Source organism: Ptychodera flava, chromosome 14 (genome assembly GCF_041260155.1).
Source record: "Ptychodera flava strain L36383 chromosome 14, AS_Pfla_20210202, whole genome shotgun sequence".
Classification (NCBI taxonomy): Eukaryota; Metazoa; Hemichordata; class Enteropneusta; family Ptychoderidae; genus Ptychodera; species Ptychodera flava.
This window is the reverse complement of record NC_091941.1, coordinates 11,506,899-11,631,301: the sequence shown is the minus strand read 5'-3', so window position 1 is coordinate 11,631,301 and position 124,403 is coordinate 11,506,899. Positions and strand designations below refer to the sequence as shown.

At 38.5% G+C, this 124,403-nt stretch overlaps 3 protein-coding genes across 4 annotated transcripts; 1 reads left to right on the top strand and 2 right to left on the bottom strand.

Annotated features, from left to right (window-relative positions):
- Positions 1 to 9,314: 9,314 nt before the first annotated feature.
- Positions 9,315 to 11,146, top strand: LOC139150590 (uncharacterized). Its single transcript, XM_070723027.1, has 2 exons — positions 9,315 to 10,182; positions 10,476 to 11,146. The coding sequence occupies exons 1-2, from the start codon at positions 9,315 to 9,317 to the stop codon at positions 11,144 to 11,146; spliced, it is 1,539 nt and encodes a 512-aa protein (XP_070579128.1).
- Positions 11,147 to 15,987: 4,841 nt separating this feature from the next.
- Positions 15,988 to 16,674, bottom strand: LOC139150589 (melanopsin-like). The gene has a single exon (XM_070723026.1). The coding sequence runs from the start codon at positions 16,672 to 16,674 to the stop codon at positions 15,988 to 15,990; it is 687 nt and encodes a 228-aa protein (XP_070579127.1).
- Positions 16,675 to 40,826: 24,152 nt separating this feature from the next.
- On the bottom strand, positions 40,827 to 104,049 carry LOC139149352 (protein jagged-1-like). 2 transcript variants are annotated; one of them, XM_070721070.1, is made up of 23 exons: positions 103,847 to 104,049; positions 103,418 to 103,714; positions 71,134 to 71,188; positions 70,372 to 70,626; positions 69,110 to 69,170; positions 57,251 to 57,381; positions 55,818 to 55,934; positions 54,665 to 55,009; positions 53,610 to 53,656; positions 53,185 to 53,358; positions 52,410 to 52,557; positions 51,756 to 51,926; positions 51,249 to 51,362; positions 50,774 to 50,887; positions 50,308 to 50,421; positions 49,407 to 49,523; positions 49,024 to 49,137; positions 48,437 to 48,550; positions 47,328 to 47,455; positions 46,026 to 46,295; positions 45,268 to 45,390; positions 44,691 to 44,835; positions 40,827 to 44,241 (listed from the first exon to the last, which is right to left on the bottom strand). In XM_070721070.1, exons 1-23 carry the CDS (start codon positions 103,895 to 103,897, stop codon positions 43,820 to 43,822), a joined length of 3,627 nt encoding a protein of 1,208 aa, XP_070577171.1. In that variant the 5' UTR covers positions 103,898 to 104,049; the 3' UTR covers positions 40,827 to 43,819. The 2 variants fall into 2 exon arrangements, with proteins under 2 accessions (XP_070577171.1, XP_070577172.1); XM_070721071.1 differs by lacking the exons at positions 103,418 to 103,714; positions 103,847 to 104,049 and adding an exon at positions 96,724 to 96,870.
- Positions 104,050 to 124,403: the final 20,354 nt, after the last annotated feature.

Here is a 124,403-nt window from a genome sequence, read left to right as displayed (position 1 = left end):
CATCTTGACTTGGCAACTCTGAGGCTTGTCTTATTGTAAATCGAGCTCGCTGGGGGCAATGAACAATTCCTATTACTTACATATTAGAGATATAGCAAGTTTTGTCAGGGAAATTACTTAACAGTTATCTGTAGACTACTGGTGCCCTGGAAAGTGAAATTATACTTTTAGGTGAAAATTCCAATATAAATATTGGTCTCAACATCTGAACTTTCAAATACCCTATTTAAATCAAGTTCATTTGTATCAATTGTCAAACACCTATAAAAGCACAAATTAAGGTAAAGGGCGACGAATTCGGACGCGCACACGCTTTAGAACGTTTCTGCGCAGATTTAACTCAGCCTGCCGCAAATGGGTATTTTGTAGCGCATGTATTTAACATCACCTGTCATTGTTGAAATTGCGCTTTTACCTAATTTTTTTACCTGTGTCTTAGAAATACATGTGACCTATAACCTTGTCATATTTTGACCCCCTAGGAAGCTGGTTTTTATTCAATATGAGCGAAAAATTAACATTTCTCTCCCATTTATATGGCGCAAATTACCCATTCACCTGGAGATATTGTAAAAAGTAGCGTGGTGACACCCTTTATTAAAAGTGTAAACTAAATGGTATTATGTCAGGAGTTTATTCGCCAAGTTTGGTCAAAATGACACCATTCAAAGCGACAGGAAGAAAGTTCGAAATTATGTAGTGATATAATTTCGATATCGTCATTTTGTAATCGATACTTATGTTAAAATTTCTTCACAAACATCATGAAAACTATACATTCGATAGATATGGATCTTAAGTCTTGGTATTTATTAAAATTAACTCATTTGCTAAGCGTTTTATAATTGCTTTCTTTATATCATTTTTATTTATTTCTAACGACGCCATTTTAACGTCCGTTTCCATGGAAACAAGCGTGGTGACCCTCATTTTTTATTTCATTTTTGCACTTGCACAACTTCCAAGAATATTTGTGCAAAGTTTCAAGAAAATGACACCACAACTTAATTTTGACGTAATTCGTAGTACTTCACCTTAATTTAGTTTAGCATTGTAAAAATGTTATTCATAGTTTACTCATAGACTCCAATGTATAGTGAATCAACATTTTGGTGAAATTCAAAAATCCAATTTCTTGCACACATGTCAACCTTTAACCATCCTAGTCTAACTAAGTACTTTACAATGAATTATCAAATGTCTATAAATACACAGATTTAGATAGTTTTGTATTGGAAAAAAAATTATTCATAGTTTTCTCATACACGTAGACTCCAATGTATAGTGAATCAACATTTCGGTGAAATTCCAAAATCCAATTTCTTGCACTTATATCCATTTGCAACCACCCTAGTCTAATCAGTGAAAAAAATTATTCATAGTTTCCTCATAGACTCCCATGTATAGTGGATGAACATTTTGAGTGAAATTCCAAAAGCAGATTTCTTGTACACATAATATGTACCTTTAACCATCATATTCTAATCAAGTACAACTATGTTAATTATTCAACATCTTTATGTGCACAAGTATAGCAAGTTTTTCATCGGAAAAAAAATTATTCACAATTTTATCATAGACTCCCATGTATAGTGGATGAACATTTTTGGTGAAATTCTAAAGTCAAATTTTTTGTCCACATACCAGTTGTAACAACCCTATTCCAATTAAGTACTTTTATGTCAATTATCAAATATCTATAAATAATGCATAGATATAATTTTGTATTGAAAAAAGTATTACATAGTTTTCTCATAGACTACCATGTATAGTGAATCAACATTATCAACAGCTAATATCAAAATTTTGTACACACACGCTTGCACAAAAATATTGCAATTCACCTCTAATTTAAATCCAATCCCTTTGAGGGGTAATGTCAAAAGGGGAAATTTGAACATAAACACCTTGTGAGTTTGTAAGGGGGCATTTGAAAAAATCTGAGAATGTTTTTTTGGATTCTATCGTTCCCCCCTCCAGAGGTGTTTGTGTGTGCAGCTTTACGCAAGCAAAAGGGGGGGTCATGAAATTTTTGTCATCTTAAAAGGGGGGTCATCAATTTTTTGGTGCAATGGGTAGGGGGATTCACTTATTTTGACTGATGCACAGGAAGAATTTGCCGGCCCAGCCCCGGCCATAATAACTGAACGCTCCCTAAAACCATTTTTCAGGGACCCAGGTCACACGACCAACGTCAAAGTACTATCGATTCACCATTGTCTCGCTATGTAGTCCACACAAACTAGGGTAACCGTCATTATTTACTGCCTGGGGTCGGAGGAATTACACTTGAAACTCCGAAATTTCAAGTAATCCCCCAGCCAACCATGATGAATTTGGGGACCCTCTGACAGAAATATTGACCCATCCCCTCCCCCCCGGAAATCAATACATGCCTTTAACACGATTGGAACTAATTTGGGGTAATTGGATGGCGAAGTAATGTCGGCTTACTCTGCAAATGTAAGCTCATCTGCTTTTCTTTTTAATTTATACACTTGCTTTTGTAACTTTGGCTTTGCAACATTCAGCTATAGGGAACCTAAACACAATTGAGAAATTTGAAAAATATGAAGATCCGATTATCCCAAACTAGTTCCTATCGTGTTATTTGTATAATTTACGGATACAGTGGCGAGGAAAGATCTTTCAAATCCTGGTTTACCATGCTAGATTATCATCAGTTGTCTCATGACAGTTGAAAAATATGAAACCAACAAAATGAAATTCAAAGTCACAACAGAATATATAGTTATCAAAGCTAACCCTAAAACCAGTATCCTACCATATAGTACTGTTTAATTTGGATGGGTATGGTTAGATTTCAAAACAGTTATTGAACTTAAGTCAATTAAAATATATATTCCTGTGATAATAAAGAGTGAATTCACAACAGTTCAGTTTTGTCCTAGATCCTGTGCACTAATAATGGTATCCGCTGAGAGCATGACTCCATGACCCAGCTAACCTCTGGTCACAACACTTGGTGTACATATATATCAAATTGTACCATGTTTTTGTAAAGTTGTACCTTTTTTAAATCTGAAGTGTTTTGTCATTCTTTTCTGTTATTTTGTGTATCATTTCATAACTGCACTAAATGCCTCAGTACATTTTCTAAAAAAAATGAGTAGCCCCCTTCTTCCTTTCCACACTTAGCAACCTCCCCTCCCCTTGTAGCATTCAATTTTTTGAGTGACCCCCTTTGATTCCTCCGACTCCCTAGGCCGTAAATAATGACGACTCCCTAACTACAATGATCCACTCATTCGCCATTTCGTAGCACTAACAACGGTAGATTCGATGTGTGAAGTTGCCTTCATTTCCTTTATTTTATTATATTTTTATGCATGTATCCTGGATTGTTTTCTTTTTATTGCGCAGGAGGGGGCACAGAGGTGCCTGGAATTGCCAGTGCTACACTGGCAATTTCAGGCACCTGTGGTCATCGGTGTCAAGATGCTCTATATTCGAGGTGGCGTTCAAATCGATCTACTCACATTGTAAGTGGCGACATTGGTTATTGACATCGTATAAAGCATATTTTAGGGGGCAATTAATTTCGCTATTTTTCAGTTTCTTTATTTCTTCGTTTCGCCATTTCGGCGAATAACATTAGCCAAATCGTTGTTATCATGCATAGAAGGTCCCCTTTGTTAAAACATTGCACCTGAAGGACTTGCTGGAAATGAAGTGAGATGCGTGTCAAACTATCACATGTGACGTCAATACGGTATTTTGCCTAAAGGGTGCGGTATTCAAAATGAAACGACACAGTGTATTGATGGTACACTTATTGTTCACTGGTAAGTTCGTATCAATTTTTCGTCTAGGTAGTTCACTGTGAATATCACATACATCATCAAAAACACCTTCAATGTTTCCCATCAAATACGATACCCATTAGAGTGATAATGTTAAACCGGTAACTCTCGGTAGGGCCCTACCGAGAAAAATCGATAAAAAAGGGCGGAGCAAAACATAACTAATATGGTTTCTTTGTGAACAAAAAGTAGCAAAGTAAAACAGCTGGTTGAACACCTCCACAAATAGAACGTGCACGTCACATAATGTAAACATTGACTGCACGATGACTTTACGTATACTATTTTCACCCAATTTTACGATTTACTTTCCATACGATACATCCACTCATTTCCCCCATAGGTTTGTCTTGAACATAGACTTTTTCGAAGTCTTACTGGAGCAGAGGTTCGGCGCGGCGGCGCCTCGGATTTGTACAAACCGTGATGACGTTGCTAGGCGATCGATCGACACTCCTCAGTATACGTTTCTCGTCCGAAAACTAAGCGTTTGTCATTGTATTCAGCGCGTTTTTAAATGATTCAACATAGAGCGTATCATGACAGTGGCAATAGCTATCCGCATCTTTGTATACGGGTAAACGATGCAGAAATCCAACGAGTAGTTTTTCTGCCACGGGGTCAATTATTGGCGTTTTCCTCGGCTCAGTCATAGTGTACATCACTCTTGCAGGGAGTCTTGATTGCATAGCCCGAACGCCGTCCAGAAATGCCGCATTTCAGGAAAGAACGGGAAAAATCAAAACAGTTCTGAAAGAACAGCAAATTCGCCTATAGTACATGTCCAAATTTATAGAGTGTTGTTATTTCAATGGACGACTATGGACATTTACCACAATGCTCAACGGCCAAGTCGTCTACCAAATTTTGTAGAGCTTTTGTCTAAACAATCCTTTCCTCATTCGACCTTAGTTCAGCGAGGCAGGGCTGTGTTTCCATTATAAAACGCAGTTTTCCACAGTTCTTTGATGGTAGTTGTAGCTTCCTTTTCAAACATTTCGTTGTCTCATGAACTCGGCGCTGTCGGATGGGAGGGTACTGACGACTATTCCCCCGGCTTCGATTACACGTTTTATGGTGACCGAAATGAAATATGGTGTCGATTTGTTGTCTTATGATTATTTCAAAAAGCTTCTGAAAAATACTTTATAATATTTTAGAAATCAAACCTGTTAATATTTAATCACCAAAAATAAAATCACAATAAAGTGATCGCATGAATTCTCGGAGCATTCGTTGCAATGTTCATCCCTCCTTATAAAATGGTGAGTTCTAGTATTTCGCTACTTCGAACGATCCCGCCAAAATCGAGTGCACTTGCACTTCTACATTCTCCACGCAGTCGCGATACTAGTTCATTACAAACGCGTGGTAGTCAGAGTCAGACTGCTGATTACACTATGTCTACTGGCTTTATGAAGATAGCGGTCACTGATGAGCACTAGAGGTAGCCTCGGGAATTTTCTTTGCTAGGAATGAATTGGAGTTAGCCGTGATGGGGATCGAGCACGGACATTTGAGTGCAACTTATGGGACATAGTACGGTGACCTCAGCTGCCGCCGCGCCTGCGACGTTTGTCAACTCGACGTCTGATCATGATCAGGATAAGTGACCCAGCAGTGACGACCGAATATGCCGAAGGCGATAGCAGGCGTCAAAAAAATCCCGGTTTTGTCAGCACATTGGACTCTGGAGGCTACTTGTTTTTTTGAATTTTGACTTTGTTCGCTTTGTGTAACATAGGCATGCACGGCTTAGGTCGGGCAAGAAAATGTATATCACTAGTTTTGGAAACAGCTAAGCGATAGTTACGCATATCGCATTGCGATGATTGCGCTTTCAAAAGTACGTTGACTAGAGGGTAAAACTTGAAATTTGAAAAGAAGACAGAAGATACACAGACAGTGTAGACAAAGTGAGAGATCATGCCAGAATTCGTGCTGGTACTTGTCCGTGGTCTCAACCCGAACATACCAGACGTACTTATGTCTGGCAGAAATGGCAGTCTGTAAAATGTACGGCTCAGGTAGGCCAACATAAATGAAAACGGTCCTTTTCAGGACCAACAAATTTTCCAAAAAGAGAACTTCCGAATCTAATGTGTTTGTATGTATTTATTATACACAGTGTGTGTGCGTTTGTATCTTTCGGTACGCTCCGAGTATTTGGTGTTTTTTCCCACGTTGAACAATCAACGCTACGTACGTAAAAAGTAAACAACGTATCGCTAATGACTCATTTGCAATTTGCATATCATGTCAATCATGCAGATTCAAACTGAACATAGAACGTTATACTGGCGATATTACCGGCAAATATTTTATTCTTTTTCTGGTTCCAGACGTCATTTCAAATTTAATTTCATCAGAAACCAAGTATATTGTGCTCCAAATACTTATACACCTATCCCTCAATTTCCAAGAAAAAAATTAATCGGTAGATTTCTAAATTAAAGGTTTTTATCGACGACGTCCAGAGCGTACCAAGTACGTTTGAATATCCCACCATTATGACCATTCTCGTAGGTTCTCGCGCTTTTATACGGAGTTGGGCTTTAACTTGCGAAGTGGCGATGTGTGTCTATGAGAAGCATATAGAGCGATTCGTGTTTTTTCAGTTGCTTATGAAGGTAAATATATCACAGATAAACAATAAACCGATCAGTCTTAATGGCACCGACATCGCCTGTGTTATCGGAGATGAAAGTTTATTTTCGTGGACTTGTGCGGATTCAGACTTTGAACTATGATAGCCAATCAGCTTTCAGTATTCATTAGCCAATCACATCGAGTTTGTGATGTTGCGGTATCCCGCCAAAAATGGATACTTTTCTCACGTTCTAGATGTTACTGTTCAGTACTAGTTTTAGTGTTGTTGAGTTCTAGTCAATAAAGCGGTTGAACGCTGATTCGGGTGTCGATCCGTTATTTATACTGACCCAGAACCTTGCTCACATCCCCATCCCGTACATTTTTTGGTGCCGAGACCAGGATGGCAGACGCTCCAGAGCAACCCGTATCGACACCACTCACAAGACTGAAGGGAACGAGAAGAGGCCATCGGGCTTCGCTAACCAAACTCTTCAACAAAGCCGAAAATCTCATCGCCTCTTTCGACTCTGCAGCCAACAAGACGACTGCCCTCGACAATCTCATCACTCTGAGTGAGTTGATAAACTCTGAGTACGATATTCTTGCATCAGTAGATTTGAAAATAATCGAAAGTGTTGACGAGGGTGCACTCGAAGGAGTCATCGAGGAGGCCGACGACTATCTCCATAACGTGTTCGACAGGAAACGTAAGATATGCAGATTTATCGACGAAATTCGGAAAGCTCATCACCAGTCAGATCTAACAACGGAGGAGCTTTACCCACGACTCAGTCTACTTCTGTGAAAACCACTAGTCTACCGAAACTTCAACTACCCACATTCTCCGGGACATACTGAAATGGGTGAGTTTCTTTGACGCCTTCAAGTCTGCTGTCAATGACGACAAAAATCTGGGAGACGTACAGAAATTCCAGTACTTACACGCTCAGCTTCAAGGTGAGGCAGCTCGGACCATCGAAGGTCTATCTCTCACAAGTTCAAACTACGGACATGCACTTCAACTTTTGGATGAGCGGTATGGCCAAAAACACAAATCATAAGCGCCTACATGAAAGCGTTGTGGGACATGCCTACTCCAACAGGAGAACTCAGTAGTCTCAGAAATTTCTACGACACCCTTGAGAGCTACATTCGTGGCCTTCAATCTCTAGGGAAACGTGAAGAATCGTACGGAGATTTACTTGTACCCATAGTGTTGGAAAAACTTCCAGTAAATACTCGCAAACAAATCGCACGGGAACACGGTAACAACGAATGGAATCTAGCCGATCTACGGAAAGCGATTTACAAGGAAATCGACGCACTACAGGCTGGATACTCAACCGATGAACTTGACTGCGGTTCCTCCGACAAACCATCCATGACTGCCGCATTTCACGCCAAAGCTTCTCCCGCTAAACCCAAGAAATCGTGTGCCTATTGTAAGGACTCTCATTTTCCCAACGACTGCATTGTCGTCTCAGATCGCGCCAAGCGACTTGATATTGTGAAACGCGATAAACTTTGTTTCAATTGCTTGGGAAAGCACCGAGTCAGTGAGTGCAAATCAAGATTCAGTTGTCGTGTATGCCGCAGAAAACATCACACGTCTCTCCATCAAGATCGCACGGACAATAACACCGATAAAACTGCGATGGCAACAGTAAATACCCCAGCTACTGAGACACACGTTCAATTTGCCAAGACGGAGGAGAGCTACAATGCCAGTAACTCGCGAAACGGACCAATCCTTCTCAAACAGCCGTCGTTCCAGTCTCTACGAAACGCCAAACAGTTGACGCCACGGTGTTATTCGACGAAGGTGCTACGCGTTCATTCGTCACGAGAACTTTCGCTACAAAACTCGGTTTGAAGATTAAAGGCACTGAAGTAATTCGGCTGACATCATTCGTGACAATCAACCTCGCGAAAGATCAATCGATGTAACCACGCTTACACTGAATACGCTCTCTGGACAGAAAATAGACATTTCTGTGCTCATAGTTCCTCAGATCACCACAAGAATGACTAACTTTGTCACACGATCGCTCATCAATGTACCCTACCTACGAGAATTGACCCTAGCTCACCCTGTTTCGGATGCCACTTCGTTCGAGATATCTGTGTTGATCGGTGCAGACTACTATTGGGATTTTGTAGGAGATCGCGTGATTCGTGGCTCAGGACCTACCGCCGTGTCCTCAAAGTTCGGATATCTCCTTTCCGGTCCCACTCACTCAGGAAAGGCGACCAAAAACCCAGCCACGATTCTACACATTCTCACAGACACCTGCGAAGAAGAGTCTCAACTCAAAGTTTATTGGGATCTCGAGACAATCGGTATCAAAGACGAACTACTCGCAAACAATAAAACGAAAGATGACTTCGAACTGTACAGAGACACTCACTTACGCATTGAAAATGGCAAGTATGTGGCACGGTTACCATGGACACCAGACCACCCGCCCTACCTACAAACTACAATATCGCGGAGATGCGTACGCGTTCTATGGCTCGCAGACTGACACCGGACATTCTTGAGGCTTATGACAAAATCATTTCCGACCAAAAGGCGCGGGATTTCATCGAAGAAATGACAGATAATGAAAGCGAGCGTCGCAGTGGCCACTATCTGCCACATCACCCAGTCAAGAAAGATTCAGCCACGACGCCAATACGGATTGTTTATGACTGTAGTTGCAAGCAGTCGACCGATTCTCCAAGTTTGAACGATTGCCTACTAACGGGCCCACCTCTACTGAACGACCTAACGCAAATTCTACTTCGATTTCGGGTAAACCGCATCGCTTTTTCGAGCGACATCGAAAGGCCTTTCTACACGTGCGATTGGATGAAAGTGACCGTCAGTTTACAAAATTCTTGTGGTTATCCGAACCGATGAACCCGGAAAGTCCGTTCAAAACGTATTGTTTCAAGGTGATACTCTTTGGCGCCGTCAGCTCCCCATTCATCCTCAACGCGGTTGTAAAGACCCACTTAGAAACTCACGAACGCACCTCAACTTCGACCGACCTCGAGAACAATATTTACGTGGATAATATCCTCAGCGGAACCGATAGTAACGAAGATGCGGTCGAATACTATGAGGAGTCAAACCACCTGTTTGAATCGTGGTGCGGATTTAATCTACGAAGCTGGTCGTCTAACTGTGAAGATATTCGCGTGCTTGCAGAAAGAGACAATAAACTCGAACCGGACACTACCGTAAACGCACTTGGACTTCGTTGGTTGACCGAAACAGATGAACTAACGTACGCCAAGAAAGATCTCAAACCGGTCGATAGTCTCACCACGAAACGCGAAGTCGTCAGAACAACAGCGAGCTTGTACGACCCGCTTGGCTACCTCTCTCCAGTTCATGTCAAGGCAAAGGTGTTCATACAGCAATTGTGGAAGAAAGGACTGGCCTGGGATGAACCCCTTGGTAACGAAATGTGTAAACAGTGGACAGATATAGCGCATGATCTGAGTAAAACTACAGAGCTGAAATTAAAGCGACAGTACTTCGATTCTCAGATTCAGCCTGACAGCCAAGACTACGACTTACACGTGTTTGCCGATGCAAGCAAGAAGGCATATGGTGCGGTCGCATACCTTCGTCATGGCAACAAGACCGCAATCGTGATGGCCAAAACTCGAGTTGCACCTCTCAAAGAACTAACTCTACCTCAGTTGGAGTTGATGGCTGCCTTGGTTGGCTCGAGGCTAATCAAATTCTTGTGCAACGCATTTACGGATAAACTACGTATTCAACAGTGTACTTTATGGTCAGACAGCGAGATAGTTCTACACTGGTTAAACAGCGACAAGAAACTTCCAGTCTTTATTGCTAATCGCGTCAAGGAAATCAGAGGAATTTCTTGTACCGCTAAATACTGTCCTACAAAGGAAATCCAGCAGATTTGCTAACCCGAGGGATTTCTGCGCGTAACCTAGAGACAAACAAACTTTGGTGGAATGGACCCTCTTGGTTACACCACGGCGACTGGCCAATCAGCGAATTGTTTGACAGTGCCATACACCACGTTTCACTGTCAGCTGCAAGAGACGACGATCTCCTTGGTAACTCAGATCAGATAGGAGATAACAAAATTGTCAGCGAACCGGAACGCGAAATGCTAGCAACTGGTATACAATTCATTGTGGACGCGAACAGATACAGCAACCTGCCAAAACTCCTTCGCGTGTCTGCCTTGGTCATAAGATTCGTATCGAATTTGAAGAAATCAGCTGTTCGGAAACGCGGACCCATCACTGCAGATGAAATACAACACGCGGAACTCGTTTGGATCAAACACATCCAACAAGAGACTTACGGCACACGTTCAGTGCAACAGAAAGGACAGTTTGCTACAACACAGAAACAGCTGAAACTTTTCGCCGACGAAAGCGGAATACTGAGATGCGATGGAAGATTACAGAACGCGCCTATCGGTTACGATGTGAAATTCCCGATTTTGTTGCCAAATAATCATCGATTTACCGATCACTTAATTCTCGACGCACATTCACGACTTCTTCACGCTGGAGTCCAGTCAACTGTAACAAACTTACAGCAGCGATTCTGGATCCCGAAACTTCGACATACTGCGAGGTCTCTCCTGAGAAAGTGCGTCACATGCCGTAAGATAAGCGGAACTTCGTACACATATCCAGTACAGGCACCTCTCCAAACAGATCGTGTAACATTACACCACCGTTTACTGTGACAGGAGTAGACTTTACTGGAGCTTTGTACATCAATCTACGAAAACTGTACGTGACACAAGGTGTACGCGTGTCTATTCACCTGTGCAGTAACACGCGCGGTTCATTTAGAGCTAGTCACTGACTTATCGACGAGAGGTTTCCTGCAAGCTTTCCGTCGTTTCGCAGCGAGACGTTCACTTCCTAGTAAAATGATCTCGGACAACGCGACTAACTTCATATCAGCATCAGACGAATTGAACCGATTATTCGACGCGCCTGAAGTGAAGGACTACTTGGTGAATAAACGAGTTGAATGGAAATTCATACCCAAACGAGCCCATGGTTTGGGGGGTTTGGGAGCGATTGATTGGGCTGACGAAGAACGCCATAAAGAAAACTCTGGGACGTGCGTATGTAACCTACGATGAGCTGAACACCCTGCTAACTGAAGTCGAGGCAATGTTGAACGACCGGCCGATAACTTACGTCTCTGCCGACGTAGAGACAATATACCGTTAACTCCAGCTCATCTACTGCATGGTCGTCCCTTGACTACGTTGCCATATCTGTCTGTTGATGATGACGAACTCACTGACCCTACATATGGCAACCACGACGAGTTAAACAAACGCTATACTCTGCTAACTAACACTTCACACGCGATTCTGGCGTCGATGGGTATCGGAGTATTTACCAGCTCTACGCGAGAACTATAACTTGTCCGAAAAACTGTAAATGCCATCAAGGTTGGAGACGTAGTACTTGTGCAGGACGACGTAAAGCGACGCCTAAATTGGAGTTTGGCTAAAGTTGAAAGATTCAACTATAGATGCGACAACCTTGTGAGATCAGCGGAAATTAAGAGAGCCATGGGACATACAAGTAGACCAGTGAACAAACTTTACCCACTAGAAGCTAACTCTTGCTCTCATTAATTTGCATTACAAGATCTGAGTAAAGACACATTTCAGCATTTCAGTTTGTGTTTAGATAAAGCAATCTTTATGTTTTCATTCATTTTGTTGATTGAGCTATTTCTCATAAATTACGCAACCTGGGAGAAATATCGGAGATGAAAGTTTATTTTCATGGACTTGTGCGGATTCAGTCTTTGAACTATGATAGCCAATCAGCTTTCAGTATTCATTAGCCAATCACGTCGAGTTTGTGATGTTGCGGTATCCCGCCAAAAATGGATACTTTTCTCACGTTCTAGATGTTACTGTTCAGTACTAGTTTTAGTGTTGTTGAGTTCTAGTCAATAAAGCGGTTGAACGCTGATTCGGGTGTCGATCCAGTTATTTATACTGACCCAGAACTTGCTCACATCCCCATCCCGTACATGTGTATCTGGCCGTGAAATTGAGAAATCCTCCCCCGAACACGTTACATTTTGTTCGTGATTCAGCTCCGGCGGCTTTCATATACATTCATTGTTCGGTGCACAGAGCGTGGCAGCCACCGGCAAATCACAATTTTACCCTCCAATTTTAACGTCGATGAGCAATTGAATCATACAGCGTCTTTCACAGAGCGCAATACTTCAGCTCCAGATTGAAGTTCATAGGGACAATAGCGGTAAGTATTGATGGCATCATCAATTTTGTTCTACAAAATGAATATATTTTCTCATTTCTCTTCCTTATGTATCTGTTGGAATACAAAATAATTCATCCATTTCAACGAGATTTAGGGAGTAGAAAAAGAAGAATCTGTACTTTACAAAGAGGTCAAAAATACTGGAAAATACCCCCAAAAAGTTGCAGCTACATATTAGATGGAGCTTCACCAGAGTACTCAGGTATATTTTGCGGCTATGTAATACCAACATCACAGTCGTATAGTTAACGCGCCGATCTAGACTAAAAAGAAAACTCTACAAAATATCTTGTTTATGACATTAACGTCATAGCATGCTAAATATGACAATTACTGGCGTACTAGATATACTACCTAATGATCACGGTGGTAGTCCAACACCATCTCCAAGGTTGCCATCCGGGTAACTTTCATCGAAACCCTAATCTCGTGCTACACAGTTGGTTTATATACAAAATTAAATAAATAAATTCCATCTTTACCAAAATCAACTTTTTTTTCGGAGAAACGGAACAGGCGGAGAGTTGAAAGTTTTGGATATACAATAAAACTTATTATTCTTGAAAGAAAACTCAAACCATTTGCGCAGATGATATATTGTCTCCTTGACAACTCCTCGTCTGTCCGTTTCACATTTGATCGGGAGGCTCATATGCCGACATTTAAAATGTAATATCCTTAATGCAGCATTTGCGATAATTTCATCCGGATTATCGTCATCACAGCATCACAGCGCATGGTCAATGCACGCTTTTGACGTAGCCAAGATTTTACCTCGAACAGATTTCAACTCGACGGGTTTTCCAAAAAAAAAAGTGTGTTGCCCGTAGCAACCACGTTTATTTTCTAACTCTTGGCATTCAGCGCCACGGTTTTACAGTTGATATGCCGATTTATTTTCATGTTCACTCGTCAATCATAGAAAGGGCAAAAGTTGGGTATTTTAGAGGTTTTTTTCTACAACGTGAAAGACTTCCTCATAGTGATCCGTGAAGACAAAATTGTTGCTCGCGTATGATGCAAATATTCAGGCAAGAATTGAAAAGATTATTTTACCGTTGTCTAACTCGTCATTTACTTACTTCTTTTGAAAAACTCAATTTTTAAAAATCGGCAGAGCGCCACATACACAAGGCAATGCAAATGTCAGTTTTGAACAGTGAACTTTTCGTTGTTGTGTTGCTGCACATAAGAATTACCTCTAGCATGCTTTGAAACGTTTATGCATTATTTTCATGTCGGTAGCTGGATCTTGCCAACTCGAAAACAAGCCACAAAACACAACAATAACAAAAACGAACCCAAACTAAAATAGCGCATAGCTGTATCATTTTAGTAAAATGTACCTGGGATGTGAAAAAAAACTACATTTTGGGCCTAATATTCACCTCACTGACTGAAAGCTGAGATTTGCAAATTGTGAGAATTATGTGGTATGTTGCTTGCATCGGACCTTCTTTGTCTATAAACATGGTTGCCGCAGATCCGCAGCTATATCACTTCCCTGAATGTCTGTATTGAGGACACAAACAGTCAAGGGAGAGGTGGGCTACGGATCCGCAGCAATAGCCGGGGTTAAATTTTATCTCAGACCTAACAAGACCCAGGATCCATGTTTTTATCGAGATCTCTTTCAGCATACTGTCTGAGTTCTCACCGACGTAACTTGCATCTTGAATATTACAAAATTGACAAAATAATGCTTACAGTCCGACACCGTTTTTGAACCTTGCAGAAACAGTCAAAGAGAAACAAATTTTAAGGGACGAGAAATAGACAATATTTGCAAATTTAAATATTCTTTCACGGTACATTTCCTTTCAGTACAGAGTCAAAATTTCCAGTGGGACGAAGTAATTCTTTCTTACACATAATGTCCACTATTTTTACCTATAAGGCAAAACGACTTCATGTTATCGCTATTTTAATACTGCTACATGTAATATCATGACTGGAAAATTGAATATAATGAACGCTAATTTAACTTAACGATGCGAATCTGAAAAGCAGTACCGTAAAGGTGATATGAATGCTGCACAAAATGATGTCTATTTGCAGCTATCCAGAAGGAATATAAGAATTCAAATGCTTTGTGTACACTCGTTGTATTCGTCGAATATCCAACATCAAATGAAAAGTCGTCATTATGTCCCGTGAAATAGGAAATGGGAATATTAAAGGGCCATTATTTGTAACTTTTGACCATTTTTTACCTCGGAAAATTCCATGTTGGAGGCTCATATTTGTTGCAAAATGTTGCTTTACGAAGAAACAAACATTATTAGTGATGTTATAGCACATAAAACTGCTAATTTTTGTTCAAACGTGTTGCCCTTCCGAGTTCGTTTGTTGACGTCTGGCATGCTCAGCGTGCTGGAGAAAACGCAGATATGGTGACGCCGCGATCACGCCAGATGTACAAGTTCACGTTTATTGCGGGATCAAAACAACATTGCGTCGAGGATTGCCAGACATCTGGCTACGCAACGTGCTCGAACAATAGACTATGACGTAAGTGCCGGGCATAAGTAATGAATATTTATTTTGAAATTGCTGTAAATGGCTCGCGCAGGTGCAGACGAATGCCTACGTTGCAATCCGCGTGTCAACAGAGTTTGTATTTCTGTCCGGACAAAATTGAAATTTTCGTTGTAAAATCACATGTTATTTAGTTGTAGGGCACGTAATGTTTCTCTGTTATTTGACAGGCTATTCAACATGAGCTAGTGATCATTTCAATCAAAACTAACGGAAAAATCGCAAGAAGATACAGCAAATGGAAATATTAACTTCTACTATGACGTCAAAATGGACAATACATTCATATCGACAGGCTTACAAAAACTCGAAACAAGTTTTGAAATATTTACAACTAAACAGGCTTGACTAGAAAATCCGAAAAGTTTGCATCGACTGGAAATATACATACTGGCACTAACATTTAACAGAGAACAGCATTTGAGAACGTCGTTCATGCGCAGTGTGGCATTAGCTATAGCCGTACAGGAGTTGGACTTTCGGGAAACGTGTATCAGTATACTGTTTGTCATAGGGTAACACTCATATTTAAACAATTTCATGAGCAATGTGATATTTCTTCATAGGCTTGGATTCACATTTGTACAAAATATATCAGGTCATGAACTCAGCAATTGTTCATTTCAGTTGCGCTATAACAGTGAGTCGTAGGCGAGGAAAAAGACATATAAAACATGCATTTTAGGGGACAGGAGGAAAAAGGGAAGAAGAACGGATCTTTATGCTACATTGCTTCAGTCAGGGCCCGAAAGCGGAGCAAAATTATGTGCTTAAAGGCTTTTCTGAAGGTCTGTATCCTAGCAGCGTATATGATGGGATTGCAGACCGGATTTAGAACCAAAAATAACGATGCCCATCTGTACAGTCGGCCCGACAGCTCTACTCCCATGAGATTCACAGTTATGGCAAGGCCATAGGGTAGATTGCAAAAGAAGTAAGCACCGAACACAATCAACAAGTCTTTGGCGATCTTGATTTCTTTTATCATGGGCGGTACCATTGGAATAGATTGCAAGGTGTCCACCGCCACTTTTCTTCTATTGACTTGTCTGTATATCGCTGTGTAGCAGAAGGATATCACAGGTGTTGGTAGACACACAGCAAATGCAACCGGTACCATTTGGTATTTCTGCACATGTTGGGACCCAGTTGTCATGCGGTAGCCGCACAGGCCTGTTGTCTCGTTGTAGCCAAACTGTCCGAACCCGAAGAGGGTCGGAACAACCACCAAAAAGCCAAGCAGCCAGCCCAGGACAATACCGCAAATGGTGTATCTTTTCGGGGACGGATGGGTGCAGAATATTTTCCTCGTGATGATAAAGTAACGGTCCAGGGCCACTGTCATCAGTATACTTGTCGATGTGGTGTAGAACATAGTCCCTAAAAATCCAGCAACTTGGCAGAGCCTCATGTTAAGGTGCCAGCCGCACCCAGTTAGCAGAGCAACCAAAACCATCGGTAAGCTGAATGCGCAGAAGAGAAAGTCAACAACGCTCAAGTTGGCGATGAAGTAATTCGACGACCGGCGCAGTTTTTTCCATAGGATGACGGAGGATAAAACGAGAAAATTTCCAACCATGCCTACGATCGCTAAAACGACCAGAAAGGTGATCGATAGATGTTCTATTATCGACAGAGAGCAGTTCCGCTGCGTGTCTTCCATATCAGACATCGGAGTCACTTCACGGTCCCTTGTAAGGAAACAGAAAACGTTTAATATTGCTTTTTGTTGCTGATTGATGGATGCCTGAAGGCACCTATATCAGTACGCTGCAGACGGAGATATACAGCACATTTCTTTTGCGTGCATGTGTAATCGACGGCGACAATATTCATCTGAAAATAAAGATGTATTATTAGGTTAATGTGCAATTAATTAATTAGATTTTGATATTTTTTCTGAAATTATATTAAACACAGCAAAAGATACATTATTCAAATACGATCAGTACAGTAGACTGTACTAGAATTACACTGTAATGCCGAATTTCACGTTCTCTCTCTCTCTCTCTCTCTCTCTCTCTCTCTCTCTCTCATTGTAAACGATGTCAGAAAACGTCATCATCAATACAATAACAAAGTGTAACTTCATACTCAATTTTTAAAAAATAATGTCTCTCTTACCAATTTTCAATCGAATAACCAAATGTTAATTGATGCTATTCATTATTTTTCCCCCATAAGTCGTCATTAAAAGAAAGGCGAATACACAGAAAGCTCTCCAAAAAGTTTCTTCTGCGCGGGGAATCCTCCCCGAAGGATCGTTGATGAAACTGAATAAGTCACTTCTGAGAAATAATAGGCTATGAACGCACGCTCTAGGTTAAATTCCATGTGAGTCGATCTCAAGGTAGAGAATATGCGATCGAATGACAAATTAAGGATAAAAGACAACACGACTTGAGTGTCGAATTGTGAGTTGCGCTCTGCCGAGGAATACACTGAATTCGTCTGACTGTCGGTGGTCACCCTTATCTCTTGTTACATGGGATTCCTATGCCTTGATTCGAACCTGTTTTCAATGAGAAAGACATATATGGAGCGGTGTACTTATCGACAGCAAACACTCTGATATGTAGTCAAGAAAGATTACTTGGCACCGTGTAATATAATGTCGTGATGAAAGTATGGATGAAGACGGTGTAGGCCTAATCAATATTTTTTTCAAAAACACGATTGGAACTTATTTGGGAAAACTGGATTTTTATATTTTTCAAATTTCTCGAAACTGTTGGGTGTCCTGTAGCTGCATGCTGCAATATTACACATTACTAATAAAACACGTGCAAATGAGCTTACACTTGCAGATTAAACCGACATTAATTCACTATCTAATTATACCAAATTAGTTCCAATCGTACTCTGATCCTCTTTGTTACTTAACAATCAACACAACGGACTTACAAGTAATCATGCAAAGCCTAAAGTGTCACTAATTTCATACCAATGTGACTCAGAAAAAAAAATGAATGGTTGAAACCAAACTTCAAGAAAACTGGAACGGTTGTGCCAAATGTCAGATGAACAGAAATGACAGCAGCAAAATGCAAGCAATGGCCAAATATTGCCAGATATGAACTAAAAATGCTGACGTGAACAAGTATACAAATCTGTAATAAGCTGAAATAAAAATACTAAATATCTTTGACTGCTGTCATTATATCACCACTTTATATATTGCAAGTGTAATTGTCTTTGGTCAAGTACTTCAAGCTATATATGCCAAACTATGAAAGCTCATTAGATATGTAAATTATAAATTAGCTGACATGAAAATGCGAAATGACTTTCAATATTGTTTTAACCTAGTATCATCAATGTACATAGCATCTTTCCCTAACTTTGATAAAGTAAATCCAGGTATGTATCCCTGATTAGGAAAGTCCATTAAATATGCAAATTAAGAAATGGCTGAAGTAAAATAATTACTGATGACGCAGCCATTTTCATACACTAGGCGGCAGTTTTTGAATTCTCATAGCCATCGCTTTGACTGTATGATAAATTTGGATAATCATAATAGACACTTTCGTGATATATGCAAAGAGGTATCAAATGGTCGTACAGGGAACACATTTTGAAACATATGCGTTCTACGACAAAAAACGGAACATTTTTTTCAGTTTATTTTCGACTCAAGTTTAGTCGCTATATATTCATAGACATCATATGCAAGATTCAATGACAATGAATGCCTGAAACATGGTACAATTATGGGATTCTGGGACCAAACACGGCACGTCAGATTAGAAGCGTTGCTTTCTTATATTTACATAGATTTACGATAATTAAGCTTTTATAGGGGAAGCTCCTGTTTAATGACTTTCAATAATGTTGTATCATATAGTATTGTCAATTTGCATAGCAAGTTTCGTCAATTTTTGTGGAGTCAGTCAAGATATATATCCCTAATTAGGAAAGTTCATTAAATAATATGCAAATTAGGAATTGCCTGGACTAAAAGTGCTTAATGGCTTTCATCAATATTGTATCATAGTATCTTCAATGTATGTAGCAAGTTTCGTCAACTTTGGTCAACTCAATCAGGATATATATCCTTGATTAGGAAAGTTCATTAAATATGCAAATTAGGAATTGGCTGAAGTGAAGATGCTTATTGACTCTCAATAATGTTCAATCGTCGTATCTTTAATGTACATAGCAAGTTTCATCAACTTAGATCAAGTCGATTCAGATATATATCTTTAATTAGGAAAATTCATTAAATATGCAAATAAGGAATTGGCTGAGGTAAAAATGCTTATTGACTTTCACGAATGTTCAATCATTGTATCTCCAATATATATAACATGTTTCGTCAATTTTGATCACGTCAATTAAGATATATATCCTTAATAAGAATAGTTCATCAAATATGCAAATTAGCAAATGTCTTTCATGTCACCTCTTATCATCTTTCACGGCTGATATATTCTGGTGTGATCAACATTTGTAGCAAATCTAATCAAATTGTGTGCAGTCATTCTCAATGTATAGCGGTGTTTCTATAATCATTGATTATGCAAATGAGCAAAAAGTATGCAAGCCAAGCCGCACTCACCAAAAACTAATCAATTCTTGCCATTTGAATACTAAATCTATGTACCAGATTTGATTCTGATCTGATGAGCCGTTTTTGAGATATCGGGCTAACAGACAGACAGACAGACAGACAGATATCGCTGCAACATCAGCTCACGTGTGTGAACACATGAGCTAAAAATGATGAAGGGCAGTAGCTGTAACTTTTGCTGATTTTCTTTACTATATTTGTTTTGTATGTCAATAGCAATATCTTGTTCTATTCCAATGCTCAAACTCCAACTGTTAGCCTTTCAACACAGTGTCTAAACCTGTAAAAATGCATTGTTATTGTTTACATTTGAATTCAAATCAGGACCGAAATTCACTTGTCAACAATAATGCAATCTACTCGTGTTCAGGCTTACTTGACAAGCTGAATACACCATACCTCAACATGCTTTAAGGAGTAGAAAATGAAGCTGTAGTTGACAGTGAAAACAAAAATAGTGAAAACAAAATCATCAAAAGTTAAAGCTTCTGTGCCATTAGATTAAGTTCAAGTATACTGTATTATAAAGTATACTATAAAAATAATATTTTTATTTTAAAAAGGCATAAATTACATCAAACAGTTGATAGATCAGATGGAAGTCATCTCTTGTCTCTACAAACTTAATTCGAAAGCTATCAGATGAGTAATTTCAGAGAAGATACATTGACCTGTATGATGAGAAAAATCGCCTTAAAAATAAAATTTGCAAATTTCATCACTTTTAAAAAAGTGAATTTGAGCATCCTTAGGCACCTGCGTATAAAATGTAAAAGCTATCGGATACATACTCCTGAGTAGATTATGTATGATCTAAAATGTCAAAATGAGTCTTAAAAATGTTTGCATGCAAATTCAAATTTTGTTGTGATTTGAACAAGTATGAAATACTTATCCTTAAAAAATACCTTCAAGACTGAATGCTATCTAATGAGTGGATTCAGAGACGTTTATGTTCCAGCCAAAAATACGAAAATCGTGTAAATTCAACAATATGCAAATTGTGTTATCATTTTAACAAATTATAAACGAAGTCATCACCGGGAACCAACAAGCCAGATTTGACAGCTACCGGATGAGGATTTCAGAGATGACGTCATCACCAAAATTTGCCCATGAATAAATTTCATCACCAGTTGCAGTCATCCCAAAGGAAGCTAAACATCAGCGTTTGAAGCTAGCTATCAGACAGGTGGTTTCAGAAAAGTTATGTTGAATGAAACACGAAAAGCGAAATATTATTCTTTAAACTACAAATATCAATGCAAATAGAGAGGCACAAATAAGACAGATACACTGCAACGGCACGCACAGATTGTTTCAGTTATGATGAGGCGCCCCCCCTCCAATTGTGCCTTTGACACGTCTTGGTACAAACGTTTAGTTCATTCTAGTATACTATATTCTTACTTTTATTACAAAATGTTGGTTTTATTGCTATGGAAATTCACATATCCATCTGATAACTTTCAGGATTACTTATTAGAATGACAGAGCCCAACATTCAACACTCGAAAGGCACGCCTAAAATTAATGTTGGAAAATGGGGCGTCCAAAAAGTTCTAGGTAAAGACTTAAAGTAACTGTCCGTGCATTATTTTGTACTTCATATCTGCTTACACGTTTTTCCTGCCATCCTTGGCTAGTTCTCTTTAAAGGCAACCTCTCGGAATCTTTTTTCAGAAATCTTCCAAGCCCTTCAGGATATCAAATTTAAATGGTCCACCCCTAAGAAAGATAATTCTCAAACGCGCAATTTTAGCCAAAATTCACATTTAGATAAGACCTTTAAAGTTTTGCTTTGTTACCCTATTTGACAACTCAGCGACACGATAACACTGCAAGTTGGATTTTAAAATTTCCGACTCACGTTTCATTGGATTTTTATTCTAGTTGTCATCTTCGTTTTTTTATGGTTTTTTTGTATACACGGTAATAAAATGTCATTCAGGAGAGAACCATATCGTTCACAGTAGACAGGTTATTCATATAGACGATATTTGTTTCTATCAAGAAGAGAACTGGAGGGATGGTGTAATTACCCTAACACAGATTAATTTCTGGAAACAAATTATTTTACTGAACAAAGGATTAAAATCTCATAAACAGTCAATGTCAGGAAGTACTAACCGCGGGAACCAGCTGCAGAGATTAGGACTGCCGCTTTAATTATAACTTCTCCAACGACAGCTCATAATCAAATGTCAATATAAAAGACACCAAAAGATGTTGTTTTCCTCAAAAATGCATGTTTAGAAATCACTGTATAGCAATTGTATAAGTGTTTCCGGACCATCCACGACATGTGTAGGCGGACCCTAGAACAACACACAAAAGAGAAACCCAAAATTGTACCATGACTCGTCCACAACATCTGACAACATGGACTGACATCAAGTTTCGTTCACACCATTAGATTCTCCAGGGGAAAGGTATAAAGTTACCATAAAAAATTTCCGTTACTTATTATCGAAGATAAATTTGGGGAATGGTATTTACAAAGATTACTTTATACCTCTGGATTGATTAAGGATAAAAGCTCGAATTTCACATAGAACGGCTGGGACACAGCTAAGATTACGCCCAAAACGAGAAAAAAAATTGAATTGTAACTCGTAGAGTATCAATATACAGGCTCAAAATCGAAGCGGTTTAATTTTCAACCTATCTGATTTTGTTCTCTCTCTCTCTCTCTCTCTCTCTCTCTCTCTCTCTCTCTCTCTCTCTCTCTCTCTCTCTCTCATCGCGATCACATTATACATGCTAAGAGTGTCGTTGCTATGGAAACGGTGCTTAATTTTTATCAGCGTTGCTTCTTCTATGACCTCGAAGCTTCTCAGTTTTAACCAATTCCTTCAGGCGGTGTTTTTTTCCAGAGACATACGACTGCGAAACTTCAGAAACTAGTTACACGTCACACTTCATAGCGTTCACGCATTCATCATGTCCTGTAAAAATCCTTTCCGCGGAAAAAAATAATAAGCGCCCATGTCTATTTTAAAACATGATATATATAAAATGAAGGTCTATACAAATATCCACACTTCGCAGCGTTTTACCTCTGTTGTGTTGAATGTACGACAGTAATGTTGAAAACGAAACATGAAGCCTTTAATTTACATAAACCAATGAGGAGTATCGAGATTAACAAACAGTCAACCTGTCATAATGGTTCGAACATAGGGGTAACGCGGTTGTCGTTGGACGTCGGTTTGGAGCGGTATCATTTGCAATTAATGTGTCGCGTGACTTGTTGTTGATCAGCGCGAAATCTTGATAATCGACTAACCTCATGAATTGAGATATAAGGAATATATGAGATCAAAGATGCAACAGATGTTTTTAGCTATTTCGACATAATTTTCACTCCTCTGATTCAAGCTCCGGACTAAGTCAAGTATCATCACAGAGTTGCTGTCAAATCAAATTTGGATTTCTCCGAAAACAATATTTCGGCTTCGCACTCTTGTTTACGTCGTTTAAAAGACCTAAAATATACATATACAAACAGTATATTCTTTGAAAACATGAACATGTTAATATCGAGTCCTATTTAAGTGAGAATTAATGCCGCTTGGGTCTTCGTATGAAAACAAAACATATTCAGTATCGGTGCCGTGAAGTGCACATGAAGGAATAGAAAAACGAAAATAAACCAAAACCCAAACCAAACAATTGTTTTCGCCTTGAATGAAACAATCAAGAAGACGTTGTGCTCACCTTTCTTGCCACTCCCAGGAGTAGATACGTATGATTTATACCTCAAACTCAAAACAATTACCACAGCGTGCTCTCCTTCACAACTACCTTAGGTGGCGTACTTCATAGAAAAAGCCATCTTTGAGATATCGATGATCACCCTTACGATCACTAGTCATTCGTCATATATTTTGAGCAAATGGAAATGAAATTTCAGGCATCTGTATATTGAGGTAGTAGTAACTAGACCTTTTATCCATATGCTGTAAAAACATCTGCTTTAAAGAAGGTCCAATTTTAAATGAACGCCCCCAGTGACATTTCTGTTCTGTGTGTCTCGAATTCTAATGTCATTATGAGAGGTACTCGTATTGATGTTCAGGCCTCTAAGCTTACTCCCCATTAGCATCAGAAATAAGGCAGTATCAACCAGATCTAACACAATCCTGTTGAATATTGTGACTGTAATGGAGGATTTGAAAATCTAAATGCCGCATCCGTACTGTGTGTGTGGACCTTTCATGATGCAGAAGACGGAGAATGGTATAATTTCCATGTCATGAAATGGAATGTATAAACGAGCTGGGACATTTTTGTCCAGCGAAAGTAAAAAATCTCCGACGAGCGTGACACATTCCATCTCCATCGTTCGGGGTATTGGAGTATTTTCTCATATTCCTTCAGAATATGCAAAAACTGCAGTTATCATATTTTCATGTGGAGAACACAATTGTAAGCTTATATCAGAAATTTCTTTCATTTCTATCATTCCCTTCACAAAATATTGTTCGCCTTTACCCGCATCAAAAGCCTCTGGCTCATGTGGGAGAGAAATTCCCCAACTCGTGTGAGTATAGAGACATTCCATCTCAGCTCATTGGCGGGTGGGATTATTTTCCTTACGTCCCCTGATATTTGCAAAAATGGCTGTTATTGTAATTAATTATCTCCACTGTCAGTAACAAATTTCTGTGGTTTACTTAATTGCTCCCTTTGAAAAATGTAGTGTAAGGCTACATCGATAGAATGCTGTGCGAAACTTGTTTTATTATTATTAATAGTAATAATTATTATTATTATTATTGTACTTGGGCCTCAGCCCAAGTACATTTGTTTTCATTCCGTGGGAAAAAACTGTAAGGTATAACCATTTCTAGCTGAGACCAGGGAGGGCAAAATGTATTGGCTTCATCTTTCTTGCATAATAAATGGCGTAATGATGTTAACTGAATGGAAGTGCTGCTCTCAGCCAGTCTTGAATAAGTGAGATGTGAATATAAATGCTTCTCTATCTGAGTTTTTGCCACAAAATCATCTGAATATAATCAAAATGTGCATCGAAATGCAACAATTAATGCACCCTCCATTTCCTAGGCGATGGCACGACCCTTGCTACACCCACTGGACGAGCCAAAGTGGGAGGGGTAATTTCGGTTTGGTCGAACAGGAGGGCTCGAGACCAGAATTTAACATTTAAACTTGAAACATGTTTAATCACTGACAAGATGTGGATTAGTGTTAATCAAAGAGAAAGTTTGAAAAGGAAAGGTTTTATATCCCGGACACAATGAAAACATTACGACTGGAAACTGTACCCCCGTTGAGAATAGTAATGCCCACAGCGATGGAGAACACTTATCCTGGAGCTGAGAAAACCAGACCATCATTTCGAAATAGAGCTGCAGATTCGAGAAGCTCGTTAAAAATAGCTAGGTACACCCCATAAAGTGGTTGTTTCGCGTCTGAGGGCAAATTTCGCCTCCTTCATTTAGAAATCGTACGTTTGTTTTTCCAGGGGAACACATCATTTGACACAAAATTTGCATGAAAAGGGGTCGCCAGTAAGCACGTGGTCAAATCTGGCATAAGAAACAATATGAAATGTTGGGTAAAGCCAGTCCAAAATAAACTGATTTGAACTTTTGTGTTTTGTAATTTATACCACTGCAGTAACATGACTTTTTTTTGACAACATCACACAATGTAATACGTTTTGAAACTGAATACTCCGACGTATTCTGTGTCCCCTTTGCTAAAAAATACGGTATGCCGATTACCATGTAAGGAGATGATGACGTCAAGACAGATTTGTAGTGCGTTCGGTCTTGGATGGTGCACGAAGTTTTGTCGAGGTAGCTTGTGTATTTATTTCCTAAATGGGAGATATTAGGGTCGATCTAAACGAAGGCCGAAAAACGTTATGATACTCTAAGCGAGCTGAACTCCAATGCGAATGGTTGGATAATTTGGAGGATGTCTAGACTGATCTCGTCTCATTAAGATTATTTGGCGGTCAGTATTGAATTTCAACTGCGTCACAAGTTTGCGTCGAACGGTCAACGAACGATATTTTAGAAATCTGGAGACATGGCACATCGCAGTTTTATTTTAGTATTTTATATTTTACAAAGATGTAAGAAGCAATGATTTTGTTGAAAATTCTGAAAAAAATATAGGAAGATTTGATCGCGAACACATTTTCACTTGGGGTCAACTACCCTGCGTACGATGCTGTGTGTTCCGCTACAGCTAACCGCCCCGTAGTCTGGTTCCCTGCCCCCTTTCTACCGTTGGCTGCGCTACACTCACGATCGTAGAAAGGGGGCAGGGAACCAGACTAACCGCCCCGCACACCACAGCCCTGCAAAGACCCGTACGTTGGGTCGGTGACTTCAAATCCATTTTGGGAATTGACGTAAAAAGCCAAATTACTGCCGAAATTCAGCGTTCTTGGGCCCAAGTCGTATCCCAGCCTACCTCAGCTACTCGATCGCTTCCAAAATGACAGTCTTTTATTCACTTCTCGTAAATAACCGTCGATGTCGGCAACTCTCTCGCTGGCCCTGCGTACGATGCTGTGTGTTAGCTGCAGCACATAGCATCGTACGCAGGGCTAGGGGTCAACACGGGGTCGCAGCCATGTTGCCTCAAAACTTATATTTCTGTCTGCACTCAAAACTCAAAAATGTCGCATATGAACCTGAAAAATCTATGTAATTTTGTCAAACTTCGGCGAAATTTCAGCCTATAGACAAAATATCATCTAGGTAAGGTAAATTTACTGAAATTTGATCGACAAATAATCCTGAGCTTGAACGTGACAGCTCGCCTTCTCCGGGAAGTCATGCATCCGGCCAGCTGCCCATATGGCCGGGTCACAGCGTGCTGTTTTCTGGGTAGTTTTTATAAGTATAGTTCTACGTTTCGACGTTCTCTTCCGTAGCCTAATCACCAAGGTAAGAAACAGAATTATCCGGCCTGCCAAGAAAACTGCACGTTCTAGTCGAAAAATAAACACAAATCCTTCATTGAGTTACCTAGTTAGATGCGGAAGGATCTCGGCTGTCCAAAAAACACACTCATGTCACGATAAAATGAAAACTTTCGAAGAAATCTGCCGCGTTTTGACAACATCGGCGTATCTGATAGCCACCGTTGTAATAACGCAACTCATTATCATAATGGACGGTGTCTGCACATAGAAAGTGGTGAATCTCAGTCTGATGCCGTTGCTCACGGACCAATCAGCGATGCGGACGGCGTACAATTATGATAATGAGTTGCGTTATTACAACGTTGGACGCCAGAAATGCCTAGTTTGTCAAAACACGGCAGATTTCTCCTAAAGTTGTCATTTTATCGTGACATGAGAGTGTTTTTTGGACAGTAGAGAGCCTTCCGCGTCGAAAGAGGTAACTGACTGTAGGATTCGTGTTTATTTTTCGACTAGAACGTGCAGTTTTCTTGGCAGGCCGGATAATTCTGTTTCTTACCTTGGTGAATAGGCTACGGAAGAGAACGTCGCAACGTAGAACTACACTTATAGGCGAGCGGCCAATTCAAGAAAGTGGCTTAGTTTTCGAGTTTAATGGACCCACCGTACCCAAAGCTATGCGATACCTCATTTTAAAGCTTATTTTGTCTACTTTTCGAAAATGCCTGCTGTACTCTCAAAATCTGGCAGCGTTACCATGGAAACGGGCCTTAAACAAAGTGCATTAAATTCAACGTTTTTAACCATGTCTGCTATTCTTGATGGAATGGATTTGGTTTGAGTTACCAATTCGCTTTTGTGTGTTATATTATCATCCATACTGTAAAACAGAGTATTAATTATGAAAAATGTTTGCATAATTACTATGTCACGTGACCTTAAAACTGTTAAAATTGATATTAAACTCTAAATACGTGTGCGTGAGAGCGATATCGTCTTTAAATATGTTGAAACTGACCCATTGTACAGCTTGCAGTTGTAATTACATCTTTATAGTTCTATATTTAACTTCTCGACACCGCATCTCATAACTTTCTGTCACGTGACCATTCATGCACCTAAATATTTAGTGCGCGTTTGCTTTGAAGATGCGCGCGTGCTGAACAGCTGAATCACACAGCCGGCTAATTCAGGCAAACACAGTCTCCTTTTATTTTGCGCGCTTTCAAGATTTATCGCTAAAAATAAATACAATGTATCAAAGAACGTTTTGTTCTCGCTATTTTACGCGGGAAACCAGAGTATAAAAAGAGCAATTTTTCAGGTTGAGCCCAGTTGCAAGCTTGGCTTTTCAGGTGATACTTCGAGTTTCCCCTGTGCTGTACGCATCGACCCTTCTTTCTCGCGGGTGTTTTACGCGGGAAACCAGAGCATAAAAGGAGCAATATTTCAGGTTGAGTCCAGTTGATAGTTGTCAGCTTGGCGTTTTCAGGTGACGCTCTGTGCGCATCGAAACTGAATGCACTCTAAAATCTCCAAAGCGAAAGTTTAGGGGATAGCCCCTTAAAACTTGCTCCAAAACGGCGTAGATTCTCTACTAACTTTGTACGGTGTGTGATTTGCCAGCAAAGTCAAAATGAGAGTCTCAATTTAGCAACACCAAAGGGAATAACTAGTTTCTTCCATTCTGCTGAGGTTAGGAGAGAATATGTGTGTATCCGCTTACGAGAAAAATTTCCAGACTTTAGTGAACCTCCAGATAATGCGGAAATAAGATATCATAGAAAATGTTTGCATTCGTATGTCAGCAAGAGAAATCTATCTTTTCAAAATTGTGCCGGGGAAGGTGAGCATGACGCACATGGTTCAGGGAACTTTTCTGATAAAATTTACACTCCAGATATGGTATCAGGTAGATGTAACAGATCAACAGTTGAAAGTACTGACTTTTCCAAATGTATAGTATGCCAAAAAGTATACCATAAAAAGGATAAAAAATTGCATAAAATAGAAACTTTTGAAAGGGGTGAAAATCTGAAAAGAGCTGCAGAAAGTCGGGGCGATTTAAAAATGCTTCATAGAATTCAGCATGAAGATTTAATCGCAAAAGATGTCGTATATCATGTTGGGTGTCTGTCGACATATATCGGTAAGAGAAACATCAAGCATCTGTTGCATCGACGGATGCAGAGACCGATCATTACCAAACTGCCTTTGACATGTTAATCGGCGAAATAACGAGGATCTTCTCATCAAAGGGAAGGCACTGCTACTTTCAAACCTTTTAGAAAGGTTTAAAGAGCTGTTGTCAAATGAAATGAATGCAGGCCACTACACAAGTTCCAAATTACAAAATAGACTAACGAAACATTATGGTGACGCAATTGCCATTCAGTCCCAACAGGGGCAAGGGATGTCAAATATAGTAATTAGCAGCAAAATTACACTTGCGGATGCTATCAGAGCAGCGAATGAGTTAAAACGAGATTTAAAAAATGAAAAATCCAAAGAAAGAAGTCATTCATTCATGGACGGAAGCCTAATAAATCCCACTTCTATTTTGTACGATGCAGCAACAATTTTGAGGGGTGAAATATCTGACATACAAAATGCAAATGAGTATCCCACTCCTGATGGTGTCAGTATACAAACTTCAATTAATCTCATACCAAAAAATCTATACCGTTTGATACTTTGGCTTATAGACAAAAAAGCATATGAGTCAGCAAACCCGGATTACAAGACATCGGGTGATGTCAATAGAAAGTGCGTCTCAATTGCTGAATGTATTTAATTTGGAAATGGAATTAATCTCACTCCTCAACATGTGGGTTTTGCAGTACAACTCCACAATGATTTTGGATCTAAAGCATTAATTGATATTTTACATGCCTATGGGTTTTCAATTAGTTATGACGAACTTCGACGTTTCATGACAAGTGCAGCTGAGCAAGAGATAAACAGGATTAAAGGTGTTTACGTTCCAAGTGAAATAATTCCCATTCAATCAGGTGAAATTTAGTCCATGAAGGAGATGATAATATTGATATAAATGCAGAAACTATTGATGGAAAGAACACCTTTCACTCGATGGCCCGTGTTGTTTTTCAACAGCAATGTGTACCCCAAAATAAAGTATCTACTCCCATCAGTCGAGGCCAGTACAAATCCCTACATATGTCAGATGACATAACAAATCTTATGCAATGCGAAACATTCAGAAAACCAAACACTCGTCCTGAACCTCCACGGTATACGGACCCGGTCAAGAAAATCGCTTTATGCACAGTAAATACACCTGTTTCGGTACGTGACCTTTCCTGGCTTCTATTAAGATTTATTCCCAGAAATGTGTTACCTCTCCCCGTTGAACTTGATTTTAATGATAACCAAGTTGTGCCATTTTGGACTGGCTTTAATGCTATGATCAGTGAGAAAAAAGAAAGCTTTACAGCAGTTGCTTACGCTCCTGTAATCGATTCAAAACCTGCAGATATGGCAACTGTTTATACTACTATGATGAAGTGCAGACAAATGTGCTTACAACTCGGACAAAGTGTGTCCATTCAAACTATGGATCAGCAGCTATATGCTATAGCTCAACAGGTTAAGTGGAGCAAACCAGATATTTTAAGATGCACTATGTACGTTTAGGTGGGTTCCACGCCCTCTGCAGTTTCATTGCAGCAATTGGGCGACTGTGGGGAGATGGTGGTCTTGGCGATCTTTTAGTGGACTCTGGACGTTTATGCTGGTTCAACTGTAAATCTCATGCTTGCCGGGAAACAGTTCAAGCGGGCGGTTAGAGGGTGGTCTCTTGCATATGAGGCACTAAACCAGATTTTTTTCTCTGCCTTTTTTGAGTGGTGTGAGCGTGAACGGTATCTGCAAACTATCCCAAACGAAGTTTGGCAACAGTTGGCTTGTGTACAAGTAACATTGACTGAAGGTGATCAAAATGACAGTCTTACTGCAGTCAAAACACTCGATGCTTCAGTACTGAAGTATATTGTGCCACTTCTAATTAAGTTTAAAGAATTTGGCGGAGTACATTCTCCAACTTTCAAATACTGGGATATGTTTCTCGATGCCGCACACATCATGCTCTTAAACATAAGAGCAGAACGAGAAGGTAATTGGGTTTTACATTTGCACACAGTGGCAGCAATGTTACCTTTTCTTCTGTACAAATAGGACAAATTATTCGCGTTGGATGCCAGCATACATTTTAGAAATGCTTGAAATACCAAAGACTATTCAGTCAGCATTTGAAGACGGGCAATTTAGTGTTCGAGAAATTGCTGGCCGATTTAATGGTATTTGGAGTGACATGGGAACCGAAAAACAGTTATAAGAGATTCAAAAGTGAAGGGGAATTGTGGGTTTGACACGCAAGAAATCAGCCTTGATGAGATGGTCCTTAACTCGCCATATTACGGCAAGATATTCGATAGCAATGAAATACAGGGCTGGAATGACAATTGTAGAGAACAATGAACATAGGCAGACACAACCAGCTGCTATGAAACAAGATGAAGATCACGTTCAAACGTTGGTCAATCACTTGAAGGATAACATGACAAATCCTTTTGAGATTAGTGATGATGCATGCTCAGATATTCTGATTAATATATCCACGGGTATGTATGCCTCTGAGGATGTAAAAAAATCCCTGCTCAATGCTACTGAAATGGGTAACCGCAGGATGGAGGTATTTATCAATTCTGCATTCTCTGAAATGAAAATGGTAGTTTTTATGCTCCAATAAGTCGGTCACAACTTAAAACATTTAGTGACATGTCAAAGAAAACAAAAATCAAGCAGCAAGGGCATATAAAGAATGCGAACATCAGTTCTGAACTAGTCTTTCGCCGTGCTCTAACAATTGCGAATTGTCGGGATGATGTTTACTCTGGATAATATCCTAAGTCATCCTATTGGACCAGTTCCAGTCTCTCTTTTCCACGAAGATGGTACAATGAGAAAATGTACAAAAGCGGAACTTGGTCAGAAGCTCGAAGAGACTGTTATAAGTCAAGAAACGCTTCCAACTATAGAAAAATGTTCAACTATATACATTCGCGATGCAATGGCTATTATTCAAATGATTAAAGGTAATAATTTGGAAACATTTGACGACCTTGGCGCTGCCTATTTGAGGCAGTTAATCACTTGTTTTGATAGGGCTATAACAGTTGTTGATGTCTTTGATAGATACGATGTTCAGGACTCAGTCAAAAGTGGGGAGAGAGCACGCAGGACTTGTGGTGTTGAGGGTGCCAGGCAGTACAATGTAATTGGTGGACGTTCAATGCCCCCTTGGAATAAGTTTCTTGCTGTTCCTGAAAAAAACAATCTCTCACCAAATTCCTGTGTGGCTACTTAGTTAACCACGCCCCATTGCAATTTAGTCTCCATCCAGAATGGAAACTTGTACTTGCTGGAGGTTTTGCAGATGGGAAAGAAACAAAATGTGTTACAGCAAATGGTGTTTATGAAATGCACGATATGTATAGCACTCAGGAAGAAGCCGATACACGTATACTACTACATGCCATAAATACTATTTTCGTAAATGAGACTGGTAAAATGGTAGAGCGTGTCATAATCAAATCCCCCGATACAGATGTTTTAGTTTTAGTAGTACATTACTTTCCTGAAATCCAACATCTCAAAGAACTATGGATAGAAAAAGGTGTCACCACTTCTGTTCGAAATACACATAGATTCGTACCTGTTCACGAGATTGTCAGACTGTGCCTGTTACCTTTTCTCAAATCCTGCCTGCAGTGCACTCACTAACAGGCTGTGACTCACATCCTCTTTTCTGGGTATCGGGAAGAAGTCTGTTATTAATGCCATGAAATCAAATGGCTTCAAAGATTTTCAAACCTCCTTTCGCTACAAGAAAGCGATGTAGAGATTGCAGTAAAAGCGTCCCGCACCTTAATAGCTATTCTGTACGACCCAAAACAAAAAGAAAAGATGTCGCATGACAATTTAAACAAGTTGCGAGTGAAATTGGCGACAAAAAGGGAGGCTTCACTGTCAAAGTTGCCTCCGTGTGAAGCTAGCTCAACTTACAAACAGCACGTACTTAGAGCAATGTGGCAAACTAAATTTGGACATCCGCACATGTAAGCATGCCTGATTTAGGAACACCAACTGATTATGGTGGCAGAGAACTGACCTAAAATTGTCCCCGGTTTATTTTGAAGGTCCAACGGCTTCTGAGATCATCAAAGACTTGATATGCTCATGCCACGGCAGGAACCGGTGCATAGCTGTGTGTGCATGCCACCAAAATAACCTACCTTGCACAGATTTGTGTACCTGCCAGGCTAATGTTGAAACATGTGGCAATACTTTAACACATGAATTTGAGGTCAAAAGTGAAGATTAATATAAAATAAGAACCTTAATATTTCACAATGTGTGATTACTGTGCATAATTTACCATTAAAAGTATGTAGATTCTGTCATAATACCTCTGAATTTATTTTTAATTACATAAATTTGTGTTTCTAAATCAGCGCAATAGTTACACTAGCTCAAGCCCATTCGGGCTTAATCGGCCCATTTTGGTTTAATTAGCATATCATTTAATTAATTTAATTTACATATTTTGCTGATTTATTTATTTCATATTTAGGTTCGGTATCTTTATATCTGAATGCAACCTATATAGTTACTTAAATGGTTGGTAAGCCGGGGTTATCACCATTGCACGCACGGCCGAAAGACAAAACCAATGTTGAATAATATTTTCAATCGTTTTGTTTACTATTTGTGTATTAAAGTCATGCTGTTTTCAATTTTGTGCGTGCTTTTTATGTTTTAGGAGATGAATTTGAATTTCAAACTGTTAAACTTGCAAATTACTGTTTTTAAATTGTAATAGTAAAGGGCTAATGAATCCAGACAATGACGGTTATCGAACGATGTTACTGTTTTGAAATACGGAAGAGTTAAAATCTTCTTATTTCGGCGGGAAAATGTCGCAAACGGTCACGTGACTTGTAGCTTACTGCAGAATGGCACAGTATACATGTAGATAGACTCAAGTCAGTTATTACTTTTAACTTTTAGACGGTGTTTAGGGCGTTATATCGGTCCCTGCCCATAAATCGTAATTATTAGGTGTACTTTGTTTGAAGCCGGTTACCATGGTTACGCTGCCAGATTTTGACAGTACAGCAGGCATTTTCGAAAAGTAGACAAAACAAGCTTTCAAATGAGGTATGACATAGCTTTGGGTACGGTGGGGTCTATTAAACCGATTTTTTTCAGCTGTCCTGGCCCGCTCACCTATTATAAAAACTACCCAGAAAACAGCACGCCTGTGGGCCGGGTGCATGAGATTGTTTTCAAGCGACGGCGGCAGACCGTACGAGGCTCTGGATATGAACCTACCGCCAGTGTAGCTGTAATAACTGTTGCGTTGTTTTTAATCACCACGGACGAAGTCCGAGGGGACTTATAGGTTTGGTCATGTCCGTGCGTCCGTTCACGCCTAGTACCCAACCCCATACAGATGTTCGTCGATTTGTTTCACAATGCTTTCAAATTTGGCCGTGTTAGAGGACTTTTTAGTTTACACCTCCATAGACTCCCATGTATAAGGCAGTTCTCCATAGACTCGCATGTATGATGCCAAGAAAAATAAAAATTTAGTTTCTCATCGTATTCATATTGCCTAAAGGATGCAGTGACACAGTTTTTTTGTCCCCACGGATAAAGTCCAGGGGGCTTATAGATTGGCTCATATCCGTCCGTGAGTCCATCAGTGAGTCCATCGGTTCACGCAGATATCTCAGACATTTTGACAAAATATCATGTGACCTTGGTGACCTTTGACCTCAAATATACATTATTGTCCATAACTCAGTAACCACAAGTGCTAAACCTTTCATATTTGGTATGATGGGACACCTTATGACGCCACATATTGTACCCCATTAATTATGTGCATATCTAATTATGAGCGAGCCAATAGAGCAAGAGGTCTGATTTCTGGTATATAGGGATAAGTTAACAATATGATTTGTTTGACAAAACTTCACGTGACCTCAATGACCTTTGACGTCAAATATACATATTTGTCCACAACTCAGTAACCACAAGTGCTACACCCTTCATATTTGGTATGAAAGGACACCTTATGACACCATATATTGTACCTCATTAATTATGTGCATATCTTATTTTGAGCGAGCCAATAGAGCTAGAGGTCTGATTTTTGGTATATAGGAATAACTTAGCAATACAATTATTTTGACAAAATGTCACGTGACCTCGATGACCTTTGACCTCAAATATATATATTTGTCCACAACTCAGTAACCACAAGTGCTACACCCTTCATAAATGGTATGATGGGACACCTTATGACACCACATATTGTACCTCATTAATTATGTGCATATCTAATTCTGAGCAAGCCAATAGAGCTGGATGTCCGATTTTTGGTATATAGGGATAACTATAGGGTAGAAATCTAAATATGCCCATCTAAATATTAGACATCTACCATCGAGAACAAAAGAAATTTGCTGTAATTTGAATATTTAAGGAGTTTAAGCAATTCCCGCTATAAATAAAGAACCCCTGCCTCAAACTCCACAAAAGTTGCTAGACATATTTTGCCGTTGTCATGCCATTGCTTCGTTTAATAACCAGTTAATCAAATGCCTCATTGACAGGAGGAAATTCAAGACCATATTTGAATAGTAGTATATATTGTCCTCAAAATTACTCTATCACGGCCCAAGTACTCATTGCCTTCAGCAATACTGCCTTGTTATTATTATTATTATTATTATTATTATTATTATTATTTGCAATGCAATTATAGTCAAAACGGCCACATCATAGCCTGCTTCTATTTAAGGAATAGGGCCTAAGCTTTAACCCCCGCCGCAGGCAGTTACGCGAGATTTTGGTACAATTCACGACCTAGGCCTATAGGCCTAGGCCTAGCATGAGCCGATAGGCGAGGGCTATATCATATGGTACGAATTGTACCAAAATCGAATGCTATACTACACTATTTAAGCAATAAAGCACACCCAGCAATGGTATACCACAAGATTTTGACCGGTTCACGACATATATGAACGAGCGATAGCGAGTGCATATATGGAGTGAACTGGGTGTGCTTCATTGCTTAAACAAAACACGCAGACAACAAAAGTGACAGTCAAGTAGGCCTATGTACTACCGGGCCTAAAAGAGCCAAAAGTACGGTGAGGCATTTCTAAAACGAGGATGAAAAGTCCACAACTGTGTTTAGAAATACAAAGTATAAAATTAACAATTTATTTATTTTATTTGTTTATTTACCTTAACCCCCCCCCCAAAAAAATCCCTGCATTCCCTGCAAGATAAATACACTATGCCGGCCCGTTTTAGCTCTGCTAAAACAGTATTTCCGTATCGGTGAAATAAGTTCTCGTCTTATGAGAATGCCGTATGGTACTAGCTTTATATAATTAGAAAATAGATACGTCTTGTCCCCAGTGAATCGACAGAAGTGACGTCAGAGGGTATTTTTGAAAGACTATTTCCGTGAGGAAACGTTTGGTCAAATTTGGAAAAATGCCCCGTCACGTGACCATACGCATAGTGTCGTCTGCAGGTTTGAAACAATGGCGGGTGACTAAAGAACACGATGAGCGCCCGAGATGAGCGAGGTGCATCTCACTTAAACAGCAAGATTTTCATTCCAACAGCGCAGGAACTTGAACAGCTCATCGACGACAAAGATTCAAGTGCAACTAAGGATGTTGCTAGGTATGCTTAGGATATTTTTGTGAAGAAACCTATAATATAGTCACGGGCGACTCAAGCGAAACTGTCATCACTGTGCATCAGTACAGTGACGGTTACGGTTGCATTGAGTCGAGTGCCTGTAACCTGGTCTTTTTCGGGCTATAGCCCTCATGACCAGATATCAGGTGTTTTATTTTTGTAACCGGGAGGGGGGACGTGTACAAAACCCGCGTTCACTAGTTTGGAAAGTGTGTCGTCTGCATGCGTTATAGCTCCGGACCCGGTTTTGTGGGACGCGACATCCCATAGTCGCGAAACTTGCAGTGGTCCGTAGCCCTGTCACTCCTTGCTGCAGTTTCATAGCCCCGCAACTCCCCTTGAAGATTTTTTCAACACAAAAAATCTTCAAGGTGAGTTGCGGGCCTACGAAACTGCAGCAATGCCACTCCCTGACAGTTTGTATCACAGAGTGGCAGGCAGGGCTACGGATCTGCCGCAAGATATCATGTCTTGGGCTCGGGGACATAAATGACCACAAAAGAGCATTCGTCAAACGAAAAAATATTTCACTCGCGATCAAATCGATTCCACACGCATGCCACACTCTTTGACCAGCGTACCAGGGCCAGGGATGGGGATGTGTTGACGTGTCTGTTCAGTAAAATACACATGCAGTGGAGAGGAAAGAATTTCGCAAAAACTTGTGTACTCAGTACTGTTTTATGCTATGAAAAGAGCGCCATCATCTTGTGATGTATGGGATTATGGGGAAGTATTTCTGTGCAACATTAATTACAAGAAACAAAGATATTTTTTCAAATAGCTCGCTGTCGACAGTTTGAGGGCTATAGTGAAATGATGATTCTTCAAGCGGGTTCCAACTGAGAATCCGTAACACAGTACAACTTCTCGTTTGCAGCACAGTGCTCTGAGGTTAGACCACAGTCCCTCCACAAGTGTTGGGACCGTGGTTAAGCTTGTATCTTCTGAGTGTAATGCCTCATACTTCATTTATATGATAAAAAAGTTTAGGTGCCTTTGTTTCTGACCTTTTTTGTATATCAGATCTGTGTACTCAATTTCATGGCAAAAATTATACAGACTTGTCTGATTGCTTTTATTATTCTAGGTTCAACCCCCTGTTGTCTGTTAGCATTAGTTCTGACAGGACTTTTCATATTGATGGTGGGCATGCTTGCTGTGAGGTTTATGGAGCCTTCAGTAATTACAAGGGGGGGGGGGGGGGGGGCGGCGGGGGAATTGGGGGGAGGGTCACTTTTTAGAAAACAGTTCAAGGGGGAGGGTCACTTTTTATAAACCTATCTTGGGGGGAGGGTCACTTTTGACAGAAGCTGATATTATGGCCAAAACTTTGATTGTCCGTGTGATATTTCCTGAATAGGAAATCACCAACAAAATACGCACACACTTATAGACCGCCATGCATTTTGGTGAGATTCCAAAATCAAATTTCTTACACAACCATAGACTTGTAACCACTCTAGTCTAATAAGAACAATAATCTTAATAATCAAGCATACATAAATGCACAGATGTATCTAATTTTGCACTGAAAAAAAATTATTCATAGTTTCATTGTAGACCCCAATGCATAGTGAATCGACATTTTGGTGAAATTCCAAAATCAAATTTCTTGCACAACCATGGACTTGTAACCACTCTAGTCTAATCAAGAACAATAATCTTAATAATCAAGCATACATAAATGCACAGATTTATCTAATTTTGCACTGAAAAAAGATTATTCATAGTTTCATCATAGACCCCCATGCATAGTGAATCGACATTTTGGTGAAATTCCAAAATCAAATTTCTTGCACAACCATGGACTTGTAACCACTCTAGTCTTATCAAGAACAATAATCTTAATAATCAAGCATACATAAATGCACAGATTTATCTAATTTTGCACTGAAAAAAAATTATTCATAGTTTCATCATAGACCCCCATGCATAGTGAATCAACATTTCGGTGAAATTCTAAAATCAAATTTCTTACACAACCATGGACTTGTAACCACTCTAGTCTTATCAAGAACAATAATCTTAATAATCAAGCATACATAAATGCACAGATTTATCTAATTTTGCACTGAAAAAAAATTATTCATAGTTTCATCAAAGACCCCAATGCATAGTGAATCGACATTTTAGTGAAATTCCAAAATCAAATTTCTTGCACAACCATGGACTTGTAACCACTGTAGTCTTATCAAGAACAATAATGTGAATAATCAAGCATACATAAATGCACAGATTTATCTAATTTTGTACTGACAAAAAATCATAGACCCCAATGCATAGTGTATGGACATTTTGGTGAAATTCCAAAATCATATTTCTTGCACAACCATAGACTTGTAACCACTGTAGTCTAATCAAGAACAATAATCTAAATAATCAAGCATGCATAAATGCACAGATTTACCTATTTTTGTATTGGAAAAAACTATTCATAATTTCATCATAAACACCATGGATACAGGGTTTTCTCTCGACTGCGCGATTGCGCAAATTGCGCATTTCGAGTCATTTTCTGCCCTTTAAAAGTTACTGACTGCGTGAAAATCGCGCACAAAACTCAGAAAGCAAATACGCCCATATGATGGTGACCCAAGCGCATATAATAGTGTAGTGAACTGTAAATTTCCTGTTATTTTTAGCCAGAATACTGCCTCGGAAAAGACAATACATCGCCTGTCGCTCAACTTTGGTGACGTGCATAACGTGGAGTGTACGCATCGAAAAAGAACAGCCAAGGACATAGTTGTAGTTCAGTCTCCATGGATACTACAGTGCCATTGTATGTTCATGTTTTGATAGGATATGTTGTTTAATATCATTAGTAAGCATTAAAAATGCTGCCCCTTAAAATGTCAAGTCTGCCCCCTAATTTTGATGAACGGGGCAGAAATTGCCCCCTTCAGTGAGCATGCAGAGAAAACACTGTGGATAGTGAACCAACTTTTTTGATGAAATTCAGAAATCAATTTCTTTCACACAAATGTTCATTTTACTTCCCTATTCAAGCATACATTTAAATACATTATCAAACATATATAAAATACAGATATAGCATGTTTTGTGGGGGTAAATTGTCAATAATTTGCCTGATAGACTCCATGTATTATGATTTGATATTTTTGGATGAAGCACTAAATCAGCAACATCTTGCCTTCTTATAGTTGCACAAAATATGGTGACCCTCCCCAAACTGTATGAAATACCATATCTCTTCAAAAATTCTTGCGTGATAAATTGCGACTGTCCCTCCCCTCTGTTATTTGTCCCTAACATAACAATTGAACCAATTGTTATGTAAATTAGCTGATACTGTTTTAGTTATTCCCGGGGAGAATACCGCAGTGGTTGGGGGGAGGGTCAAGTTTTAGAATGTCGGACAAGGGGGAGGGTCACATTTTAGACAGGAGGATAAGGGGGAGGGTCACATTTTACGGTACAGGTGCCCCCGCCCCCCCTGTAATTACTGAAAGCTCCCTTAATTTCTAGACAAGGATGGAAACCTCACTCTCCCTTCACCAGGTCTGTGCTACATTGTCAACCAAGATACTTTTATCGAGCATGTTATTATAAAAGATAGATCTGTGTGGGTAGTGGATTTTCAAAGCACATTTTCACACTTTGATTAGTGACTGGCTGGTCAGGCAGCAAGTTAGTCCTGATCTGAGACTGTCAACAAATGCCTGTGCCTTTGTGGCCTTTGCCAGTCTGTGCAGCTTGAATGTTTTTGCTGGGCTTGTGCCTTTGGCACAATTGTCTTCGAGACTTATGCTCTCGGTTGTGGGGGAAAAAACATAATTCGTACCTATTACAGAGCTGCCACGCTGGTTACATAATTATTTTAGGTATAAAAGGACTGCCGTAGGTCCTCATTAAATGTATTTCAGCATGTAAAGGGATACAGTCGTTGGAACTTTGCTCAAAGGTTGTATGAGAGTCCCATACGACCATTGTAAACACCGTATCCAAGGTACGATGGTGATTGATGAAAGGGGTAAAATAGGTCTATCATAATCTACATCATATAATTTAAATGTTGCAGCTGTGATGATGAGGTGCATCCAGATATCGTGCATGAAATATTGTTTGTAAACAAGAGACTCGCATAGGCTCAGTTCCGATGACTGTTTCCCTTTAAGCACATTGAATTTTTCGAAAGTACATTCAATTCAAATTGCTGATTCATTTAATTCTCCTTTCTCAAAGAAGATATTAAGGGATTATGAAGCTTTTCACTTAAAAAAACAAAAACAGTCTCACCATATTCAATATAAAATATTTCAAATATGTTTTATTGTTTTAGGGAACTTCTTCACTAGAACACAACAAATTGATTCAATACTGGGAAAAAATAACACTTCCAACAATTGAAATATGATACGACTGATGGTCTGGTGGTATAGCATACACATACATTATTAGACATCACAAGTTACTTCTGAACACAGTAAAAATAAACGAAAAATGACTCTAAACTGAGATCGGAGAGCGATATACATTACTTCCCAGTATCTTTTTATAGCCATGATTGTTTTTTTAGAAATCTACATACTTTGTTTTGCATATTTTGCTACTTACAGAGCTTTACAACTACATTTCTTTAGAGAACCATGCAATAACCTGCAAGGTATCTTTTGAAAGTGAACTGCTGGTTACCTGTACAGGTCATGCAGGTATGAGTGGTCATAAGCTGACCAATCAGTGACAGTCAAACTATCTCATACTCATAGGGTGCATGGTTGTCTTCTACTTACTGGTCTGCTTAGCCCTCTTTGTTATCTCTCTTCAATGTATTTTTTTTCGCATTTGAAATTTTTTTGTTTGTGTAACTGTGTGTGCATTACATCTGAAAAAATTTGGTCCTTCATAACACTAAGTTTCTAGATAAAAGTGATCTTTTTATAAACCCTGGAAGATTTCTATGGAGCAACTACAAGGACTACCTATACAATGCTTAGTATGATAGCATCTCTACCTACAAAACGTTTGGCAAATTTGTGTTTATTTTTATGCAGAAAATTGCACTTTTGATATCAAAATTAGGCATAAAAACACCTAGAAGGTTGTACTGCTACAGCCACAGTCTAAAATGTTCAATTTTCCAAAGGATCTATAGAACAATAAGGTATATGAAATCCAGACTGTGGAAATTTGCTGAGTATATATTTAGTTATGAACTCTTTATTACATTTAAGTTATCTGTCGTAAAGTGTCCAGCAGATGAACTAAGTCTATCAAAAGGCAAAAGGCAGATTTTTGATAAAGCAAGAAGTTCTACAGCTTACACCAAACTGCAGCTGAAATATTGCTATTTTTCAAAAGTTCTAAGTAGAAATGTCAGTATAAAAATACACAATCTTCCAATGTCATAAACAATTACACACTGTATCTAAGTATGTACACCAGAAGCAGAGTTGGCTTGAAAATGACGAGGTCCAAATTTACAACCAATCAACTATCGTGCAGATTCTGTTTGGTCTTGCATCTTAGAGAATGGCTGCATTGTCAGAGGGCGCTGTAACTCTACACTCTGATTTACATTATGGCAGGTCAAAACTCTACCACTCTGGCTTGACTGTCATTCTCAGGATTTTTGAGATATTTGTTGAAAACTGTGGTAGCAAACTTCAATGTGGGCAAAGTGGTGAAAAAACAAAAAAGCCAGACTCTATTTCTGTTTTGTTCTTTCGTCTCATATCATGACTGGAACAATGAACAGTGTGTGGAGTTTGAATTCCATGGTATATTACACATTGTAATGAAATTCTGAAAAACAACTGATTTGAAGGTTTTTTGTTTGAATTCTAGAATGGAATTTTGATTGCTTTTTTTTGAAAGAGATAAACTATGTCCAGTTCTACAATTTGAGTGCAGATGCTAAATTGTATGGTGACTGAAATGTACTTCTTATGATTGATAAAGTCATGACCAATGCTATTAAAAAGTCAAGTATTCAGCAAAAGTTACTACTGGTATATGATTTCAAAATGCCACGCAGACGACACAAATAGGATAATTAACTTTTTCATATCAGAAATCTATAATATGTTCAACTTGTATGTTTTGTTTTTTCCAATTTTTTTTCTATAAAAGTGGAAGTCAAAACAACCTCAAGGGGGCTAAACAGAACAGGATTTATAAACTTCCCAACCCCTTCTTGGCTTTCCCTACCCATTCCATTGGCTGTAAATTAATATTACATAAAAACTACGACATATAAATACTGCATCACAAGGTAGGAGAAGACCAACTCTTGATTAGCACTTAAATTAATCAAATATACACGAAAAAAATGAATTAAAATATGTACATATATACAAAAAATCGTATCATAATAATTATAGTAAATAAAATCCATATATTTTTTGAGTGTATTTTCAAATGGCAATAGATACTTAGTAATGTCTTCTTTGGCTGAGATATTGCAGAGACAATTTGATTGGTATCCACTGCAGAAAAAGAAATAAGTTACAAAAAAAAGAGTCACTGAGTGTAATTCTGTTAGTCGGCCACTTATTCTTGGCCAGTCAGAGCAAATTAACTTCCAAAATATGATTAATGTTTGAATTGTTCTCGGTAACAGAGTCCATGACAGAGAAAGTCTGGTGAGGGGTTTTGCAATTTGCAAAAGCCATGACAACCGCGTGAAAACTGATAATTGACGTCCTTTTGAAGGAGGATTATTTTTCCAGGAGAAAGAGTAAAAAACACAACAACAACCAGAAGATCACATATCAATTGTACAATTTCATTTGAAGAAACAAAACTTAGGAGTAAAAATAAACATGCTTGACGGCAGTTTTTGTTCGTTAGCTGAATATTTGAAATGTGTTCCTCTTGCCACTGAAGGAAACAGATGATCCTCCGAGCCGTTCTTGCCTAAAATGGCAAATAGGTAAAATATGATGTTAGCTGAAACGGTGGCCATGCATCATATGGTCAGCAAGAATCCATCCAAAGTCTCAACAGAACCAGCTGCAAAGGTGTACCCATGGAAACTACATCATCGCTTGATAACCTTGAACTTGAACTTTTATCTAAATTTTCTTTTTGTTGTGTTTGTTTTCCTCAATACAGTGATTGACACTGAACAATTTGACGAGGGCATGACCAAGACAGAAAGAGAAAACACTGTACTGGACTGTACTGTACTCAACACATACATAACATCTCTGAAACTCTTGCATATGTATGTTATATTATTATAGTTTAAAACTTCTTAAAAAATAACCACTTCTTCTTGGACAGCGCAGCTTGCTACACCATAAGTTCAAAGGTCACTGTTCTTGATTTCTCATTGTATGGTTTATGTTGCTGCTTCAAGATATTGTGTTTGGCCTCTTTTGTTTCTGGCTTATAAATGTCCTTCTGAGTCCTGGGTACATTTTTATTTAAATGCTGTATTTCTTCCAACTCGACGGTGGAGTCATTGGCATTACTGTTCTCTCTCCTCTCTTCAAAAATAGGATTTTTTAATTTTCTAAAGTGTTCTCTCTCATTATTTTTGTTGTCGCTATTGTTTATATTGCATTTTTTCCGAAGCTCTTTGCTCTGTGCATTTTCCTCCTCCCGTTCACGGCGTCGTTTTTTCCGCCTGCCGCAGAAGTACTTGAAGAAACAGGCAGCAATTGCTATTAGTGCGGCGGATCCCAGTACAAGGCATATCAGAAGGATGGAAACTGTAATAAACGGGATAAAAAGACTGTGTTTAAGAGTGAATGAGGTGAATCGTACAAATATTGAGAAGTACCATACCGGTCAACATGGACTGATTTTCAAAAATTATGAAAACCATTGGATGGCAGGAAAACAATTCTCATTGCATGGATCATCAGATAATTATGAAATCATCAGTCACTTGACCCAGAAACTAGGAACAGCTGACATTTTGCTCTTTGCCCACTAAAACTAAAAAAGATCTTCATTTGATCAAGTAAATCAGCTATAACAGAGTTTACTTTGCTGAAACATTATGAAAGTTTGGATTATGCATGTAATAAATGAATCATTCTATTTATACAATTTGGATTAGAAAAACACCTAAGATGAACTTCCAACTCTTTTGTTTAGAAGGAGTGGTTTGTTTTGAAACGGTCACAAAGTACAAAAAAAAAGCTGATTAATGTACCTGAAGATTCAATGTCTACCCGCGTTGTTTCTATTTTAATCTCCTTCACTGCTGCTAAAACTGAACTGTTGTTTGCTTGGCTGATGTAGGCGGCTATGTTGTCAACGATGACTTTGACATTTGTTGTGGTACTCCTTGGGGTTGACTGATTGAGAAAGATGCAAAAGTACAAGCAGTGTTAGTCAGGAATTTGTGCAATAATCCACTGGTCAAGCAGATCAAATCATAAAACACTTATAGTCAATGAAATATGGCAGAGAGGCATTCCCTAGTTCATAAACTCTTCCATTTTATTGTCATCTAGACAAAAGTGTGGTGTTTTATAGCCTGTTTGATTCGGGTTGTCTTTGAAATTTTACATCTTCCAAATGATGTTGAAAGTGAGTGCAAATGCCACACAGCTGTCACGACATAAACGTTGAAGAAAGTAGTTATTTTGTTTAAGAGGATGTGTTTAAGAGTTTTTCCCTATTTCTTTCACAGCCTTTAACATGTCACAGCAGTGTGCACATTTTACGACAGTCTGTTTAATTGTGCTTGGTGACACCTTTATACGGAACATCAACAGTGCACTTACCACAGCTACAACGATTGAATCGTTGGAATCTGGCGCTCTGTCACAGATTATGACGACTGTGTTGTCTACATGCTGAATTGGTGCATTGTGGAATAGGGCACACATATACGAGACAGACACACCCTGTAATAACAACAAAGTCATACACCGTGTTTTACTATCCTGCTGCTTGACACTTTGTCATTTATAACACAAAAGCTAAGTGGTGGTCCCAATCTTCACTGTCCAGCCCCGTTGCCTTGGAGTGAAATTCTAAGTGTGGGTCACACCCTTTCAATGATGAATTTCTATGATACATTTCCCTGTTCTGTAAGTGTACATGAGAAAACACTGCTGTTGTGCTAAGTCAAATACCAAAAAGCCTGAAGGAGACGCTCATTTGTCACAGTAATTCAGATGCAGATATTTTTCAGATATAATATGTGACAGATGGTCTCATCCACATTAAAGGTCATTCAATTTGGATAACTTATATTCAAAGCAAAACTTTTGAAACTTTTCTCTCCTCAAATCAGTATATTAAGCTCTAATAAGTTTTAATGTTAAAACATTAAGACACACTATGATATTATTATATACACTGGATTACTGCATATGCATTTGATAATTTTTGAATTTGTTTATTCTTCATAGCATTTTCTTCAATAAGGTTTGATGATGATTTATGTGAAAATGAAAATTCCATTCAAGCTAGGCAACTGCTACTGAAACCACTCCAATAAATTACAGTTACAAGATATTTAGCATCGTTGACGTACCAGTGGCATCTTCTCCCTGTCAAAGAGTAACGTAATCATTGCACAATGATTGTTTAGCTCGGCCACACTCGGCAGACAATCTGAGGTAGCAGTTGGCGCCTCTGTTGATTGGCCGAAGTCTTCACAGACTCCTACAGCTCCACAGGGCTCCGTGAAACACTCCTTCTCTGTCACCTGGGCCACTTTGCAACTCTGATCCCATCGACACTTCACTGAATTTAGACGATCACCCTTGCTGTCAACGGCACAGTTGCCGGGACCACACCACACCTAGTACCAATAAATAGGACAGTATTGTGTATCTGTGAATTTAGTCCAGGGCAGTCACCTGGTATAATTTATCTTATCATTCACTGGCTGTGCATACAATTCTAACTTTTTCTTTCCATTTTTAGTGAGTTCTAACAAACAGAGAATTTGTCCCCAGAACCGTTTGAGTATAAAGAGTTTCAAACTGAGGTTTTTAGGGGGACTACGAAATCCCCTGCAGAGGCTTCTTGAAATTCACTGGTGGATAAAGTCAGCCTTCAACTCCTCTTGAAGGTCACTCAGGTTCCAGTCCACCTCATACCACCCCTCCCAATTACTTCTTTAAGAACATTATTAGCCGAAGGGTGAAGGAAAAGGACTATTAGCCACAGAGTAACAAAATTGAAGATGTCATATTTTGTCATAATATTTCCGGACATAAACAACCAACAGCAGTTGTTCTCTCTTTTCCCAAATTTAATGCACATGGGGGTAATGAAAAAGGTATGTCAAAGGTTTTCTGTTTTCCTGTCTTCACCGGAAATTTGCTTTAGGATCATGTGTATCCAATTTTTTCTACATGAAAAACCGTTGTAAATGTTAATACTGTTCTGCCTGCGTTTATGAAGGAGTCAATTGATTAGGCCTACAGACAGCATTATGGCACCAACCGCAACAGATGTTGGAGGGACAGTGGCAGTACACAGTAACAATATCATTATAGACTATCATTACTTTGATTTAGTGTGTTGAGTTCTCTGATGTGCCCTTCATATGTATCAGATTTCACTGGGCCAGCTGGTTGACAGGCTTCATGGGATACTCCTCCTCCCAAGGGCAAGCCACAAGGTTACACCATTGACACAATTAACCAAATGATGCACTCCTTTTAATTTTTGTGAAAAAGTTATAGTAATGAGCCAATTGGTTTGTTTTTTTTATGAAAACCATGTCTGCACTTTGATGGAATATGTTATCTTGTCTGTGTTGTTGAATTGACAGAATGACGACCAAGTTGCAACATTTTTTTCCAATAAAAGATATTTTACATACCTGACTGCATGTTGTTACACCATTATCACATTTACACTTGTTGCAGCCTTCCTCCCAGGTCTGGTTATGTGAGTACATGTGATCATTGTAGACACAGTGAAACGGAGACGGTGTTGGCACGCCAATCACTGATGAGCCATGAAAATAAAAGAAGCAGAAAGAAAGAAGCTGACATGAAATTCCTTCACATCCTGGATGGAGTCAGTTGGCAGCCCGAACCAACGAAGTTTGTCAAAAGTCAATGTAAACCACATGAGTGAGGGCGATAGCCACATTTTTCTGGACAGTTAGTATGGTAAAGCAATCTTACATGACGTGTCATGGGGTGAACTTTCACCGCTTGAAAGTTTGAAATATTTTGGAAATTTTCTTGTTTGTGTACCTATGATAAAATATGTATCACATAATGGCCTCCAATGCCCTTGGGAGCAAAAATGCCACACAGCCTTGGAAACCACAGGCTCTTTATTACTCTCTGTTTCTAACATTAAATTCACAAGTCTCAGCGGGTTTCTAGCATGGATATCTATTCTGCTACAGCATAAGAAGGAGATTACAGGTTAAAGCCACATGGCTTTTGAAAATTTTCACCATTTTTAAAGCTTGCAAGTAGTGACATATGGTATGAATGAATTGGAGAAAGCTATGTTTGGAATTTTTTGAGAAAGTCTCTCGTAAAAAACACTGTACATCTAATTTACTATGGAGCCTTCTTTACCCGAGAGATGTGCATTTCCACACGTAGTGTTCATTTAGGAACACTAGATCAAAACCTGATAGAAAAGATGTCTTGATGGCTGCTACCACCAAAGAATAAATATACAGAGACTATGAGACATGTGAGAATGTCCTAAATTGTTCAAAATTTGACTGTGATGAAAAGAAGAGGAGCGTAGCTTTCATTTAAAATAACAAATTGCACACATGACAGCACAACAAAAACAAGTACATATTAGGAACATGTGTACACAAACATTCAAGGGTAACCACATTTTTTACGATAGCGTCTGTGACAGAAAGGGGGATGAAATATATAGCATTTTAATGATCCAGTAACTGAACATTGTGAAGTCGGCGGGCAGGTGGTGGCCTGGATTTGTGATACTAACCTGTTGAACATTTGGGCCCTGTGCGACGTGGTGGACATATGCAAGTGTATGCGTTGATGCCATCAATGCAAGTACTACCATAGGCACAGGGATAAGAAGAACAGTCATTGATGTCTGCAAGTAATAAAAACAGAATAATTACAAATCTTGCACGCTTCAACTGTGATACAATACCGTATTAATTTCTTCAGACTTTTTCGTTTGGAGTGCACAATTTGACATAAACTTCAAAACCACGTCTAAATTAACACGTTAAACTTTTAACATATATTTTATTGCAAAAAGGAATCTTGGAAATGTTGACAAAAATTTTGGCGGGAGGTAGTGACCAGAAACAGGTTACAGCTGCAGATTTTGAGGTCAGGAAAGAGACTACAGCATGGAGCATCTTGCGAATGAAATATTATGACAGTAGAATGAGTGGTAGTAGTTACACCGATAAAATAAATCTAGCTACCAATAAAGAGACCATAAAAACTGACAGGGAAGATGTCGGCAATCAAAAATTTGTGGCTGGAAGGTCTACTGAAGCTGAGTTCTTGTGAATTACAGTCCAGTTTCTCAAAGTCAGCCAAAGAGCTACTTACTTATCCTACAGTCAGGACCTGAAAAGCCTGGCGCACATTCACAGACAAACCAGTTCACACCATCGATGCATCGACCTCCATTGTAACAGGGGTTATTTTTACAATCGTCTATATCTAATGACAAAATGTAATGGTATACAAATATTAGGTCATGCATGAAGGGCTACAGAATATACAAGTCTTTTCACCTAAACTTTACATGTGAAAATGTGTTGTTTTCTTGAAATTAACAATTTAGGAGTTTCTAATTATAATATCACTTTTAATTTCAATATAAGCTTGAGCAGGGGAACCTCCATGGTTGTTATGACAGATTACAATTACTTTAAAAAACATGAGAGATGTGAGACGAATTTTAAAATAATACTGAGACAAAAACTTACTGATTTGACAGTTTATGCCTTCAAAGCCTTCTTTGCAGATGCATGTATAGGTATCTCCACTGTTAATGCATGTAGCACCATGCTGACAGGGGTTATACTCACAACTGTTGTTTGTTGCTGTGTCAGAAGAGAAAAAAAGAAGTTTAGTGACAAAAAATTGACAAACCGATACAAACTGTTTATTTCTACAGTCACTTTAGAAACAAACAACAGGACATTTGATGTATCCCTACCAATTTAATGGACATTTGCTGGCTCAATTTGTTCACTTCTCTTTTGAAAACAGTAAATGATTTAACCATTAACACATGTTGATGGTCGGAGAGATGGGGCCTGAGTGAGTCGTTGTAAAGCATCTCCTTTGGACCTCTGCATCCGGTCTTGTCAAGCGTTTGAAAATTGATGGCATGAAGAAAGTTCACTAGGGTCAAGGTTTCATCTTTCAAGCAAGAGAGCTGCATGGAAAATAAATCCTTGGAGATGACTGACAAGCAGCTACTGGAAGCTTCATTCAACATGTCACAATCTGTTGCCTTGGTTATGAGATGAGTGAGTGTAATATATAAGAGTGATGGGAGATCACAGACAAGAAAATGACAGGATTGATACCAAAAACTGAGGAGGAAACTTCAGGGTGTGATAATTTCATCATTTGATTTGAGTTCACATTTCAGTAAAAAACGTTTTTTAGACTTTTGATGCTGACAATTCTTTTTGTGTGGACCCACTGTAAAACAGATGCCTAGGCATGCTCCTTTCCCAAATCATGCATCAGAAGTTGAGGTTAATTTTTAGCACCCTAAAATGAGGGGAAAAATACTCAACACATTTGTAGGTGTTCAAAATTGTACCACTTGTTCAAAAACACTTGAGTTCAATGTTTTAGATTTATTGTACATACGCAAGTTACATGTACGGCCATGCCAGCCAACCGGACAGTCACATGAGAAGAACTCCCCCTGGTCAGAGCAGACGCCTCCGTTCCTGCAAGTGTTTTTGTCACAATGTGAAGTTCCTGAAAATGGATGACGAAGAGAATGTCACAATTTTGAAGTGTTTGTACGTAACTTGATACAGGAAAACTTGCATTTATTCATTGCACTTTAGTTATAGTGTTAATTATATTCCTCTTTAAATTATGTCAAACAAGTTGTGAACATAGAAAACAGGCGGCAACTGATCACAATAGTTCTCCTTACATGTACATAGAGCAATTGGTAGCTAAAAACTGATGAAAAAAATTCATGTCAGATTCTGCTGAGGTCAAACTTCAATCTGTATTCCTGTGTAGGCCATGACATCCTGTTGCTAGGGAGAGGGGCAAAGGCAGACAGTGAGATTGTGAAATTGCACAGCAGTGGACTTACTTGAGTTGCATGTTTTGCCTTTCCATCCATCTGCACACTGGCAGAAGAAGTCAGCCGGCAAATCAACACAGGTACCATTATTCCTGCATGGATTATGCTCACACTCATTTTTGTCTACATTTATAAATAAAAGTAAATAATACCTTATTACGTGTAAGAAAGTAACATGCAGTTGCTTTTGAAAGACAGACAGGGTACTCTTGAATGGATTAATCTAACCTCTACACAGATGTTTTGTGACAGTGCAGATATAAAATCATTTCAAAGAGTGTGGAAGGACCTTTGCATTGAGAATTGACAGACGACCTAAAACATAGCATCTTTGGATTTGTACAACTTCCATCAAAAAAAGCGAAAAGCTGTCTCCATTTGGATGAGTGAGGAAAACAAGACACTGATGAGAACTGGGAGTAATTTGACATCTTGACATGACCTCTTGATGACCTCATGAATATTTTCTTTTACGGTAACTCACCGATGTGACAGTAAAGACCTTCCCATCCCTCTGCACAGATGCATGTGTATGAATTCAGTCCATCAACACATGTAGCTTGGTTCTGACATAGATGGTTTTCACAGTCGTTTATATCTGACAACGATGAAAAGACATCAGTGACTCCAGTGCTGATGGAATTTTATGCAGTTTTTGAAACGTATAACCTACACACATTTTACAATAATTACATAAACAGGTTTATAGAAAACTTGGATTGCATCTCTCCTTTGGATTCATTTTCTGTGTTTTTCTGGTAAGCAAAAATTAACTCCTTCAGCTTGATGTTGGAAGAATTCTCAACTTAACAAATATAACTTATTCATTTTAAAGTTTTCCATTACACTTCACTTAACTTGAGTGAGCAAGAATGTTTTCATTGACAGAACACACATGTGCAACATGTCAAAATTAGACAAATCAATAACTATCTTGAGAAATTTCCGCAAGGACGCAAATATTAATAGAAACAAGTCAGTTGATGCATACTTTCATGGCAGTATCGCCCCGTGTATCCAGAATTGCAGACACAGCTATGCACACCACCTCCGTGGTTCAGACACATGCCATGATCACCGCACACGCTGGATGGTATCAGTTTTACACCTCCTGCACTGCTGTTGGAAGCTACGGACACAGTGCATGGATTTCCCGGTGTTTCTGCAAGGTAAAATTGGGAAGCACATGGAACTTTAATGACTGACTAGCTTGCTAATGAAGTGTACTGGGTCTCTCTCTTTCATTTTTTTCATTAAACTTCTAACCTTTGCAACCAGAGAAATACAGCTATGCTAGATCTTCATTTCATCTGCATGACATGAATTCTACAGTTTATGTATTATTATCAAAACCTGATGTCCACCTAAAAACAGCGTTACTCTATCTAGAAAGTCCCTATTAAGCTTGAGAGTGAAATCTGACCAAAAATAGAATGCTACCTTTTACCTATATGGCTATATTTTTATCACATTTAATCTGATATTGAATGATGTAATTGACCACACACGGCTATCAATATAGAGCAGACAACACCCTACGGGATGTGTTGGATTCCCACCCATTCCTGCAGTTTCCGAATAGTTTGGAACAAACATATCCTGACCACTGGAAGTGTAGGCGAGTGCGAATGAACATACAACTTACCACATGATGAGGACTGGCAGCTGGGTTTTGGATGGGAGCAGTTTTTGCCTTGGTAACTGTCAGTGCAGGCACAGTAATAATCATTTTCGATCTTGAAGCAGCTGGCTCCATTCTGACATGGGTTTGGGTCACAAAAGTTGACATCAACCTGGCAAAGAGGGAATTGTACATGCTCTTAATTAGAGAACTGTTTAAACACATTTCAGAGTTTTTTGTGTTTTGAAATCAGTGTACATCCATTTATAATTCCAAAGTGCTCGTATCACCTGCCATTGCTGTCCCGAATATACATGATATCGGATCCAGATGCTTTCTGTCTTATAATTCAGTGGTCAATAATAACAAATACCATACAAAGCTATGACTCCCTTTACTTCTAGTTTACCATTGCCACAATGAATTGAGTTGAAGGAAATAGAAGAACTTGTGGACCAAACTTAACCCTTTCACCACCATGGTTTGGCCCAAACCAATTGTAATCAACAGTGATTGTGGACCTATGTATAGGGAATTGGGTGATGAACTTGTCAAATAAGCACTTGGTAGCTTGTTTTGAACATGACTTTCTCATGTTATCATAGATGTCAGCCGGTCAAAGTTCAAACTTTCATGAAGTTCAACTTTGTCAAAAAGAGATTTACAATGTATGAATGTTTGTAGGTAGAAAGGGCTGTAAAGCTGATGTATATGCGACCATGTGTCCTTGTGATTGTTTTGTTATGCAAGATGTTCTATATATCCCGTGCATTTAGTCACAGACTGATGGTGATCTCACCTGACACTGATGACCCGAATAGCCTGGTGGACAATTGCAGTTGTACCTGTTTACTCTATCTTCACACCTTCCACCATTCTGACATGGATTACTGACACAGTCATCTATGTTGACTTCGCAGTTTGTCCCCGTAAAACCTGGTTCACACACGCACTGATAATCATTTACAAGATCCTGAATAAGACAAAGCAAAGAGAAACTAAACAAAAACCTCTACATGTACATAAAAACAAAACGACTTTCATTAATTGACTCAAGAGGGCGGGCTCCTTAAAATTTCTAATTGACGGGTTAATCAATTAAAAGTATTTTTAATTAGTTTCTCATGCTTGATTAAGTTGATATGATCTTTGTTGGAAAGAAAAGCTGTACATTCACAACAAACATTTTTTAATTTGTTGTTTTAAAAAAAGAAGTTCACTTACCAGGCAGGTGGCTCCATTCTGACACTGGCCATGGCAATCATCAGCATCTATTAAAGAAAGTTCCGAAAAGGAGAAAATTTAAAGAAAAACTATTTACTTTTGTTTCGTGTAGACATTTATGTCCATAATCAGCATCAACTCAGTTGATGAAAAGGGACTAAATTATTACTTTCAAATTTCTAATTCAAATCAAAGATTTTTTTGCCAAATTGTGGTGGTATTCGTTGTCTGAAAGATTAACTTCATCATGAAGAGGTTTGTAAAGTAAAGTAAAGGCAAAGTGTAAAGCAGAAGTTACATAACTTAAGATGAAAAAGTGTCGGCTTTAAAAGAAAATCAATTTTTTGATATCAATAGCAGTCTTCTTGTCTGTCTTTTTTGAATAGATATATTCTACAAAGACCATGATACCTAGAGATAAGAAGTAAATTACTATAAATACTTTTGGTTTCGGATTCTAATTTGAAAGCTAATTCTCTCTCAAAATAAAAAATTTCCAGTACCTCACACACCTTCATTGATATTGAGTCAGATAAAGTATGAAGACTGAACAAAAATAATGACTCCGTGAAAAAATATGACATATAAAAATGTATTTGATGCAGATAACAAGGGCAATTAACAACGACTAACTACATACACCAGGAAAGGTGAATACAACGGATTCTGCAGATTCTACGTTGCAACATGTTGACATCCAAGTCCCCTCTGTTCATTGATCCGCACCAAAAACTGTTGGTTGTCATTCCATACCCTCATCTAGGAGAAACATCACTGTGTGCAGTCTCCATAACAAGACACCGAGCACTGAGCCGAGTGACAAAAGGTCGCAGACTGAAACCTACACCCTACTGTGTACAGAATGTCATGACATGAAGCTGAGAACTTTCGGTAGATACTTTCTCCCATATTGAGTGGATTGCATTTCAGTGCACCACTAAATATAGTTGCAGGCGTCATCTGTGCGCAACCTGCCATATATGTTTCTTTTAATTAAGGTAACAACCTGGTCAAGACACTGCCAGATATGTTATGGTGTCTGCTGTTCAACTTACTGTGATCGCAGTTCTTCCCTGTCCATCCGGGCTGGCAATCGCAAATGTAATCCCCGACAAGATTCCTGCAGTTGAATGCGTGTACACAGGGCCTTCCTTGGCACTCGTTCTGATCAAGCGCACAATTTGCACCATTCCACCCGGGGCTGCAGAGACACTCGTAACCGTTGACAAGGTCCTGGCAAGTGCCTCCATTGAGACATGGATTCGAAAGGCATTCATCCACGTTGTCTGAGCAACGCACACCTGTCCAACCAGGTGAGCATTTGCATATGAATTCTCCACTTGGGCTCTCTTGACAGGTGGCGCTATGATAACACGGATTGGATGCACAGGCATGCTCAGCTGGTAAATAGACAGACACATGCCAAAAAGAAATCTTAATATCAATAAGCCAACATACCAAGATTAATTTAATACAACAAATAATTAACTGGAATAGAAATCAGTGATAGAAAGACCAAATCAGCTAACTACCCAGTACATTGATACTATAATACTACGAATCTCAGTTGCAATGTTACCACCCACACTTGGTCTCTTCTGCCTAAGGTCTCTCCAAGAGGAGAAATCTCTAGCACATAATCATCTTCAGTTATTTCCTGTCGCAGATTCTTTTCAGAACAGAAGCAGCTTGAGACCTATGGAACAACTTTAAAGGTCATCTGCAGGACGCTGTGAGGTATTCACTAACTGCAGTCTAAATTCCCTCTCCCCAGGACAAGCAAATGAAACAGATGAAACGGATGCTACATTTACCGACAGCCTGGTGGTGATTTTAAATGCTGCCTTGCTATCGGATGGGAGAGGCACAATAGGTGGGAGGACCAAACTGTAAGCATAGTTTTCCCTTATCTACCATGGTCTAAGCATCAATGACTTTGTGGATTATGAAGTCACATTCTGGTAAAATTCAGAATGTAAAAAACTGATGTAGATGTGCTAGCATTTTCAGAAAAGTATTTTCTACTAAAAAATGTCACAACAGGAAGTTTCCCTTATTATTACTTTCAAGGACATGTTTCAAGAGCCCACTAAATATTTGTGATGAGAATAAAATTAGCAGTAGAAATAGGGCTTTTGTTATATTTTCCAGAGAACTGATATTTGGACGGAGCTGTTGTTGTAACATCAAATTTCTTTTCCCACTTACCGATTTCACAATTAGTTCCTGAGTAGCCCTCTCGACACTGACAATGATACCTATCAGGCTCTGTATTGGTGCATGTACCATCATTTAAACATGGTTGCGTTCCACAGGGGTTTAAATCTGTGAATGAAGGAAATGATTAAAAAAAATCAACAAATGTAAAATGACATAACAAGAACCCCATTTAATTTGGAAGATTTCTCTTTGCTTGTATTTAATCAACTATGAGATTCCTTCTGATTCGCAAAACTGCCCAGATGGGAGTGTTTTATAAAGTCCTTAGGAAATGACAGGTTAGTTGTCTAAATTCTTATCTGCTTGGTAATATGATGATCCTGTGAACCCATACCTAGCAACAAGTCATGAAAAATACAATCAATCTATGGTAGTTAATGAGTAATCACACTTAACAACTATACTTCCCCAAAAGTGTTAGGGGAAGTATACAATTTTAGTGACACTGGAATTGAAACCCTAAAATGTGAGGCAACCCCTATAAAATCATGGTGGTACCATACATAGTAATTAAATTACAAAGTCCTATAATGACCGACTGTTATTATAGACTGATCAGGTGAAACTAGATGACTGATTTTAAACTCTCCACTGACAATCACTTCAACAGTGAATGTAATTTCCATTGTGCATGATATCAGAAGGAATCTGTATCACCATAACAGCACTGGATTTTAAATCAAGATTTGAATATCGAAACAATCATTAATTTTAATGCAAACTGCTAGTACAATTAGTACAAATTGAATTGTGCAAATTAATAACTTTCTGCGGGTGGACTTTCCACTGGAAGTTGGTTATGCTGGTATCCATGACATCAGGCCATTTTATTATGTGATTTCATAACCATTGTTTACAATATCATTTGCGACTGAGCATACCAGCATTAAAACCTCCTACCTTTCTGTGATATTATAACATAGATTTGTCACTAATACTGGCCTCCTTTAATTTTGAGAAGAGCATTAAATAACTGCAGATACTGATGAATGTGAGAAAAATGGTAGTGGAATGAAAGTAGTCTGAGGATTTGGGTAAAACAGATGGGATTATCTTTGTCATATTCTACCTTGGACACTCATTCTATTTCTGTGCAGACGACCATTAAGTCTGCAGGATATTTTTATCTCCGAAGTTCAAAATTAAATGCCGGAAATTCATGAATGCAACTGAAAGGAATATGATATCCATTGACCCTTTAGACCCCATTTCACCATATCGCGGTTCTCCTTTATCAGAGAAAATTACAGGATTGGGTCAAACCATGGTGGCCAAACAGTTAAACCGACAACTTTGGTGCCATAGAAGTAAATTTTTGTTGCATAAATGCATGGACACAGGACAATGGAAGTAACGGCAACTGGAGACGTGAAGTGGGCTGCCATGCGGACTGGCTAGAGAGAGCATCAAGAACACTGTACCTTTTTCACACAGATATCCTCCCCAGTTGAGATCACAGTTACACTGCCATGGTAAATTGCATGTGCCATGTACACAGGAAGGATAGGTCTGACATCGATCACACAGTTCACCTTGCCAGCCATGTGCACATCTGTAAATTCAAACAAAACATCACAAATTTATATAACAAATCACATATTTGTAATTATATGAAAAGGATAAAAGCAAACGACACACAAAATATTATGAAAAATGTTTCTGTTGGAGCTTCCTAGACTTCTGAAAGAAAAATTATAAAGTGAAATAATGTAAAGCACCACTGATAATATTCATATTGACAACAAATTTAAATGTAATCCTATTTTGTTAAATTTCAGTCAAAATGATTCCAAGTTACTATTTGTATCAATTTTTGAGTAACAATAATTATTTATGCAAAGAAGACCTTCCCTTGACTATGTGTTTTTGGATGTTCTCTATGCTCCAAACAAAGGTCAGTTACCGGAATTGGGGAAGTCAAGTTGGCAGTTTGTTGACATGAATGTTACCTTTAAAATTTCTAGAAATAGCTTTTTAGATTTCTTCAGTGAGGTTTAGTTTACAGTGATTTTTCCCTAGCGGTATTTGTTATCACCAAATCGTTTAAGCGGCCTTGTGCTTCTATGCACAAATCTTGCAGTCTGAGTGTTTCAACTCTTCATAGTGATTTAAAGTCGAAAAATGATTACAAACAGCTTGGACGGTTGATATTTATTGGATACATCCACTGAAAACACTGAACCCTGGGAAATGCCTCAAATACTCTAGCTAAATGAACCATGGAGAAGTTATGTTTCTTGTAGAGCGATGTCAAGATGAGAGAAAGGTTAACATGCTAAATGTGAGGGTAAAACTTGCCATATCTAATATCAACAAAATAGAACTGCTCTGGATATCGAATACAGGATAAAGTACCCGGCCATGAAAATCACAACAAATGAAGTCAGAAAACAGGTGAAGATTAACTATCATCTGTGGCGCTAATTGAGAAGACTCCTAAGGGAAACATCTCCGATTTCACTTTTTTTTAATATATACACATCTTCCAGGGTTCTTTGAAATTTCAGCTGCACTCAACAGTGGAAATCACAGACAGGTTAAGATGACACAGCAGTTTTATATTGTCTCAGACTGAACGTGAGCACGGCTGATACCACACACATTACAAGCTGAAGCAGCGTGCTGATTAATCAAACCTGCGTCAGCACATGTTTTAATCTTTCTCTAAGTTTCTCATGACAGGACTGAGTCCATGGAGGAGTCTTTGTATTAACAGGAACTGAGAAAAGACTCATATGGCTGTCCCATCAACAGCAGTAAGCATTTATAAATGTTATATTTTCACAAAATTTAGTTTTATAAGACAAAAGTGTCAAATTTCTTTTTGAATAAATTCTTTTGATCATCTAGCTGGTGAACACTTTGAGACCAGAATCACCTTCATTTAAACACTGTGAGACTAAAATTATTTGATAGACACTTCATATACCGTAGAAAACATTTATCATTTTTCAACATCAATTACAAAATATCCTATATAAATTTTGGCAGATACTTGCTGAAAAAGAAATTTACCCATGACAAAAATCTGAAAAAGTATGTACCAGATTTTGAAAACAGATTTTAATATTTTCTTGATGAAATCAAATTGGAGAATTCCAATACTTTCTGAATGGGCATTTTTTCCCATCTGTTTTTCATTGTGAAAATTTTGTTGATGATGGGATTACACAACCTGGCAGTGGTGAAAATCAATTAAAAAAATTTCTGATCCTTGAGAAATTGATAAATGTATGAAATGTTCAAAGATGGTTTCCTGTAAATTTTAATCAGTCATAAGATATATATCCACATGTTTTGTTGGTCAATACATAAGATTTCTTTGTTTTGTTGAGGCTCTTATTGTTAGACTTAAACTGAAACAATTCACTTCAGCTTTGTGTCATGATTCTGCATTTTCATTCTCTATGTCGAGCTAATTGTTTTATGACAAAGTGATCATAAATTACATGTAAAGACAAACAAATATGCACACACTTAAGCCTATTTATAGCAGATATCATATCTCTCTGACACTTGAAATTATGTTCTCTGGTGGCCATAACTAGGAACAGAGTCTCTTGGCGTTTGATGTTCAGATGTCACTGACGTGTCCCAAAAATGATTCATGCCAAAATAAACCAAAACAGAACCATAACAGAAAAGAAGAAAGTAACACTGAACAATGGTAAATCAATCGTACAGCACACCAGGAATAAAGCAACCGCTCAAAATACATGTAGGGTATGAAATAAAATTGACTAATCAGCTGTGGGGGCTTGATATACAGCTTTGCTGGTTCACTTATTTATAGGGGACAGCGGTCTCTTCTATTCAAAGCAATATATACAGCCTGTATGAGACACACATGGTTTGTGTCAAAGCCAGTATGCAGCTCAGTGGTACCTATATAAGGTATCTATATCCGGCGTACTGCTCTAGTCTAGTTCATTCTTTGCACACAGTGAGTGGCAAAGAATCCATGGTCTTACCCTACCGCTAAAACACCTCTGGGAAAGTTGGATGAGGGACCTGATAACGTTTTAACAGCACAAATTGAGATAGATGAGACGACACATCTGTCAAATCCCAAAACACCAATGGAATGTTCTGCTAGGCCTATCAAGCTTGGAGCAAGTCTCTGACAAGTGATACTATTCCCTACTACTCTAAACTGCTTTATTTTCAATCTGACTGCTGTGCCATTGACTTGCCACAACTGCCTCTGCACTTAGTTTATATACATATATAACAACTCCAGCTTTTGTGTTTTCACTGTTTGCTACTGACAACAGACAATGCAAAGAAAGTGAGCCAAGCAATGCAATAGGGTATACTAGTGAAGAGCAATGTCTAAAGATTGCGCCAACTTGAGGTGTAAAACCATGTCTACATTCTATTCTGGTATCAACTACAGTGTCTGCCTATAGCATGGCACTTATGTGATAGCAGATCACTATACCTGATATTACAGCCCAATATATAACACCTATGTGAATCTAAAGTTGGCATTCCAAAAGAAAAACATGGTTGAACCTTTAAACCATTGCACAATTTATTTCTTGGGCAGCTGCCATAATATATATTCACAGTAGAGCTGTCCATAGTTGGTACATATGCAACTGCTCATACCCCTCTTAACCTAGACATTGTAAATATACACATTACAGACCCTTCCCACTGGATGTCGGTATCTGTTTTGAAAAATTTGCTCTGATTTGTTAACATGAGCTGGGCTCAGGTTGAATATCACTATGCCGGTGAACTATTCTGGTTATTTGTTATCAGGCGGGGAACACAGCCTGTCATCACAGATGTCACATTTGCTGATAACAGACTTTGATAGATGGCTTTTGCATTGAGATCACCAAATTTTCCCATGCCCTGTAGCACCCCATCAAATTAACATTCTGCAATACAAGCCATTAATTCCCTATTCTGGGGGAAAGAGAAGCGAAAATGCTGATTATATATCTTGAGATATTATTTGTATTTCTGGTTATGGTTGGAGGTGAGCTTGTTTTCTGATTTGGTAGAGGCAAGTGTCCACCAGTGTGAAATGACCATGTAATGAGAGTTGTACATATCAGAACAGGCAGGAAAATAATCCTGTCCCATTAACCCTGACACTTGGAGGAAAGACCCTTCAAACACACATACCTGACAACAAAACATTATGAAATGCATCTCTTCTATAACAAAGTGCCTCACTCAGCACACAAAATGTATTACACCAGATTCTGATTAATCTGACAAACAAGGCTTAATTCCTTGTGAAAAACAAACATAACTGATTCCAGTTAATTATTTAGATAGGGACATTATCTTTTATCAGGGACTTTACTTTGCAAGAACATTTGCTATGTTTGTTCTCTTATTGTTTCTTATCACTCTTCTGTACATAATCGGTTTAGGACTTAGATCTTTTACAGAAAGTTTCCCACCACTTCTCATGTATTATGCTGTCTTTATGTAATGTGCCATTTGTATTAAAACAAATCTTGGGCTCCAGTCATGAATAACTTTGATAAAAGGTGACAAGTACCATATCTAGAATTAAATGCATAAAACTTGAAATTTGTAGAACAAGTCATTGACAATGACATAGTCCCCCTGCTTGTAATTGGGAATTTGTCAGTGGAAGTATTAGAAGTCAATATGATGCACATGAAAAAAGAAATGAGGGTACCAAAGACCCGTCTGTGACTAATGCCCATGTTAGATTGTATTGTAAACGAGTAGGCATTTTGTATGAATGACATCAGGTTATGCTGTTTTACCAAATTGGACAGAATTAGGTATGTCATGCACTGGTTCTGGAAATGTCTAAATTCAACTAATCTGCAAGAAACTGGTCAAGGCATGTCTGAGTAATGACTCTTGACATTAAAAAATCAGAATGCAAGATATGAACCTAGCCTGCCACCCTAATTTAATATAAAGGTCATTAAATATGTCAATTAGTATTTAAATGACAGGGTAATACTATATGTTTTTGCATGCTATTACAACACTGAGATAATAATCTGTACCAAGTTTCATAAAATTTGATGCAGTGCTTCTAGACATTCATCCTAAATACAAAAATTCATTAAATATGCAAATTAGCAATTAGTTTAAACGATACTGCTAATTTCATTGCATTCTATTACAGCACTGAGAGATCAACATCTGTACCACATGTCATCAAATTCGATGCAGTATCTCTTGACATATCACCCTAATTACGAAAATTCATTAAATATGCAAATTAGCAATTGATTGACTTGATTCTGCGAAATGTTGTATTCTACTATAACTCTGCTACATCAACATCTGTACCAAGTTTTATGTAATTTCAGTTAGTATTTCTTGACACATCACAAAAATTATGAAAATTCATTAAATATGCAAATTAGCAATCAATTGACTCAATATTAGCATATGTTTTCCTGCACTATTAGAGGTCTATGTGACCAACATCTGTACAAAGTTTCATCAAATTTGGCGCGCTCTGTAAAACAGAACTCTTTTTCAAAAAGCACTAATTATGCAAAGTAGCACAAATTGTGCATGAGACATCCAAGATATGTATATGAATGTCATAGTGTATTATCCTTGTACCAAGTTTTCAAGGAATTGACTGAGGCATGTCTGAGATATCTGCATGGACAGATGGACGTACAGAAGGACAGAGCCCAATCCATAAGTCCCATGGACTTTGTCCGCAGAGACTGTAATATTGGTTGCAAAACAAGCTGATGGTGCAAAGATACTGCAATGATCACTTTAATACCATTGAGGCAAAATTATTAGTTGTCCAAAGAGGCATTTCATTGTTATTTGATGGGGTAGTAAACACGACATGGCCTGGAATCTTTTAATGGCACATCTTTAATGTTGCTGGTACTCCAATGGAAAGCATATCCTACAAAGAGGATTAAAGTCTCCTGTGTCAACAACCGTGTTTTCACAATTGTGTATACATGAAACTGAAAAAGTAACCATGATGATGGAGGTAAAATGCAAAAACATCTTGTGAAAGACCAATCGCAATCATTAAGAGCATTCAAGGTCTAAAATACAGGAAAAGGATCACAGATTCCTGAATCACATTACAAATTTTCCATTTAGGAAACAACCCACTGAACAACCCACTTTACATTATTTATTGACCGAAGACCTTGTACATATTGAATCCACTGTGACATTTATAAGGTGAGAGTTACAGGATGAGCTAAAAGCCTTTAAATGGTCTGATGAAATGATACACGGTAGCTACAATAACACCTTTGTACACATTATATAGACTGGTGTCTGGGTGCCTGCCCATGTCATGTGCTAAAGTCACACCTTTCACAGTATTAAGATCATTCAGCCATTGGTGTGTCCACAGGGGAAGATAGACATAAAAGCACTCCACGTAAAAAGAAATTCAATCACTTGGTTGATTTGGTCAAGCTTCCCTTTCAGTTTGCAGGGGGATAAACTTACTTTAGGAAGGCGGTATTGTCACATTGCTAACAAGGCTGCAAATTTGCATACAATTGAAACATCATATGCCATAAGCATGGCCCCTGTGAGCCACCGTATAACAAAGAAGTGAACAGGTATGAGTAGGGGAATTTTCTTGGAGGGTCTTGAAACTGGTTGTTGTTTTTTTTTGTTTGGATGATGTCACTCAGTGCTTGTCTGTAGCCAATCGCATTGGTTCAGTCCACGTTAATGTGTCAATGTCTTTATGCAAGAGCCCTGCCTACACTTATTCACATGGTATTTGGTGTAAGGATCAGTATTTGATGATCAAACACAAATTAAAATCCAGCCAGTCTATTAATCCTTGTTGGTCATTTAATCACAATAGCCAGTTCACCTATTTAGGCATGCACGGGTACACTTTCTCACGGGAAAGCTAGACTCATGAATAGGGCCGTTCCCTGCCAATGGTCAATGGTCTATACATGAGGGGGTGTTGAGTAGGTTCCAAGCTCACATACCAATACACTGAAGGTGTTCAAACTTCAGGCATTGCTTGCTATTGTCTTCTGATGAAATCGACACCCAGCAATTAACAAGTGGAGGAAAAACCTGTAGGCTGCTCACAGGTACCTTGGCCCTCACAGACCATAGACACTAACTCCCCATGGTTTTGTTTGTGGTGGAACTTTTTCACCGGAATAAAGTTTCCAAGCAGGAGCAATCCTCTTATAACATTGGTTTTGACTCTCTGCTGGCTAGAACTAATCTGACTAATCTAAATCGACGTTAGTGCTGACAGATTGTGATGGATCACTGGTATCTAGCACTACTGTGGGAAAATTTCACGTAAAGTCAACACTGGGCATTCATTAGTGTCCTTAGCCCGGCAGCTACCTGTTTACGTCTTACCTAATCGTAATCGTCTCAACAGGTGCACTGGTATTGATAAAATATTTGCAAGCTGCCCAACTTTCATTTTTCCTTTGGACCACAACGAGAGAACTTCACAGATTTTTACCAGTATGAAATCAAATTGCCTTTAAAAGACACCTCTTTTTTCTCAAGAAAGGACAAAGAAAGACACAATAAGGCAATCAGAAAATCACGGTGTAATGTAAACGAGAGCACAGTCATTTGCATTGTATTGTGCAGTACTGTATTGACCGCCGACAATTGGCCAAGTAATGGCCTCAATGCTATACAATTGTATCAATGGCTCAGAAAATACAACGTACTAAGTCTTGAAGTAGAATGTAGGCTTGTTTGACTCCATGCTTGACTTTTGACAATCGAATCCATCAATGAAGACGTGGTTTGTGCACACACACTGACAGCCAATACCTTTTGCTTCAAGATCAAGTCATTTTTAGGGGAAATAATAAAGGAAGCATGCGCATGAGGGATAAGTGCAGGCCTTTTTAATTTCTAGTCACCCCAGAATTTACAATCGCCCTCTATTTGTACAGATAGGGATTATGCTTTTCTGGGTATGGGTGATTTGTTCACGGTGTTAGAGGGAATAAACTATGCTCTTGGCTGACTGTAATGCTTGCCTGCAGATGGAAGCCATATACTAGCGCTGAACCTTTTGTGTTTCATTGAGAAGAAGCCCTATGTACCACACCTACAAGCATGGCATGTTCTGGGCTGGTGGCATCAATGTCTGCCTTGTTAACAGTCTTCATTTGAAGATAATGAAGTGGTGATGTAAATAACAATTCCGCCGGATGCCTTTAGGTTTCTTTTTGTTGAATAGGGATGGGCCCTATTGACAAAGTTATCCCATCTCAATGTCTATACATTTGTACGACATGGCTATTAATGGGAAGAGGAGACAAATTAACCATTGCATCTGTGCCCGACTGATTTGTCCAGAACAATGCACCAGAGACCTCCCACATTTACCTTAAGTTGTTTGTTCAAAGTAAAGAAAATGACACTGAATATTTCAAAACATGTAGAAACATCGTTTACACTACAAAGTGTGATTAAAATTGTTTATCAATATAACACACCAGAACATCTTTAAATTCATCCTCCAGATTATCATTTGTTATTGTTTGCTTGATCGGAAATCCAGTTCAGTGATAGGACACACATATTTCTGGACTACATGACAATTCCTTGTTTAGTTTTATCCATTGACACCAAAGGGCACCTCTTGAAAGTAATAACAAAATTCAACACGATCTGGAAGGCACCCAAGCATGTAATCCCACAAGGAGTATTCTATTATAATAGTAAATCCATGAGTATTAATTGAGTGTCACACAGTACCCTGAGAGAGGTCCATTCTGTATCATAGGCCCAGGCACACACTCAATAAAAATTGCGATAGAAAACAAACAGAAGGGCTGTTCACTGGGATAACCATTGCCCATTTCCTACACAGACAGCATGGCTATTACTCTTCTCTCAGCTCAAGAAAGGTTAGAGGGGTCAAACGGCTGGAAAGTGTTGGAGTTTTCCAACAGGTAGACTTTTGTAAATGCTTCATTGGGCAATCACTGTGCGACCAATCATTCATACATCCCACACACTGACACGTTTCTTTAACACTCTACAAAGGCTGAGTGCTGATACAGGACATTCAGAAAATTTAGCATGTACTTGCTTCATTGAATGACATATGTCTATTTGGGCTTACTAAACCCTTTCCAACAATGACAACTGACTGACCCATCCTTGTGCAAAGAGTCGATCAAGACTTGGAATATATTGGTGGTCTAGTATCACCTCATCAACTCTATTCATATCAAAATTTGATATCCCCATTTCTGCTTTAAATAACTAAGCTTTTATGTGACAGTGTAATTTCCTTTTACCATTTTCTCTGTCAAAAAATACGGATTTTGAAATTGATCCTAATATTAGGAGAGTTTCTTCCTTTTGAATACAAACTAAAACTTGTGCATGATGCAACACAAGGGACTGCCATGTGCATACCGATGTACAGTAGCACTTCCAAAGCATACACCGGTACAACCATAAACAGTCACACTGGGGAGAAAACCTAGATATTCAAAACTATATATCGTATCACGCCCACTTTCTGACACAAATGGTCCAAAATGCATATCATTGAGTACAGAAATGTTCTGGTAATTTGGACAGTGATGTGTGTTGGGCAGGTCATCTGTTGGGCAAAAGCATTTTGTTATCTTTAATTTTAATATCAAATGATGTAACAATTATGAAGTAAAAGGAAGACATGTGCCCATTAAAAATTCACTGAGTCCTGACCTCTGTGTTCTATGCTTATCTGTTTGCCTGCAAATTTCACTGCAAAGAATTCTTTGAGAAATACGTGGGTGGTAGAGGTTATATGCTGCAAGTAATACTGATAAAATCTCCAGCAGGTAAACACATGTTGAATGTACAATCAACACAAATAAATGCACTGATGAAATATCATATTCTCTTATATTTTTCTAATATGTGATTGTTTCTGCTGTGTAATTTCATCCTTCTGAACAATTTACTTTTGATTCTTATATTTATCACTTTAATGCTGATTGGTTGGTTTCTTTATTTTATTTGTTTGTTCATTCCGAAAGGAAAAGGCTACTCAAGATATGATGGAATTGTTGATACCATTCCCCCATTATGTCATGGCAGGTGACAGACTTTGTTTTTTTTTAAACTGAAAACATCCAACAGGTCAGACAGTAAACCAACAGGTAAAGACTGCACCTCTGTCATGCAGCCGTTTAAATCTCTGTTGTCTGTTTTCATTCGTACAGGTCGCCACTTATCTTTTATGGCTAACTTCACAAATATTTACCAAAATGAGGTTACTGGCAGATCACTTTCGAACATTTCCTCCTACTAGCCTTATCAAAACACATCTAAACCATTAATACTCTGCAATGCCGATCAGTGGCAAGACTTCTGTTGGTGTATTCATTTTTATCTAATTTTTGATTTGCAAAAAAAAGGACTTTAATAATGTCAACCTTTAAGACTAAGTTTAGGAATACAATGAGGTAGCCAGAATGTTCACTCAGTGTGTACACAACTGCCACTGTCATGTCTGGTGGAATGTAAAACCTCTGCACTGAGGGACTGCCCACTGTCTACATTGGATTAGGTCACAGCAATTTTGAGTTCATTTGGTGGAAAGTTCGTGACAGGTTTATGATGGTTCCCACACACGTAAGAGAGCTACTATCATTGCAATTCCTCATGCTGTCCACTGTCACCTTGGTTAGAGCAATAACAGACAATCACAAATATTACATTAAATCGATTGCCGATCCCCAAAAAATAGCTTAACTAGGTTGGTTCCCACACAGATCCACACACTGTTATGTTCTACATATAGAGGGTCTAATCAACACACTAATATAGTTTAATGTTAAATTTATAATTTTTCCTAGGAATCATTATCCCTATTCAACTTTAATAGAGGAACAAGACCTGCACTACACTTTAACCTGACTTATAAATAGCTACATAGCAACAATGCGTAATACAGTAGTGTGGGAAAGGTATACATAAGCTTGCACCAACAAGTTAACAATTGTGCCCTTTGACCTTGTATTGTTGCCACTAACCCACCTGTGGAATGTAAATAGCTACATGCAGTATTGTCCCTTTAAATTGTGATAGGTAGTTGTGATGAAATCAAACTTTTTGCCACAAATTAAGTTGAATTTTTTCCTCCAATAAAATCAAATGCGTTAAAATTGAAGTGCCTGAGTGTGAGCTGCGGGATATTTCCCAGCAAGACAGGGCCCCAGTTACATAACAATCTTCTGCATTTATCGTGTTATGAGAAAATTCTCACGGCATCTCCCTGTTAAGGCTTTACCCAGACCACAGTGACATTCTTAGTTTTCTTTACCCTGAAGGGATTAACTTTGATTTGAGGTAGCTGATACATTGCCGGCATTGGCTCAGACACAATGATGCCCTATCAGTCCATTCACCAGCCACGGCTACTCCATTTCAAATTTTGACAAGCTTAATCTGCTTTCCATTGATCCACAAATGTAAGCTTTGTCACAGGATAGAGGCATCATAAACTTGTTGGAATAAGCAGATTTGTGGACTATCTTGATAAATCCCGGAAAACTTCCCACACCTGATCGGAATGAAGGCTTGTAATCAGTGTTTACTGACATCATTAGCAGGATCATATTGATAGACACATCACACACACATTTCACAGTTTCCTTCCCTATAAATGCTTCCTCAGATTACAGTAACGCAGTGATTAGCAACAGCAAGGGGAAGATCTCACTTGAAATCAGACTGAACAATACAGAAGAAATTCTTGTTGACCAATTGAGAAACACTGATACCATAAATTGTGGGTATTCAAAGTGCTTACTTTTAAACACACATTCATTGACTGGATCGAATATTGAATTAATATAAACCTCCAATGGGTTACCCTTATCATGTATTTAATCAAACTCACAGATCAATCTATCTTCCATACATTCCTCTTGTTTCGATCAGTCGCTTCAATGCCAATCAATGATTTGAGTTTGACAAGAATTTCTCAAGTTTTTGTAAGTGTCATGGGCACCAACGAGACAGTACCACAAAATTCAACTTGCTGAAAATAGGTCGGGTTTGGTGCATATTGTAATATCCCTTTCAAACAAGACAATCACATTCTGATTGGCAACTGCTCAGTTAAGTCTTACTTTGCATTGTTGATTGCGCTGTGGACGTTTTTTCAAGGGCAGACAGGCCTAGAAGCCAAAAAGTCAGGTGAATACAAAGTAAACCTGACTGTTGCCTAAGGGAGTCCATAAACCATGGGAAATTGTCTCTTAGAATGGTTCTCACAGTCACAAAATTAGCACACAGGTAACTGAAGAAAAGCCTACCTGCATTCATTGGGAACTTCGCAGCTTCCGTGGACTGCATGACAGCCTTGCCGACATATCGCTGCAATGGCAGAGGATGAAGAAGAGAAGAGAATGAAATTAGTATCATAGATACAGCAATAACAATGTCAGTGAGACAACGTGATTGATACAAACATGTGTTCCTTGGATCCTGTTTGTTTCATATCGTAGAGTTTGGTGACCACTAGCATTTGGGAGACGACAGATGTGGTTGACCTCATAGCGATTTATGATGCATCAATTGTTCTACTGTGTATTACCTCTATTATTACTTATGTCAAAGTCAGGACAATGGTGGTTGGGATCTTTTGGTTGTGGTTGTCAAAGGCTAACAAAGAAAAAAGGAAAAATTGCAGTGTGATGGTCCCTGCCACAGAATCGACTGTTTGTTTACAGTTGATGGAGACTCTCCAAATATTGAACTACAAGAGAATAACACTGATGTAGATTCATTGGTTGACAAGCCTCCACATCTAACACGCACAGAGAAAGTTGAGCTTAATCTATGTCTTGCCCTTCCAAATACTCTTTCACTGCATTTACTGGTATCAGCCTTTTTTTCTGTTGAACCATAGCAAACAGATACCAAAATTCTGGACTTTCATTCTTGATTTATCTTTTTTTTCTGTTGCATGTAATTTTAGACACACAGACAGACACACAAATTCTGGACTTGGTGATGATAAATTTTCACATCCGGTTAGCTGGACTCTTGATCTGGCGCACTTCACAGAAGAGGAGATTGAAGATGTCTTCCTTTTTTATTGACAGCTGTGTCAAATAACTCTCCAAAAGGCATAAGCAGAAGTACATTTACATGTAGGCTCTTGCATCTGAAAACGGCTATAACATTTGTCAACTGGGTACAGTCAGCCTAGCAGTGGTAGGTCAAACTACTTGGTCATGATATAAGACTTTTCTATCTATGCACGTAAGTTGATGAAACACTTGTGCAATCTTGTCCCCTCCACCCACATGGCCATCTGAAGATGGCAGGCACTTGTCTGGTCAACATTTAAATCAGTACAAATACTTCAGCTGTATCCACCTACATGCATAATCCTCCACCTCAAACGCAACATAAACCAGCATCCATCTTCAATAAATTATTTTTTTCTGTCATATTTCTGTTTACAGAAAGGATTTGTTCACAATTAAAATGTCACATTGCCCGTGCCTGCAAGCTATTTGAATCTGACTCTCGATTAATGGCCAAAGAATGAAACTGCCGAATGTCTTACCCTGTTCGCATGTGCTACCAGTCCAGCCTGGCATGCATACTTTGTCACCGTTGGAGTCACACAAGTAATGCCCGAGAGAATCATCTCGCGGTCTGCAAAATTTTAAACAGTTTGTGCCGTACAGATAGTCATCGCAGAGAACTCTGATCTTGTAAGTAATTTCCACCACTGGACCGTTAAAATTCAGTGTCTGCCATATAGGTCCTGGGTTAATATAGCCTGAATGCGATGCAATGTCGATAAGCTCTTCAGCAGCTGGAAAACAGAGCAACAGTGAGTTGTGTGAGTTATTATGGTTCTTATGCTGGGTACTACCATAGTAGTTTCTGCACAAATCATGTTAATAACCATACAAACTGTTTTAATTTTTCGCTTGGTGAAAAATTCAGTATTCAATTTTAGTGGCCGGTATTCGACATTCTTGAATGACAAAACGATTAAAGGCAATACCACTTATACATGTATTTAAATAAATAAATACATAAATAAATGTACTTCTGCCAGGTACACTGAAGATGTTAATTCTTGGAAGATGTGAAAAAGTTTAAATCTGTAAATTTCAGCCATTTTATTTCAATGTGGGAAATTAATTATACAAACAAACAAACATTACACCAAAGATTGACTGCAAATCTTTCAAAAGGAAAAGAGGTTTTTGGGTGCAAAGGAATGTACAAAGTACACTCACCATTATCTTTTTTCTCCTGTCTATGCTCTTAACAAAAACTTATACAAGAACATATGATGTTGGTCTTTACTCACCTGAAAAAGTCGTATTATCATTGTCAAAAATTTTTAATACTAATGTAAATGACATCTGCAAGAGAACAAAAAAGGAAATATTAATAATCTTTGATGACATATTTACATTCAAAATGTCTGCTGTGGCACAGAAGAGACCTGAAAGCCCCTTCCCTGAGCTAATGCTTGGAACTGTAAAATCAAATGATGAAATTAGGATTTGAACTCCCCCTTAAACTGGTTAAATTGCTGACAAAGTTGCTTTGAAGCTTAGACTGTTAATAGGTTAAATATTTAAAAACAAAGAATGAATGTTGATTAGGTATCATACAATCTCCATAATGTGACCATTGCACATGGTGTAAAATTGTGCCTGATGATGAATTCAAAGGTAAAACTTCATCCTCTTACATGCAATGACTTTTGTTTATCATGTGAGTATTGGCCCCTTACACACAAAGTTATAAATAAACAGACAACATACCAAAGTAGGTAGGCCACTTGACCAATGGCCTTGTCACCTAGTACTAAAACCGCAAATTATTGGTCCAAGATACCCTGTTTGGTCATAATTTTCCTGTCATCATGATTTTCATTACAAATTGCAACCATACAAATGTACAGTGTATATAGCAATTTGGATATCATTTTGCTCCTTAATTTTCAAAAATTCTCAAAAATAGTCTAAATTTTACAAAATTATTCACCAACATTTTACAACAGCAACAGCAACAAAAGTTAATTGAGAGTTAGATCCATGTAATTTCATACAGGGTTGATAGTAACTGCAAAACATAAATTTCATCCTTGATAGCGTTCTTGTTATAACCTTTTGCCCTATCAAATTTGGGTTTAATCCTTTTGTCCCTTCATGGCTTAACCCATTCACCTCAAATTCCTGGTACGTAGGTCCACACTCACCAGTAACAACGATAGGTTTGGGGAAAACCATGTCAGTGGAAGGGTCAAAGTTGGAGCCCTCCTAAGGGAACTGGGGCTAAGAGGGAGTTACACATCCAAGGAGTTGAATATTTGCTGCTTGCGAATGGTGGTTAATTTGTCACAGACTGCTGCAGTGTGTTCACCTTATGACAAAACACATGGCTATTCTCACTTGGTTTAGATCAAATCTCCATAGTTTTGCCAGAAGAGGTTGTAGATTGTTCATTACCTCACAAAATATTGCAAATTTGTATTTTAGATAGATTAAAAGACCCATCACATTACTAATGTACATTATGAAATTCACCAGAAATCAAAGCTAGGTCAAACATGTTTGTCCTTGATGACATTATTACACTTGAACATGGACATGCTATTTACGATTACCCACTTGGATGCCAAAAGAACAACAACAAAACACAACATCTGATTGTGGAATGCAAGCAACAAGATGTTTTTTAAACCTGTCTCTGAAAGTCTGAAAGATGCCAATTAACATTGCTATGATGCCGGGGTACGTTCCCACTCCCAGACAAAACAAGTACAGGTGTCTAACACACGTCACACAAGGTCCATCATGGATATATATGTCAGACAGGGAAACAGCTACAGAGACAATGAGGCCATGATTACACAGTGAACTCTGGCTCCTTGTTTGTGTTTGTATCTGTTTATTTGTTATGTATGATTATTTCCAGACACAATACAGAGTGGTATTTGTATTTGATTGTTTGTTTCTTTTTTTATTTGTCTGTTAATTTATTTACAAGTAAAGTCTATAAATGATACTTAAAATATTTTAATACAATCCCAAATATGAAATAAAGCATACCCCACCCATTTCCATGAGCAGTATAAACTTTATTATCGTATTAACAATGGTACTTAATTTCACATCTTCATGATCAGCAAAGAAAAAAGAAATGGTCTTAATTTGCTTGTCAAGAATGAACAATTGATATTTCAAGCTCTACGGAGTTTGAAACTTGGGCTAAATAAAATACAGTGAGGTCAGGGTAGGGCTAATCTACGGATCAAAAATACCTGACATGTTTCTGAGAAGTCAACTACACCATGTCAACCAAAAGCAGAAGAACAGTGACCACCCCTGGGAGACGTTTCACATGTTTTCACTACAAAGTAATCAGATCAAATGATCTCTTGAATGTATTAACACTCACGCTTTTGCACAAGTGTACATTTATTTTTTGTTTAGCAACATGCGCTGCCAGCGACCGAGGGCAAGAGGGTGTGGGGATTTTCAGCAACTGAAATGAAACCATAGAGAAAATGTAAAAATGTAGTCAAGGGTGCAATGAGAAGATTGGGTGTCGGATTGGGACAACACTTGAGTGCAATCTGTTACCATGTCAGTTTTTTCTCAGCCTAGAAAACTTTGACTTCTGTCTGAGTGCCCTTCCCTTCTCAAAACAATCCACAAAAAAATAAAACATCATCGATCTTGACTTGATTACATGTGAAATAAAAGCGCCTGTTTGCTATCACTGTCAGTGCAAATGGGCATTATGAATTACTGTAATGTTCCTCACTCTGGGGCAAAGTTTTACCTAAATGACCTCCGACCTCAGCATCTATTTTGAAGAACTTAACCACTCATCAGTTTGCAATGACACCAATGGTAATGGCGAGAAGGGAGGGGTGCAAGATGCCCAAAGTCATCAAAGTATTTCACAGAGCTGTATACCTCTTCCAATATATTTAAGGCCAATCACAAAGTTTAAGACCTTGTCTACTGCCAGATGCTCTTAACTATGTCAGCTACCCTGATAGCTCGACCACTTCACAGAAACTTAGTAACTGAGCGGTTGCACTGCATAATTTAACAGAATATCTGATGTAAAATTTACTCTAAATGCAGCCTCTACATATGATAGCCCAACATCACCATGGCAACATGTCAGTAATTTTCAGGAGATGAAACCATTTTCAAATCACTCTCAAAAATATCCATGGTAACATGTTCATGATCTTTTTTGCACTTGATCAGAGCAAACAAAAGGATTTGAACTACACTTCAAAGAAACGAAAATAGTTGAACTACAGCATTTATATGGAGTATTATGGATACCTTGCTGGCAAATACATATTCTTTTAACAGTATAGTTCTGTCTGTGATTACTGGCAAAGTGGTGGGGTACTTAACAGGATAAAAGGCAATCTGTACTGCCATTATGGCTAGTGTATACCATACAAGTCAAACTACATACTTTTCCAGTAACTAGTCATTCTATCTGGCCGATTAAGTTTCAATCCTTTAATGTAGGATCTCACTCCAGCAACAAACCACATACGTGTTGCTCCTTCTATGCCCAGCTTTGAAATCTTACATCTTAAACTTTGCAACCTGCTTGTGTACATGTTAATGAAGAACCTTTTTCAAATGATCTTCGATTTAATGATATGATATTTGGAATCTCAAAGTCTGGCAAGACCACATCAAATAACAATGTACCCGGTTGGTTACTGATGCAAATTTCACAGATTTGGTGTGAGACATTTCTTTGGAGTTCCATGTCAATGGGTTTCCACCAGAACTAATGAATATCATACAATGCTAGGAAGTGGCAATAGTGAATTTGTCACCATAATGTTGCCTTTAATTCCCACACACTGGGATTTCAAGAACTCTAGGAATTTCTTATCATCAAAACCTTGGTATTCGTCTGTTATTGTGTGGGCATCAGCGAGACTGTATTTTGATTAGAGCAGGAGCAATTCAACACTACTGTTTAAAGTAGAAACAAAAGAAAAGCCACAAAATGGAGGTCTTTTTCCAAAAAAAGGTTCCTTCTGATTGCTTTTAATGTGTTAACAATATATCAAAGTGGATAAATTCCCAATCTGAAAATTTCTGAGATTCCTTTACAAAAATCAAATTTAAAAGGCCAACATAAGCAAGATTGATAAGCTGAGTTTTGGATGAATAGCTACCACCTTTGCCTTTTTGTTAGCTAAGGACTCGGGGGTGTTGGAGATTTTGGAGTTTGAAGAATTTTGTCCAAGCAATTACATGTATGGGATCTGTAAAAGTATTCCCATCATGGGAAAGGAAATGTGTCATGGTGAGAATTTGATAAAAGATGTTGTTCACAGTGAAACTTGTGTGAAAGTTGACATAATTGATACCAGAGCTGTCACACGTCATTTGACCTCATTTGTGGATTTCATGGTACAACCACATAATGGTAATAACAGAAATCCGCCAAAGCTTGCAATGAAATTTAAATACTGTGGAAGATCGATTTGTCCAGATGACAGATACACATGTGTACAAAATTCTGTACAATAGCACTGTGTGTAACATAGTGGAATTGTGGCAATCCATACACTAACATACAGAACTGGTTGGCAGATCTAGCTCCCCCCTCCCCAAAGTCGATAATGCTGGCATACAAACAGCATAAGTACACAACAAGCAAGACAAACACATGTGCGCCTGTGGGGATTAACAGACAAGCAGAAGTTATAACCATCGTGATTTAAATTATGCATTGCTCAACTCAAGTAGATGTATCAGGTTATTGGGAAAGATATGTTTAGGTTTTGTATTAACATTGGCCCGATGCAGCGACAAGACAAGACCCACTCACCCCGCTCCCCCACTTCCCCATTACAGCTCTATGGGAACATTAAGCTGTGGGGAGTTCCTCAATTAGTTCACACAAGGAGGTGACATAAAGCAGGATAAATAAATAGCCTCAAATGCTATGCCAACTTCCCAATAAATTCAGGGCTTGCCCTGTGGATTGTCCCATCCATCAGATTAATCACTTCCCTGTTAATTGCTACTGCTGTCTAAGCAACTGTTGTCTAGGGACACCGAAAGTCTCCACCCCAATAGAGAACTTCTTTCAGCCACAGAACTTTCATAAAAGTTTCAACTCCTTGAGGGGGCATGTATTATATGAAACAAAGGCAAAGTTACATCAAAGCTTAAAATACTGCACTCAAGATTGACATGCAAAGCCAGACCTTTAAATCAGTCATTTGACCCGATATGCAGCCAAATTTATCTCCTTGTTGCCATGGCAACAGCCATGCGTGATTTCAACCCTTCAAGCAAGAAATCACATGTTCCACTGTGAATATGAAGTCTTGGTATGTTATGACCCAGCTGCTGCATACTTTTGTTTCTGTGAACAGACAGACTCAAAACTACTTTATCTGATGTTGATCCCAGTGATAGTTACCTACATTTTCTTGATTTCCTTGCCTTGAATTTTTTAATTTCAAAACATATGTAATGACAAACTTGCATCTTCTTTCAAATACTGAAGATATTTTACTTTACACAGAGATAGTACAGCAACAAACACACTGAACAATGTCATCATTCCATGACTCGACAGAATCTGCTTTTCTAAACTTTTGAACACCATTTAGTCATAGTCAGTGTTTGCTGGCTGAGCTGTTGTGGAAATAATTAGATTAATATGGTTTAGCAGATTAAAAATGAAAAAAAAAATTTCACAGACTAATTTACATTGTCTTTGTTGTCACTGATATGTAGTGTTAAATTAGCTTTTTAACAAAAAGTTGAGTGTGTCTAAAATACCAAGAGAAGTGGGTTGAGTCCTCTTTCTTTTGAAAATACTTTTCTGCTCTAATGCTAACTGTCACAGGGCATATTTTCTATACAGTGGTTGTAATTGGTCAGTAATATCAGGTTTTAGTTGAGATCAGCTCTATTGTTTCCTTGAGTTATCTATTATGCACTTGGCAGAAGCTTCCTCCATACACTACTTTACACTTCATCAACCCTGTTGCACAACCATGTCTCTTTCCCACAGCTATTATTTTTCAGAAAAAAAAAGTTAAGTACAGATGTAAAAATAGCGCTGACTATTCATGTTGGAATCTTGGTAGCTGGGTTAAAGGGAGTTGGAGGTCACCAGACCTCAATGCTTAGACTCACATTGACACCAATAAAAATGGTATTTGTTGATCACCGCGACACATCTCACAGGCGACACTGGTCACAAAAGTCACACATTTCTTTACAAATCTGTGATAATGGGAAACTAGACGAGGGGTGTGTTTGCAGAGATGAGTTACGCACTTTGATGGACAAACATCGGTAAAAACGGGCCCATACTGACTCTACCTGGTAGATCAATCACGATACGGCTGAGCCACTTGAAATAATTATGCTGGGCTGTCAGTGTGTTTTGTGAATGGACTGCGGATAGCATATCTGCAGTAAATTGCTTGTAACCCTATTGGCTGGGTCCAATTTTGCCCTCTCAAGATCACGATTTACCAAACAGGTTATCAGTTGGTGATAAGGCTCTCAAGCACTAGTTTGCTTTTCCCACGGTGCTGATCACACTTATTGCTTCACCTGGATGTCTCTTCCCCCAAGGCTCTGCATGGCCTTTTATTGTGCCTTTGTCGTCATTTGATGTAATGGACACAACGGTGCAATCTTCAGATATTGATACAGTTGACTGGATGTGACAAGCCAAGTCTGGCGACTGAAAGTCCAGTAATCCAAAGGATGGCTCAGTTTTCAACAAATCACAATAAAACTAAATTATTTCAAGACAACATCAAAAAATACGGCATGAGCTGTACGTATGGCTGATTAATTTTAAGAGAAAATCACATAATACTTTATGTAATTGATAGATTAACTTTTTTTAAAAAATAGTTTAGGATTTACATGAAAATGTCTAAGTTGGGTTGACACGGGCAAAATGAATACCTAGTACAGAAAAATTTATGTCAAATCTCTTCAGTAAAGTATGGGGGCGGAGAATTTACATTCCATGAGACCATTGTTCAAACAATGGTTTTGCCTTTGGTGTACGAATTGCTGCCTTATTGTCTTTTCTCCCTTCAAGTGCTATAGACTTCCACAAACAATCACGTTCGATCACCAGTGTTAAAGTCCACACTTAATTTGTTTCCTTTTGTACCAGAGTCTAGCCAGAAAGATCGATATTTTGTTTTTGGATTGTTAATTACATTTGGAGGGGGGATAATTTAGTGATATTGCAGAAGGGATGGTATGGGTGACGGGTTGCAATAGAGCACATACAGAAGTGTAGAAGTAAAGTCAAAATAAATCTTTCTTTCATTGTTCCTTTTGGACAATCTGTGCATGGGGGAAAACTTCCATCCCTCTGATGTGGAGGGGGGATTAATCACTAGGGAAACTCGAGAGATAACGCCAATATTTTCACATGGTGCAACAAGGACAGGTTATCCTACATTGCCTACATCTGTACATGCTAAGGATGTGGCCATCACTGCACATTGAATAGGTAGTTTAACGTAACAAAAGTTCATCACCAAAAAAAAGATAAAGAACACAACAGTGTATTCCATTATGAAAAAGACTTAACTTCTCAGCAAATTACTTTCATTGTTTTTTTATCCTTCATTAAATTATCTGATCAGAAGCACATCCCACTATTTTATCTCTTGTCTTTTTCATCTTACAAGACAAAAGCATATTGTTTATAATGCACTTTTTTGTTTCTTTTAAAGGATACTGAAGGAATTGGTAAAGAGATAAATACTACAAAGGAGAAATATATAAGACTATTCATCCGTGAAAACACTGGATGGACGTACCTAAAATAAGAGCGTACAAAAAACCTTGGGGCAGCGCTTTATTCTCTTCAATTGTGACGCCTGACTACACATCTGTCAGTGACCACGTACAGACTGACCCATTCACTTCATGTGAAAACTACCTGACACAGATTTCCAGCATGCTCTCTCTCTCTCTGTCCCCTCCTCCACTTCCCTCTATCTAGGCCTCCCTCTCTCTCCCCCTCCCTCCCCTCCCCTCTCTCTCTCCCTCGTCTCTCCCCACTAGGCCTCTCTCTCAAACACACACACACACACACACACACACACACACACATTTCACTGGCTTCAAAAAAAAATGTCTTGCACAGATTTCACAGGTCTCCACTTCCGGCGACTGGTGAGAACATTGCTTGGGAACATCTCCCTCATCTGAATGCCATTCAAGAGACAATATAACGACTTTAACAACTATAGAAACCAATTAGAAAAATTCCTTTGCAGACAATAAAGGTGGTACAACTTCCAGTGGTTGGTTTTTTTCTGCAGGATTGCACCCTTTCACACCTGATTATCTTGGTTTTTTCAAATGAACAATGTGGTAACAATACGGCCTAAGTAGTAACAGGTAAATGATGCCACTAGGGCCATTCTTCCTAAGTATATGCCAGTACTGGTTGAGAAAACTTCACAAACAGCGAGAACATAGCACAAACAATGCAACCACTCCTTGTTCCGTTGACTCAAAGTGACAGTGCTTGTCACTTTCTTCTCCCCTTTGTAGACAACCACAAACAGATGCAACCAAACAACTGTTTTTTCACACTTTACTAACGATAACACTATACTATGCTTTTCATCCCACTGTCTGTATTATTGAAATATTTACACTGCATCCTTTCACATCAGAATGACTAAACTCAACAGCCCTCTTTTATGAAGTGCTTGTGAGTTCTCAGCAACCACAAAGTTTAAAAGAGTACATTTCTCTACATAAAGAACGATGATTTACTATATCTCCGTCAAAACAGTGCCCTCTAACATCGCCATATGGAAATGTCCATCTATATCACTCTCACTGACTTTCCCATAAGCCTCTTTGAGTGCATACTCTCTCCCCTTTTTCTTCTTTATATTTGTCAGGTGCATCCTTCTGTTGACAGCTGTCAAGTGTTAGTTCCTGCTGTTGACACAACTCTGAACTCTTGAAGATGTGAAAGAATTCAAGTTTTGACAAATATGCAGTATTTTAACTCTTAAAAGGTACTTTGCTACAAAAGATCATTCCTTTGATTTCTTTGCCATGTGACTATGACATGATGGATGTTGAGCATGTCTCGTTCGATTTAGATCTTCTCTGGGCTTCGCGCCTCAATTGCCACATCCATGTTCTCTGGACTGACAACTCTTATGCAATCAAAGATTTTAAATATTTTAGGGACCCTTGATTTATGAACTTTAAAGTCTACAGTCAGCTGCAAGTTCTTAAACTCAAAACTGATGTCTCACGCGTGCCTCAGACCATGAAAGGCTCACACTATTTAAGTGACTTTTCTGCAGGCTACACAGTAGTGAGCAGTTGATAGGTAAAATATGTGAAAAAAACAGACTATTAGTTCAAATCCCTTCACCTCTAAATTTTGGTACAACCCCCATTGATTGTAATGGTGTGGGTGGACCTGCAGACAGTGACATGGGGGTGCAAGGGTTAAGCATGCGTCTGTATCTGATACAATCCCAGTGCAACAGCAATTGATATAACATTGTACATATCAGGCATACCAAGGTCTGGCAGTCTCCAACCCTATAGCTATAGTTTTAAAAAAAATCAGCTATGCTCAACAAGAATTTTTTTTATCTAATTGGGTAAAGAAAGACCTATCAAACTGAATGCATATTGTAATTGTATCGTAATCAGGGGAACGGCCTCCAGGTGGCACAGCTTGAAGGTTGTGGAGTTCTTTGCTCACTTCACTGAAACCCAATTTAACTTTTCAATGCACAGAATTCAGTACTTGTACTCTGAGCCTGTATGTGAATGTGTCGCCAGAAAAATTATTCTAGATCACACAAACTTGAATTGTAAACCATATTGATCGAGTAGTTTCCATGGCAACAGAGACTTAATCTTGGAAAGCTTTTTATATATTTATATCATGTTTTCAAGGGTGTTTCAACTTTTGACCTTTATCACTTAACTTGTGGGAACTTGGGTAAAGTTGAAATTGATTTTAGCCAGCTACACTGACAGACATTCCAGTCAGGAAAGATACAGGTTTATTGCCCTGACACTGACATAACATAACTTCTCACTCTTTGGGGCTCACTGAAGGAAAACGAGGACCACTCTGACAATGTGGGTAATATCTGACCTAATAAACCCTCTCACCACCATGGTTTGTCCAAATCCTATGGTTTTCCATTGTGAAACTGGAACTCTACATATAGAAAGGAGGGGTGAAACGATAAAGCAAAGATTCATAAAAACTTTTTTGGAGATCTTCGTTTCGTTTTCAGAACTCTGGGAAGACAGAGCCTAGCTGGTGCAAACCTTATGGACACACATGAATGACGATCAGACTGAATGGAATTTTATATGTGGTAAAAGATTTTCCAAGAAATACAGGAACTTCCTTTTCCTATACCTACTTTATTGGACTGTACACTCTTCCATAAATGTTTTAGCATCATTTGAAGTAGTTGCATTCACTTGTAGATATCTACAAAACATATAATTTACTTGGTTTATGATTTAATCATACATAAAGTAGTACCAGAAAAAATCATGTTGAAGTGTGCATTATAAACATTCTAGCTGCATTGCCCAACACAGTACAGGGCTGTGCTGTATTTCAATAAAAAGTTGATTGCCATCAGAAATTCAATATATCACTCAGGCAGGTCATGAAGTTAGGAAGTATAAGCCCTAGGAATTGCCGCTATTCTGTGAAAGGAAGCAGAATATGAGGTCATGTCACCATGTAACTGACCGACAGGTTTGTTGCTTGGCTAGCCTGAGGCTACACACAGAGATAGAGTTTGCTTTATCGCATCATTTCTCTTGATTTGGTGGTCTCATTTACCACTGCGTCTTCTGGGAATGTAATTTTGCAGGCTGGCGGGCAAAGATTTGACATCCAATTATGGCCCAAAAATATTTTTTTTAAATTGTGCGCAGGAAACGAACGAAATCTTGCTGTGTTATTTTTACCACACCTCTGTGGTGCTCTGACTTCTGACTAAGTCCAATGCCATTTGCCAAATGGTTTGGAAATGCGATGCACGCATACATGGCCCGCAGTGACAGCATTTCAGCTGTAAAGCGACTCAAACTAGTAGCTAACTGCCAAGATGCAGAAATGTAGGCACATATTGCCAGATCCAGGTGCTAGCACGTGTGATAATTCCAAGCATACAGTGTCATCAACATATACTCATTATACTGTCAAGTCTGCCAGGCATGGAAATGTACAAGGACTTTTATATTGTTGTAAGTTTCAGAGTCTGCCAGGTCTGGCATGATATTGTGGATGACTTCATAAAGTTCACCACCATGAACACATTGCCTACCTAAGTTTGGTGTCTAAACCCAAACATGTTTGTTAGCTGCCTAGTCATCTGTTGTTTAGCGTAGACACACTGCTACAGATCAGCACCAGGGACTACATATTGCCCACTTAAGGCTACAGACAGAAGTTAATTTATACTCCTTTCTGTAGTATGATCTAGTTTTCATGCAGACATGTGAAGTGGGTCAGCATAGTAATTTTAACATGCACAGAAGGCTTACAAATAGAGCAATACAAATATCTTTTTCATCATTCTGTGTGGCTGCAATTTTCAATGAGTTATCGACCCAGCGTTGTACAGCCATATATCAACACTAACGACTAAAACATACAGGTTATCTTACTACGAATGGGTTCATTTCATATTATAATAATTACATCATCGTTTCTTTTTTTCTGTTATTAAAATTTGATTTATTCCCCTAGTCAAACTCTACATTGCAACTGTATCCGTTACTATGACTTTGGAACATAAAATGCACTGTCATTTGTTTAACTAGGACTGTTGTCAATCTTCATTTTTCACCTGGGTGGTGACACCTAACAATAGTTTGATGATAAATAAATTCAAACGATGGAAATAAAAGCTGTACAATACACTACACAATAATTTAAGATTATGTGTGCTGAAAGATTACGTACAGGCGCCAGTGAACCATGGCTTATGGAGTAACACATAATTGGATTTTTTGCCGAAACTATAGAACAAATACAAATATCACTGTTAAATGAAGGCCAACTCCCAATACTTGGGCTGCACTGTAAGCTGCAATGGCTGATGACAGCCATATCCATAGCTGCAATGGTGTAGCCTTTGTTTACATTCACAACTTGAGGGTTATTTTTTTTACATTTCATCAGTCATCAGCCGCACTGATCAACCAGGATATTGAAGAGTATTAATTACTTTCATTCAAATTGATTGCTTGTCTGTTGTACACAATCAGTCTTTCTTACAAAGCCCTGGGCTTCCATAACCTTTTCCAAGCTTTTGTCCAATTTCTTGAAATGGAATAGAACGTTTTTGTTGAATATTTCAATAAGTAATGGATTAAGTGACTTCAATTTCACATTTTTCTCTTTCTAAAGTTGGAAATTCACATACTGGTTCTCCTTGTTGATATTATATAAAATTTCATTTTCGAGAATTATTGAGAAATTTTAGTAAACATACTACTTGACCAATACAAGAGATAAAGTAGCTCTTCCCTTTGTTTGCATTTCTGCCATTTGACATGATAATGACCTCAATACCTTAATTTAGTATATTTCACAAAGATTAAAGTTTGCTTTTTCTATTACAAGATGTCTGGCCATCTTCCAATAGGACTGAAATGTACTCCATCTGTATTGTTACTGACTTACATTTCAGTAACTATAACCATGTGAAGTGACATCATAGTTATATTACATCAAGATATGCCGCAATTCAAAGACAATATGCTTTCTATTTCGTCAAATGTTTTCTAGATTATATATGCACACATGCACAAGTATGCATTCAGGAATTTTTTAGGTCGGTATGAATGTTATCAGTCAATTCATCATACTCATCAATTTGATATTTGTCTTGAGACTCTTTAAACTGATGAAACTGACAGTATCAAATTTTATCCAAAAATCAAGATGGCCTACAACTGGACTTTACAGTCTAACAAGAATGCACGACACATACAGCAGTCCTTGACCTTTTTTCATGTTACTACATTTACAGGAGTCACACATTTATTCTCAGCAAACTGCACAAACTTTTTTGCATTAATGTATACTTTCTTACATACACTGGTGTTTCACATGTCTACACAAGACTACACCTAATATGAAATGCAGAGGGGAAAAGAAAACCCCATTTTATAAAATTTACAGTAATTATCAATGTCTCTCCGGTTGGATCAACTTGTAAAGTTGAACTAAATCTCCACAAAGCCCAATACACTCCAATAAAGCTATAACCTGCATAATCTCTTCAAGACCTTATCTATAACATGTGTATAAGAAAAGATGCCTGGCAGATCACAGGTTCAACAGTATTTACAACATCCACTCCTCTCAACTCAAGCCTTTTAATATTTGTATTTTTTATCTGCAATCTTTTTTGCACTGTGCACTCTATCTAAGGTACACAAGTTATGATAAATACACATATAATACAGATTTCGTTGACAGATTTTATGATGGATGCTTTTACCCTCCGTCTTTTTTAAGAGGAGACGAAAATTAGGCTGAGTACGTGTACTTTTCATGCAATCATTCACCTATTGTCATATTATCAGTAAATATTCTGTGCATAGTTAAGTCGTTAGTCGACAAAATGATTTTTTTAAGGTGTCTGAAATAGTGATGGGTGAGTTCTGTTTCTTTTTGGCTACAATAATGGACTATTTATCCCTGATCGCTGGCACTATAATTGCTGATCTTCACTGATAGATCATTGCTTTCCTACCATTTGTTGTGGATGACACATGCATTAGTTCTACCTCACCAAATCTAACATTCCAAAGTGGAGAACCTGCATAAGCTACAGACCTCATTTTGCTATTCTTAGCATATGACCCTTTCACCCCCGTGTTCCTGTATACAGGTCCACGCTTACCACTCAAATCGATAGGGTCAAACCACAGGGCCCATGTAGGTGAGGAACAGTGTGTATACAACTCTACAAACAGTTTGGCTTTCTCTAATTAACTTACACATAACAAAATATACAGACCTGGCTACCCTGTTACACACCATGGCCCGTCATCACTCAGAGAACAAAACTTCATTTTTCATCAGCTACAACTTTCTATATAATAAAATGTTCACCATTGTGTCTAGTTCACTGACAGAGTAGTCTAACACACATCCCATAAACACTAATAGTCAAGATCAGTTAGTGTCATCTACATCTATACAGGTTGTTTGTTTATTTTGGTTTCATATTCCTCATTTTTACAATTTGTAAATTTAGTTTAGCTGCCTTTGGGGGGACACTACTTCTCTATCTGCTCTAGTACGAAAGACTGCATTCAGTTACAAAGTTTGAAATATTTCAATTTATTATCTATGGTGCAACCCCATTTTCGGCTGTCAGGTGTTACGTGGGGTCATAACGAAGCGGACTCTTCAAACGCGTGCAAGTCATCGTTTTCTGGATCATTAGTTTTAATATCAGTATGATGCAACTGTAATTATAACCAGCTTAATGACGGGGAAATAATGCTGCGATGTTTCATTTAATTACCATTAATTAAAAAAATTTGCTGTCCCTGAATTAATATCATATCGTATCAAGATATATATACAGTGTGTCCACATCCTTCCGCCCAAGTCTGACTATCAGTCAAACGAAAGCCAAGTCTTGGCAAATTACAATCCACCGTGCAACCGATACCTGCATGGTATGTATGTTGAATACATAATTTTTCTTATCATAATTAATCCTGGGATCTACACACACTAAACACATTCAATATTTCAAACTTGCAATGCCATAATTAATATCATATTTATTAGTTTAATCCCCAATAACTGAGGAATATTTTTATGGTAGATACCTACAATGTAGTTTTGTGCAGCATTCTCTCAGTGTTTCTTTTCATAGTAAGAATGGACAAAATGGGAATCTAATTCATTAAATATTGATTCCTTCAATGAAAAATAAATCAAGAGAACTTGGAAAGATGGTTTAGCTACAACATCAATTACCAGAATTCTTTACTATCAAAGATTTTCATGTAATCTGCTATGAATGAGGTGGCTGGCTGAAACTGTAGGCCTTTGCAAGTTTGCCTTGAACCATATGGTGATCATTATAGTTTGTCTGGTGACAATAACTGGGCATATAAGTGTATGGTAACAATTAGGATGAGAATAGAAACTACAACAAAGATTTGCAGTTGTTTCACAGGGCCTAGCATACTGACTGATCATGCATTTGTTCATTTCAGGCTCTCCTAATTGTCCTCGGTTTACAGTGTTCTAATTTTCCAACTACACCAGGTAGCGTTTATGCATAGACAAATGACAGTGTCACCTTTATACCCTTGCAAATGTGTTTTATCACAAAAATTTAAATGTGTCATACCCGTCTATCATCTTTCAAGCTGGACAACAGTCAAAAACCAACAGAATGCACAAAAGCTGGCAGAAAAGTTACAAAGTCTAGCTCCCTCATTGATAATGATTAATAATAATGACAATTCCTCTGACGTACTATATTTGGTTATCTTCATTACGGTGACCACATTTGATTTAACACACCAAAGTGTTGATGAGGAATGGACACCAATTTTCCTGGAAAGTTGTAAACCAACACATAATACGTGCCAATTAGGGTTACCATTGTCCTGCCTGTATGGGGTTTTTTTCTCAACTTTTGCTGGTAATTAATTTGCAAGTCAAATCACAGTAACTGGGGTGCCAGCAGGACTGTAATATCATTATGACCTTGTAAACAGAGCTGATATTTATTTCTCACTCCTGTATAATATTAAACCTTTTCTGTGTGTCCTCCTTTCAAAAATCATGTCCTCGCTGACAGAATACACACATTTTCACAAAAACAAGCTTTTTGCAAAAAGAAATTTATCCTCCTCCTCATTGGCTTCTGTAGAACACACTATTAGCACCACATATTCTTGAACTTTAATTATTTACCACCAAAATTGAATTCTCTGAGAACAGTACCATGTGAACTGTTTGAAGAGTAAGTCACTGTGGCCCATGGCTCTCTATTGACGTTTTGTTCTGCTTTTCGCTGAGCACTCTATTACAGGTCTGTTGAAGTCTCTCCCTAGACTCTCCGACATCAGTTTCTCGCTTTTCACTAATTTGCAAACACCCCATTCTTAGCGTGGCATGACTTCTTTCATTATATTCAAAAAAAGACTACTTCCAACAATGACCTTAATCCTTCCTGAACACAGCGGAGTGGAATGCTGAGTATTCCCCAGCTGTATATGTACTTTTCAAGTTTTTGTGTACAATATTTCTGCCATCAATATGATTCTATTGATTGTCTGTACATAAACGCAGTATAAGTACTCACGGTTTGCCACTCAAAAAAGGGAAAGATTGATTGCTCTTTGTTTCAAGAGTATGATATCTTTCTGGGAGCTGAAACACACCACCCTTCAATTACCAGAAATGAATGAAGGGAAAAAAATTCCAATCCTTCATCTTCTGTCTAAATGTTGTGCAAATTTTGTAACAAACAGATTTTATACAAATCTGCCCTAGAATTTAGCACTGGATGTGTTCATTCCATATTATCAATTTTAAGATACATCACAAACCTTGCCTGATATTCACTCCAAACCTCATAATCAATCTAGAGTTTTCATACAAAAAGTACATTTTGTGCATAAATTTGATAATTATTTGCACAAAGAGTATCAGATGTATGTGTGCTGCACCATGAATACAGACCTAATTTTCAAAGCAATTTATGATTGCCAACATGATCAGTCCTTTCATTCACACACTCACACACACAGGTTTAACAATACATGGAATTATTTTCAATTTAGAACGACAAAATTCAGAGGGGAGCGGATGAAGTACGCAAAGTCTACTCAAGTCTGCTGTATCGCTGCAAAAAAAATCCAGGGTTACCTGAAACTGGGCACATAACATACACAGTAATACATAGATGAGTTATGACTAACACGACTAAGATGAACACCTAAGTAACTGAAATTTCTTCTATGGAAAGGCAGCACGTCAATAAGACTTTTGCATAATTGCCTCCTGGTATTGATTTCACACAGGCAGCAGATTCGACAACCGCAAGTCACACCGGTTAATTTCGGTGTGACTTTATTTTCCTTTTAAAAATGACTACTTTTAGATGCTGGTATAGTGCACAGGAAATTTGCTGTATAATATTTACATTCTTTGTAAGTAACACCTACATGTGTGGTCAGGAAAGGGTCAATTTATATATTAGAACTGGAAAAACAATTATCACATCAGTTTCAATAAATTAATTTACACATGAACTTTGTACATGGTTTGATTCCTTAGAGGATGTAAATGTTCAATATTTCTGAGGTTTTCAAGGATTCGATTTCCTTTCATTTCTAACACATTTGACATTACTGCAACTTGGAACACATCTTGCCCACATCTTTTCTTTCATAATACCTCTCTTTCAACACTTGTAATTCATCTTCACCGTACGGAAATATATCAACTGTGCTTGTGACCAAGTTTAAAACAGAAAAAAAAAGGGAGAAGAGAAAAGATGACACAGAAATTATGAATTTGTAAATTGTATTTAGACTGATGATAAAATCTTATTTATAGAGTGAAGATTGCTAGAATTTAAACATTAATCCTATTTACACAAAATAAACCTGTGTGCATTGAATAATCTCCAACAATAACGGGAAACCAAGCCCTTCATCAGGTACCAGCTCACAATATGCGCCGGGATCTTCCCATCTCCATGACAACGCTTGATCCTATTACTGTAATCAATTTATAACCATGTGAATTTTGAAGTAATGAAATAATGGATTTCAAAAAATTATTTCCCACAATTTTGATAACTTAGTAACGCTGGTATTAAGGTTAAGACCACTAATTTGCATAATTGAATCCCCGGCTGGAAATTTTTAGGCAAGGTTCTCCATATCAGGGTTTTGACTTTTTTGTGAGTTTCAGCACACATGACAGCTGCAGCTTAAAATGCAGTGAGTGTCCTTTGCTTTCATATCATAAATACATGAAATTAATAGGCCAAACCTCATTTCAGCAAACCAACACAGGTCCCTGGACCAAAAACATAACAAATCACCTCTGCGGAGCACCTAGGTCTACTTGCAATGACACTGAAAAGAGACTCCTGCTGTATGACTTGTCAACAGGCATCCAGCTCTCACGTAACCAACTGCCTGAAAAGATTCATGTTTCTGGCTAATGGCTCATGCTTCTCTGGTCAGAGCAGGGCTTGTCTATTATCCAGAAGTTGATGCAAGCGGCGTATTCAATCAAGTGGAAGTGCATGTTTTTAATTATTTGGCCCCAGTACCTCAGAAGGCCAAATGAAAAGGCCCATAGTAAAAAAAGGCATGAAAACGGTTTTACCGAAGGAAATTGATGGATTCATGTTAAATCCAGCTGCATGCTTACCATCATCTATCCCTGGGACAAAAGAATCATTGAACTATTTAGAATACTGATATCATATACAGGGTACGTATAACACACGTGTAGGAAAAATCAATAGAAGGGAACCGTTATTGCTGCAGATAACCAGATTCTCTGGTTTAAAAGTCAAAGTTTGAAATCATTCTGCTGTTAAAACATACAACTGTAACACTTTTGTTTCATTTTCAATAATACTTGCCTGCAACTGTCACGGTTATTACACATGCAATGCTTCCCTGCTCATCCACGTCCCCCAGCTGGTTTGACACAATCATGTAATACACAGCAAGTTTTTATAAACTCTGCTTTCAAAGCATAATTACTTAGACTGTAACTTCTGGTAAATTTCTTCATGTAATTTTCATTACCTGTATTTCATATTTATGTATTTATTTTTTTATATATTTATTTCAGAGGGAAATAGAGGACAGCAGTATATTAGAGCCATAATGGTAAAGTTGTACTTCATGCAGCCAGTGTAACTAAACTAACAGCATGATTCAATTCACATGTGAATAGTAACATTTGTAACAGGCTGTATCAGCAAGCTATTTGCATTGGGAGTTCATATCAACATTCTTTGAAGGTGTGGAACACCAAACTATACAACAATGACCCCAAAAAACCAAAAAATATTCAAATATTACTGATAACAGCACTTGTAGCTGAATGCACGAAAGATAAAAACTAAAAAATCCAAAAAAAAGTATACAGAACCAGTTTATCAGCAATTGTATTTCTATAATCCCTTGCACGATATGATGAGGTTAAATTTACTGCATGACATACAGGTTCAACAAAATCAATTTTGTTTCCAGAATTCAAATCCCACATCTTCCATTGACAGAAGAGGTTATTGCCGTCTATGTATCTTGGAATGTGTCTCTGGTTTGTAAATTTAGTCTCTTCGTACGACTATCAAATTCAATCATTTACACATCCTTTCCTTTCAATAAAACTAAAAATTTTCACCATATGAGACATATTTTTTAGTATGCAATCACTTACAAGTACGATACAAATCCCAACAATATCTCAAGACTTTCTTTAAGATTCAAAAACATTCTCAGTTAAGAAAATCAAACACAGAGCTATAAATATACACCTAATTGTCTTGTAAAATAAGCCTCATATTGGAGACTGTAATTTGTATGAAACCTGATGCCAAACCCATCATTGTGCAGTTGTGAATGATAAACCAACAGTCTAAGTTTATCAATGATACAGAGACCGCTATGCAAACTAGTAAAGGTATATGTCAAGCCATAGTTTATTTTGGTGAGCTAATTGAATGATAGCATTGACTCAGTACTGGAAAGTGTTGTTTACAAGGCCACAACCCAGGGTTGTGCAAATTTATAATCATGTTACACTCAAATTATATTATCCCTGCAGATTTTTCTCCTCTTTCTTAAAATGAATATTACTGGAAGCTAAATTGTTGCCGCTATCAGAAAATGGAAGTATAATTTTGAATAAATTTTCCAAAATATAATATCAGCCCAAAGTATGGTTTAGCTAGCAGATTGAAAGCATCTGCAAGTTTGGGGTGTAGATTTTCACAGCTGAATCGACCAAGCTGGTTTGAGGTAGCTGTGATCAATTTCAAACTTCACAAAGCAAACAAAAAGCTGAAATTTAAAAACACAACCCAACAAAGGGATCGCAGTTTACATAAATGTTGAACCTGGCTACCAGAGAGAATGATGAACATCTAGGTAGTTTCCATCCAAGCTTGTTTTTTTTTCTACATATGTTAACAGCTTCATGTGAATTTATCACAATTCTTCTCTTCATAGCTATCCCATAATGCAAAGAGCAGTAGTGCTGTTTGACGTCATTGGTAGGTCAAATGGTCTCAAAGTGATCCCACCACTTCAGCACACAAAGATGGAGTACTCACTAATAGTTGCTGGGTAAATGCACTTTAAACGTCATCAGGTGCCAGTGATTGCAACCAATACGACAATCACTCACGAATTACTCCACAACTACTTCTCCATCATGGGTCTCTACCATTCCACAGTGGAAGCAGACTTAACTCATCCCATAAATTTCCCAAACCAGACTCATTAAAACTGGGTCACATTAATTGCAATCCATATTCAAGACTTGACATAACTTATTAGGTAGCATTGAGATATACTTTTTTTTGGGGGGGGGGAGTGAGTGTTATTTGTGAACAGCTGCTAGAATTGTAACAACTATTAGTTAGCACATAAGAGGGCTACATGGACATCACAAACCTTAACTGAAGACATAAAATGACTATTACCATCTCTTGGTGCTGCTCTGGATTACATTACAGCTAGCAAAGTATACCATAAAAGGCAGTTAAAAGTGAATTGATAAACCTGCACAATTAACTTGCCAGTATCTAGTGGCCAAGTATGTTCTCAGCTTGTACACTCCACTGGGCTAAATATCCAGAGGAAATAAAATTTTATCAGCCAGGGAGTTCAGATTTTTTAAGACTTAGTTTCAGGAATAAGCTTCATCAGTGAGTAAGTCTAAATTAGACACTACATTCAATCTATGAAGGTTCCTTGACATATCCTCGTTTAGCTTTCTAACCTCTTCCTTGTCATATTCAGACAATATACAACTGTTTTAGTTAGGCTACACATTGAACTTTTACCAAATCTATCTCATATATAATTGTCTGGTCTACTCTTGCCGTATGAAGACCAGGGAAGACTTTAACAAAAAGCACACAAACATCAAATAGTTAACAACAAGCCCCTAGTTTACACACAGAAATACAGATGATGCCAGGCAGTGCCATCCCAGACTGGATTGAAAACTCAAATTCCTTCCTTTGTGCTTGGTTTACTCCGTGTTTGGTGATAAATCTGTCACATACAAATATGTCCTTGTCTACACAGTAGCAGGCAAAACCATGGTTTCTGAAAGAATCACTAAAAAAATGTTTGTGTTTGGCAGATGTCTGTTTGAAAAGACAAAATTACAGTGACAGATTGTAGGAGTTCTTTCAGCTTGACATGAAGATGTATCTGATTGAATACTTGGAGTGAACGCTGAAACTGTATTACTGTGGTAGGTGGATAAAAAGTTGAATTGCTAATTCTTGGATAGACTGACTGGAAACCATGTCACTGCTGATGTGCTGGGAAAAAATGAACCAGCTATTTCAAAAATGCCAAAAAAAGGAAGGACGCATGAAAGAGGGCAGGTATGACGTCAACAGTGTTTTTTATGTGATGTACACAAAACAAACGGGGCGGGCAAATCAATATTCCACTAATCATGAGAAAAAATGTGTTTGAAAGACGACGACTGTTTACAGTCTGTGTTATATTGAGACAGATGCACGGCCTGATGGCAAATGAGAGCAACATTGGCATGCTTGCAATCCTGAGGTGAGAAAATGGCAACTACAAGCCATGTTTCCCACTAATCTCTGTATAACACCTGTGTTAACTTAAGAAACTTCAGCAGCTTGTCCAAGTTTTGCTGTCTTTTACTCATCATTTCACAGCATTACACATCAAAGGTTTAAACAAGGAGTTTGGATAACAATAAGAAGTACTTCACTACATAATTGGACCACATATGTTGTGATCATAGCATAAAGACACCAAAGTTATAGACTCTTGTCAACAAATTTATCTAACAGAACTTTGGGAAGTCAAGAAACATCTAGGGAGTGAGTGCAAAAATACTTTGAGCATCTATTTTCTCCATATTCATAGTTTAAGTTGTCACATGCGAAGAGCTTTTGCCACAGGAGAAATTGCAATCCCCAGGACTTTGTAACTAATAACAAATTATACACAGCAAGCCTGAGTTTATATATGTTTCCTGTTTGCAACAAGCAAACCTGACATCAGGTCTGCCCTGCTGTTCAAACTGTCAATGCGGATGGCGACATGATATTTCTCCCGTTTGCAATGTATTTTACCCCATATATAGGCATGTTTTTCACCCCAGAAATTGATAATCTGTAGATTAGGTAACCTCCTAAAAGGTATGGTAATCTTTGACAAACACTTCTGCTGGCAAGAGTTCAGTGAATCATGACATTCTCTCATATCAGCCAGCAGCAAAATTTCAGTTTGATATGCGCTCATCCATGCTTAACGCTAAATACCAGGAATTCTCAGCTAAGAAATACAGGACATGGGAGTCTACAGTTCCCAAGGCTGGATAAACACATCTATACAAACTGTTTAATATGCACCTCACTTGTGTGTTTCTCACAGTTTATGAGTTGTTTTCTTTTATTGTGAAGACTGCCTCCAGTATTTATTTGTACAGAGTCATTCTTAACTTGCAAAACACATAAAATAATTCACAAGGTAAATATGGAGTGTGTGAAAAACTACATCCTAGTCACTTCATTCAAATGAAGAGATGATAATGCAGACCTTAATGAACTCATGAATCAAGACTTGTATTCAAACAGGGAAAATTAAATTTCAATATTATGTTGATAAATATCACTCTTTTCACAAACAGCAACACAATCTGCCTAGATCTTTGCAAGAGAAGGCCGATGGGAGAAGTTGATATACATCATGTGCAAACTATCTCACACTAGCAGCCATGGTGGAATGTCTTGTCACAATGGGTGGGATTTTTTTCCTCCGTTTGTTCCCCCTTCACTCTTGCACAAAAAAAGCCATTTCTTGCACATCGCTAGAGACATAATACAAGAGTCAGCTACAGCGCTATTATACATGTGTTCTGTCGATTACTCTGGAAATGCAGGCCAAACAGTGAACAGAAGCCAGATCTCACTGACAGATCAATAAACTAGAGGTCAAAAGCTAGGTGCTTCTACTCCAATTACCACTTCCTGCCATCTATTTTTAATTCCCTCTTTCGGTATTTTACAGCATCACTCACAAAGTATCATCTTGTATCTGGTATATGTAATATTCTGCCCAAGTCTTTTGTTTAAGGACACATACTTTGTATATTGGCAATTCTTTGACAAATTCATTTGTCAGTCAGGCCAGCTGCACACATTTAATTATTGGGTTCAACTGCATCCTTTGCATAGAAGTCAATCAACCCCCTTCAAAATGTCATTAGGGCAAAAAGGATTAGAAATTCAAATCAACACAAGTACAGCAGAAAACAATTGGGGGAATAAGATAATCAAATCAAGACTATACACCAAGAATGATTCAATTCACCACGATAACTGAACTACTCTCTCCTATAAAACTAGCTGTCAAAAATGTCTGCCTTCTTAGAAGCTTTAAGCGTTAACAATTTTCCAGGACTTAGGGGGAACATTCTCCGGTAAATCCAGCAGACAATGTTACCATTAATCAAATCATGATGACAATGAATGTGTTGCATTGTGTCGCATTAAAGCAAACGCTTAAGACCACATACACAAACACCATTATTTTTGATCACTTCTGACTGCCTGGAATCTGACCGCTTGAATCAAACCTAGTTTTAATATAAGGTTTGGAAACTATTATCTACGTTCTCATTGAAGATACTAGATTGCGATGCTTTCTCATAGAAACAGCATCCAACAGAATCGAAATTTATGCATGGCAAAGTTGGGGCTGTCAACTTTTAATGCAACAATTATCATACAGAAAAAAAATCCAGCTCTCTCATTTTAGATGGTATACAATTGAGTGCTGTACTCGGAAAACAACAAAGAATAGCTTCATGAAGAAACTACATTGTTTCATTAAATCACTATACTTCATGAGAAATGACAATTATTACAGGTATAAAGAGGAGTAATTGTCACTTTCATGTTTTAGAAAGTTGAAGCCTGGACGTGACTGGCTTTACTTCCTTTGGCAGTTTCTTAGCAAATAGTGTGCTATAGACTTACAGAGTGAAACACAGATGTATGCAGCTTTACATGTAACACTATGTTTCCACAACTTCAAAGTGAACTCGTGATCACTGGCAGATGTGTGGGAACAGCTACCTCGAACTTGAATGTACAGCGTAAAAAATTGGCAGAGATAAACAATATGACGGTATTGTATATGAATGCAAGAAATTTCACGGTGTTTATGTTATTTATACTATTGCACTGGCTATACCTAATATCCCACATCACACAAAAGTGACTGCAATTCCATACACTGGAAAAGTGGAGAAGCTTTTCCAGTAGTAAGACAAAGAGTCACTTTATGGATAGGTATAGCTGAGTTGATTTTCCAGAGTATCACTGACAGATTACAACTGTATAAACAGGTAAACTTACTGAGCCATCTGAACCTCTATGCAAATGAAGTTGACTCTATGAAGCTTTAATATCATTGCAAGTTTGTCTAAAATGCAAAATCATTAAATGATGCTTTTTGAATCAAAGAACTCTAGTGAAACTTCGAGCATTACATCATCAGTGTCGTCTTGGCAACCCCCTGCAAGTCTCTCTCTTATGATGAAAAAATAATATCTCTCATTACAGATTCTACCTGGAACATTCAAAGCATGCAAATAAGAAAATAATGTGATTTCAATATTGCAAACAAAAGATAATTGAAATAAAATAAATTCAGCCAGCCCTATAATTTTGCTTTGCATCTGGTGTGACGGTTTAATCTGGCTGCAAGTCTGGCTGTAAATAGTCCTGGTACTTTGAGTTCATAAAATATCAAAGACAATATATGGCAGTGCCTGCAGCCAATGGGTTTATTATCATCAGGAGTTTTCCAGGTCAGAGCGTCTACTTGAGATCTGTAGGTTATGTGGATTATCTCCATGTTTGGCTACAAGTTTCAAATATTTAGAGTACGTCTTGGCCTGTCCATTCAAATCATAGCATCATGAAATCATCTGGACTTGGCGTTATGAATAAATTAGCACTGAAAGCTTTCCATTTTCTGGATAATTAATATCAAACCTTGAGCCTGTAAGCAGTACAAGGATGTAAATTATCCGAGAGCTTTCATTATTATAAAGCTTAATGGAAATGCTATCAACGTCTATGTAATTACACACCAATAAAAAATGAGATACTAGAAGTGCACATGTGCAGTAAATGCTAAATGTGCCTCTGGTGTCACACAAAGTGTATTGTCTGCTTTTAGTTTTACAATCTACCTGCCACTTAGCTGACTGAAACTTAGTAAATGAAAAGTTGCAGACTAGATCACACATGGTTGAGCATACCTGAGCATGCAGTCACCATGCTATTAACTATGTTATGGAGCCTAGGGAAGGGGTCACATTGTATTAGAAAGAACTTGAACTTCAATGGTACCTTCAGCATGGAAAAGATAGACATTCACATGTGCATCTAAGAGTTCACTGTGGTTGACATGTGTCCTTGCTTACTGGCATGAAATTTCTCATGACAACTTAACCCTGTCCTTGAGTTTCATAGCATGTCTGCTCACTTGTGTCAACAAGGGTCTCAGAAATGTTTGTGTGCTGGTGAAATGGTTCATAAACTTACTGGTGTCACAGCAAAAAGAAGCCAAACAAGACTGCATACCAAACTCTTAAAACTACTCGGGCAGCCATCATGCTTCCTTTTCAAATCTCCCCAGTGTGTGCTTGCTTGTTGTTCCTTGCCTCCAATTTGCATAACAATAGAGCCCGATCAAAATGTTGCAACAGGGATCCAAAACACTTAGCAACACTGCAACAATTGGGTCTAGGTGAGCTGGAAATGAGTTTATTTACACTCAAAGTGCTCTTAATCCTACTTTTAATTGGCAATGCTTTTAATGATATTACATATGCAAGAGGAGAGAAACTATAGAATATTGTTTCAAAGGTTGAACCTAAAATGTGCTTGGAAGCAGTAATCTAGTGCAAAGTAGGCTTAATTCACCGGTGTTATAAGTTAAGGAGCTTAGAAGAAAGTGTTGGGATTTTTCCCACACTGATTTTGTGAGAGTTAAAAATCAGTGACAAAGAAACAATACTCATTCATCGGTAACTGACATTGAACATACACAGCTGTGCATCAGAAACAAGCTAAAGGAAATTCCCAAACGAAAACATCCGATACAGTTGAGGAATAAAAGAACAAGTTAAGACTTCACAAATTTCCGAATGAAAGTATCATTAGCAAATGCACCAGAAATCCAGTGTAAAGTAGTCTTCCGCACCTGGGTAACTAAAGTATTTCAGCAAATACCATTCTCCATGTTCATACCAGGTTACTGCTCTCACATAAATTGTTCATAAATTTTTAACAAACTGACGACATTTGCAATGCTTGTCCTGCATTTATTTTGACAGTCCCTGGGTAATTTGAGGGCAATGTTTTCCTTTCTGTGGATACATGGTTGGGCAGAATGATAAATGTACAACAACTTCCTTTGCTGCTATCGGAAAAATTCATTTCACTCACACTACCCCCTCCCCATCATTCCAGATATATGAACACACTTCCTATAGATATCTTGAGAGGATAAGGGCAGGTCAAAATAGCCACTCTGTGTGAGATTGGTCACACGTCCTCTAAATTAAGACCTCAAACATAAAGATAATGGAAACATCCCAGGGCCACCGGGAAATCTGACAGTATTGCATTCTTGAATTATCACTCTACAGTGCTGCATCAACTTTCAGGGCTTAAGTGCTCTGCGTTGGGTCTCAGACTCCAAGTAAGAGTTAATGAATTTTAATTTTACTGCAATTTTGTGAAATTGATTCATGAGACAAGCTGGCAAATACAACTGTGGACACACATTCCATCGTCTATTTGCATGGGATCCATAGCAACGACCAATCACAGGCCAGCATCTGAAGCAAAACTGTCACTGTTAAAAGCTTACGGAGTGTGGCTGCTTTTGCTCAAATCTACAATAATGTCAAAGTATGCATGTCAGTTTCCACTGACTACAGTTACAACTCTTTAATCAAATGCAATGCATGGCACAAGATTTTTTTATGTTCAATCGTACAAATGCCACAAATAATTTTAAAATGAAATATGGAAAGATATTCTATCCTCAAATGCTTAAAAAAACTTTCTTTTCTTACAATGTCTGTTATGATAAAATGGCTATTTCGAAGGCACTACAGACAAAACATTCAGACAGTAAAATGGAGGGATAGACATTTTAGAAGACATATTACCAATCTTAGAACCTAATGCCAGGCACCAGGTGTTGCAGTCTCCGACACTACTACTAATTACACATGCCTGAACCATTTTCTTAGCATATTTGACACTGCAGTGTCTTGGAAACAAAGCAATTCATACAAAATGCAATCTCCAGAGAGCTCAATGCAGAATTTAATGGCATTTACCAAGAAAATTCAACAGACATAATATTATCCAGTCCAACCAGAAGTTGAACAGAGCACCATCCATTAAACCTACAACCCTGTTACAAATAATTAATCAATTGGCTGTAAAACAGACTAAGACTGACAGGCGTCATTTATGCAGTTACCATTTCCCAGTTTCTCTATCTATATTTATTTAAAATCTTTAGATGATCTAAATATACTCTGCCTTTAAGGTACACCAGCTGACTAAAGCATTTCAAATGTGACATCAACCATTTATCATCATCCTTGTTGACCGCCGAAATGTTGCCAATGTGTTTTGATTGTTTAAATTGAAAATTCTACATCATCATTGGACGTAATGGTAGGAGTTGGACCAAATAACCTTTCAATGATATTTACACAATCCATTCTGAAAGTTTTCTCATGAATGGTGACAGCTATTGGGAAGATTACACTCTGAATCAAACCATGGAAAGATTTGCTGCATTTTTATCTCAGGACGTGACGTTCACAACCTGCACGTAATAAATGTCTGACAAGACTTATTTCTGCTGTTACCATATTGATTGAAACATTTTAGTGTTTGCAAAAAATTAATAGAGCTGTTATGGCATCACAAACTTCAAACTTTTCTTCCCTTCAGAAGCGCAGTTTATCAAATGATGTGTAACGCATAATGAAAGGCTGTTCTATGACAAAAGCATAAGTAAGTTTCAACGATTTTGTATTAAACCTATTTAAATTAATCCATTCACTGTGGTTACACTTTTTAGAGTTGTATACATTGATGAGTACTCTTCAAACAAAAGAGCTGCATTTCTTTGTCTCTTTCAATCAGAACTGGACCTGTCCCACTGTCTTATGACTGGAAACACTCAAGTTACCCGATGGGAACACTTGTGTCAAACTCCTCAGGCTATTAAAGGAATTATCAAAGCAAAAACTCATGTGTAGCTGTTGGACCACAGCCTTGCTTTCTGCTTAAAATAACCTCTGTATATCAAATCTGATAAAAATCTTGAAACTTGGGAGGTTAACATTTTTTTTTCATGTAAAACCACTTTGCTATCAGCACAATAATTCATAAGTACATGTTAAAAATACACACTGCCACAAAGACATCCCCTGAAGGCAGTTTGTGGCTATGGTTATACAAAAGCTGGATACTTTTGGCAATATGTAGACATCTGGTACTGGTAAAAAAAAAAAGAAAAGACCTGAACAGTGAACTTGCTTAAACATGTTGAATATCTAGTCAGCCAGAATGGTGGCAGACAGATAATGCGGAAATCAAATTGAGTTCTGGAACTTTAAATCTCATCACAACAAAATGCAAATTTCAGACCATTCAGGAGTGACACTCTTGCTCTGTTTGCTTTGCAGCACTGCAGGTCTTCCTATGGTTCAGACACAGTTGAAGGTATTACACAGATTTCTTGGCAACTTGCCAGCGTTAATATTCATAAAATTAGGTCGACTGTGTGTTATAATATGAGAACCGCAAACCCCTACATATCACAATGGTGTCCGTTACATCATCATCATCAGGGTCTCCAATTACAAGAATATGCATGATTTATCAATATTCTTTCACCTCATGTCTTGTACAAAATGGAAAAAATGTAGGAATTAATTATTTGACCCTTGAAAATGATCAGAATTCCAATGATAATTTTTTCTACAATAAATATCCGTGTTTTCTTCAGTAATGGCTGTTACTAAAAATTATTTTAATTTTTTTCCGCCAATAATTATCACATTTAATGCTTATATGACTCATGTTACAAATGAAAATATTCATAGTTACTTTATGGTTAACTTTTGTTTCAACTAACAAAAGAGAAGTGACCCAATACCCCAGACAGAATTACAACATCTGTTCCAGAAGGGCAAATTTCTCGAGAACGGTTTCCATGGAAACAAATGATCCCTTTCACTTACACCCTAATTATAAGCTCATGTGAGCTTAAGGAAATATACAGACAAGTTATTCACTGGATTTTATCGTGTGAAAAACTGTCCTAAATTTATCTAAAATTGTGTCACAAAAAAAAAAATTCAAACAATTAAGTTTTAATTCAGTGACTTCTAAATCATTCAGCTCCAGATAATCTTTATCAAGGAAGTTTTTTCACTGTCACAATGACTTTTTTAAAAAAATCACATTAACATATAGTGACTTGTTTTTTGTTTAACTGGTTAAACTTGCAAAGACTTGACATAGCTTTTTTATCTCCCCACTCCCACCATTTCATAATGCAGAGAAATAATTTCCCAGAAATAAGCTCTACTAGTATTTGTTTTCAAATACTCACTGAGCTTTATAGTCTATCAATCATGAATAACAGCACGAATGTGATTACACAGTTAGTGAAGATAAAAACTGTATATTCCCTTTTTTCCACGACAATAGCAAATCAGACACCATATTATTTGCAAATGGGTTTCATGACACCCATCAGAGTACCACTCGGCCTGCTGATTGGCGTGCATTGGCTATGGCTTCAGAAACACCTCTGGGCTTCCTGGGAGCAAAGGTCAGACAAAACGATAAACAAGGAAGGAACATAACATTCATCTGCGTACTTGATGTTTAACATGATGAGTACCATACACATAACTTGGGAACAACTAAACTTTATGATGACTGAATCACTTTGTGGCATGAAAATAATTAAATAAATAATAAATAAATAAATATAATAACAATAATAATCATAATTAACTATAATAACAATTTCAACAATACAAATCAGAAGATTGGAATAGTACACAAAAAAAGACTGCTAATCATTGTCTGTATGAAAAAATTTGAGTAGGCCCCGTAACTTGACATAAAGCAGAGTGTACACCATGGCACCAAAACCATTCACACGCATGTTGCCGGACATAAATACCAGTATTTCACACCACAGGAATGCGGGTGATCACCTGAGCCTTAAGTACTTATATTGCTAGATACACACAGTCATTAATTTCCTCTGGCAGAAATTTTCTCACGGTGCACCACCACCACCTACGCTTGTGACACTGCAAAGTTTACAAAGCACTGCCCAGTTCTCTCTCTCTATTGTCAACAAAGACCCCTTGGTACACAAACAATTGAATTTAAACAATTGCGGTCACGTCTTGGAGGAGTCATGCTCCTGTTTTAGGTATGTTTGAAACATCACAATAGAAATGCTCTGTTCATCATATAACCCCCTAAACCTTTGAAAATGTTGAAGTTCATGTCTCTGGGGACATGAGTATGTCAACTAATAAATAAGAAAAAAATACTCCTGAGGTGAACACTAGGGGATGGTCGTGGTCAGTAGTACTGGGGACTGCCCGTCTTTACACCCTTTTAATAAATCTTTTGTTCTTGAAGACATGTGTAAACATGTTTTTTGGCTTGATTCAGACTTTCAGTTTCTTTGACTGGGATGAGGCATTCTCCCACGGCCTCATTCTTGAACACGTGAAAACTTTCTGCAGCTGTAAGCATTAATCACGGATAGAAATAACCCTGAGATAAGACCTGACTGTTGCCGACACTTTCTCATGTGTCCGTGATCCAGTCAGTCTGACATCAATTTGAAGTACACTGTATATGTATGTATCCATGGAAGTAGTCTGTGCTGCCTCCATGATGCATAACTTTACTGCTCGAAGCCCTATCAATTTATGAGGAAAGATGAAACACCAAAAACCCACCCTGCACACTGTTATTCTGAATAAAATCAATACTCTTTTTTTTAAGAGTCACCAGTTCTAGCCAACACAAAAATCTTTAATTGGTTAGATGTTTTCGGTCACCTTGGCACGATGCACCATGCCAAGCTCACTGAACCCCCTTCCCCCTTCACGCACGCTATCCAAAATGTATCCCATTGTCTTATTGTTGCAATTGTAACGCAAATTGTCACAACACAAAAAAGGATACCCGAGCAAAATACAACAGCGCTTGTCAATGTGTCTTTTTTACACGGTGCCGTGCCGTCACTGACACGTGTGTCTATCGGCCTCAAAGAGTCAAACAAGGGTTGGTTCGCTCGAAAATGATTCACCTGAACGACCGATCATTGGAAATGAATGAAGTCAACGGACTTTCGTTCATAGCCCTGAGATTTCCTAAAATAGTAACCTCGCGCGAAGTGCGTGGTATATACAGGGCTGTTTGATTAACTCGCAGATTTGACTCCGTTCGAGGGGGATGTATGCCGAGCTACAAAACTAACTGGCTATGAAACCGCACGGTATTTCAGAGGCGCAGTACTTCCCCGCTACGCTCTATGTAAATACGTATTAGTGGAGCGGTGCACTCACGCGTCGTGTCGAGGACTGTAAACTTATCAGCGCCTGAAGGTCGAGAAAAAATGTTCACATACCCGACAAAGTGAGAGACCAATGTGCGCTTTATCCAAATGATCAACTTTTACCGCGGGGTAATTTTTCTAAATTTTACTGGTCCATTTGTCTGCGCGTGGTTTTCCCTTCTTATTTAAAATCTACCTCTGTTTACGACTATGCCATACTGTGGGACCAGTCGCCTGTCCGACTCGGACAGGTTCCACGTTACTGCACACAATTGCACGATGACGTATTGGTAGTCACACGCCGTCTCGGACTTCGCTACAGAGTATCTATAGCTATGTTGAACCACTTCCGATTGCAGTTTTTTTTTCTTCTACCGACACATGCCCTCAATACGGGGCAAGATCGAACGATACAAATCAAAACCAAAGCCCCGTCCTACGACTGTAATTATTCCGTCGACCAGTCAGAAAGAAGCAGACGGCCGACACCACACTGCTAACGTACCCGCGTCTGCGTTAAAAATCTGTCCAAAACATGTTGACATCAACTATTGTAGGAGAAGGTGAAAGAAGCCGTTTAAGTTAAAATTTGTCACTTACCAACCAACCAAACTCAAATGGCAGTTTAAGACGAGCTGCTTCGTCCTCTGGCGAAAGAAAAAATTCATTTCCGCCTAATATTTCAGTTCGCGCTTTCCCGAAAGTACAGGGGCCATCAGTTGTCACTCTTGCCTGGTATTCCTTCAAGCACACGTCGACCTGTGTGTCACACGAGTTCTGCCTGCACGACGCGTCCGGTAATCTATCTCCGTCACAACAGTCTCCGTTGTAAAGTTCTCCGGCAACATTCCGAACAGATAAAACTTGCAGTTCAAAATATCCTGAAGCAACAGAGGCCTAGTAGAAAAATACAAAAAATATTTTCAGGGTCCGTCCAAAGGTCCAATGGGGAGAAATATCATTGGAAGAGAGATTCGAAAATGATGAAAAAGAGAGGTATCGAAGTGATGTGAAACGCCACATACGAACCTTGGTAAAAGTTAGCAGCATCAAGGCAGCGAAAACAATCCTAAGACACATGCCTACACACTGCTAATCGGCACAACGCCTCTGCGGTCGTAGAAATTGGAGGAAAAGCCGCCGAACGGCACAAAAAGTCGTTGAAGTAAGGCATACAATACGCATTGATATCCTGCCAGTGTGAGAACCTGAACGAACGTAGATTCTGTACTGTATTTGGAAGCGGCTTTTGGAGTTGATCGAAGTGCGCAGACTCCGTTCAATCTATTATGTGCGCTGCCAGCAGCCAATGTCTATCGGACTTATGGCAAAACTTAATGACGTTAAGTAAACAACTTGCAGTGGTCAAATACTACGGAAAGTTGATAGCTCCACAGCATATAGTGTTGAGCTAAAAATTCCCTGGAATGCATTGTTGGGCATATTACACGGCGTAGAGCTCAATTTAGCGACTGCTTCTCGACTAAGGCTACAGAAGACCGCTGTCGTTGACCGATGACGTTTATTTGATTTTCTCAACCTATTTAAGACAAATTAATAATAACACGGGGATGGCGCGAGCACAGGCAACGTCCCTGAGTCCATGTGTCAGACTATCACTTCCTCATAATTGGCGAGCACACAGTAAACGAAGCGGACGCCGCTGGGACACGCGTATGCAATTGATTCGGCAGTTGAAAAGCGCCCCGTGTTATTGGAAGAGCGGGATGTAGGCCTACACCTACCGTATATACCCTGCGAAATATCTTACCAACTGTGAGGGGGAGGCAAGCAGGCGTTCTTCCGACTGGTGAAAGCTATTCATGCCAATCAAAATCGCAACTTTATACAATTAACTCCACATTTTGTCAAAATTTAATTTATTTCGTCGGAGACCCCGCAGAACACGCTTTGGATGCTGGAAGTGGCCGTAATTAAGTTGGAATGGAACATTGGATCGCTAGAACAGGTGCACACCGGAATAATTCGGCTCAGGTTCGACCTATTGGTTAATGTGCCGCTATGTTCTGTGAATTTTCTCAGTGCATATCTCTCATGGTTATTTGCCAATCTGTGGGGTTTATGGAGTCACTGTCCTATTAGGATATAAAAGACACTCCGTTTTTCTGTGCGCTAACAATTTCTAGAATGTCAATTGATCTTTCTTATCGTTGTGTCGGAATTCTTTGTGTTGAACGGCTACCGAATGGTAGATGATGATAGCAATACTAGAAGTGTCCTTAGCCCCGCCACATGCACGCATGCAATGCGACCGGCGCTATCACCTTACAAGCACCCATAGTGTGCTTTTCCACCCCTCAAAACAAACAGCTAACTCGCTCTGGGTAGAATATGTATACTTTGACGTTGTGCAATTTAATATCTAAATTAGACATCAATCGATTCCCAAACCAGTGATAAAACTTTGCAGTTTATTTTTTACCATACATTTTATTATATTCGTGTAAATCCGGTTAATTAGAATTTTCACTCTGTTTTGAAAAGAAGAGGTTTCTCTCTCTAAATTTCACTGCCTTCAACTATATAGCAGATGCTCTTCACTCCACAGTGTTGCAGTTTTTGAATGCATTGCATCGGCCAGCTAATTCTCCGCAACACGCGGTCAATTTTGAGAGCTGATCAAAAATGATGGTGACTGGTAGCAGCCTCAGAGGCGACCGCGATGGGTACGGTTACGTTGAACAGCGGCAAGTCTTCGTACGGTTATATCATTTTTCGGCGTGATGTATGACCAGAATGTTGTTTCTACACCATCACGTATTAGTCCCATGGGAGTTGAACACTATCAATACATCATTTCTTTTCAATTACATGTTTGATGTCTAAATTTCCATAATATGCCTCTGTACAGACGAGCCGCAGCTGGTGCCTCTGAGAAGCCCGCTTCACGGTGCCCTGATTTCACTTGTCTGCTCGAGCTCCATTTGCTCACTTACATTATAAGGATACGCTCTTGGAAAAGAATTCCAGAGCTACCGGTCAAGTTTAAGCCAAAATATAAGACCATGTTATTTTTGGAATTTGCCAAAGTGTGACCTGTGTCCTCCTGTGGCCCGTAGCTGCGGCATGAAGTGAGTTTGAGTTCGACCCCACGGGGCCGGAGCTCGCGGAGGGGGACGGGTGACCGGCGGCGACACCATGCACCATGTGACTGAAAGCCCACCGAACGGCGGCGCCCTATCACCAGAGACACATGGTGCAGATATCCAATCGTCCACGGCTTAAATCGCACCTCTCAGAGTCCGATCCGTGCCACTGCCGCAGTGCCAAGCAGCATGACTATGCACCGAGATATCATAACCAGTTGTTATCTTAGACACTATAAATTATACATTTCATCTCTGTCTCCATCCGTTAGCGACAAAAGTCCGTGGTACCATCTTTACTGATCACTCCGAATTAATCTGCTGCAGATAGGTCTGTTTGCACAATCCCCGACCCCCTTATTTCTCTCCATTTCTCAATACGGAATGAAAAGTTCAACAGAGAGAAAGAAAGAAGAAACGTAAGAGAAGTATTAACACTAAGTAGAAGAAATATATACCACTCGCATATTATGTGGAACTCAATTCTATGCGCTTGCTCCGAAGGGCGATACGTCAATGTCTTCTATGGAAGATATAAGCTTTAGAGTGTTCCTTTTCTCTTAAAACTGATCGGCTATAGCTTCGTTCGTCAGCTCCTCCAGGTTTGCTGCGTGCTCTGCTCCTTCTACTTTGCTATGTGATGAGACTATACGCGGAATATCAGAAGAGCAAACGCCGAAGAAGAGAACATCTATGCTCGGAAAGGGAAGGAATTTGCGACTCCTTCGAATTGTCAGCGTTTTGAACAACCGGGACAGGATACAATGTTATACAGTGTGGGTCTTCAGGTGTTACGCTTTCGTGAATCAAATGAAGGAAATGTGTGACGTCATGCTCCCCCTTAAAGCAAAGTCACGTGACGTGTACGCACTCCCTCATCCTAAATTGTAAAACTAATAGATCGTGTAAAAGGACAGAACAGGAGATTGTAGAAATAAGCAAAACAAATTTATCATTATTATAATAATAATTCAGTACACACTCATCCATTTCATCGAATCTTTTAATGTCTGATAAAAATGGGAGACAAGGAATTTCCTCCTAGTCTGAGTGGAAAATTGAAGAGAAGTTGATGCAGGAGGGTGACATTTGTTCTCTCGACTCCAAGTGAGAAAGTTGCAATATAGCTCTAGAGTCCTGGTGAATACATATTGCGACCTAAATTAAGGACTCTTACACTAGCGCTTTGCAATTTGTAACACTAACAGGGAAATCTATCCTGTGGAATTTCGAAGGTCGAGAACGAGGTGAAAACTGACCACTCATCCCCCCCCCCTGGTGGTAGACATGTGTCTCCCGTCTGAACAAATATGCTTAAATATTGCCATTTGTGCTGGTATGACATTTATCTTCTGTCTAGGGATGTGATGGCAAATTGAAAACTACTAAAGCATTTTCTCTTTATGGTTGCCCGACAAAACGCCTGTCCTAAATAGTCTTGAAGCCATCCCGTAGAAAAATAACGCTTCCACCCTTCAGCTGACCCCAGGTGTGCCGATGTGTGTTCGGAATGATTCGTTGACGGAAGTCTTGAATGGATGTGTTCTCATCTCCACCAAGCCATCAGAGAATAATGGCTCCAACGATGAACGCACCACCGCCATGCCTTTATGGTAGTGTAACTATAATGGTAACTCGTTACTTCCAATTGAAAGGGAGAGCTACATCAATGAGCATTGTGTAAACGTCATTGAATGAGCTCCCCACGACTGTCTACTATCATCAATGCAGCTTTGACTGACACGTTGTGAGCGGGTAGTTACACGCACTCTACTCGCCTCAATTGATGAATGGGCTGGAATTGATTCACTATACAGAGACTGTCGCGTGTGCCTCACGTGTGCCACGTGATAACATTCATCGCAACCTCCCCCCAAAGCGGATCAACACTGCAAGCCGACAAATAAGACTATTTCGAAGCGCGAGAGCACACGTACTTTCTTTCCGATTTCACCATCCTTGCGTTAAAATTTTAGTCCTTGGAGTTTCCCTGTTTGCTTTCCACATCATCCTCTTCCCTCCCTTTGCTCCCCAGCTGAGCTCTTCACGCCTGGCCGCTCTTCAGACTATTAGCGTCTCCCGAAAAGCTCTTGCACCGTCATAAAGCAGTTCATTCACGTATAGTTTTCAATTTTGAGATTATCGTGTGTGTATAGGGGTTTTTCGGATGTGCTCTTATTTTATTTTGCCAGTGCTTTATAATAGGCGCGATGCGGTGAATATGCGACAGGAATTTACAATATCGTCGGCATCACGTACATTTATAGCGGAGGAATTATGCTACACACAGGCTGTACTTTAAAGGAATAATGGAATTAGAGTAACGAATTAAGGCAACCTCCATGTACGGTTTTCACTGTTCCATTACTCTAACCCTAAACTATAGTGCGCATGCACATTAACAGCCGCACCATTCATCTTCCTCCCGGGTGATGATGTATCCGGGTGAACGAGTGTATAGACGTTTAGGAGTGAATGCTCGATTCGATTTATACACATATGCACGTGTCACTGTATTTGCTGTATTTTATGCATGGAGAAAATTGGGGATGGGGTGCATTCTATAAACAACAGTGCATATATTTGTATGCAATTTTTTTGTTTAAACAATTCAAATAATTTGTATCAACTTACCCCGGAACCTGCCTACCTACTTTCATACCTGCAGACATACTAATACCTACCTACTTACCTACCTACCTACCTACCTACCTACCTACCTACCTACATACATACATACGTACGTACGTACGTACCTACATACATACATACATACATACATACATACATACATACATACATACATACATACATACATACATACCTACCTACCTACATACATACATACATACATACATACATACATACATACATACATACATACATACATACATACATACATACATACGTCAGTGGATGCAATACCATACAACAATGTAATACAATACAATACAATACAGTACAGTACAATACGATGTTTTATAACTGTACAGATCTTTCTAACATGTTTCGGTGATGTATAACTTATACAATGAAAACTTGGCAAACTTCCCAGCTAATTTGAACTTCAACTGTAAGGCAAAAAGCCGAGAGCGTGGGCCATTCCTCGGGCGCCAACACAAGCCCCTTTCCTGTCCTGATTGGGTTTTATCAATTTCTGGACCAATTTGTGGCACAGCCGAAAACAATCAATTCCAAGGACAGGTCCACTCCCCGATATAGTCATGCTGTACACATCAATAAAAACAAAACGTATGACTTTATTGGTTACACATGTCGACCATCTAACCATACATTTAACTAAAGCTTGCATGTAGATCGCACTTAAGGAAATCGTGAGACGAAATAAATAAGCTTATCAACCGTCGAATAGATATGGACACGTATGTAATTTTCGCGCCAGTTTCAGCTATCTTGACACCAAGCGTCAGAATTACGACGAACAGGGCGGTCTTTTAATTATCAAAAAACAAAGAGCTAACTGTCGTGAGACAGGGTAAGTCAGCCAAGAGTTGGCCGCTAGGTTGCACCGCATTACTTTACGGAGGTGGCGTGTGTTCGCGTCGTGCACAGCGTCAGTTAATCTGGATGTCTTGACTGTCACAACACTCGGAGGTGAAAGAAAGCGCGAACGTTCAATTGATACAGTAGGAGGTAAACTAGCAGGGAATGACACGCCGAATTGTGTAAATATTGTTGTATGTACCTAAGTCCGATATAATTACCACAATGAGAGTGCCTGCCCTTCACTTTCGCAGAGTTCAGTTGACCCACTCTCACCTCTTCCGTTTATGCCCTTGTTAAAATCTAACGGTACCAACCGCGATCTCATTAATGCTCCGAGTTTGAACGCGCTCCAGTGTGTTCCGATGAAAAGTTTCCAACACGCCGAACATCTGGGCGATTGCAAGGATAGAAGTCGACACACAGGTTGACAACTTTCCTCAGCATCGCTTGCTTTGTTGAGAGTACTAGTGGATGAAGCAGTTGTAGGGGTGAGAGCGACAAAACCAGTTAGGGGTGGACCATTTGATATCCTGGGGGGGGGGGGGCTTGGAAGATTGGTGGAGAGCCATTATTTTGTTTCCCACCTGCTTCACCATGAATTATTTTTTTCCTACAGGGCATATGCTGGCAACTTTTTTTTTCACTTTCCTTCTTCGAGACATATTTTTTTTTACCAAATTTTGGTGCAATGTTTGTTTGCTTGGTTTTTCACACCCAGTAAGAAGATGCTGTTGTATCGCACACAGACTATATTCAAGAAACTAAATAAAGATATGTAAATACATGTACATTTTTGATTCACTTTACAAAAATATCAGTTTATAGATCTTATTAATACCATGGGTAACACACTGAAAATACAAATCAAAAAACCTGATTACTGAGTTCTACATTAAGGTAGAATGCACCTCGGGGACAGACATTCGGACTCTCAAACTTTTACAATTCTCTTCTGATGTACAACATGTGGGGGTTCATTTTAAAGCTCTTGGTGAAAGAAAACTTTTTATCAGCTTATTTTTTCGAAATTCAAAATTTTTATTTTTCTTCATAGAGTTAACACAGGGATGGCGGGCATTTTGAATTTCTGAGATCGGTAAATCTTGAGTAATTTGTTTCTCTAGTACCAAAATTTGCACGGTGACCCCCTATTTTTATTATTGGAGGCCAGGAGGGGGGTGTCCCCCCTCCTGAAGCTGAAGCTTTTCTAATTATTCATCTTCAATTGGTGGCCTGTGGTGGCACTTTTGAGGGCAAATTACTGTCAAGTTTATTATAACTGAAGTATCAAAAGTAACATGAAATTGAATCTTGTGAAATAAATTATGAAAGACAAACAGAAGTATTTCAGAGTTTATATGTTTATTGATACACCAGGTTATTATTAATTGCATACAAATTCTGTTGAATTACAACCTGCTTAATAGAGATCATAATCTGAAAATCTTCCTCAATGAGACCACTTCAGACGAGTTCTTGTTTTCAGTTGCTGAAAGCTACAGTGATAGTAGCTGTAACTTTTGACAATTTTTTCAGTGTTTTTTGTTTTGTGTATTTATTTCAGTTCCTCGTTTAATAAATTCTAAGTTATTGTTCCTCAAGCTTGAAATGGTTTATGCTTTATAAAACTCCAGAGCTACTGCTTGATTTTTATTGATGCCGCAGAGTGCATCGAACAATTGCCAAGATTTTTTTTTCCGAGTCGCAATGGTCCATAATTGTTTTTCCATCAGCCACTTAAAGCCAGATTTTTTTTTTCGAGCAACTCCACCTGGCATCTTTTTTTCCCCCCAAATCTTCCAAGCCCCCCCCCCAGGATATCAAATGGTCCACCCCTTACGTCACCGCGAAAAGATGTCTATGAAATTCGAACTGTAAAGAGTGAAACTTTGGAATGAATTTTAAGGTACTTTGCGCCTCGAAAGTGAAAAACCTAAACTTTTGATAACTTTCCTCAAAAAACGTTCAACCATCCTCTTTCAAAATCAATAATAACAACCAGGGGTCATCGTGCAAATTTTGATATCAGAAGTGCAAATTGCCATAAATTTACTGATATTTAAAATTCAAAATGATTACCATCTCCGTGTTAACTCTCTGGGGAAAAAAAATAAATTTGCGATTTTCATAAAACTGGGACGGTTAAAATTCATTTAATCCAAGCTAATATGCACCTCGAAAGTGAAAGACTTAAACTTTTGCTCAAACTTTCCTCAGTGAAACTTTCAACCATTCTCTTACTAAAGCAAGAATAAAAATCAGGGGTCACCGTGCAAACTTTGGTACTAGAGAGACAAATAACTTGCGATTTCTCGATATTTGAAATTCAAAATGGCCGCCATCCCTGTGTAACTCTATGGGAAAAAAAATAATATTTTCGATTTTCGAAAAACTAAGACGGTGAAAACTTTTCTTTCGCCAAGAGCTTCAAATGAGCCCCCACAAGTGGTAGGTAAGAAGAAATTGATAAAATTTGAAGGCCCGAATTTCTGTCCCCGAGGCGCGTTCTACCTTAATCCAAGCTCTTCAAAATGAGCCCGCACAAGTCGTGTAGTCTAAAAAAAGTATTGTAACAGTTTGAGAGTCAGAATATCTGTGCCCGAGGCGTATTCTACCCTGAGGGAACAACGCTTGTAGACCATCCTTTCCTCGAATCCTATTACCGTAGTACTGTAGAGAGATGAAGGAAATGATGTGAGTGAAGAACAACCATGGTGCTATCAGAATAAAGTTGTTTTATGGTAGAGTGCGCCTCGGGGACAGATATTCGGACTCTCAAACCTTTACAATATTTTTGGGGGGGCCCCACCACTCGTGGGGGCTCATTTTAAAGCTCATGGAGTAGGCTCTAAATAAAGTTTTCACCGGCTTAATTTTTGTGAAAATCGACAATTTAATTTTCACCATATATTTAACACAGAGATGGTAGCCATTTTGAATTTCAAATGTCAGTAAGCATTAGGTGATTTGTTTCGCTAGTACTAAATTTTGCGTTGTAACCCTTGATTTTTGTTCTTGATTCAAAAGGGAAAGGTTTCCTCATGAAAAGTTTGAGCGAAGGTTTTGGTCTTTTAATTTCGAGGCGCTTGCTACCTTAAAGTTACATATTTTATGGAAGTACTGAGAAGACGAAGAAAGACATCTTTCATTGCGAGTTAGTATATTCTTGACTGCAAAATACGACAACATTTTACTGTAACCAAGGTTACTGTAACCCTGATACTTTTTACACCGAGTTTAGCTATTTTTCGTACTGCTAATATTCCCTGCCTGTCTGTAAGTTGAGATGTGACAAGTGATGAATCACATCAAAAGTGCCGTATTTAGGGGAATCTCGCCCTCCAGGATCAGAGACAATCTCGCCCCCTATCTCTCTCTCTCTCTCTGTCTCTCTCTCTCTGTCTCTCTCTCTCTCTCTCTCTCTTTTCTCTCTCTCTCTCTCTCCCTCTCTCTCCCTCTTTCTCTCTCCTCTCTCTCTCTCTCTCTCTCTCTCTCTCTCTCTCTCTCTCTCTCTCTCTCTCTCTCTCTCTCTCTCTCTCTTAAAAACTGGTCTTCAAGCCTGACAACCTTTTTGTTAAAATACTTGCTACCATCCTACACCCTTCTCTTCCATTTGATCATGTTATTTTGCAGATAATTTCCTTTTCCTATATCTCCATGGTAATACGACCGCGTTACTGTCGAAATTGAATAGTTATTTATATAAGTTAAAGAAGAATCCAATATAAATATTTGAAATGATTAAACCAAGAAAATTTCTCTGATATGTAAAGAGGCTTGATGGATCTTCGGTTGCTATAAAATATTATCGTTACTATTGTATACGTTTCTAGCGTATAGAACGGTGTTATTTTCCGAGGCCAACAAACGCAAGCATTGTATTACATGGACACCCACATTTCTATTTCAAAATTATAAATTGCTGCTTTGTGAAGTAAATTATTCACCACGCTCACCGCAAATGGACGGGGACGTTTGACTTCGCATGGAGCAGAATGCCGATAAATGGTTCAACCCGCCGTTTTCTGTCGCCTTTCCTTGTCTTAATGCATCGCACGATCACATTTAAACTTCATTGTGATTGCTTCCAGTCGGAGCGTAAAGTTTGTTTTAACCGAAATGTCGTCTCAAAATTGTGAGCGGAGTGACTCTTGGCATACTATATCATGATTGAATGGTTCAGTTCGTCCTAGAATCGAGTCGGATATTGGTTGGGTTACTGAATCCAGCTGTCTTTCCAACATTCAATTCTGATATTATAATTTGAAGGACAACAACAGTGATAATGTCGATACTTTTATGGTTGCCTTGGTAACTTAAAGCTCCCTTAGCTACAATTTTATGTATTTTCCATTAGTTTTGCTCAGTTTGTGAAATCGCAGACAACCACATCTAAGGTCATATACAGTTTCTACTCTCGACAGACGACGAAATACCCAATATTTAACTCGTCAACATAGCTCATATTTGTGCACTGTCCATTTTTGTTGTTCATTTCAGTCTGGGCAAGAATTAAGATAGTCTGTGCCTCGAAAATGAAAGATTTTAATTATGCTCAAACTTTTCTCAACGAATCTTTTAACCATTCTCTTTTAACCCTTTCACCCCCAGTTCCCTGTATACAGGTCCAACTTTACCATAGAAAACAATGGATTTGGGTCAAACCATGGTGGTGAAAGGGTTAAAATCAAGAATAAAAATCGGAAGTCACCGTGCAAATTTTGGTAATAAAGAAACTAATTACCCAAGATTTACCAATATTTGAAATTCAAAATGGCTGCCAACCCTGTGTTAACTCTATTAAGAAAAATAAAATTTTCTATTTTCAAAAAAAACTAAGACGGTGAAAGTTTTTACCTGCTTTAAAATGAGCCCCCACAAATGGTAGATCAGAAAAGAATTGGAAAAGTTTGGCCCAGGGGTGCATTCTACGTTCGTCAACAATACCATTGTATATGGTACACAGTGTTGTGTTTGCAGGGCTAATACTTGGTTTTTATCATATTTTTGTGAGCAGACGAAGGAAATGGTAGTCTGGATACAAAAAAAATATATTATAAAAAAGATCATTTTTATTTTCCCGTCAAGCATCGCCATGTTTGTCAGCAATCACTAAAGTTTAATACGATTTTTGTCATGTTGACCACAGCGATATTCTAGCGACAGTTCCAAAATGCCAGCATAGCAAACTTCATAGAGCGCTCGAATGTGTACATAGGTTATCGCTATACATTGAAGTTGGGTGGCACCGGGTGTCTCTTTCGATGTTTTTAATTTATTTATTTGTTGGCAAGATCAAGTACAAATATTTGATAATTATTATCTTAAGATAACGATAATCTGTATGGACACGAATTTTGGTCAATGTTTACCATTAAGATTATATTAAACCACGTGATCCACTACAAAAATTGTATAATTCTGATGTTAAATTTCATTAATTATCACGAAAGACTTTATTCGGCTCATCGCAGACCGATTTCACAGTCTCATTAAAAGTTCATATGTGCTAGACAGGCAATTATTAGTACGTTAACAAGGTCAAGTTCACAGACGGATAGGCCAGAGTCAATCGACCATTGCGATATGAGTAAACAAAATACGGGCGCGATGTTTTGCAGATGTGGTCCAGAGATAACAGATCAAACAACGTGTCTCGCGGTCTGTCTTCATCACATGTACAATCAACTGAAGTGACACAGCTTTTGGAATCTCAAACCATTCACACGAACTCACAACCAACACTTAAAGTAGTGGGTGACTGTAGGCCTGCTGTCAATCATTAATTGTCACATGCAACTTACGGTGGTCACTGGCTGGTTTTCGTCAGTGCTCATAGTTAGCTTCAAATCTTGGCAGAAGTCAGACTTGTGCAAAGCAAAGACGTTATGCTTCATAGCATTCTATGAATGATGAATTGCCCTGAGTTTGATTTCTCGTTCTAATTGATGATTAACCTGTTCTGAATCAAAGAACTCCCCGAGTACTGGTACATCGGAAAGAAAAATCTTCGACAAAATTGTACCGGGATGTTATTCCCAACATATGTGCGTATACTGATGTATAAATTCAATACAAGAACAGGTCCGAACCAATATTAAGGCCGTTGTTATTTTCAGCGTGGGGTCAAGCTTAAGGTCATCGGGGAATGTTGCCTTAACCTCTCCTATCGTCGATCCTCATTACATTCAAGATCGACATCTTTCAGGAATTTAAACCGTTCCATGGAGTTTTGTGATCTAAATTGGAGAGTCCGTGTCTCGATAAAGTTTGTCGTTGGAACAATAATTTTGTATCATCACATCGCTGTAATCAGGGGCGTCACTAATGAACTACTAACATCTGGTATGAAAGTTTTTTTTATCATTGCTCAATTCTAATGTCTTGTTGAGAAAATCAGTTTAAACAGGAGAACAGACTTTTTTCAATTATTGTGATGATATCGATTGAATTTGTGTTTACCCTCGTGAACGGTGGACGGATATCTCATGTTTTGAACTTTGGAAAGCCGCTGAGTCGGCATGAACGAAGCGAAATTTGAGGTGCACTATCGCTTTTCTTACCCTTTTCCAGTGCGAGCCAAAACACTTGTGAAAAAACAACCTCAGTTGATAGCATTGTTTAAGTTATCGCCAAAAGTTTCAGAAATCCACCGAAGCGAGCATCCGAAAGTCAAACGTTTGATGTGCACGTGAAAACAAATTAAATTGCTAAACATGATTTATTTACCAAAAACACTGATAATTTTTCACCGGTATCTTGTACATTGCTCGGTTTCCGAGGCCTTCCTGTAATTGAAATCAAAGTCGTGCACTAGGGTTGATGACCCGGCCTTTTAACATTTTAGCGTGACATCTCAACCAATTCATCTAACGTTTCCAAGATATTCCCCGGGGTTCTAGAAGAGCAAGGCATTACGTTTCAACAAATGTTTACTTTTGACGAGTGTTTCAGCCGTTTTATCACAGTGGCGACAGTTGCTATGATACCAGAGACTGATACAGGCAGGCATTGTGTCTCGTCTTTGAAGTTCAGTAGATAAATATCGTCTCTTTCTCTACATTGACCCTCTTTTGGGAGTCTTCAAGCTCACAAGTTGAGGTTTTATGTAACATTTTTCACCAACTACGGCAGCGGAGATTAGGACAAATATCGCAAAGTTCACCACGGCAGAAAACTCATTTCCAAAATCTTGTTTCTTAAATTTAGGTTATAACATTTCTTGGTTTAGGTGGCTTAATCATCGATATCATCTTGTTTTGCGTGTGTTACGGAGATTACGAAAGCCTCCTCCCAGTAGAGGAGGGGGTACTCCCAATATGTTCATATGGGGTAATGGGTATGAAAACATAGACCCATGTACATTCTGCCAAAAAGAACCCTTAGTGGGGATTTCCTTGACAAATTTTGGGCATTTGAAATGTTGTTCTGAGCATGTGAAGATTTATCAAAACCAATGTGACGTTTACTATGTTGTCGATCAATGTTTTGGGTTTTTGGGATGAAAAGTCGATCCATGTTTAGGGATTTTTCGTGACAAGTGACCCATTCGGACTGCACACACTCGTATAATTTTTGATGGGAGTGACTCCCAGTTACAAGAGATGCCATCACTACATATATCGCCGTCATTTTACAATGTTATTGTACAATCTTTGAGGTTTGTTCGGGTATATCTAAGGGATTGTTCTGGACGTGCTAAGTAGTTACAAAACGACCTCCTTGCGGCTATTTTGGATCGTATTAAAAGTAAATTTACGTGTACGTATACCTTATACTGAGTATAGTATATTGCCTTGTACTAATAAGTTTGGATGAAATCGGTCCGGACTCTAGGCTTGTCTGATGGACGGACAGATGGAGCCCAATCATAGCAGCCCGGCCACCCCCTCCCCCAAACACACACCCTTCGTTCGCAGGGACTAAAAGAACACGATTCAGTTAAAGTATTTCACAAGTCTTTTAAAACCAACAATTGTGCTAAATACGCACAAACATCCGATATGGAGCAATCTCTGTGATAGTAGTCTACAGCAGCAGACGACAGTTGACATATCGAAGACCTGTCACACAACAAGTCAAGCTACAGTGGTGCTATACCCCGGGGCTATATCAGCCTCGTTCGAGGAAACGTGTGGTAACATACAGAAAATGTAATAAGCCCCGACAGAAAAGATCCGATGGGAATATTCAGCTAACATGGTTGGTAAATTTCGACAGAGGGTCGCCATGATTTGGAAATTTGCACCGGTCCCTTGGGATTCACTATTTTGTCAGTGCATGTATCGGAACGAAAAACGTCCAAGTACGTCATGAACAGTGCCCTAACTGTTAAGTATACCTCTTTGATTATGATTGTATGTGTGTATACATACAATATATATATATATATATATATATATATATATATATATATATATATATATATATATATTATATATGTATGTATGTATATATAAAAGCTTATATATATATATATATATATATATATATATATATATATATGTGTGTGTGTGTGTGTGTGTGTGTGTGTTTGTGTGTGTGTGTGGACGAGCAACATAGCATTTTACTAAATCTGATAACGTCTAGATAGCTTTCTCTTCTACACCCACCATGCAAATGAGACGGCTGCAGACATGGATTTACGACATTCATGTTACTGTTATTCAAACTTGCTTTCACACTGACTCTGTGAAGGAGCTATCGGGCTTTAGGACAAACGAATGTTAATGAACAATAAATATCAACAAGTTTACTTCTGACGGCCCACACTCTTTAACCTGTTAACCCCCCTCCCCCGGTCCCCATGTTTCCTGTAAACAGGCCCGCATGCACCATTGATAACAATCGGTTTGGACCAAGCTATGGTTGTCAAAGAGTTAAAGGTTGAGGTGTGAGAAGGTTTAGCCCGTTCTCTCTCAGAAGGTTGTCAGAAGGTGTCTACGTATTTTAATATGTGGGTAGATCGGGGTTTATAATATTGTACTTTTCCAGTCAGGTTCATCAGAAAGTCTTTTGATAGACAAATGTGTCATTTGAGGGTCAATGATCTGTATCTGCTTGACTTGTTTTCATTGTTTCACTTTCAAACTAAAATCGGGTACTTCATGTAACTTGTACTTTCTGGAGGATTTGTATTTGCATTATTATTTACCAAAAACTGGAATTGCATGCGCTTGTTTGGGCAAGATAAATTATAAACGGCTGGCCCAATCCAATATGGCCGCCTCTAAGAAAATATGCAAAATATCATGGACACGACACATACATGCATTGGAATCCTAAAAGTACCAACATCTTGTCCTCTATTGGAAAACAATGGTCTGAATTATTGGATGGATGCTGTATCCTCTGTGTTCGTTTGAGACGACCGGTTTGGGTTTTTTTGGTAAATGGTGGAAAAACTAAAAAAACAGATTGAAGTGAAATAAAACTGTCAAATTTACTTGGGATGTCAAGGTGATCAAAAAAATATTCATTTTGGCTACGCAATATTGGACTATATGAATCCTTGTTTCAAGAATTCCCCACTTCCATCGGTTTCAAGTGTGAATATTTTCATTTCAGGTAGCACGATTATTTTTTAAACATTCCGAGATTATTTCATTTGTTCGACCACGTACCCTGGCAGGAAAGAGCAGCAGTACTAACTAGTGCAAGTATTTGCAGCACAATGCATGCAACACGTGAGGCGTATACCCAGAGCATTTCTACAGTGCTGGATGTTCTACATTTACGACCTCTTTTACTGTCATCAGAATTTCGCACACGCTTTCAAACGACTCCACCTTTGTAAGGTGATGGGAATCACGATCGGCAACTCTTTGATTGACACTTTCAAGGTACCCTCCAAGCAAATGCCGGTACCCCAACACACCCTCATTCACCTCTGACAGTTTCAAGACACCCGGCAATACGTTTAGCTCCCCACACTTTTACAAATGAGACTCGCCCCCGTATGGAAAGGGGAGAGGTGAAGTTTAAAAGTGGAAGAAAATGTATGCTTGGAAAATGTTTGCATTTATGAAAATTCTGAAGAAGTGACGTTTACGTAAAACAGGGAAACTGTCACGAACATCTACAGGCCTTTACTGCAGCAGCAAACAACGACTACACCACTCTGAGTCGTGTCTCAGGAGAAGCGTTAATACGTAGGGGTTGGGACTCATCGCCATGCCTATCACTTCCGTTGTGTACTGTAAGTTTTGAATACAATCATAACAAAACTGCGTAGGGGTTCTCGACAATCTAGAACCAACTAGCCAATCACTTACGTGACCCTCCTTGAATATCCTCAGAAGGAATAAAATTACACAAAATAAACCGTCTCTGATTTCTTGTATATGCTATACTACACGTTTCTGGATCAATGTCCACTTTTAGCGCGGACATGATGTCTCTCTCTTCGATACGTAGACGTATTTGTAAAGGAGTGTTGCCTCCGAGGTTCTGTCAACGAGCTTTGTCTGTAGCCGTCCAATTTGCGTCGACTCTCTCTGATAGTGGAGGTCCATCATTAAACTGCGAGGATACGAAACCGGATACCACTATTAATACCTGCTTTGTCAGTTTGTTAATCAGCACTGTTCCCGGTGATCTGTTGATTGGTTACGTTCTATCCCAATCCTTTGTGTTCTATTCTGCATTCCCTTGGTACAGCAACCTTGGTCCTTTCGCAGGGACCTTGCTCACGTACATCAGATGTCTGAGTGACTCTACTGATGCGGGTAAATAATTGACATCCGGTGTACAATTCGATGGAAACAAAGTTTAACGTTTTCCAGTACAGAGCAATTCAAAACTGTAAATTAAAGCAAATATTTAATTTATTCTGTACTAAAAGCGAATCTCTTCTCATTCCTACACAAATGAAATTTTACTTAAATTAACAGGTTTTCTAAATTCCCTACGCATTTTATACCATTTTAAATTCTGATTTTATTCACCATATCTTAACTTAAAATTATATTTCCACTCTTGCATAGCGCTCTACACATGGCTCATTATATTATTGAATATTCACATATATTACCAGACACCATTGCAATGAATATGATTATAATTGATAAGCATTAACAGGACAGTCCTGTAGAGACTTTTCAAATATTCTATTATTTGCCCAGCACTGGCGCAGGGTACTGTAATCTCGCTGTAAGCACGTGGCACCCGAGATTTCAGGACGTGATTTTTAAGTACAAGAATATATTGTGTGCATGCATTGTAACGTAGGTAAAGGTCACAAGGCAATACATAAAGCTTTCCTTGTTGCTTGTTACGCAGTTTTAGTTGTAAGGTAGGGTGACGAAAGCAGCTCTGGGATCCGGGAGCATGTGGTTTTGGGAACACAGTGAAAATATTGTAAAACATCTTAGGTTACGATTGCATGGCGATTCGTATGTTTTCGGAGCGCTTCACGCATGCTTTGAATTTTTCCGAGCGTCCCCCTTTCCTTAAACAAGTCTAAAGTTAGAAAAGGCTTATACAAATTTATTTAAATATTTGCCTTTGTTTTGGTTGTAATATGTCCTAGGAACTGCATGGTTGGCAATTTTTGTCCATTCCTGTCTGAAATGGGTTGGATTTCTCAAGTGGTTTTGTAACATCCAATCAAAACTCGACTTTAAAAAGAAAAATAGTGTCCAGTTATGAGGACATATTTCGCAAAAGTCACACTGCGTGTGATATAGTTTTAATATAGTTTTATAGTGATATAAGTTTTGTTTAAATTAATGATCAATTATACACTCAGTTCAAGTTATATCGAGCAGGAGGCAAATTAGCGCCCTCTGTTGACCACCCACGTGTAATGTCACCACCCCGGATGAATAGGTTATGAAAAAGTAAGTAAATTCTTTGTTTTGCGTCCGCGCGCGCCTAGGTTTTTGGAGATTTTTCGGAAAAAAAACACAAACTTTCCTTTCAAAATTTCGCCGTTGGTTTCGCTATTTTGTCGCAAAAACAAGTCGTGGCTTTTAACTTTGCGACGAAACACTCCTTTACGGCACTCAGATTTCACTAATGGACCATGCGTTGACGTAAAACAGTACTCTCTACACATTTACCCCTGTCGATACTCTCAGCCTCACGCCGGGCCTCACGTTCCCGCTGTCTGTTGTGGCTTTGCCTGTTGTAGCTTTGTCGTCACGATAAAAAAAATGGATGAAAGCAGGGAAAAAATCGAAGTTAAAAACAGGAAACCTTTGCACGGCAACTTGAAGGCATGGTCATTGCGAGCAATCGGGACTTGAACAGAGAGAGATTCAGTCGATTGGACTTGGGTACCGGGCTTGGGTACCACGACTCAGAGAGTATGGCAGACGGAAAATCGGAAACTGTTGAGGCCTATCCTAGTTAATTGGTCTTTTAGGTTTGCCAAAAATTTGATTAATTCGTCCATTTTAACTTGAAACAAAAAATAAACCAGTGATCAGTCCTGTAAACGAAAGGCCTTTACGTACTTTTTTGTTCAGTTTGGGTATGGGAAAGTGTATTAGAATCCCTCTGTGAAAGTTCAAACTTGTAGTAGGCGGTCGTAGCTGCTCTTGAAGGAGGTCACACTTTCTGCATTAATGACATCGGCTGGTAATTTATTCCAGGTGTCCACAACTCTTGCTGAAAAAAGTACTTTCTTGTGTTAAGTCGACCGGTTAGTTTATGAAGTTTGGGACAGTGTCCTCAAGTTCTCGAGTCGGCTGCTAACTCAAGTGAAAGGTTACAGTGGTCATGGCCTTTGATAACTAATTCTAGAGTTGAATCATGTCGCCACGAATTCTTCTTTGTTCAAGTGTTATTAAACCAAACTGTTTAAGTCTATTTTGATAATTGTATAGTGTTGGAGTTTAGGTATTATTTGCCGTGCTAAGATTTTTATATCCTTTTGTAGCCATGGTGACCAAGCTTGTACTGCATGTTCGAGCTGTGGTCTCACAAGAATGACATTTTTTTATTTGATCGACAATGATCGTTTGATGAGATCAACATTCTGTTTGCTTTTTTGCAAACTTATCACATTTGCTTCACGGTTTCAAGGTAGAATGAAGTAGATCGCCCAAGCCATTTTTTTTCAGTTGTACGTCCCAGCAAAATATTGTTCATTGAGTATTTATTGAAGGGGTTGTTGTAGCCAAAATGCGTCCGCCAGTGTTCACTCATTTTTTGTAGCTTGTCCAAATCAGCTTGTAGAATTTCAGGATCACTACAATTTCGCAAGGGGTGATATGTCTTGGTATTGTCAGTAAATTTTTGAGTTCAGAACTAATTCACCGCCAGTATGATTGATGTAGATTAGAAAGAGTACTGGTCCAAGAACTGAACCCTTTGGGACACCACTTGTGACCTATTCTCCATTCAGATGATGCTCCATTTATGACTACTCGCTGTTTTGTATTTGTTAATCATGCTTTGACCCACTATAGAATATTTCCATTTATGCCATAATACTTCATCTTTTCAATCAATCTGGGGTGTCACGAAAGTACAAGGAATATAGATGTGAAGCTTCCACCTAAATTTGGGTCTGATGAGTCTGTGTGTGGAGACTGACAATTGCGAAATGATTTCTTTTATTTGATGGAAAGGAATTTAAGGTGCTGGTTTTACGAATGGTCCCGAGGAAGCTGCAGGGAATACTTTTGTCAACTATATCACCAATTTCTTCAATCTTCTCTCTGATGCCCCATCTTTCTAAAATTGAATGCAGAGGCTACAAGTTACCATTTCTGTTTGGTGTTTTCTTTCAAAACAGACACCTTTCAGCAAAACTATGACATTCCATCAGAGCATAGACATTACAAGAAACTTGAAAAAAACGTACAAGTACTTGAGGACAAAAGACCGCTACTGTATACTGTTATAGTGTACCCATTCCTCAAACTCTCCAGATTTAAGTAATTTGATGAGGCTGTCAAGTTGCTGTGCAATGTTATTGACATGTGGACACTTTGAGTGCACAAGAAAGAAATCTAAACTAATAAGGGACAAGCAAACGTCAAAGAATGACTGTTTATTTTGATCCATTTGTTATGAAAATGCATACAGTGATCGTACAGTGTGTCACACTGTGACACGAGTGTTCATGTGGTTTGAGAAAAATTGTCCAATAAAGGCAAAAAGATTTTGTGTTAAATTTTCTGTGTGTGTTTTTTAGCCGCTTACCCGCGTACCTTTTAGGATTTTGAGTGGACGCAAAACAAAGAATTTACTTACTTTGGCCTTATCAATAAAATCTCGAATTCCGGACCGTGATACCCTGTGTGTATCGCGTTAGCAGCGAAATGCAGTGTCTACGCTGTCAAAAGAAATACATACGGCTTGACGTTATACAGCGAGGGAAACGTTTAAATATGATCTCTCTAATTGTTTACCTTGTCTGAAAATTGACTGCACAGTTTTGTAATTTACTGATCCACCGCATTTCATGATGTCGTGCTTGTTACTCCAGTCACGATGACGATTTTGTTAGGTTAGATTGGGCTGTAATCGTTCAAACAGAGTTAAGAATAGTTTCGTCTGCGCGGATTGCAGAACACGTGTCATGGTTCACTGGCAGGGTTAATTCAGTTTGTACATAGCCAGGTAAACAGGTCACACAGAACATAGTTTCTGCTGATTTCAACATTAAAAGTCGCAGAAAAATGTCAAGTTATTAACCCAAGTGAATTCAATGTAAAATGACTGTTGCACTTTCTTTTTTAAACACATATAAATATTTTTCCCATCTTTTGAAATCATCTTTGAGGGAGCTTTCCAATTCTGACAGGCCGCATTCACAAATAATCTTGGAGGGGACAGGAGAATTAACGGGAGATTTGAAGGGATTTGGGGACTTAAAGGGGGGCTCGAAACGAAATTGTCTCTGATTGATATGAAATATGTGTTTGTCTCTTAGATAAAAAGTCACAAAAATAAATTGTATTGAAAAATGTGATCGCTGTATTTCTGCTATACAAGATTAAGTTTTCCTGTGAGGCCGC

What these genes read in the sequence shown, in the direction of transcription:
- LOC139150590 (XM_070723027.1), top strand. Translation starts at nt 9,315, where the DNA reads ATGAACCCGGAAAGTCCGTTCAAAACGTATTGTTTCAAGGTGATACTC. An exon ending in CGCATTTACGGATAAACTAC is followed by an intron (nt 10,183 to 10,475) that starts GTATTCAACAGT and finishes TTTCACTGTCAG; the next exon opens with CTGCAAGAGACGACGATCTC.
- LOC139149352 (XM_070721070.1), bottom strand. Translation starts at nt 103,897, where the DNA reads ATGTGTCTTAGGATTGTTTTCGCTGCCTTGATGCTGCTAACTTTTACC. An exon ending in CATTTGAGTTTGGTTGGTTG is followed by an intron (nt 71,189 to 103,417) that starts GTAAGTGACAAA and finishes GTTCTCTTGCAG; the next exon opens with ATGTCATTTACATTAGTATT. An exon ending in GGTAGACATTGAATCTTCAG is followed by an intron (nt 44,242 to 44,690) that starts GTACATTAATCA and finishes CGTTTATTACAG; the next exon opens with TTTCCATCCTTCTGATATGC.
- LOC139150589 (XM_070723026.1), bottom strand. Translation starts at nt 16,674, where the DNA reads ATGAGGCTCTGCCAAGTTGCTGGATTTTTAGGGACTATGTTCTACACC.